The sequence below is a fragment of the Cololabis saira genome, chromosome 8 (genome assembly GCF_033807715.1).
Source record: "Cololabis saira isolate AMF1-May2022 chromosome 8, fColSai1.1, whole genome shotgun sequence".
Taxonomy (NCBI): Eukaryota; Metazoa; Chordata; class Actinopteri; order Beloniformes; family Belonidae; genus Cololabis; species Cololabis saira.
In genome coordinates, this window is record NC_084594.1 from 35,560,607 (window position 1) to 35,704,785 (window position 144,179).

Sequence of the window (144,179 nt, forward strand, 5' to 3'; positions counted from 1 at the left end):
TCTAAATTCTGTCTGCCAGCTCTGTATTTGATGTCGAAGGTGTAAGTTGATAATGCTGCAAGCCAGCGGTAGCTAGCGGCATCTAGCTTCGCTGAGGTGAGCAGGTAAGTTAAAGGGTTGTTATCTGTAACAACGGTGAAAGTATTGCCGTACAGATAATCATGAAATTTGTCTGTTATGGCCCATTTAAGGGCCAAAAACTCCAATTTATGAGCCGGGTATCTGGACTCACTTCGAGATAAACCTCGGCTTGCATACGCGATCACGCGCGAGATCCCTCCCTGTTGCTGATACAGGGCAGCTCCCAATCCTGTGGTGCTGGCATCTGTATGCAGGAAGTAGGGTAGCTTTGGATCAGCATAGCCGAGCACGGGTGCAGAGGTGAGTTGTGCAATGATCCTTTCAAAGGCTTGCTGACATGCGTCACCCCAGCGTTCACCAAAAGGTTGCTTGGGGTCAAGGTAGTTACCGTTATTTGGACTGGGTTTGCGGCCCTTGTGCCGAGATGGATAGCCGGCAGTGAGAGAGGTAAGTGGTTTAACTATTTTTGAGTAGTCTTTCACGAACCTCCGGTAATAACCGGTAAACCCAAGGAACGACTGGAGTTCTTTTAACGTTTTTGGTCTTGGCCAGGTTTTTAACGATTCAACCTTCTCGGGATCTGTCTTTACTCCCTCCCTGGACACGATGTGTCCTAGATAACGAACGGAGGTCTGAAAGAACCGACATTTTTCAGGTGAGAGCTTGAGCCCGTATTCTCTCAATCGTTCAAGGACATGAACAAGCCGGGTCTCATGCTCTTCAAGTGTGCTGGAAAACACAATTAAATCATCCAAAAAGACGAGAACTTCTTTCAAGTTTATGTCTGTCATACATTTTTCCATGAGCCTTTGAAAAGTGCTTGGGGCATTTGTTATTCCCTGGGGCATACGATTAAATTCATAAAACCCAAAGGGACATACAAAGGCTGTCTTTGGTTTATCTACCTCACACATTTCAATTTGGTAATACCCCGATGAGGTCCATCACCGAAAACCATTTCGACCCAGCAAGGGCTGAAAATGATTCCTCTAAGTTTGGCAATGCATACGCATCACGGATGGTCTGGAGATTTAGTTTTCGATAATCCACACATAACCTCACATCACCATTCTTTTTCCGCACTACAACAATGGGTGAGGAAAACGGGGATTCCGACTCTTTGATGACACCAGCATCTAAGAGTGCCCTGAGATGCTTTTTGACTGCTTCAAAATCATTGGGGTGAACAGGTCGTGACCTCTGTTTAAAGGGAGTCTCATCCTTTAGGTTAATGTGATGCTGCACCTTGGTCGCATGCCCGAAGTCGAGGTCGTGGTGAGAGAAGACATCGGAGAAGGTGTTCAATGTATGTGTAATCCTGGGCTTCCATTCCTCAGGAAGTGAGGATGTACCAAAGTCGAAGTCCAAGAAAGACTTTGTGTCCATGTTCTGCTGCTGTTCAGAACAGTTAACAGTGACCGGCTGGTCACTTTTCTCTGTGGGCAAAGGATGTGGGATGACACAATCGGGGACAACTAGCTCAGCGATCACCCAATTGGCCGGAAGTGTGATGTCATGATTTGTCTCGTTTCTCAAGAGCACTGGCACTTTGTAGGGACCATGCTTTGGCAGAGTAATGAGGCAACAATCGACAAAGACACCGCCTGGCAAAGATGAGTTAGTTGGCTGTTCAAGTAATGCCCACTGTTCTGACTCTGCTTGGTTGGAACACACAAAACCCTCCAACAGAACCTTCTGGTTTGCAGGTAAAACATCAATAGCTTGACCTTTAAGTTTCACCAGACCAATTCTGCCATTTTCAGCTTGTTTCTTTCTGACCTCAAGTGTTTTCAGGACCTGCCGATAGCCATATGGGCTGGACTGACAATGAGGTAAGAACTCACAGCATAGGTCATACAAGGGGTCAAGAGTGTTTGTGCCAATTAGCAGGGGGATATCACTGTTTGAACGAAGATCAGGGACAATGAGGGCCAAGGTGAGTATTTCAGGTTCGCTTTCCAAAAAGCTTTTTGGGAACTTTATGTTGGTCTCCACATATCCGAGATATGGGACAGTCTGGCCATTTGCCCCCTCAACTTCAAGAAGGTCAGAAATGGGCTTAATGGGGTGCTCTGATAAATGGTCTTGGTAGAAGGTCATGGATATGGTAGTGACTTGTGAGCCTGTATCCAGTAAGCAACTGCAGTTCACTCCATTGACAGCTACTTTGGATGTACACTTACTCCCCACAAGTCGATGAGGCAGTTTCTTACTGTTATGTGCATTAGTGTTTAAGCACACTGCCTTCCTAGTGTTTTTCAAGATGGGACGTTTCTCATGCCTAGCTTCTGTCTGTCCCACAACAGAAACTTGACCTAGTTTAAATCAAAGGTGTCAGGGGTGATATTGTAGCTTTCCCACACACGCTGCTTTTCTTTAAGCGCTTTCCTTTTGGCAGCAACTAGCGCTGGGTTTGGGTCTTTGCTGCATCCTGAAGCAATGTGAGCATCCTCCCCACATCTGAAACAGTACCACGGTTTAGGTCTTGATACCCTTGCTGTGATTTGTTTGATTTCTTTCACATCTGGTTCAACTTTTGTTTTTTGTTGCTGTTTTTTGGTCCCTTTTGCTGCAGTTTTTTCAGGTTTGTCTGTGCATTTGGCCTGGAGCCTGGCTACTTGGGCGCTAAGATTTGCAAGCTGCTTCCTGAGATCACTATCTGCAGTGGGATCATCATCAGGATCCATCATGGGGTAATAAATGCTCGTGTCTGGTAGGTGTGTGGTTTGTAACTGTGTGAGAGCTCTTGTTTTTGTTATCCCCAAATGTTGTTTCATTCTGGTTGCTTTACTGGCCTGCTTATCCTCTTCAGTGCGCAGTAGTAGAAGCAGTTCGGCAAAACAAGGAGGCTCATTTTTCCGCTGTTCAAGCTGGAGACTGGTTAGCAACGAGCTATCCCAGCAGCCGCGACAAAACTGTCGGAGAAGTTGTTTGTTCACATCACCAGGAGGTATCCCGCCTCTGCTGATTACTGAACTCAAAGCAACGTGTAACCTCTGCAAGAAATCAGAAGCTTTCTCGCCAACATTCTGGTTAGTGTTCAAAAAGCGAGCAAAGAGCTCATCACCGTCTTCCACTGCGGCATAAGCTGAATCAAGCAGGGTGAGGTAAGTCTTAGGAGTTGCTTTTGGGCCTAGTGATTTCACTACATTGGCTGCTGGCAGTGAGAGACTCTCTACAATTTTCCTGACAACCTGGGAGTCTGGGATGGTGGGGTCATTTAAATAAAACTCTACACTGCTGCGCCAAGCATCGTAATCAACTTCAAAAGCTGGGTGGGGAACTCTCCCAGAGAAAGGTTTCAGCTTGTAAGACAAATTGGAATGAGAAGCTACCTCACTGCTCTTTACAATGTGTTCGACGATGACACGTTGCACCTCTGGTGTACTGATCAGATCGGCTGGTAATTGGGGAGATTGCATTTTCCTGTCTTGGAGCAAAACAGTTTCAGTGACGGTGGCAGAAGGATGAGGTGTGACACTAACTGAGCTTTCATTTTCAAATGCAGGGGAAGTAGGTTGCCTAACTTGAGGTTCAACTTGGGGGAGTAATGGCTCTGATTCTAAGGGACTTCCAGTGACAATGGCTTCTGCCCCTTTCTCCACTGACTCTCCTATTCTAGCCAACTCTGCCCTCAAAATGTCTTCAAATGACCTACTGCTCCTCCTTGCTAAATTTCTCAGTTCAGTCAGGTAAGCTACTGTTACAGAAGCACTAATATCAGAACTGTAGACACTGGCTAGGCTTTCAATGTGGTGTACGACATGTGGATCTGTAGTGGGTCGATGTAATGGTAAGTGTTGTCTCGATAACTCATTTACTGTAGCTTCATGTTGAAACTCAACAATAACCTGTAACTCTTTGTCTGTAGATGGAATTTTAACCATCCTGGCTACTGGCCCATGCTGTTCCAGGAAGACAAATGCTTCTTTATCAAGCTCTGAGTTAGTTAGGCCACTAACTAAAACGGCGTTCTGAATTCTAATATTTTCTGATTCGATTACAACCTCCATTTTTTTTAGGTGAATGCAGAAAATATTTTTGAATCAACACTTTAGACAATTTGCTGTAAAAGTCTGGGTAAATAAATGCAAAATTTACCGTTTGTTGCTCCAGTTACTAAATTGTGGTTTGTCTCAATGTTTTAGCGAAGGAGTTTGATCACAAATAAAACCCTCCTGGCTGGCTCGCCAAGTTTTCACCTGTAACCCGCTAGGTGCAACAGGGTTAATAATGAATGGGCTAGTACTAGGTTCGTAGAGGAGGGTTTGAAGGAAAACGACAACCACAATGAATAAATGGAGCCACAAGGTAGTTTAAATGGAAAATGAACTGTATTCATGTGAAAAGGTTGTATCAAAATAAAATAACAAATTCAGTAATATTCAACTGATCTTCAAATATAAACAGAAATTGTCCGTACAAATAATTGTACAGTAATGTCCTTTGAAATGTTCCTTTAAATCAAAAAATGTTCCTTTAGGGTAGAAAAAAAACTGCAGCGCACGATAGTTCAGAGTCAAGTCAAGTCAGGGGATTTGTAAACAGTCAGGGCTCAATAGTCAAGGGTATGTGCAGTGGTCCTACCACAACACATTCAAATAAGGCTGGAAGGCTGGCCGTCCTCCTCGGCTCAGGTGCTCGTTCTCTGCTCCTTGGGTTAGGAATGTTTCCAGTGGCTCGCCATCTCCGTCCACGAGGAGAATCCAGATCCAGATCCACATCCACATCAAGTTCTGAGGGTTCTCAAAAACCTAGCCTGTATAAAAACAGGACTATTACTACTTTCAAATCATCAACTTTGTATTATGGCCATATCCAAATCTCATCACACACTACTGGAACACAGTAATGATTAGATTAATTATCTTCTTTAACTGTACAGTTCTTTTTTTTCCTCAAGGTAAGTACCTCAGTAGTTTACCATGAATTATGGTATTTTTTATATCTGTTTCCCAGATGAGATCAAATTAATTTCAACACTCTTTAACCATTGCACACATTCTGTATGAAATGAACTGAAAATAAAAAAATGCACCTTTAACACACATTAAAATAAAACATTCAAGACTTCGGAGTATCTGCCTTGTTATGAATTAACTTTAACACATACCTCATAACAGTGCATCTCAGAATAAAACAGAAAATAAACACACAGAACAGCAAAATAAATAGCAAACCTCATTGTTCATCAAATAAATCCGAGCAAAATAAGAGCTTTGCCTCTTAACACACACACACTGAAAAGTAATTGTAAGTCACGTTCATGTATTTACAAATTCTCCGCCATTTCATGGGCTGATAAAACATGTAGCTACGGCTGTTAGCATTCGCTAGCTAGCGCGAGCTAGCTCAGATAACTCACCAGGTCCCTTGCCGAAAACAACTAACAGATCTTCAACACTGCTCCGCTTCCGGTAGGTATATTTTCAGAGTTCTTCTGTGCTCCTAAGTGAGTTAACAACGTTTTTTTTTTGTTTAATAGTTGTGACTTTCTTCTGTAATTTCATCTGCTCGTTATCTATGCCATGACTCAGCTTTTCTGCCGCATTTCTCTCTCTCGCGCTAATTCTCGCGAGAATAGGCGGAACTCTCGCGGGAATAGGGTAGAACTACTTTCTTTCACAAATAATATTAAAAGATTGTGTGTAAAATAAATAAATAAAATAATAAAAATAAATTAACAGAATAATAACCCAATGAGAGGTAATAAATAAAATAAAAATTTTCAAAGAAACAATAATATTACCAGTTCCGATTTTCTACTGGATTTCATATATATATTTCTAGTCCCAATTATCTACTGGGTTACAATAACATTTGTCATTCATACGAAACATTCGTTAAAGGAGCTTGAGGCTCCTTTTAAGAAATGAGACTCTCTAGCGCCACCCTTCACCACGACGGCCGTTGGGGGTACTGCAGCCAACAGTGAAGCCGGCACGGGAGAACGGGGAGAACGCACATGCAGCGTCATGTGACGTCACATCCGCAGGACAGCGCGGGAAATTCGGGCCCCGAATTGCAGCACATTTTGCAACACACAGCCTGTTCAAGGCAACGGAGAGATACGCTAGAGGGCTCGTTCTTTTTGGTTTGGAACGCTTCATCTGACATTATTACTAGAAAACTTAAAACGTATAGGCTACACATTTTTTTCATAAATCCTGCCTCAATGCTGCCTCATGCTCCTTTAATATCTTAATTCCGTGTACACATTCACTCGCTCTGCCATTTTCTCCAAGGTCAACTCTTTCCTTTGCTGCAAGAGCCGTGTTGCACTTTTGATTGATTAGGCTTTTCATAGACACGGCAACTAAGCTTCAACATATTCAGCGTCGACTGGACCAAATCTGAACAACTTGCCTGGAACCGAGTTATGATTTTCTAAACTCAGAATTTGTTGACGACGAGTTAGTTATTTTACTCGGAGTTTGTTGAACCTCTGTGAAACTGGTGGTCCCTGTTTACGAGCCGCCGTGAATGTAACGTTATGACGTCACCAGCCTGCGCCAGAAGTGGGTGAGCGTTGTTTTGCAATCCCCGGTGAGGGAAGTGGTCGGGTTATCCGGGATCATGACGTTGAACAGATTGTTTGTCTTGTCCAGGACCTTTTCCGTCCGTAAACATCTGCTTGAGTGTTTTGGGAGGCAAACCAGTAAAGATGTGGTACATCTGCAGCAGCGGAGACGCTTTAAAACCCACAGCAGAAGCCTCGCGTACGCCAAGGATCTGTTCCTCGGTCAGGTGAACAAGGTAACTTGAAGGACTCGCACAAACACTGGACAGAGTCGCCACTGGAAACACTTTTCCTTAGGAAATTGTCATTAATACATATTAATACTGTACACACATACCTCAATGTGTATTTACATTAAACTTGAGATTGAATTTGAGTCACCAGCAAGAATTTGCCCAAGTAAGGCAGCGAAAATGTATTTTGGAGACTAAAGTAAAATACCATGTTATGTTTAGAGACAGAGTTATGCAAGATGATTTATTCTATGATTTGAAGTCAGATTTGACCTCTAATCTAAATCTGCAAACCAAATGTAAAATAAACTCTGGTGAGTAAGCAGAAGGCCACTTTTGACACATAAATGTCATAATTGACATATACAGGACTGTCTCAGAAATTAGAATATTGTGATAAAGTTCTTTATTTTCTGTAATGCAATTCAAAAACAAAAATGTCATACATTCTGGATTCATTACAAATCAACTGAAATATTGCAAGCCTTTTATTATTTAAATATTGCTGATTATGGCTTACAGTTTAAGTTTTTGAGATAGGATATTTGAGTTTTCTTAAGCTGTAAGCCATGATCAGCAATATTAAAATAATAAAAGGCTTGCAATATTTCAGTTGATTTGTAATGAATTCAGAATGTATGACATTTTTGTTTTCATAATTGCATTACAGAAAATCACAATATTCTAATTTTCTGAGACAGTCCTGTATGTATAAACTTTATTACAGGCTCTATACCCAATACCAAGACATACAATATAAAAAAATAAACGCATACAAACATACTCTTATTCATGAGAGTCTTAAAAGGCACCCATATCAATGTTTCCATAGATATGATTTATATCTGACAGATCTGCACCTGGGGCTTGTGAGCCTCATATAATACAGTTTTGTGACTCATCAAGTCGAGACATAAACTCAAACATCCGGTTACTCAAGAGAGCCTGTAAAGTTTTTAGCCCTGAGTCACAAAAGAGTTTACTAGCACTGCTCCTCCTGGGCTTTTTCAGCAGTATCCTCAGACAGTCATTATATGTGTTTTTAAGTGGCATTTTCTCTTCTAAAATATCCAGTTTTTCCCTGTAGGCTGAGGTTTTTCCTTATCCAGAAATTGGAAATGAAGAGCTGGATGAGATGAAACAGTTTGTTGCACCCGTCGAGAAATTCTTCAGGGATGAAGGTGAGGAAGAAGATACTGCAACCTCATGTGAATTTTAACACTAAAATCTGTTGTAATTGACTCATTTTTATAAATGTATCTGTATTTTCAGTTGACTCATCAAAGATTGATCAAGAGGCCAAAATCCCTGCAGACACTCTGAATGGGTTGAAGGAGCTCGGGCTGTTTGGAATCATGGTTCCTGAGGAGTACGGTGGGTAGTTGTTTTGTCTAAAAACTAAGCTTTTGTGTCTTACCTGTGACTACTAGCTTGTTTAAGGCTTACAAAGTTACAAAGATCGTCTTAGTAAATACATTGATCAAAGATACTAAAGGAACACTTTTCAGTCGGAGTCTAGCATCAACTCAGTTCCACTTCTGGGACTTAGATCTGTTCAGGTAAATGGCAGAGGAGTTTTATAATTGGTTCCAGCTCCTTTGGTCTTAATGAAATTAAGCGGTGCACTGGAGGGGGAACAATAAGATGTCCTCCAAAATAGGAATGGCTTTACAGGTGGATGCTATTGGCATTTTTTTCCTTCCTCATCTTGTCTAACAGGTTTTCACTGGTGTTGCATTGGGCTATGGTTAGGGCCCAACCTTGAGAGCATATCTCTCCCAGCACAGTCTCATTCCAGGAGACAAATGGAATAGAATAGACTTTATTGTCATTGTGCTCAGGTTACAATGAGATTGGTTGGGATGTTCCCACCAAAGTGCAAAGGAAGCAAAAATAAGAGGAATAAATAAATATAACAAGCACAGTATAAAAGCAATACAAACAATGTCTGGTAAAGTGCAACAAACTCCCACATACGGTAATCCAAAAAAATACACCTGTTCTGTTCTGTTCTGTTATGTTATGTTTTGTTGTGTATTATTTAGCAATCTAATGGCCCAGGGGTAGTAGGTATTTTTGAGTCTGTTTGTCCGCTGCTTCAGGACTCTGTACCTCCTGCCGGAGGGCAGCAGGTCAAAAAGACTGTGCCCGGGATGGGATGGGTCCTGCAAGATCCTTCTAGCCCTTTTCAGCCCCTGAGAGTCTGCAATGTCATTTAGGGAGGGCAGGGGGCGGCCGACGATCTTCTGGGCCGCTTTTATGATCCCCTGCAGAGCTGTCTTGTCCTTCACAGTGAGGCCGGCATACCACACTGTGATGCCAAAAGTCAGCACACCCTCCACTGTGGACCGGTAGAAGCACCGCATGAGCTTGGGCTGCACGTTTGCAATCGGGCTGCACGTTTGCACGCTGAGCAATCTCAGAACAGCCAGGTACTTGAGGAGAGCTGGGCAGGGCTGTAGAAATAGAAAGCCTTTATTATCATTCCATCTCCATAAAATTGCACACGTGTAAAGACTATGTAAAAAAAAAACATAAATATATATACACTATGTAAATGAATGAATGAGAGAATATTGCACATGAATGAGTGAAAGAATATTGCACATAAATGAGTGAAGAATATTGCACATAATGGATGAAGAATAAAAAAATATTGCATGGTATGAGGTAGCTTATGAGTTCAGAAAGTTCAAAGCTTTGGGAAAGAAGCTGTCCCTGAGTCAGCTTCTTTCCCAAAGTCCTTAACCCATCAGCGAAAGCAGTATCTGGTCTTTGGTGCAAAGAAGAACATGCTGAGCACTGCCAGAGCCACACAAAATGACCTACAGCAAGCTTCTGGTGTGAATGTCTTACAATCTGAAACAGACTTCATGAGGCTGGCCTGTCGGCCCTGTGCTCACTACTTGACACCATAGAACACCAGAACTGGCAAGTCTGGCTTGTGCTTTTCATAGTTGAGAGCAGGTTCACCCTGAGCATATGGGGAACACATGAAAGGGCAGAACTGCCTTAGACTCGGGTTAGTGATGGCTTGTGGAGGCATATCCTTGGAGGGACATTCAGACCTCTACTATTGGGATGAATTTCTTGGACCCATTGTGCGACTCTACACTGGTGCTGTAGGTCCGGGCTTCCTCCTGGTGCACAACGATGCCTGACCTCATGACAAGAGTATTCAGGTAGTTCCTGGAGGATGAAGGAATGATGTGGGGGCCGCACAAACTGCTTTTTTCTACTGCTTTTTTTCCAGGGTGTCTTTGAAGTCAGCCCTTTGTAGTTTTAATCATTTTCGTTTCCATCAAATAATTTGTTCCTATAAAAATGACTCCACATCAGCATAGATGTCCAGGATGATCTTCCCTGATGATTTTCCCCAGTGAGCTCTGATGTGTTTTCAAAGTGTTCCTTTAATTATTTTTGAGCATTGTACTTTCACAGTATGTAGACATTCTGTTATAAAGTGCTTTTAGTTCTGTTTAATCATAAGCAGTCTGCTAAGTGGAGGGCTTCCTGTAGCACAAGCTGCAACATACGCCAGCTGTCAAATTTACAACTTCATTGATTTACTAATTTGTATGGTTTTGTTTTTTGTTGAAATTTAAACAAAAATAAGTGAATGTATGAGATATATATATATATATATATATATATATATATATATATATATATATATATATATTCGTCGAGCACAAATTAATACAAGGTTGGTAAGATTAAGACTTCATGTGTTATATCAGTAAGAGAAATGCAGACAGTTATGCTTCTCTGCTTGTGTTTATGTAATTTGTGCATTTATGCATGTCTTAAATTCGTAAATTTGTAAATTCTGTAATATTCACAGCCGTCTTATTCATTACTTCACGTTTCTACAGTTAATATAAATAGTGAAGCTAAAAAGGAAATATACCAGGATGATGAAAAGGGAAAAAAATAAATAACGTTTCCTTCAAGGAAATAAGGTGGCATTAATGGAAGTAATGAAACCAGCATTGTACCAAGTTTAAATTCACTTTTAGAAATCCTTACTTGTCCAATATGATCTATGCATCGACTATAGGACAGTTTCACTTGGTTTATTAAAGCAATACATATCTCAATCACAGAAATTCAATGTAATATAAAACATTCCCACTGTGTCTCCTTTTACAAGTTCAAGTGTCTGTCTTTTTCTTTCTTAATCCCAGGTGGTCTTGGATTATCCAACGTCATGTACGCACGACTGAATGAGATCATCGCATTAGATGGCTCTATAGCTGTAACTCTAGCAGCACATCAAGCCATTGGACTTAAGGTAACAGTTGAATAAAGAAATATTGGAACATTTTGACTAACAGCACCAGGAACTTACAAGATGTTAAAATTTTTCTTGGAGCAAAATTGCTATTTCAGCCACAAGTTGTTTTCATTTGTAATATGTCTAACATTATGTTGTTCCCTATTTCATTAACAATCTCACCTGACCACCATGGCTTGGGGTGTCATTGTGTCCTTTTGGGTGAATGAAGCTGTATGAATGCCTGAATTTGAATATTGTGTTTCTTTAAATTTGAGATTACTGAGATATAAAGGTGGGAGTAAAACATGGGGAATTCTCAAACAATCTGAAATGTTCAGCACAACATGTTCCAGTCCAGAATTCAGGCCAGTTTGGATGATAAAATGTGTTAGGTTCCTGCTTCCTGCAATGAAAACATGGGGAGTTTAGGAATGTAGTTCTTTGAAAAAAAAGACTTCAATTGAAAGACAGCTCACATTGCATGTTAAAATGCAGCTCTATTATTTGTAAAAGCTGAAGGCAAATGTGTTGGAGCTTTAAGCTTGAGGGCTTGATTTGTGCAGCACTGATTGAGTATGACTCGCCTAATACGTGTGTGGGGTTTCAGGGGATTCTGATTGCAGGTAATGAAGCCCAGAAGACGAAGTATCTGCCCAAGCTGGCCTCAGGAGAACACATTGCAGCTTTTTGCCTAACAGAACCTGGAAGGTAAAAACACGTCAACCCCAATGTTTTGCGTATGGCAGTTCTGTACACAAAAGTATTTCCCAACAAACTGCTTTAATAAACATTAACTATGGATATTTATTTACATTTGGTCGCATATTGCTCATACATTTCACTGTTGGGTATATTCTCAAAAAAAAAAGTAAAACGGCAGTTGAAATAAACAAAAGAAACCTGTGCTCCAAAGAAGGATTACTACTCAGTAAAGGCCTTGGCAGAACTTTTATACACCTGTGAGCAGCAATAACTGACATGTCTTTGGGGGTGTTCAGTTGGCAGCCTCCTTCCTGGAGTGTTTCATTTTGTGTCTCACGACACCTCCAGAAGGTTAAACGGTGATCTATGGTGTCACAGAGTCACCTCCCTAAAGCCAGCTCTCACTGCTCATCACCAATACAACTACCTGTTGTGCACAAAATATCTAATGCATCTGTATAATTCAATTTTAACCACTAGGGGACTGTTTGAGTAAGACTGAAATAATATAACACTGAAGAATAGAGATTTTGCAAAAGGTTAGTCTTAATGTGAATTTAAATATGCAGTTCTCAAAACAAATTCTTTGCAGATGTTTAAGGCAGCTAAACCCAACTGCATAGACTAAATACTAGTCTGAACCGAGTGTACTCATAATAAACTCACAGTGTGACTGAAATTTCCTCCACAATTTCTCACTTTTTTGTCTGTAACATTGGAAAAAAAAAGCATGTGACATCAATAAACGTACATAGTATGATATAATGTTGCCCTGATTTCCGATCACGCTTCAACTTCATCGTTCTCGGTCAAAAGGAGAGGGCCCACTCGAGTGATATAGTTCAAATGCGTTTAATGAGGAAGAGGTTGCAGACAGAGGAACAGACAGGACCGATTGGCAATGACGTGTATTATTTGTTTCACTGTGTATGAATTCAGGTATGTGTGTAGGCGTGCATGCAGTTATCTGAAAGGAAGGAATGAAGTTGTGTATTAATTAATGTGCAGAACCCCATACAGCCTACATAATATAATGTAGTAATGTGTCAGCTAGCAATAACATGAAATGACCACTAGATGGCACCCAATGACCACAAATAATAATAATAACCTCTACATCAGGGGTGGGCATTCCTGGTCCTCTGGCCGGTGTCCTGCATGTTTTAAATATTTCACTGCTTTAACACACCTGATTCTAATTAATCATCATCATCAGCTTGTCATCAAGGCCTGCACAATTCTGTTAACGACACATTCACTTGTATCATGGTGCAATGAAGCAGGGAAACATGTAAAACCTGTAGGACACCGGCCCTGGAGGACCAGGAATGCCCACCCCTGCTCTACATGCTTAAGGTTACAAATAGAACTGCAGTAAGTTGCAACCAAACAGGCAATGGACTGCACACAGTGAAGCTAACAAAAGGATTCATACACACAGAAACACGGATTTAAAATTGCACCTCTTATCACCTCGTTAAGTTGCACAACACAGCATTGAGTTTACAGCCGTTTGCAGCCAGAACTACAACCGGGGTGCATCTTGGGTAATTTCATCTGTAAACTGCAGTCAATCAGGGAACTTTTAACACATAGATTAATGAATGAAATGATGAGAAATGGCAATGCTTAATTACAATGAGTGAAATAATTAAATGAGTAATAACTTGCTAAACCACACAGGTGCTTAATACGCTGATTATTGGGCAAAACCCTCAAACCACTAACTAAAAAACAAAGAAAACTAGAACTGCAGGCAGTTATAACGGGGTCCAAGCCCAAGAAGCACCGCCTTCTCCGGCCACCGTCAATATATTAATATTAATATTTCCTTACTGTCCACAGCAGTAATGACTTCTACAATTAACCTTTGAAGAGACTGAAATATGGCTACTCCAATTCATTTTTATTCAGGAATAAAGAAGTTTTTAATCATAAAATGTCTGCATTTGAAAAAACCCTAAAATTTAATTAAAATAAAAACTAAAAAACTAATCTTTTAAGTGAGCTTACATACTAATCGAGATTTACTGAGCAAAATGTACCTTGTGGGCAGACTTTGTGCCTTATGTTTGGATTAACCTCACTCACTCTTAGTTTTATTTCAGTGGAAGCGATGCAGCTTCCATCCAGACCCGTGCAACCCTGTCTGAAGATGGAAAACATTATCTCATCAATGGCTCCAAGGTAACAAAGCAAGCTTGCCAATGTTTAAAATGGGCAGAAAATCTGAAAATTCAACCATATTTTAAGTGTGTCTCCGTCTTGAAGATGTTATTTATTAATTTTTTTGTCAGATTTGGATTTCAAATGGAGCAACTGCAGATATTATGACAGTATTTGCCAGGACTGAGGTGACGGTTGACGGTGTGAAGAAAGACAAAATCTCTGCTTTTATTGTTGAGAGAGCTTTCGGCGGCATCACAAGTGGAAAACCAGAGGACAAATTGGGCATAAGGGGATCGAATAGTAAGCATGTCATGCAAACTTGGCAACGTTTTTAAAGTTTGTGCCTTTTTTCATGTCAGTGAGTGTTGAATTTTCCATCCTTATTTTTAGCTTGTGAGGTGTCCTATGACAATGTCCCAGTGCCATTGGAAAACGTAATAGGAAACGTAGGAGATGGTTTCAAGGTAAACTTTATCTTATCCTTAAAACAAACTGTGGTACATGATTCTATTTGTAAGGTTTTATTACACCTTGTTCTGCGTTTTGTTTCACAGATTGCCATGAACATCCTGAACTCAGGGAGGTTCAGTATGGGCAGTTCCTGTGCTGGAATGATAAAAAAACTAATTGGTAAATACTATTCTCATCCATCCATTCATCTCTATTGTTTTTAGATTTAACTTTATTCGTTTTATTTAAATTTCCGTATTCTCTGTCTTGGCTTTTTATAGAACTGAGCTCAGAGTATGCTGCAACGAGGAAGCAGTTTAATAAAAGTCTCAGTGAATTTGGTATGATTCAGGTACAGTGGCGGTTTTCTTCAGTGGTATGTATGGCCACCTTCTAGTTCCAAGTGTTAAAATAGTCTGTTTTCCCTGTTACCTTAGGATAAGTTTGCATACATGGCCCTTAATGCCTTCGTGATGGAGAGCATGGCCTACATGACTGCAGGAATGATGGACAGACCAGGGGTTCCAGATTGTTCTCTAGAGGCTGCCATGGTCAAGGTCAAACAGCTTTATCATTTGAATTCATGTATTAGAGAAATGTGAAAGAAAATGTCTCATGATGTATATTGTGTGTCTTCTGTGCAGGTGTTCAGCTCAGAGGGAGGCTGGATTTGTGTCAGCGAGGCTCTGCAGGTCCTAGGGGGCCTCGGGTACACAAAGAACTATCCCTTTGAGCGCTACGTAAGGGACTGTCGCATCCTGCCCATCTTTGAGGTAACTTAATCATTATTTTGTTGTTGTATTCTGGCAAGGAATGTTTAGACATTGAAACCTCTTCCAGACATGAGGTGTCTTTATTTGCTCAAATGTGTCCATTTATCATGTCTGAATGGCCTCCATGGTACTTTTATGTAACATTTTTAAAGGAGATCTAAATCTTAAAAACCAAGATATGACACATTATTATTATGATGAGGAGAAATTATATCAATTTGTATATAGTAGATGGCACCATAACCCCCTTTATAGTATGCTATGACTTTTAAAGTTAATTAAAATTAATAAATGAAAAAAATAATTAATTAAAAATTAAATTAGAATTTAAAAATTAATTAAAAGTTAATAAAAAAGTTCGGTAAAATATATATTAAAAGAAAGTTGCTCTTGTGGATGGGAATTGGAAATCCATTAGTTTTAAAAGGTTAGACACTGCACTAGTTGATTTGCTGGGATGGTGTATTTTCAAATAGTTTCCCCATCACGGGAGAACAAGTGGAAGTGGTAGAGGAGTGTAAATAACTTTGCTGGGCCACATGCAAGAAGAGATACATCATTAGCAGGTGGCGTCATTATTGCAATCAACCAAAACAATGCAAAGTTGTCAGTTGAGATACAAGAGCAGTTTGAAGGGGCTGCCTGTTTGTTTGGTTCTGGCTCTCCAGTGGAAAAGCAAACCAGTAGTGTAGATACACTATCGTCCTCCGTTCCAGATATAGACCGTCCGCTACTCATCCTTTGTGACATGAAAATCCATTTGGACAAACCGTACACAGTGTCGGTCCCTTCCAAGTTCATTTGTGAGTCGAGGGCAGGAACACAATTAGTACTAAATGTGGTAAAACAGACTTTGAATGCTCAACAGAAACTGCAAAGCTGATTGGATACTGGTCACACCATTGCACCTACTTTGTGATCTGCAATGTTACTGTGGCTTGATTTGTATTCCTCTAGTAAAAGTCACTTTGGATAAAAGTGTCTGTTAATGTAATGTATGTCGTGTAGTGACACAGGTGACTTTGAAATTGTAACAATCCTCTTGCACATATGTTATGAAAAGACAGGATATACAAACATTTACATGCACTTGCAATTTCTTCCTTTTGTTTAGAATAACTTTGTAAATTTAGTGTAATAACCATAAAGCTGTTGTGTGTGTATACAGGGAACAAATGAAATTTTGAGGATGTACGTCGCTCTCACTGGAATGCAGTATGCTGGCAATGTCCTCACGGCGAAAATTAAGTATGCATGTACATTCATCCATCATCATAGTAAAAATAATAATAATGATGATAAGGATAAAAGAGTCAGGGTTGGTAGTCTAGTGGTTACAGAGGTGGGCTTGGGTCTGGAGGTTCAAGATGCCCGGATGGAAACCAACTACTGAACCACTCTGGGTCCCTGAGCAAGGCCCTGAACACTAATTGCCCCCCAGTCAGATGCCGGAAAAATGTCAGCCCACTGCTCATAGTCTAACTAGTGAAGGGTTAAAAGTAGAGAACAAATTTCAGTGTGTTTCGCATATATATATATATACTGACAAATAAGAATTATTACTACTATTACTAATAATACAAGAATGTGGGAACCCAAATGATTTTGTTGTGTGGTGACATAAATAATTAACATATTTAGCTGAATATTTCATTTAAAAGTTCTGAATAAATTCTATTTATACTGAAAACTTGGTGACAGACTTTCAATAAAACTTTAATTGTTTTTGGAAAGTGCATGCATTTTTTACAATTTACTAAATGTTTGACATGTTTTTAGATTTTTTCTCCGGACTTGAAACTTTATCACAACTTTTAAGATTATTGCAGCTAGGTTTGTAAATTTTTCCTAGTGTCTACGTGGCTAATTTGTGTTCCTGTGCATGTGGTCTTCACAAACCATCACATTTTAGTGTTGCACCTGTAAATGTCTAGCAGAGCCATTTGTCTTTGCCTCATCCCTCAACATCTTTGTTTGTCTCCAGAGAGATAAAGAAAGGGCATGTAGTTCTGGCGATGGGCATGGCCGGCAAGAAACTCAAAACCTTATTAGGAGGCTCAGTGGACCTCGGCCTGACGGGAAAGGATGGAGTGGTGCATCCTAGCATGCAGGTAAAAACTTGACTGTTTTGGTAGGTTTTCTTCAATAATTTGTGATATCAGTTGATTACCAGAAGCTTTCTTTTTTCTGTTTGATGTTATAGGAAAGTGCAAAGAAGTTTGAGCAGAATGTCAACCTTTTTGGGTCAACTGTGGAGAGCCTACTGTACAGATACGGAAAGGTAGCATTTATATCATTGTCTATCCAGATCTACCTATCTAAACTACTAACGACAAACTATCTAAACCTATTAGCTTTCTTAGACAAAGGTGATCACTGTATTCTACTATTAGAGGGAATCTTACCTCACATTCATTGTCATCCCTTTCTAACCGCTTGCCCATAGGGGTTCCCCAAGGCTTAGTGCTGGGGCCCCTTCTGTTGGCCAAATAAAACATTCATATGTTCATGTCCATACTTACAGTCTCCTATGTTTTGTCTTGATAGTGTTCCTAATTTTCATAAATCGCTTTGGATCTAAACGTCAACTAAATAAAATACGATGTAAATATTTGCATATCCAATCCGATCTAATCGACACTCACTGGCCACTTATTTACACCTGTTATCCCTAATAAAGTGTCCAGTCATGCTATCTAATATAACCTACGCAACCCATGAAATTTAATCTATGTAATCTAATTTAATCTTTGCTGTCTAATCGGTGTGTTTGTGCTTTTGTACTCAGTTTTCCCAAAAGAACTATCAGTCTTTTAGAAATGGCTCAGCTCTTTACATCCTCACTTCCTCTGTCTTATAACTGCTTTGACCCATTAAAATAAATGAGAACTGTCCTCAGAGGCTCTTATCGTAATGTGTTAACAATGACTTAAAATATTTAAATTCAAACTGCTTTAGAGAAATACACACAAATACAAACCAAATGTCCTACATCACATCTCATAATGGTGGGCTCAAAGTATGAAGCTGTTCTTGTGGTAGAATGAAAGGCCTGTAAAAGGAAAGAATTTAGGGATCTGAGGACAAAGTTGAATAGAGTGAGTGATTAACCAGTTGTACAGTACTTTATTAATCAGTAAATTGATTATTGGTTAATCAAATACAGGTCAAAGAAGGGTCTATTAAATTGTCTTATAACAAACTGGAAACAATTTCCTGCATTAGCATTCTGTTACCGCTTCTGCTTTTCCATTTTTTTTGTTTAGCCTCAGGGGAAATGGCTCATTCTATTTTCTTTTACTTTTAATATTCAGATGGCAAAATTTAATCATAGCCAGCATGTAAGACCAATCCGAAAAACCAGAGCAATTCTGGCACCAACAACCATGCCCCGCAAAGTCACTCTAATCACATTTCTTCCCCATTATGACGCTCAGTTTGAGCTCGTCTTGACCATGATGTCTACATGCCTAAATGCATTGAGTTGCTGCCATGTGATTGGCTGATTATAAATTTGCGTTAACGAGCAGTTGAGTACTTTCAAGTTTAGGAAAGACTTGACAATTGGGACCTTGAGTCCCATTAAGTCCTTGAGTTCTTCCACAAGAAATCAGCACATAGGCCATGGGCTTGAATAGCAGTGGTAAAGTAGTCCCTGTAGGTTAAACAGCATGTTTCAAAAATTGGCCTAAATATAATTCTATTGTAGCTAAAAAATCTCAAAACATTAGGTAAGTAAGTACATTTTATTTATGTAGCACTTTTTACGGATAAAAAGGGCAGGAACACAGATAAAAATACATAATTAAGAAGGATATGATAAATATAAATAAGATAAAATCAACTACAATAAAAGCTAGTTAACCCAGTGACGTAAAAGCCAGTCTAAATAAAAATGTCTTCAGCTGTTTTCAGTCAGTTCTAACCTTGACAGGTAACCAGTGAAGTGAAGCTAAAATTAGGGGGGACTTGTTGAAATTATTTTAAATCTATGTGCTCTTTTGTCTATCCACTGAATATCTTAGACCATAGTGGATGAGCAGCTCATCCTGAAGAGAGTAGCAGATGTTCTGATCAACCTCTACGCCATGACAGCCGTCCTGTCTAGAGCCAGTCGCTCCATCAGCATCGGACTCAGGAATCACGACAATGAGGTGTGTATGTTACTAATTTTTTTTTTTTTAATTCTTGTGTGTGTGTGTATTTTTTAATATATTTGATGCATCCACAAGATGGTAGTGTCACATATTTTGGGTTGTCCCTGCATCAACACACCTGTTTCTAATTAATAGTCATTGTCAGCTTGTCATCGTCTCCACATCTGTGTTGATGAGCAGCTACTGGTATCACGGTGTGCTGATGCAGGGAAACATCTAAACATGCAGGACGTGGCACTGGAGGACCGACATTGCCAACCCCTGGCCCAAAAGTGATGGAACAGAGCAGAACTAAACATGCAGGGATTTTTTCAGGCTTTACTTCAGGCACTGGTTGGGAAAGACAATTGTGTAGTTTGAAAGGTTTCATTTGTGCATCATTATAAGCTTGTGTATGCTGATAATCACCTATGCACCATCATGAAGTTGGTTCTAATGTCTTTGAAAGCTTTAGTTTTTGGGGGGAGGTTTGTACTTAATGTATTTGTTTATATTTTTATGTAGAATTTATTTGAGAACATTTTATAACAACTTGACCAAAGTTCAAATGTTCATAAAGATTCCTTAATTCTGATTTGGCAATCTATTTCAAACACTAATAAAGCTGTGATGCAGCTCCACTGTTATCAGAGAGTGGAAAAAGAAACAAAAAAAAAACGACTTCCTGTTTGGTTGTGGACATTTCAGTTGAAAGTTTTAGTTTTGTTTTTTGAACCAGGGAAGTTCCAGCCAAACAAATATTTAGAAAGGACATATTGCCGATTGATTAAACCCATGGTTTAACCCTGTTAAACTATGTTCTTGTGTGTCTTTAGGCCAGGCAATGAGTTTTCTGTCACTTGAGTTATTAGTTGAGTTTTTCAGTTGTTTTGCACATTTTTGATGACATTGAATCTTCTAGGTGCTACTTGCAAACACTTTCTGCAACGATGCTTTCTTCAAGAACAATTACTGGATGGTTCAGCTGCAAAAACGTAAGTGAAATACAAAATGATCACACTGCCGTCCATTTTTTTTTCAGCATCTTTAGTTAAGAAGATTCACATATGTTGCATTCACATATGAATTTCCCCATCAAACACCACAAACCAACACTCAAGCCCACAGTAAATTGGATTTTCTGACTGTACAACACAAATTAATATTTTGTGTTGTAATAACTGAAAATACTTTGTAATTTTTATAATAATTTGTTTCAGATTCTCCTGAGAATAATGATGCCAACATCAAGAAGATTGCCACGGCGGTCTTCGAGAACAGAACTTACATATGCTCTCACCCTCTCGAGAGAACATACTAAGCTCTTGCCAGTGATCTTAAAGTCTTTGTTTAAATTTGACTGGACAGCGTGTGCAATTAAATTCACTTTGTAAATCATTTGTTTGCAGCTCTTGCTATTTTGTATTTAACCTAAGTTTAGTTGATGCATTACAAGATGTAAAAGAGCAGATATTGAAATAATCATAACTTTGGTGAAAGCCACTAAGATCGCTGGATAATAGTCTACTCTGACATGCCCTTTTAATATCAAAGTTTCCTTTGATTTATCGCCTGCAGTATTGAAAAACTGTACAGTTGATGTATTTTTCTTGTTATATGCAGTTGGTTTATACAGCAAGAAATACTGTTTGTCACATTAACTGAAAGAAGCACCATTCATACTAGTACAATTAACATCCACACTGTCATAATCCATCCCGTCATCAATCTTTCCATGACGAAGTGGACGATGACAGGCTTGACACATCTACATTTTTTTCAACATTGTGATCAAATAAAGGTTTTACACATTTATAACATGACAGCAAATGCTTTACTGGTCTGTAACAAAAGTTTGCAATATTGATTTTTGTAGGTTATGATTATTATAATAATAAACTATATTTATAACATTTTTTAAATACAGTGTTACAAAGTGCTTAACACAGCAGCAGAGATATAAAGCCAATAAACTACTAAAAACAGCAGGAGAAACAATGTAGGAAAAAAATTCCATGGTCAATTTCCCTTCAAAGAAGTTGTTTTCTGTATAATACCCATCCTTACAAGTTAAACATTTTAGAAAGAGAGAGGGGCCATCAAATGACACCAAAGACCCTTCAAAAAAGGAATGTTCCCTTTGTGATCTGGGGATAGTTGGGACAACATCTGTGGAGTTCGGTGGTCTGGAGGGTTCACACACAAACAAATCTTAGACTTAAGTGGGATTTTGAAATCAATGTTAAATCCAACAAGATCTACAGAGAAGATGTGATCAAACTTTTTTGTACCAGTAATAACTCTTGCTGCAACATTTTAAATTAATTGGAGATGGCAAAGGGAACCCTGGCTGATACCGAACTACAATGATTTTTAGTATTATCGGTATCAGGAGGCCTTTTGATCATGAAAATAATTTGATGTTTCACAAAGTGATTTTTAAACCTTTTTTATTCAATTATAACTACTATAAGCAAATGGTCTGAATTGTATTTTCTAATGAATGGCTGTAGTTCAATTAAATTTCATACATATAGCATCTATTAAAACAGAAGTTGTCTCGAGGTGCTTTCCAGAAACCAAGAACATGAACCTCCGAGCAATTATTACATAAACAATGGCAGGTGAAAACTTCCCTAGTGGGAGAAAAATCTTAAGCCAAACAATGGCAAGGAAAAACTCCCCTTTAGGAGGGAAGAAACCTTAAGCAGGACCTGTATCATAAGGGGGGACCCTCCTGCCGGAGGCCAGACTGGGCAGAGCAGGAAAAGAGAAAACAGACGGAGAGAATGAATGACAGAGAAAGGAGATACGCAGACACAATGCTTAGTTGGTGTACTAAGAAGATGACTAAACGGATGTAGACAGCAGACACTGAGGCAGTCAGAGGGTGGGACTGCAGGTCAGGACGTCGGCAGATATCCAACAGAAATCTATAGACAGGTGGACAGCAGCTAATCCACAAACCGGACCAGCTGGTGCTCAACACCTTCCTGTGCAGCTACTGGTGGACTAACTGACGGGGAGGCCACGGGCACCATCAATCGGAACACAGTGGCCCCCAACGGATGAGTGCTGAGTCCCCTCCTCTTCACTATGCTGACCTGCAACTGCACACATCATTCAGGTCCTACCTATTCATAAAGTTTGCTGATTATTGAACTGTGGTGGGTCCCATCAACAACCACGATGAGACAAACTACAGGAGTGAGCTGAGCAGGCTGGCCACGTGGTGCTGTTGAATTAATCGCAAATATTTTTGATAATCGACTGATAGTTTTAAGTCTTTTATTTCTATGTATAAAAAGTCAAAATAATCTGATTGCAGCTTCTTAAATACATATATTTTCTGGTTTCTTTAGTTTATGATAGTAAATTGTATATCTTGGGATTGTGGACTGTTGGTTTGTACAAAATAATGCTTTTGAGGATGTCTTCTTTGGTTTTGGGTAAAACAGTGATCAACATTTTATAGACCAAAAACCCAACAGATTGTTTATTTTGATTTACTTTTGGTATCAGTAGCAGCTAAATATCAGCAGCTATTTATTATAGTAATCTGGCATTGAAATAATTTACAGAAAAATAATAGTTATGTTGTCGAGTCCTGTTATGACTTGCATTGAACCTTTTGATGAGTGGGGGAGAGAAAATCACTTGCTTGTTTAAATTTAAATTTGATACAGAATAATGAGCTTCGGGTGATTACTTTCCCATATGTATGTGCATTGCATTCATGGTTGTGTGCAGCAGCTGCTCAAGTGTGAGCATATGTGTGCAGTGTATGAGTAGGGGTGGCCTGAGTGAGTGTATACTGTAACTCCTGGCCGGACTGGGACAAAAGTCCCAGTCCCAGTCCGGCCCTGCCAACAGGAACAGGAGCAAGGTTGACAAACTGGTGCGGAGGCCTAGCTCTGTGCTGGGATGTCCTTTGGAGTCTGTGGTGGGCGAGAGGAGGATGTTAGTGAAGCTGAAATCCATCATGGACAACCAGGTGAGGAGCTCCTTCAGTCAGAGACTGAAACTTCCCCGCTGCAGGAAGGAGTGCTTTCACAGGCCTTTCATCCCGGCAGCAGATAGACTCTGCACTGAAAAAAATAAATCTAAGCGCATGTAAATATAACATATTAAAATCTGTGATATTAACAATTAAAAAGGAAGTTTGTTGCTTTACAGGAATCTAGTGTCAAGACATTGTGCATTTTTTCCTTAACAAGTAGTATTTATGTAATCCCAGGCAATCATTTCATTTACACACAAACAACAAGCAATGATCTAGTTGTATTTACTTTTCCTTTAACAATTTTAATCTATTGGGCAGATTGTCCAACGTTTAGATGAAACATGTTTTATTTGTTTATGTAGAACACCACAATAAAAAATATCTTGCTTGATCTACTTTAAAAAAAATTAAGGCAATTTTTTTGTAGATCAAGAAAGACTAGTCTGTATAAACTACTTAATTTTTTGTATGTACCAAATTCATTTGCATGTAAAGTCAACTTAATTTTTGCAAGTAAAGCCACCTTCATTTTGATAAATAAAGTAAACTTAACACAATTAAGTTGACTGTACTTGAAAAATGTATTATTTACATACATAAAATTAAGTAGTTTATACAAAGACTAGTCTTTCTTGATCTACATAATAATCTCATGTGAAAAGTTGACTTTTTTTTTTAAGTAGATCAAGCACAATATTTGTATCAGTGTGTAAGGCATCAGTCACTTCGTCACTTTACCTCCATTGTCATCAATACGTGTAGACATTTATGTATGTATATATATTTATACATGAATATAGGTATATGTATGTGTGTATATGTGTACATAAAAGTATGTCCTGTTTATAATATTATTTCTTTGCATATCTCCACAACCCTCCATCCATAATGCGTTCTGTGTATGCTTCTACACAAATACCAGCTAATATTGTATATAACATTGTATTTTATCTTTTATCTTATATTATTCTATTATCTTATTTTGCTTACTATTCTGATTTTGTTTTTGAGCTATGGTAACAGATTTACTCCTTGTGGGATCAATAAAGTCTTGTCTTATCTAATCCTATCTATAAAGGATGCCTGACCGTGTGTTAAAAGAGTAGAAAGAGGAACCTGATCTGATCAAAATTCAACTGAGACGTTTATTTTACAGAATACCATGAGCTCATGGGTCCAGTGGCGTTACTGGGGTCTTTTCAGACTCCAAGTAAGAAATTCCTGGGGCCCCTTACCCATGCACACTGAAAAATATGTTGCACACATAAATGCACAACTTTTTTTGTCTTAGTGAGAACTGGAGCAGCAGAGTTCTGAATGAGCTGCAGGTTAACTAACTTTTGCGGTGGACTGTAAAGATGCTGTTACAATAATCAAGCTCCTAAAGATGAATGCATGGACTAGTTTTTCCAGGAGTGGTGGTAGCGGTAGGGTGGCAACCTAACGCCCTCTATTGGCCAGCCGCCACTGCTCCAGTGGCTTCTCTTCCTTCTTCCTACTACCTACCTTGTTCCTCTATGTCACTTTTGCTTCTGACCTAGATTGTTACGGGAGAGCAGGACTCACTCCTGGGCTGATCAGTGTTTAGGGTTCAACACTGCCATCTATGATTTTATGAGATGCAAAGGCTCTGATAGACTGAAATGATCCCGCCAGCTTTAATGCTCAGAGCCAGTATTTTCTTTCATAAATTTACATCATGCACCACATGTGCGTCATGATGGAAAGGAAATACAGAAACAGTGCTGAATAAGGGGGTTTTGAAGGTGAAATACTGCACACAGAGGAAGTCCATGACCCCTTCCTGTAAGTGGCAAATGACTGGAGTAGTGAAATTTTAAATGACAGCAGCATCAGCATTAAACAACGTCCCACTCTTCTGGCTGTTTCAGCATCGTGTCTCATGATGTTTGGTGACGATCTGATGCTAACATTAAACGAGTAGGAAACTGCTGACATTTTATTGTGATGTTAAAATATTACATGGAAAGGAGTCATAAAAATGGATCAAATATCTTCTACACATCCATCCATCCAGAGGTACCAATGGGGTTTACATACTTTGAAGTACCTCCATAAGAAGTTATGGGCATAATACCTCAAAACCCCTGTCCTCTTTCCTTTTGGTGCAAACATATTGCATAGTGGTGGCACCATGGTCTCTAGGTCTGGGTCTGCTTGATCATTTCCTTTCTCCTTTTCTCTCCACTACCCCTTCTCTCACCTGCTACGGTTACTGTCTTGGCTCCTGATAGGTCGTCCCTGGGACCAGGTGGTGCTGGTGGTCTGAGGGCGGTTGTGCTGTTGTGGTGGGCACTGGGCGTGCTTGGGTGACTCTTACTCTTACTGACCTGATACCTGGCTTCCTGGGGGGGACCCCCGGCTCCAACCATGGGAATTGGGGTCGGCTCTGGGCTCCTACCCGTGGGCCCGGTTCCTCTTTTCTGCTTTGTGCTTCCTGGGCAGGGTAGCATGTGTTGTGCCCTTCATGGGGCAGATGGGGGCACATGGGGCGTGTGGCGGCCCTGCTGGCTGGTGCCCTCCGTGGATGTTAGGCTGTTTCTGTCAAGTTCCCTTCAGTTTAGTTCTGTTTTGACTTCCCCCTAGTGCATCTGCGTATCTGAGTATTTGCGCCCGTGTCTCATCAGCCCGTGTATGTGTATATACAGGACTGTCTCAGAAAATTAGAATATTGTGATAAAGTTCTTTATTTTCTGTAATGCAATTAAAAAAACAAAAATGTCATACATTCTGGATTCATTACAAATCAACTGAAATATTGCAAGCCTTTTATTATTTTAATATTGCTGATTATGGTTTACAGTTTAAGATTAAGATTCCCAGAATATTCAAATTTTTTTTAGATAGGATATTTGAGTTTTCTTAAACTGTAAACCATAATCAGCAATATTAAAATAATAAAAGGCTTGCAATATTTCAGTTGATTGTCATGAATCCAGAATGTATGACATTTTTGTTTTTGTAATTGCATTACAGAAAATCACCATATTCTAATTTTCTGAGACAGTCCTGGCTGTAATATCTAAATTCTGTCTTTAGCCGTCACTGATAATGCCAGCCGTATTGGTATAAAGGTGTGTAAGATCATCAGGGCGTGTGATGTCCTGCACAACGTGGCACTGAGGAATGCCATTCCACTCCCCACCTCCCCCACAGCATGAAGACCCCGACACACAGCCAACAACACCCCGACATGAGGAATACCAACAGGGAGCAAGGCTCCATGAACGCGTCATGCGGCGTTTGTAAGAAGACAAGTATAGTTACATTACTGCACATGTGTTTTAATTGAGCCGGCAATGTCGGACATTACGTCACACATGGTGCTCATCACATCACGAATTTGTTGCAGCTCATTCTTCACGTCGTTAAGAGCGCTGATTATGTCCCTCTGTGTTTGCTGCACAGTCTCAGTCAGGACGCGGCCACTTCCAGCTGCGCCATCCGCTCTGCGGCTGCGCGCTCTGGTGTTGCTGGTGCTGCTGGTGCTGCTGCTGGGGACAGCCAGGCCTGCAGCCGCGGGGCCAGAACACGCCGTGCCCGGAACCTCCTCGTCGTCCACCGCTTCCAACTGGAGAATGACTGAGGACAGAACAAAAAGTCCAATGTGCCCTTTTCCAAGTTGTTAAGATGTATAATAAACAGATAAAACTACTTACCGCTCTCCTCTGTGGTCTCCGCCAAATCAGTGTCTCCTTCCCTCTCCGACACTACAGCACACACGCTGGCCGTCCCAATGATGGAGGCTATTTTGGTGTCCAGCGGTGTGGGCCTGGGTGTGGGCTCGGGTGTGCACTGGCCCCCACCCGTCGTAGACCCGCTCTGACGGTGCCGGGCCACTCTCCTCTTGGCCTCCACCTTCAAGTCCGACCACTTTTTCTTTATCTCCGCCACAGATCTGTCTGTCCCACTCACGGCGTTTACAGCAGCAGCCACGTGCTGCCACTCACTTGCTTTATGTCTATTGGTGATGCCGCTACTGTAACCACCAAATAATGTCGCTTTCCTGGCCTTCACCTCACCCACAAGCATCTTTATCTCAGTCTCCGTGAAATTCCGCTTTCTGGTCTTCCCTGCCATGATTTTTGAGTGTAAAATGTGGTACCGTTGACCCGGTATGAGGTGAATTCACGTGCGCAACCTTCCAGCTGGACTACCGGTATGCTGCGTTCCATTTACCTCGGAAGTCGGAACTCGGAACTGGTATTGACGTCACATCCGAGTTATCAGCGTTCCAGTTACAAAGTAGGAAAACAAGTTTGTAGTTCGCATGTACCACATGAAAAATGTAAATTACACTATAGTAGCATATATATGCCGAACAATACTTGTATACGACTGATTTAGTGTGACCAAAACTAGAATGAAGTGCTACGAATTTTTACAGAGCTCTCTTCTACTGTTTACAACCGGGGCAGCCATCTTGGAATGTGAACTCGGGGGTGGTGAAGACTCTCCCACTTTCCCAGTGGGAAATCCCACTTCGAGGGGCGTTCCAGTTGAAAAATCCAACTGGGAACTGGGAAATCCCCACTTCCGAGGATAAATGGAACGCGGCAATAAACCGAATTTTGCGTGCAGATGTGCGTGCACACGGTTTTATAAATCCGGATTTTTTTTTTTTGTGTGCCCGCCATTTTCGGCTTTTGGGCGCACGTGCACTTTTAGTATGAATCCTACGCACTCTCTTATAAATGAGGCCCCTGGCTCTGTGATGAAACAGAGCCAAAACCCACTGAACAACATATTTTCAGATGTTAGTACCAAACTAAGTGACAGAGGTTTGTTATGTTAGTTTTGACTTGATAGTCACTAAGAACAAGAAGGTAGACTCTCTCAAACAAATCGTTTTGATAAATCTTGAAGATCTGCAAACTCTCTCGGGCCTGGGAGGTCATTGCCGTTACACAGATAGTGATCCTGGGGCGGTGCGGAAAAAGAAAAGAAAGGGATGTGTGCAGTAGCAGTGAAGCTAGGCCACCACTAAAACAAGCCCTGTAGTAAAAGAGAACAGATGTTATATTTTATATTGGCCAATAAAAACCAATTGGAATTTCTGGTCAAACCTAAGCGTCTAACTTGATTTAAACAGGGAACCTGCAGACCTGTAAGTCCAGAAACACCGATATTCTTATCCAAACAGAGGACAAATCTCCTTGTTTGTTTTTATTGCACATCCACTGCAGCTGTATCATTGCACACTAAAATGCAGGGCGTTTATTTTTCACAAATGTGCATACATATGAAGTTAACAGGTACAACTTTATTCCAAAGATCCAGAGGTTTCTGGGTAGAACATGGAAAACATCCAGCATCAAGCGATTCACAATGAAGTGGGGGAGCATTCCATTCTTATAAAATATAGAGCTTTAATTTATTAGTCAGCAACAACAATGCAACTGGAAGATAAGATCATTTACACAAGTCATTACAATAACATTACATCTGTGCATTTTGTCTGATTCTTTTTTCGTAAAATCTGATAATGCAAAAAAACACAAAGTAAAGAACACTTGGAAACTAAAAACACATGTAAAAAAAATACATTTCACAAACTTTCTTTCCTTTTTTATTTTAAGACTCTAGTGGTCTTATTTTGATGAGAGACCCAAGTGTTCCTGTATGGTGGTGCAGATACCAACAATGCACCTTGAAAACAGTCCCAGGAGGTTTTATTCAGCCTGGAAACCAGCCTGGAAACCAGCCTGGAGACCAGTCTGGAAAGGTGCTTTTGACACCCTTGTATGTCAACTTTACATCGATGCTGAACTTTTTTCCAAGTGGTTTGTTTACAGGAACCCTGGACTGACTTGACTTTGCTTTACTTCTTGCAGCTGGAGTAAAGTTTTCCTAGCATGGACTTCTTAAAGTATGAACATCCCAACAGAGTCATTGGTTTTTATCACAACCATCTCTTCATCTGACTACTTTCCACATCATGTCCAATCCAAACACATGAGCAGGTTCATTTCACTTCATACTTTGATAAAATTGATATTTGTGTCATTGAATAGAAATGCCATATTGGAGACATGTGAAATACATTTTTTTTTAAAAGCATTGTTCTCCCTGTTTTGTGTAAAGAGTCTGTCAGATTATAATGTAAACCCACAGAAATTTAAAACAAAGAAAAAAGAAACAAACAAAATGCTACCACACATCTCATTACAATAACAGTACAAACACAAATTCATGCACACAATGAAAGCCAGCTTCCCGATACTCAACATTTTGGTTTTGTGTCACAATATTGTCACAATGCTCTGTTGTACAGATGCCCCTCCCCCCCACACACACACATGAATATCCACGAGGAAATTAAAAAGGTGTCTTGTGGGCTTGTTAACAACTGCTACCTGATCAATGAAGGTCTTTCATTATAAACCGGTTTTGCTTTTTACAGAAGTCACCTTTTATTTTGCAAATGTGCTTGTTGCATGTTGAGTTTGGCCCCTGCCAACATCTCTAAAAAGAAATGAATAATGGCCATGTGTGCAAATACCTGAACTCAGCTGCACCTGTTTCAGTTAAAGTGATGTTTGATTTTTTTTGTCTTTTAGCAGATTTCACAGGAACCAATCTAACACTAGTTTGTTTCATTCATCCGAAATTGTCAGGATGGATGCTGTCTAACTCAAGCTTGTTGTCCGGAGCTGTAGATTACTAAAAACAAAGTACAATTGAGAAAACGTATTTATTTTCACGAAAAAATGTAAATTCCTTTGATCCTTAACAGAGTCTGAGCCATGGCTAGCATCATTTAAAATCCAGACCATTTAAAGCAGCACATAGGACTTTAGTGAATTTTTAAATATCAGTTTCCGTTTCGTTTGAAGGAGATCTGCTGTCTGTGGCGTCTCGCTGCAGCGGTCTTCCGTCTCTGCTGTCAGCAAAAACCAACCAGCCGCCCCGGTTTATCGCATTACGTTACACATCAACAACAATGGAGCTCACAGAGCTACACTGGACATCCTGGATGTAAATGACTGAAGAGAGTAATTATGGAATGGAAAAACTGAGGACGTCAGAGAGACCAAACAAAAGTGGGTCTTAGATCAGGGTTAACCCGGTGCTGGTCCTCGAGGGGCCGCTGCCCTGCGTGGTTCAGATGTTTCCCTGCTTCAACGCACATCAATAAATGATGTAAATGAACGGATCCTCATCAGCTCAAGTCAGTGGAAGATCTGGGAGCTGATTTATGGTTCCACGTTAAATCGACGCAGCGGCGTACGGCGCGCGTCGCCGCGTAACCTACGCCGTAGGCTCTGCGTTGGTGTAACTTGAAAAAGACTTCGCAACAACGGGCAAACGAGTGATTATGTACATTCACTGAGTGAATATTATGAAAGTAAAATGTATATTTCTCGCTAGAAATGTAATCAAAACGCATTTTTATGCAGAAACTAACTCAAAATATTGATTTTTTTCACTAAAAAATAAGAAGTCAGTGGAAGATCCGGCCCTGGAGGACCAGCATCGGGCAACGCCGTCAGTGTTTGTAAAAGCGTCGTTAACCTCCGCCGCCTACAGGGGGACTCAAAGTGCTAAAAACAGGAAACATTCCACTGTGCTGCTTTAACATCGACACAAAAAAAAAGGATTCCCACAGGGAAAAGAGCGTTTCCCTCAAAAACCAGGACCGTAATTCACTGATCCTACTGCAGTGTGGAGTCTCTCTCTGCATGCAGTCACAAGGGGGTTGCATTACAAACACGCCCGAAAGGTGTTCAAATAAAAAAAAAATAACAAGATCCCATCACCTCCCATCAGCAACTTGTTCCCCTGTCACGGAGGACTTCTCGTAGCTTTGCCATCGCACATCACGCCTGGTAACACATTCCCAACAGTTGTCAACTTTACACGATGCTGACAAATGACTTTTGCAATGACAGTAACAGCAACAATAAAATTAACAATAACAATATTTGCCCCAAAGGTACCTATACACAAAGAGCATGTTTTCTCTATAAGTACAAAGAAATCCACAGAATGATATTATATACAACCTACAATAAATACTGTGTATCATATATCTTACTGTATGACGGGATGTATGTGGGGTTTTGTTTGTCAGCCTCTTGCTCTCAGTTTGCTTTTCTTCCTGCTTTGTGGATCATTTCTTTCATGTCGCTACTCTCATTGAGTCTTTCCCAGTTTTCAAGAGGGTTGGGGAGGAGGTGTGGGGGGAGGTTGTATTGAAGCCGTTTCAACCACAAAGTCAGTCTCCTCATGTCTGCACTCCCTGCTGCTTCTCTTCCCCCTCGCTGTCGCTGTGATGCCGGCGGTTGCGAGGTTTCTTCTGCTCCTTGAGCTCCTTCAGGTCTTTGGCCTTGATGGTGCCCAGCATGTGGTCTCCGAACTGCCAGTAGTCCTGGCAGTACTGATTAATCAGGCTCATCTCTGGTTGGCTCAGGATGGTCAGCAGGTCCTTGTACTGGCCTGAACTGGGGGTCCACTGGGTGCTGGCCACGTGGACGGACGACGCCATGAGCCCTCCCCCGCCGCCGTCCACCAGCGCGCCGTTGACGGCCCGGCTGGACAGCACCACCAGCTGCAGCTTCACCAGCGTGTGCTTGAAGTTCTTCTCGGTGGCCGTGCACTGGTACATGCCGGAGTCGGAGGGTTGGAGCGACCGCAGGAGCAGGCCCTGCTCCGCCTTCAGGATCCGACCGTCCGAGCGCAGCTGTGAGGACAGAAATGCAGCTCAGATTACGCAGGTCGCGAAACAAGGGTCATATCTGCATGTTCATCACTATACTTCACAAAGTGTCTCATTAATGAAAAACTGTTTTATGTCTGCAACAGAATTGATGATTAATCAATCAATCAATCAATTTTCATTCTGCAAAAAAAGAGCCATAAGAATAATCAGTAGAAAACGATATAGAGATCCAACAAATCCATGATTCCTTCAGTTAAAATTGTTGAAATTTCATGAATTAGTAGACTATAGTATTCTGCAAATTATGTTTAAAGCTCATAAAAAAACTTTACCAAACAACATTCAGAAAAGATTTGAAAAAAGAGAAAGCAAGTATAACTTAAAAGGAACAGAGATTTTTAGAAAACCAAGATGCAGGACTAAATTGATGGAAAGTTGTGTTTCTGTGAAAGGAATCAGTTTATGGAACAATCTGAATAAAGAAAACAAAGAATCCAAATCAAACATTACATTCAAAAGAACAATTAAAGCCTGTATGTTAAGTAATGAAATATGTTAGTTAAGTTTGACATACCCATAGATGGCGGTAATTTTATTTTATTTTAGTTTTTTTATTTACTTAGTTGTTGTGTTTTTAATTTGTAATTTATGTCATTTGTGAATTTATTTCTGGGAAGATTAGATAAGATTCTTCTTCTTTCTGCTCCCTTTTCATTCACAATTTATGAACATTTGTATATGTATTTGTATTGAATTGTTTTTTTTTTTAATGAAATAAAGAATAAAATGAAAATGAAATGAATTAAAGTGCAACAAGGAGTTCAGTTTTATCATCCGATTTCACAATGATTCACTCTTCCTGAGTCCTGGCTTGTATTTATGTTCCCTCGTTCTGAGAGGTAAAAACTGAGGAAACAATTCAATTCAAACGTGTTTTAAAAAAGCTCAAAGAGTGGAATTTGAATGTGAAATCTGAATTCAATCAAACTAGGCAGCAATGACTAAAAGGATGGACTTTCTACAAAACAACAAAAGATGATTCTTGAATAACGATTTAAAACATCTAAAAGTGAGTGCAGATCTCATCTCTTTTGTGACTAAGATACAGAGAGCCCAAAAGTTTAACCCCCCCATCGTTTTTAACCTAAAGCTGGTCCCCTCTAAAAGTCATCCTAATGCTCTGGATGGAGATGAGTATGATGCTGCCAACCCGTTCCCAGCTTTAGAAGTCAATCATAACAGTTTAAAATAAAATCAAGGAGGGAACCGACACCGGTGTGACGTGGTCCCACTCCCTCATGGTTAAAAAGACGATGGATGAGTGCAGGAGTCAAGGTGAGATGTTATCAAAGCATGCATCACGCTCTCCAGGTCTTTATCAAGGACGCAATTAGCTCCAGATAAAAAGAACTTGATCGGACAGCACATTAAATCTATTCATCAAAATTAAAGACACCATTAAAGCACATGCCAAGAGTCTTCAACCAGGAATGAAGTCGAGGATAGGGAGGACTAAAAGAAGCAGCATCCGGCAGCCCGGAGGGCCAAAATGTGGGACACGAGTCATCGTGTCTTCTAGGTGTCACCATTGTCCTCACGTATGAGTCACATCAACCAATCACAAACGGATCAAAGACAGGATAATAGAGGAATCACAAGTCCTCAGAGAAACGGCCACAATTCACCACAAAGCACATACGAGTCCCAAAAAAAGCAGGACTTCTCTTGTATGCAAGTATTCTGGATGTGATAAATGATGTCGCTGTACAAAACGTTGTACAATCCAAACTTCACTTCAAGAGGCGACAGGATGAACCACTGACAACGGATCTGAAGATGCATGAGACTACAGATGACTTTTCAGGAGGGGCGGGGACATAGCCAACTCTCTCACCCACCTGGTGGCTACCGACATGCCATCCATCAACATAATGCTAGATAAGGTAGGAAAACCATAGAATACTTCACAAGACACACTTCCATCCTTCTTAGACTTATTTAGGACGGGTTTCCCTTACAGGATCCGATACAGAATCTATGAAAGAAATCGGGATGAGCTGACTACAGTTCACATCTCCCTTATGTTGGCATCCAAAATATTAAAGATGAACTCGGGATGTGGTTTTGATCCCGATCAGTAAGCTGACCAATCAAAGCAGAGAGTCTCTTCTTCTGACGCACACGTCCAAGTGTTTCAAACACAGTAAGGGAGAAGTTTCTGCGACAATATAAGAGAAATTGTGTTATTCCAAGGGGGGAACCTAATCTAGTCGACAAAACAAAACAACAAAACATATAATAGGTAAAAATGGGCCCTTTAAAGCCTGGAAGTTGGTTAGGAAGAGGAGGCTCAGATAAACGTAAAAGTGACCTCGAGTGTCTACTGTAGGAGAGAGAATTTCTTCTTTTGGCTAATTTGGACTTCTGAGGCAGACCTGATCTTCTCAAGGTCTCATTACTTACAGACTTCGGTGCATGTTATTGTAATTGTTCTAAGTTAGCATGATGTTGTAAATCAGTTCCAATCAGCTCCTCTCAGTCCACTGCTCTGCAAAAACTGTCAGGCATGAAGGAGGTTTGAAATGTTGGATCTATAAAGGAACATTAGAAATATAATCCTACATATTTGGTTTTGCTGATATTGAAATGGTGCATGCTTCAGCGAAAGATGGTGAGAGATAAGCTTCACAGAGTTTCTGTGCTTCCAGACACAGAGATATGATTAGGTGATGACAGCTTCTTTTTTTTTTTTTGGCTCAGAATCCAGAAGCAAAGTCGGCTCTCCCTGTGGGAATACTGTCCATCCAACAGAATAGTCAATAAAAGAGAGGCAGCGGATTTAAACAGGCTCATAATAAAACTTTAACTAGTGCCTCAGGGTTGTATATCAGAGCACTGGGCTTTTTCACAACCCCCCTTCATGTGCCCTTCCCTCGTGCTTGAGGACAGTCTGCGAGAGCATTCAGGCATCATCTAATCACAGCCCGATCCACTTAATCATGCAAACAGATAATCAAGAACAAATTACACAGTTATTTTTCATATGTGTCACTTTGCATATAAATCTCCCCCTCTCTCCCTCTCTCTCAACGACAGAAGGCAAGTAAAAAAGGGGGGGAGATGGAAGAAAAGGTGCGTGTCATCTAGACTTTGACCACGGCGTCTCCGAGCGGCTCACCTCTTTCCGGCGGTCACTGTTGTCCCTCTGCAGATGCCACTTAATGACGGCGTGTGGGGAGCGGGCCTGACACTCCAGGAAGGTGCTGCTGCCCTCCACCCCGTACTGCACCATCTCCAGGGTGTTCTTATTGGCTGCAGGGCAGGGACACACACATTTACATGGGGAAAACCAAACACTCATTACCACAAACTCTTCACAATCAAAATATAATTTGTGGCTCAAGAAAGTCCTTTCTTTTCATGCAACACGGCTTTTACAGATTACGGTAAAGCTGCCAGAATCCAACATTACGGCCGTCTGCAGCATAAAACAATGACCCACGTCAACTTGGTCAGGTCATTAGTGCACAAACAGTTACCGTTAGAGTTGAAGCCTCTGCACTGGCGGATGGGGTTCCCGTACTTGACGTCCTGCCTCCGGCTACGTCTAAACGGGTCAGACCAGTGTTGCCAAATAAGGAGAGAAAAAAGTCATAAAGCAACTGCAAGCCATTCAGAGCTATTCAATAACACATGAAGCCAAAGAGTACGACGGAGTAGTAGGGCCAAACTTAGACAAAATTTTTTTTGGAAATTACGAGAATAAAGTAATAATATTATGAGAATAAAGTTGTAAAATTACGAGAATAAAGTCGTAATAGAATAAAGTCGTAATATTATGAGAATAAAGTCGTAATATTACGAGAATAAAGTCGTAACATTACGAGAATAAAGTCGTAATTTATGAGAATAAAGTCGCAATATTACAAGAATAAAGTGGTAATATTACAAGAGTAAAGTGTTAATTTATGAGAACTTTAACAGGAAGAGTGTGTTAAAATGTTGAATATTGAGCATCTTGTGAAGTTATATTTATATATTTATAATATATTTAATATTACGTCTTTATTCTCGTAATATTACAACTTTATTCTCAAAATATTACTACTTTATTCTCGTAATATTACGACTTTATTCTCAAAATATTACTACTTTATTCTCAAAATATTACTACTTTATTCTCGTAATATTACGACTTTATTCTCGCAACATTATGACTTTATTCTCGTAATTTAACGACTTTATTCTCATTTTATTATGACTTTATTTTCGTAATTTCCTTTTTTTTTTCTTAGTTTGGCCCTAATACTCCGTCGTAAAAGAGAAACAAAACACATGAAGATAAAATAACCAACCGCCTGTTTTCTCCTACTGTTATTACACGGTGAGATTATCCACCTGACTCACTACGGTGAATGACATATGAGCTGCGGGATCCAGCCCTTTTCTCAGTGCTTGATCAACAGTATTTGTTATTTTGATTGCTATTCGTCTTTAGTGAAGCAAAGCTTTTTAGCTTTCAGCCAATATTGGTAAGGTGTTTCTTCCTAAGACATTTTCGAGGAGCCCTGGTACCCGTTGCTCTGTTCATGTGGCCTCGATAAGGATGTGTTGTTCATACGTCCAGAATAATATAAGGAATTGTTCATGCAGCCAGCAGTACAGTTAGATTGCACGTCGCCAATCAGTGAGTGTGGTTAAGAGACCTTAACTTGACCAAAAACGCTGCATTTGTGTTTGGGCTGTAGCAAAATACAGGAAAAGAGGCCTCGTGTCCTTAAAGGAACTGACAGAGGTGCCGGCAGAACGTGAATATCTGGGATGATTTCAAATGTGTGCCCAGTAATGGCAGCCAGTTAGCCTCACAACATTTCAAAGCTGATAACTGGTGTTTCTGAATGTGATAGCACAGCGTTCTCCGGCCGTGGTCCTCAGGAAACACTGTGTAGCATGTTTTAGATGTTGCTCTGCTCCAACACATCTGACTCAAATCACCGGAGCAGGATCATCTTGTCACAAAGGTCCGAGTCTGTTAATGGTCAACGGAACTGGGCTGTGTGTGTCAGAGCAGAGCAACATCTCAACTAGTGATGCACCGAAATGAAAATTTGTGGCCGAAACCGAAAATAATAATAAACACTTGGCCGAATACCGAACAATACTTCGCAGTTTTTCATTTATTTTGCCAATTTTTTCACCATTGCATAAATCAAATAAATTTGATTTAGGCATGCTTTTCAAAGAAAAAAAATCTTTTACAAAATTATAAGATATTTATTGAACATAAAAAACTGAACATTTTTTAATTTCCCAGCATTATGTTGTTTTGGTTCCACCTCCTGGTGAATGTTAGGTAAAATTCTTATGTGGTTACTTTTTGGTTGGCCAACGATTTATGTTTGTGGTGCGCAACCGTTACGGGAGCGGCCAGTCTATTTCCTTATATTACAACGCCGTTATTAATTGTTTTTTTTTCCCACTTATTCCACCGAACACCAAAAGTGTTTTTTTGCCATTTTCGGCCGAACAATTCAGTTTACCGAACAATCGGTGCATCACTAATCTCAACTATGCTGGACACTGCTTGCTGAGCACCAGGGTTGAAGGACACTGCTAGTGCACGTCCCCTGAGGACATTTAATGGGGTCATCCTCCCAGCCTTTGACAGAAGACAGATCAAAACAATCTCACTTGAGGCGTAACAGGTGATCTTCCCACAAGATTTGTCTTCAGGAGTTTAAATAACAGGAAACTGAGGCCATATTAACTCAAGGCACCATGGGGGTTGGGAACAGGGTGGATGTAAGCATGGAAACTTTACCACAAGGAACATCTCAGCCATTCTTAAAAGCAGCCGTTTAGCCAATCAGAGGTTTAAGAATGAGTCAGCCGGTTCTGATGTTGGTGGAGTTTCTGCTACAGCTGTCGGTGCTCACCTCTTCTGCGAGGACGAGTACCGGGAGCAGGACTTGCCGTCCCAGGCGCAGTACGGGTCTCTGGCCAGACAGCAGTCGGCGCAGGCCTCTCCGTACATGTCGCAGCGGTGCAGCGCCAGCTGGGTCAGCCCCACCTTAGAGGACACGTACAGCTGTTGCTGTTGACAGACAGGAGGAGAGAGACGGAGTTAGAGCTGCGTTTCAACCCCTTCAACCAGAAACTGAACTATGGGAGAGAAAAACGCCCGGCTTGTTTCAAGTGTTTTCTAAATTATTTATAAGTCCCTTTTATCAATAAAGCTGGCTTGGCTTAATGAGTCAGATTTGGATGTAAAATTGTTAAAACTCCTGCACAGAAACAGCAGCAATCATCAACCATCATCATTTTATAATCAGCTGTTTGAAGTTCATGGGCTTGACAGGCAGCGGCTAATACACACTGGCGTCACGCAGACTGATGTCATAACGCGCGGACGAGGCCAAGTATTTTAATCAGGCTGAAATCGTGTCTCCTCCATTCATCCGTCTCCATCGTCCGTTATGGTTTTGCAATAAATTTACGAGAAAGGGAGCAAAAGGGAAACCCAGCTATCCACATGCAGATTGTGACCTTTCTAGAGTGCTTAAATACGAAATGTTCGGAGGGAGATTTGTTCCTGCTGGTGTGGGCAAAGGTTAAGAAAATGTGTGGTGCAGACAGGCTTACCCTTTTGGATGAGATCTTCATTGTTGTTACAGGAGTGGGAACCTTGATGGAGGAAATAATCATTAGAAAGACGCCATTCTGGCTTCACTGAACACAAGCGTGAAATAGATACGATGGCAGAATTTGTCATCTCGCGGTAAAAATGATAAATTCCCGTTGATGACGTTTTTGTGTAAAGCTGATTTATGGTTCTGCGTTAAATCCATGCACAGCGTACGTGAAGGAAGGAAGGAAAGAAGGAAGGAAGGAAGGAAGGAAAGAAGGAAGGAAGGAAGGAAGGAAGGAAGGAAGGAAGGAAGGAAGGAAGGAAGGAAGGAGGAAGGAAGGAAAGAAGGAAGGAGGAAGGAAGGAAGGAAGGAAGGAAGGAAGGAAGGAAGGAAGGAAGGAAGGAAGGGATGAAGAGGAAGGGAAGAAGGAAGGAGAGAGCAGGAGGAAAGAAGGAAGGAAGGAAGGAAGGAAGGAGGAAGGAAGGAAGGAAGGGATGAAGAGGAAGGGAAGAAGGAAGGAAGGGAAAAAAGAAGGAAGGAAGGAAGGAAAGAAGGAAGGAAGGAAGGAAGGAAGGAGGAAGGAAGGAAGGAAGGGATGAAGAGGAAGGGAAGAAGGAAGGAAGGGAAAAAAGAAGGAAGGAAGGAAGGAAGGAAAGAAGGAAGGAAGGAAGGAAGGAAGGAAGGAGGGAAGGAAGGAAGGAAGGAAGGAAGGAAGGAAGGAAGGAAGGAAGGAAGGAAGGAAGGAAGGAAGGAAGGAAGGAAGGAAGGAAGGGAGAAAAGAGGAAGGGAAGAAGGAAGGTGAGAGCAGGAGGAAAGAAGAAAGGAAGGGAAAAAAGAAAGAAGGGAGGAAGGAAGGAAGCAAGGAAAGAAGGAAGGAAGGAAGGAAGGAAGGGAGGAAGGAAGGAAGGAAGGAAGGAAAGGGGAGAAGGAAGGAAGGAAAGGGGAGAAGGAAGGAAGGAAAGGGGAGAAGGAAGGAAGGAAGGAAATGAGCCTGAAAGAAAGAAAGAAAGAAAGAAAGAAAGAAAGAAAGAAAGAAAGAAAGAAAGAAAGAAAGAAAGAAAGAAAGAAAGAAAGAAAGAAAGAAAGAAAGAAAGAAAGAAAGAAAGAAAGAAAGAAAGAAAGAAAGAAAGAAAGAAAGAAAGAAAGAAAGAAAGAAAGAAAGAAAGAAAAATTCCCATTGATGACGTTTAGTAGCATTTAGTATATTTTAGAGCAGTGATTTGGCTCCAAAGACTGAATGTGGTGATAGATTTATAGTTACAAAGGTGGAGTTGAATTGGTATTTTTTTTATCATAATTTTTATCGTTATCGGGATAAATGCCAGAAATTATCGTGATACATTTTTTAGTCCATACCGCCCATCTCTAGTGTGTGTGACTGATGGGAAGAAAATAAAAGCCAACCTTGAAAACCTCGACCTCCTCCAGGACCAGCTCCTCCGTCTGCAGGTCATCTTTGGGCAGCACGATGACTTTCTGCACCGTCCCCCTGTCTGTGGAACCACAACGCACACCTGTCAGCTCCACACCTGCAGCCTCACGCTGCTCCACCCGTCAACACCCCCTCTGATTCCTGTTTGACTGTGGCCTCCGACGGGGATAATCCTCATATCAACAGGCTGTAGCCGTAGCCTCCATCGCCGTTTCCTGCAGCTCATTCCAGTTTAACCTTTACTCAAAGACGCAAGGTTCCACTCTGTATCCCACAGCCGTCTCTCGTGATAAAACCTTCCCGCCATCCTCTCGCCTTGACCTATTCGTTTGGATGCCACAGGACATTCTCCGGCCTCCATCTCTGCGATGTGCGTTCTCTGTTCAGAAATTCCTGTGAGCGGGGCGGGCGGGCCGGCTCAGATTTATTATCTCTTCTGAATTGAGCCCCGGTGCATGGCTGAATAGCTGCCTCTGACAGCAGATGAAAGGACACGCATTCCTCAGCAGACGCTGCCATCCTGCACAAGCCCATTAGCATCCTCCCCGTGAAGCACCGATGAACAAAGGAGCCAGTTAAGGAGCGTCATATACATCATGTGAGTGCAGCATACTGTGCGGTGGTTGCTGTCACATGGGGGCCTCATTAAATGCTGAAGGCATGCAGGCAAACAGATAATCTCTCTTACACCACTGGGTGAGATTAAGGTGATGGATATGCTAACTATAACCCTCCTTCCTCCTCTTCTCTTTCTCCTCTCTTCCCCCCTGCTGCTGATCCACCCCTGCCCTGCAGGTAGAAATCTCCTGTTGTTTACTTCATGCAAGCAAGAGCGAGGTACAAAAACCTTTGATTGGTTAAATTTCCACTGGAGCACAAAGGGGAAGAATGCTTTTCTCCTAATGATAAATGATTGCACTGGAGACAAGTCTTCCACTTACATGGGATTTATTTCCACAGGGGGGATTCTGTCCTCCATTATTTAGCTCACCACTGACACCGTCACTCAGCAGGATGACTCTGATCAAAGGGTTCACGAGTTCAGACCCACTTCAAGAACTTACTTCAGTCACTCAAACATAACAAAGCTGATGTGATTTCAAATGTAAAATTAAAAAAAAAAAAGGCTGCATCCATCATCTCTATCAAATACCCCACAAAAACCCACTCAAAAGTTTTAAAAAAAAACATGTTCTCACCAGTTCCTAAGAAGAGCACCTCATAGTTGCCGTCTGCAGCTGTCACCTGGTCCACGGCAACGGTGGTGAACTCGTAGTCCACGTTGGTCCGAACCACCAGGGGGCGCTTGTGCACCGGGTACACGGCGTGGTGCATGGCAGGGTGATTCCTCATGAAGTTAATCACTTCATCTGGATAATCCTTGGTGGACTTCATGTTGGGGGTGAATGTGCCTCCAGGGCACTGAGGAGGAAACATCAACATTCTGAACATGCGCACCAAAATCCAGCCTAAATCTAAGAGTAATATTTGGAGTTTATTCATGCTGATGTCTCAGTCTTGTTCAGGTGGTTTCTGTTTAGGCTCTGGTCTCTGTGAAGTAGGAGCTATGTGCTATGTTAGCTTTCTGACTGTCTCAGAAAATTAGAATATTGTGATTTTCTGTAATTACAAAAACAAAAATGTCATCCATTCTGGATTCATTACAAATCAACTGAAATATTGCAAGCCTTTTATTATTTTAATATTGCTGATCATGGCTTACAGCTTAACAAAACTCAAATATCCTATCTCAAAAAAATAGAATATTCTGGGAATCTTAATCTTAAACTGTAAACCATAATCAGCAATATTAAAATAATAAAAGGCTTACAATATTTCAGTTGATTTGTAATTAATGACATTTTTGTTTTTTTTAATTGCATTACAGAAAATAAAGAACTTTATCACAATATTCAAATTTTCTGAGACAGTCCTGTAGTTGGAACCTTATTACTGCAGTGCCCAGATCAGCACAAATGTGTATTCGTAAAGTCCCGTAAAATCCCGTAAGATCACGTAAAATCACGTTAAGTCAGACAAGTGTTGCGCAATGCGTGAAAACGCATCAAAGGCAAGTTTGATTTTCTTTTCTGTTCTCCCGTTCTACATGTAGCCTAAAAGTTTAAAGTAACTAAAGTAACGTAATGTTTTTTGTCTTAGAGTAACTATAATGTGATTACCCAAATTACAACTGTAACGCGGCACATTACTGCGTTACTGGCAAATGTAATCTCGTTACAGTAACGCGTTACCTTGTACCGCGTTACACCCAACACTGTTCAGGAGTGAGGTGAGAGCGGGCTGAGGGTCTCACCGTGCCCGGGCGAGGGTAGGGGATCTTCCCCGTGTAGGCCACCCACTGGTAGTTGGGACCCTCCTTGTGGGCGAAGGGGCCGTTGAAGACCATGCGGATGTCGGCCATGGAGTACACACAGACCGCTGAGCCTTTGAAGACAGACCTGTGAGGCAAAAGTACAAGAGGGTTCATTCCCATCACGTAGACACAGCGGCAGAAGCAAAACATGTCCGCGGACCGTTACAGCAAACCTACCCAGAGACAGAGAAGACGCCGTATATCACAGGGTTCTTTATATCCTGTGTTGGCTGAATGTAAACATGTCCTGTAAAAGAGAAGAGGCACAAAAGCACATCAGCTGCAGAAGGTGACGACGTACAGAAAAAAACTGATAAAAACAAGTTTCACTCAGCTGGATCTGAATAAAGAGTAAGAGAGGATAGCACACTGAATGTCTCTCCACATTTGTAATCCATAATGCACTGAAAAAGTTAAAGCCAGGGTTCATGTGAGAAGTGTTGCTCTAATTATTATTATTATTATTATTATTATTATGAGTTGAATTTAGGTTAATTGAGCTTGGTTACAAAGGTCAATAATAAAAGTAAATCAGTGACCTGGGGCCTGTACTACGAAGCAAGTTCAACATACCCAGGATATCTTTTCCTTATCCAGATTCACTAAGCGGGACAATTGCAATCACGCTAAGCGGTCACACGACGGTGGTTATCAACTCGGTATATCAACCCAGGTTTCTCCAATCTGGATATGAGCGCGTGCACATAAAAGGGGCGGTGTTTTCAGCGCATGACCAATCGCAAGCATGGAGAAGTCCGCTGTCAGAGCCGCTTATTTCAGTAGCGAAGAGCAAACAATAATTTTACGGAAATATGATGAGTATAGGCATATAATACAGGCAAAAAGCAACACAGTTGCAGCTGCAAAATGCAGGAAAGACAGCTGGCAAAAGATCGCTGACTGTATAAATGCGTAAGTTCATAGGGATATAAACATCACTGCCCCATCATTAGGGCATAAGTAGATCTGACTATAATTACAGTTGCAACCCCAGCGGAGTGAAACGCACATGGGAGCAAATAAAAAATAAATATAAAAACATAATTCAAAGCGGTAAGTAGGCTCACTTTCATATCTTAGAAGTACAACAAGTACAAGGCTTTAGTGTTTCTATCACTCTCTGTTTTAGGATGATATCAGTATACAAAAGCACAATGAAATAGCATTGACATTACTTGCAGCAAACAGAAAAAAAAATGACAAGGGATCCTCTCACGATCCGCGCACCGAGCTCCACTGGATTCTCTTCGAAAGGGCATGCCATTTTCCAAGAGAGATGATTGGTCAGTGGGCGGTGCTTTTATACCCGGCGATCTGTATCTCGAACATAACCTGCTCCGGAGCAGGTTAGCTGTTCAGCATAAGTTACCATGGCGATGTACCCCGGTGAGAAGTGAACCACCGTCGTAGTCCTGAAAACCCAGGGTTAAACCTGAAGTTACCTCGCTAACCCCAAATCCCGCTTCGTAGTACAGGCCCCAGATGATTCCCTTCTTCCTTAATACAATACTGCTTTCTAACCTTATGTTTAACCGTAAGAAAAATCGTACACTTATCATTTTCAATAACTTCTTCCTACTTTGAAAGTTAAGTGTTCTCATTTTAAACATTCAGTCAACTTTAACAGCACTTCACAGGAAAAACATGTACTTGCCATAATTTGCACATTTATTTAAAAAGATGAAGAGTGAAAGTAGAACAGAGTTTAAACGACTGGGCAGCAAACGCCTCCCTGGGTCCACGCCACGTCACCGAAGTTAAAATATAAACTAAAACCAGGTTTAATGCTTTTGATTTGCAGCCCGAATCACTTTCCAAGTTGTGGGGAATAAGAGCTGTTGAAAAAGAGATATGTGACAACCAGCAAAGGCTTGAAGAGCCCATCACTGAACCATCGGGGAAGAGAAATTCAAAACACATGCGCCTAAATGTGGAGCTGCTAAATCAACAGTCTGGTTATCGTTCTCGTTACTCAGAGACAATGTGCGGGGATACTGGTTTTCCTCCATCCGTAATTCATGCCATCCACTCGGAGGAACAGGAAATATCCCTTCTCTACCTCAGGAGAACACAATCATATATTCTTAAGCCAGTTCTGGAGGTCTTTAAATCACAAACGCTCTCATTAGTTCTCCTGCGGAGCTCTGACACCGACACTACCTGCTTTAGTTTATTCTTTTGTTTTTGCCAAGAACCGGTGAATGGTCTTTCTGCTTTTCAGTACTTGACCTAAATACTAGTCCGAGGAGACGCATTCACTGCCTGCAACAGGACTAGAACCGTCAGCACGAAACACAACCCGGGCTCCTGACGAGCAACCAGGAGGAAACAGGATTTGTGGGGGGGGTGGGTCGTAATGTCATGCTTAGAAAGTGTTAATGCAAAAGCAAATCCTGGAAAATAGCAAGTAAAATGATGATTAATGAGGTCATGCGTTATCTGACTTGTAGTTCACATCATTTTCATTGATCAAGATTTTCATGGTCCTGTGTTTGAATACTTTTCAAAACGGTGCGAGGAATCTTTTTTATCTATGAATATCTTAAAGACAAAGGATATGTGTATTGATTTCAGACGCGTGCAGCCCTCTCCTGTAAGTAAAGTGATTGAGGGTGAAGAAGTTGAAATTGTTGAGTCTTATGAATATTTAGGCACTATTATTGACAACAAGAAAAAATTCAGACTCAATATATAAGAAAAGCCAGCAGCGCCTTTTTTGTCTCTGAAAACTTTCTAAATACCAGGTGGATTCTTCCCTGATGACTATGTTTTATCGTTCTTTCATCGAATCTGTCATCACTTTTTCTTTCATTTGTTGGTTTCAATCCTTGAAGGTCAAAGACAGAAACTTGCTCAATAAGGTTGTCAGTCTAAGCAGTAAAATCATCGGGTCGGCTCAACAAACTTTACAAGAACTTTATAAAAAACAGATGATCAAGAAGGCAAACTCCATGTTGTCTGATTGCTCACATCCCTTACATCAACAGTTTCAGTTTCTACCATCAGGTACACTGCTTAGACTCCCTTTTTGCAAAGACTAACAGATACAAACACTCCTTTGTTCCCTCCACTATTGTTCTATTAAATGCAAAAGGAAAAGGTAGTGGGTGAAAAAGCCTTCCCTCTCAAGCTTAGGTCTATACTACGATGTGTAACCTATTGTAATTTATTATGTATATTTTATGTATATTTAACATTGTGTGCTTCTCCTGTCGCGAAACTAATCGCCCACATTGGGGACAAATAAAGTAATTGATTGATTGATTGATAAGCAGTCGGACCACTGGGAGGACAGTTTAATAACGGCTGGTTTGTGTCCTGTCCAGGGATTTTAGCCTTCAACTGTCTGAAGCTTCAAGCTTTTCCCTGGACTCTAGGATAGAGCTCAGAGGAAGCAGAGAGTCAACCAGGCTCGCACCCGGAGATTCCCACGCACCGCCGTGCCGCGACCCAGAGAGGTGGAACGGTCATGGGTTAGCGTGGCCCGGCCCAGCGGGCCGACATGGGTGTGATGTAACACACCATCCCTGTCACGACTCTCAGCTGCTGCTCCGGAGAAACCAGACACTGGCACACAGGAAAACACAGGGGCGCCTTTTAAGATGTGCAGACTTCAGAGGACAGAAACCGATAACGGCTCTGCAGAAATAAAAGCTGTTACTGGAGATAAAACCCTAATCTGACGGGAAAGTGGCGAGTTTGCTCGAGGTAGCCTGCATCTATGCATCAATGACAACTAAAAAATGACATATAAAATTATATTTACATAAAATCAGTAAATTTTTGGCCATCATAACCCCCCTCTCTGTCTCAGAAATATGTGCAACAGTGTGATGTGTGGGCTTCTTTTGCTATTTTTGGTGTGTTTTTTATCCACTAGCTTTGATCTGCTGGTCAAAAGACAGAAGTCACAGGTGGATTGACATTGAGAGTTCAATAAAATAAAGAAGATCAATCTGTCAGCTTTTTACATCCACTTTGTTCTCATTTATTGTTTTACAAATCATTTGTGGGACCAACTAACGGCAGACAAAAGACTAAGAACCCACAGGAGTTATGGAGGGTCCATCATTTGCATAAACTTCAACCGTTTGTATGCCAGTCAGCATGAACTGAGGCCCCGTTTACACGGGGCAAAAACTGAGGCGTTTTCATGCGTTTTGGCCGTTCGTTTACACGGAAACGCAGCTCAAAGCCCCCAAAAACGATCATTTCTGAAAACTCCGGCCAAAGTGGAGATTTTCAAAAACTCAGTTTTCACGTTTGCGTCTAAACAGAGAAAACGGCGGAAAACAGAGATTTACGTCACATTATGCGACAGAAACGTCACCACCAGCGTCATGTGTGCGACCTGTGTTTACAATTAGTTTGGCCACCGTCAATATTTTCTTTTATTTTACCTGTTTTAAATTCTCTCAGACTCTCGTTCCGTCTTGGAAGTAAAGCCTGAATTATGGTCCCGCGTTAAATCGATGCAGAGCCTACGGCGTAGGGTACGCGGCGATGCGTGCCGTACGGTGTGCGTCGCCGCGTACCCTACGCCGTAGGCTCTGCGTTGGTGTAACGCGGAACCATAAATCAGCCTTAACTGGAAGTTACACGTGTCATTTGTTGATGTTTTTTCCAGGATTCTGATTGGCTGGCATGACGTTAACAGCGTTTTCATGCGGGTCCGTGTAAACGAGGATATTTTTGAAAACGTAGAGGGGAAAATATCTGTTTTTGTAAATACCCGGCTACGTGTAAACGTGGCCTGATTTGATGCTTTCTGGAAGGACACTGACACAAAGAAAAACAAGTTCAGCTGCTTTTGATTCTCTGTGTCTCTACTCTGAGAGTCCACCACCTTCAGGCTCAAGATGGCGTCTGACCAACAAGAATCTCAGCGGGCGACATACCGCCAGCTTCGGGCAGAACGTCACATTAACCCGATAAGAGCTGGCGGAAACCGTGTTTGTGTCACGACAGCCTGCAGGATGATCAGGCCTAAGCGTTCATGCAGAGCGACCACTCCTGTACCAGAAACAGAAATTAGAGATCCTAAAATCGGGACACAGCGTTTTAGATGTCGAGTTTAAAATGCCCCGCGGTGGATTTGGTTACAAGGCCGAGGATCCCTCCTGGCCGGTTCGTCCTCTTCAATGAAGCGACACCAGAGATTGGCATCAAGTCGTATCCAAGTCCAAGTCTGGGTTTACTTTAAGTACGGTAAGCCAATTAGTGAATTTCCTAGATAACTGTTGTCTGCAGTAGCTAAAGGTTCATTTGCTCATTGAAAAATCCTTTCATCCAGAGTTTTATCAATAAAAAGACAAATTAAAAAAAGAGCTTTATAAAGATCCAAAGCAGACAGCCTACTGCGTGAATATGGAGCCAAATCAAGGCCAAAGGTTTTGCTAATTTGAAAATAAAACTTTAACCTGAAAATTCTTTTTTACAGTTTCAATTTTTTTTCTTCCAGTTTCACATCTTTTTTTCAGTTTCAGAAGGCAACATGACTGAGGAACGTCCCCCGCCTTCTCTGTTCTGCTGTCACTCATGATGCCACGCCCCCCACGCCAGATCGGGGCCAAAAGTCTGAAACTGAAATAAAAAGTTCTGAAACTGAAAAAAAGATCTGATACTGAAAAAAAAATTGAAACTGTAAAAAAGAATTTTCAGGTTCAAATTTTATTTTCAAATTAGCAAAAACTTTGGCCTTGATTTGGCTCCATACGTGAAACCCATCATCCATGGTTGGCAGCGATGGCGGCATTCTCCTTCCCTCTCTCTCTCCGCCGGCATGCCTGTCCCTGTTCATTCATGGGCCGTTCCCCTCCACACTCAGAGCCTTATTCAAGCTATATCCTCAGGTTCATCACCGGTGCCAGACGCTGACACACATCTATCCGTCTCACAGGATCACTCCCAGCCGCCGTGTCCGTGTCAACACTGACCCGACCAGTACAGACACAACCCTTGTTTGGAAAAGGCAGAGCCGGCCGGTCCCACACTGAACTGCTTTTTCTTTCCTCGTGTAAAATGCCTGCACCCGAAAACACAGCCCATAATATTCAGACTCACTCTTGTTCAAAGGTGGATAAAGCATAAGAAACTCAGACCCAGACCCGTGGAGGACACAGGAAGAGCCTCCCTCCACCAGCGGGCTCCTCTGAACACACATGCACTCAAAAACACCTTATTTCAGACATCCAAAAAGAAAAATGACATGCACAATGGTGAGATGACGTTAGCGGCCTAGCTGAGCTCCAGCTCACGATGTGTGCATATGTTTGCACTTTTCTCCTCATTCATTTTTTTGGACGTGATCCTCATTATAAAAACAAAAAGACCTGTCCAGGCCTCTCCTACCTCCATCTATCTATGTAACCTGCTGCATAAGGACGATATGTGGCCTCCGTCAAAATAAGGGCTAAAAAAATGTTCTTTTGTGATTAATTGCTACTATTTCTGATATTAATTGTAATATTAATATTAATCTGACACCGTGTTTCTGTGTCTGAGTGACACAATAATAGCTTTCTTAGAAAATATTACCCGGAACTCTGCTCAATAGATTATGCAATAAAAGCACAAACATTAATTATTAAAGGGGACCTATTATGAAAAACAAGTTTTCTCTTGCTTTAACATATATAAAGTGGTCTCCCCTCAGCCTGCCAACTCAGAGAAGGAGGAAAGCAACCAGATTCTGCAGTGTCTGTACAGCCGCCCGGATGAGCCATCCAGTGTGATGTGGATCTACGAGCCGTTCAGATTCTGCTCCCGTCATTACGTAACGATGGGAGTGATTTCCATAGGTTGGCCTCCGATGCGTGAAACCACTCCCACAACTAACTCCGCCGGCCGGAGCTTCCGCCATTTTTTCGTAGCGCTGTATCGCGTCATTCAGGCAGCCAATCAGCACAGTGCCTCATTATCATAGCCCCGCCCACTCAGAATCCCGCATAGATAATGATGTTAGAGACTGGGAAGATAAAGACATGGCTCAGAGGCTGAATTTCTAATTTATTTAGCAAAAACAATCAAAAGCTTGTTTTTAAGACATTCAAGGCCTGTTTAAAATAGGTAGTAGATGCCATAATAGGTCCCCTTTAAATAAATTATTATCTCTTGATTGGTTGATAATTAATAAAATGATTCCCTCATTTCATCATTAAAACACTTATTGTAGTTGTATTAAGGTCTTATATGACAGTAAACTAAATACCTATATGTACAGAAGAGTACATCTTTTTTTGTCTTACTTTTTGTGATGACAATCTGCATCAGCTGAAGTAAAAACAAACAAATAGCTAACTAGTAACTCCCGAGATGTTCCTGCACCTGAAGGAAAACACTCTTCAGAAACGGAGGGAGGAAGGACAGCAGCGCGTCGTACTCACGGAGCTCATCGAAGTGCGTCTCCATGCCGTCGGCGCCGGGCACCGAGCAGATGAGCCGGGCCTTCAGGAACGTGCTCCACTTGTTGACCAGGCAGCAGTGTCCTCCGTCATCGTTCTGGAACCAAAACACAGTTTCTTCATCAGTTCCAGCCTCCTCAGCCCTCCCGGGTGAAAACAGAGATGGAGTCTCCACACACACAGATACTACAGAGGAGATGACGGTGGGCTTGAATAGGGCTGGGGATCGATTCAAATGTCAAGAATCGATTCGATTCCGATTCTTAAGATTCAGAATCGATTATCAAGATTTGATTCGATCTGATTCGATTCGATTCCGATATTGATTTGGGTTAGTGTTATTACAAACAGTTTTTTGAGCTGTTGCATGAATTATATGACTGTAGTTATGCAAAATATTACTACTAGTATTATATTGAGATTCAACAGCAAGTATTGCAGCTAATGATGCTGTAAGGACCAATCAGCTCCCAGAATGCTGATAGAACTGCTTTCAGAAACATCATGTGGGTCAGAATTACCAAACAGATCCAGGGAGGAAACAGAGACGGATGAAATCGGTTTTATTTTTTCCCACATTCCGTTTTTATTTGTTCTTTTTTCGGTCTATTTTGGTTTTTAATTTTTGAGAATTTGGTTTTTAGCATTTTTTGCAAATGTAACCCCAAGACAGTATATAAAGTAATGAAATATAGACAATTTTAAGTCATTAAATCAAGTCAGGCTTGATAAACGTATTTGGTCTTGGACTCATTCATCTGTGATGGAGGGAAGCCAGAACCACCCCGGTAAAAGACGAGGCGAAACCAGCGTGTCGTTCTCCTGAACCAGCCCCTTTTACAGACGCACTTTCAGTTAGGATTCAATTACTTTCTTTTTTTCTCTCCAAAAGACACACACAGTTTACACGTTTCTTCCCGCAGTCCCCTTTGGGGAGTAGAAACGTTTTCATAATCTTGTTACTGTAATTACAGAGATTATTCTCAATGATGTGCAGGGTCCAAAGCACGCCCGTAAGAGCATCCAGATGTGTGGCAGAGAAGGAATGACGGAGCTGCGTCTCCGGAGGGCGGCGCTGGAGCCCGCTGGGAGCAGGATGAGTGTTTGTTTGCCGGGTCAGCGCCTGACCCTTCAGATAAATACAACAGCGAGCAGCTGAGACGACTCAGAGTCCTTCTCATTTCCTCCTAAAACTATTCTGATCACGGCCGCCTGAAGCGCCATGTGGGAACCGGAGCTGTTCAGGGAAGATGCCCCCACAAACTTTCAGGAAACCTTATTTACTACTATTTACATTACTGGTTCGGGTTACTTTAGATTCCAGGGGAATTACCGTTTAACTGGGAGGAATACTTTTTAGGAAGAGGCTCTGTGGCTATTGCACATGGCACTTCTAGTATTTTCGGACTTCCAGAGAGAAGAGGCCGAGAGATCACTGGGTCAGGGGTCAGAGGTCGGTCTCCCAGACAGAGGGATGCATTGTAGACAGGAAGGTTAAAGACACATATGGATTCCAGCATGTTAAGAGTTAGCCAAACACTAATCCGGAGCCGGGAAATATTCAAACCCAGCGGGGGACTCGCCTCTGGAGACTACGGCACTCTCTTTTTGACTACGTTCACACTGCAGGCCTTAATGCTCAATTCCGATTTTTTCCCATATCCGATTTTTTTGTGTGGCTGTACACATTATATTTAAAAATGTGTCCTATATCAGACTGGAGTGTGAACGCATCGCGGCCCTGAACCGATCCGCATGCGCAGAGGAACAAAAACAAAGACGTCACACGCAGCACGCCGTCATACGGCGGTAAACATGGAGGCAACAGAAGTGAGCGTACAGGGGTACATTTTGAAGTTGTTGTGTGGTGGAAGCCGACGAAACTGTGAGCAATTGTTAATGAAGAGGAGAAGGAGGAGAAAGAAAGCCGCATTTTTAATAATGGCTAATAATCCGAGTGACTCCCGCCCCCGCCAGCGCAGTATTATGACAACGGTCGCTCTCAAGTGACGTCAAAGTCGCATTCATTCCGACCTGGCTGTTCACACTGAGGTCGCATTGCAAAACATCAGACCTGTATCCGATTTAGAACCACATATAGGCTACGTTCACACTGCAGTTCCCAAGTGACCCAAATCCGATTTTTTGCTCATATGTGACTGTGATCTGATTTGTTTATGACAGTGTGAACAGCACAAGTCACATGGAATCTGATCTTTTCAAATCAGATTCAGGTCGCTTCCATATGTGGTTCTAAATCGGATACAGGTCTGATGTTTTGCAATGCGACCTCAGTGTGAACAGCCAGGTCGGAATTAATGCGACTTTGACGTCACACGCAGAGCCCCGAGCCGCGAGGGAGAGACACGGGAGACGGCGGGGGTTCCTCCGGGCCGCCTCCGCCTCTCCTCCTCCCCTCCCCTGCGCTCACCTCTTTATACGACCTCAGATCAGACGAGACAACCAGCTGAATTTAAGCATTACTAAATAAAGAAGCTAAGGATTCAAATCAGCGAAGCGGTCGTGGTCGCATAACCTGCCCGTTTTACAGCGAGCTGGACCGTGTGTTAGGTGATAAACCAGCTGAACGCCGGAGAGCAGAGCTGACACTCCGGGGAGCGGAGCTAGAGCCCTGCTATAGCGGGACTGTTTTCTTCATCCCGCTCCCGCTGCATTTCTGACCATTACCGCCCGCACCCGCAACATGTGTGTTCCGCTCCCGCCCGCGCCAGCAGTGTTTACATCCGCGCCCGCAGTGTTTTCATCCGCTCCCGCAAAACTCTGAGAATCCATGCCCGCATAATGATAGAGATGCAAGAGAAACGTCCTTGACAAATCTATCTGATTTAATGTTAACATGATAATTGTGGAGCTTGATGGATAATTGGCAGTTCATAGGCACCTGTTGGATGCAAATCCATCATTGTCACCATCACACGCCTCTGCGCATGCGGGTCAGTTCAGGGCCGCGATGCGTTCACACTCGAGTCGGATATAGGACACATTTTAAAAGATAATGTGAACAGCCACCCAAAAAAATCGGATATGGGAAAAAATCGGAATTGAGCATTAAGGACTGCAGTGTGAACGTAGCCATAGAGGCGACCTGAATCTGATTTGAAAAGATCAGATTCCATGTGACTTGTGCTGTTCACACTGTCATAAACAAATCAGATCACAGTCACATATGAGCAAAAAAATCGGATTTGGGTCACTTGGGAACTGCAGTGTGAACATAGCCTTAGATGCTGCAGGTTCTCTCTTCACAAAATAAAGCAAAAACCCTCCTCACTGTGCACGTACCAGGCAGATGCGTCCTATGCGGGACTGGGTCACGGGACTGTGGCCCATCTCGGAGGACTTCTCCCGGAAGAAAAAGTAAAGTTTGTCATCATTCCTCTCCGCGCTGTCAGGGATGAGGTGTGCATGGATGAAGGTGGGATCTGTGGAAAAAAACGAGATGTTTGGATGGAGGAAAAGTCTGTCTGAAGTGTAAATCCTTTTCTTGTTGATCGCCTGTCAGTCGGCTCAAAATCAGAATTCATTTGAACTTTAGAAATCGATCAAGAAAGATGCAAGAGAGTGTACCATTCAGCCATCTGGAGTTGTACTGATCCGTTCGCATGGCGGTCTTTGTCCCCAAAGTCCGGAAAATGGCAGAATCCGTTCCCATGAAGTCCACGTACACCCCGGCATACAGCTCACCATCTGAGAAAGAGATAAAGCGGATGAAGTCATGAAAAACATCCCCGACTCTCACATTATCCAAGCTCCACAACTTGGCCCAAAGCAGACGTTTACGTCAAGAAGCACATTTAATGTCTCACGGTTCCAGATGACATCAGCTCCGCATGCAGAAGTCATTCCTCTAAACTGTTGCTTCTTTTTTAAGCAAACAAGAATCAGACAGGAATACATTCTTCCTTTGTTTCATAGCCAATTTCAGATGCAGCTTTACAGGCACCTGGCGGCTTCTGGCGCGCTCGCCAAAACGTCACGCATGAATGAATGAGCCTGGATGACTAACTACTGCTGTTTTTCACTCGTTAATACAAAACTACAGTGATCTCAGAGAAATTCCAGCAAGTTACCATGAAGCAATTTATCATAGGGCTGGGCGATATGGACCAAAAGTCATATCTCGATATTTTCTAGCTGAATGGCGATACTCGATATATATCGATATTTTTTCTGTGACATAATTGGGGTTTCCCCCAAAGCATTATAGCATAGCATCTCTGTTAGCATCTCTGTTAGCTTAATTTATTTCTGAGGCAAACCCTTAAAAAAACAGTCAGTTTTAATACAAAGCCTCGTGCCAAATGTCACACAGGTACATTTATTAACAGAGGTCTGCACAATATCAAAATTTATCAAACAAATGAAATAAAAATAAATTGCCTGCATATATAGAATAAAAATGCTTCTTGAATAAAATAAAACAAATATCCCTTTCCTGCATAACAATTACATTAAAATACACTGTGCAATTAATACAATGTATACAGTAACGGGCAGACTTTTCCACTGAGGTTGACAGTTGTGCAAATAACAAAACATTTGTGCAAATCTCAAATAAAACATTCAAGTCAATTTGTCACAAAATAAGCTATATCAAAATCATAATTCTTTTTTTTAAATCGATATAAACGATATTGTCTCGTACCATATCGCGTTTGAAAATATATCGATATATATTAAAATCTCGATATATCGGCCAGCCCTAATTTATCAATCACTCAATCCGTTTTTATTGGTGTAGCGCTTTAATAAAATACAACAGCAACACTCAAACTTACAGATAAATTCCTTCACTTAATTTAAACATAAAACAGGAGCAGATTGACGATGAGAGCCTAAAAAAAGTGTGCACAAAAGCTTCGTTAGCAGGAAGGATGGTAAAGTGTCGGCTGGACCGCACAAGAGTGAGTCTGGAGAACAACAAACACTGCTCTACCATCATTACAGTCAACACTCCTCCCCCCTGCAGAGCGACGGGGAGATTGATGATGTACCATTACAATGGCCACGGATGACTGGATGTGTAATGTGGTGGAGAGCTGAACAGTCGGTGGTCAACAGGAAATCTGTTGCGGAGTTCTTAATCTTTATCAACACAAACAACAGTGCGCCGTGTATGAAGCTAACTGATGAAAGTGGGAGGTAAATCCATCTTGGATGACAGTCCTGCTTCCATTCTGGTCAGCGGGCACCGCACTAATGGTGGAGAGAAGTGCCAGTGATTTACACCCCATGTCTCCCACTGTCTCTCCTCGGTGGTAATCATGTCTTGAACCTGACGAGTAAACCCTGGGCCTAACGACAGCACGCCGGCTCCAGCAGAACCACGACCTGCCTTTACTGTACTCTGAACTTCTGCGAAGGACTGCAGTGCACAAACGTACACAGATTAGTGCCCATAGCGTTTCCCCTGGGAACCAATGTCTTAATATTGCCGCTGTGCATTCATCAAGGTTGTTGTGAAGAAAAGTTATCATTTGCAAATACTAATCGGTACGAATACTGCAACAGACAGAGTTCACGTCCTGTCCTGAGCAGGATCCATAAACGTCACCAGGCGACACTGAAACATCCAGCGAGGTTTACAAATTACGCTGGATCCTGGTTTCTGCTGTGCATCAGACAAATATCACAAAATACTTTATTTCTAAGTGGCTCCTCTGCTGCTGCTCTGTGTTTGAGCAGTTTTTTTTTTTAAATTAAGCATACTATAGGTTACAGTTGCTCTATTTACTTGACTTTAAACATTTTAGTCAGACTGCTTGGTACCTTGCTGTGCAGTCAAACGTGTTTTCACTTCAGTCCTGCAAGGAAACGGGCTTCGGTATCCATTCTTATTTATTTCCTTTGTGATAGTTTCTTCCCGGAACAACTCAACACAGAACCGACTCCAGTGTTTTGTCTGGTCGCTGTACTTGTCCCTGACCCGAGCAGGAGTCTAGTGCAGCACAGTTCTCAGACCAGTTTGGTTCCTTCAGAATCAGCCGTCTTCTGCTTTTCAGTCACGTTTGGCTTTGGACCAGCATTTCCAACGGTCCATCGGCCATTTATTCTACAGATGTCAACTTTCTGATACCGATTACGATACCCGAGCTTTGGGCATCAGCAGATGGAGAAAATTATCCAATACTTTATTTTAAATTTTTTTTTTCTCCCAATAACAAATGAATATATGTATGTTTATATGTTGGATTAAGAAATCCAGTAATTATGTTTGAAGTTAGGCTACAAATATGTTAAACAAAACAGCATTCGTTACAGCCGTGAAGCTGACCGTCTGCACTTCCTCTCACAGAAATGAAACGTTATCGAAAACAAAGAGTTTTACAGTTTTGTCCATCATTCCTGGGGCTTTCTAGCCTTTTGAGGGGAATTTTCTCAAATGTCTGAGAAACAAACTCCAGAGTTTCCTTTGACCTGATAAACTTGATAGATCCTGAGATGCTTACTAAGGTTGCCCCTGTGATTGTCAGGAATATTCGTGTCACCTCTGGAAACTGCAGCCGTGGGTGATGAGTGTATCACAGCTTCCCTGATGGCAGTTTCCAACCAGGAATAATTCATCTATAAGTACGCTTGCTGCTTTACTGCTAATGTTAGATAGCTAGCGCCAGCCAACGAGTCACCTGGTGGTTCAGAAAAGCAAGCTGACAAGCTTTACATGACTTCCTGTGCTCACTTTTAAAGCAAAAAGAGAGGAATTCTGTTCATATAAAGTACAAATACACCAGTACTCTTATTTTCAGCAGTATCTGCGACTATTTCCAATTCTGGTGTCGGTATCAGAACAACTCTAATTTATTCATCATTATAATTCAGTGTACAGTACAAGGTGATAGACTGCTGTTGTCATGGGGATCTGGGACAAACTGAAACCATATTTTCACAAGACCACACTGCAAAAACTCAAAATCTTAACAAGAATATTTGTCTTATTTCTAGTTAAAATGTCTAATTTTTAGTCAAAAAAATCTCATTACACTTAAAACAAGACTCATCACTGGAAAAAACAACAATTTTCACCTGTTTCAAGTAGATTTTCACTTGAAAAAAATGGAGAAAAATTGTAAAATTGTAATGAGAAGATTTTTCTACTTATTTCAAGTGAAAATTTACTTGAAACAGGTGAAAATTGTCAAATAACAAGTTATTTTTCTGGTAATGACTCTTGTTTTAAGTGTAATGAGATTTTTTGACTAAAAATGAGACATTTTAACTAGAAATAAGACAAATATTCCTGGTAAGATTTAGAGTTTTTTCAGTGCAGATCCCGTAATACTCACTGATCAAAGCTGACACACTGTTGAGCTTCGGGTCGTAGGAGCACTTTCCCTTCCCAGATTCCACTCTGCCTGGCTCCAAATGGAAGATATCTTCCTAAAATGGAAAAAAAAAATCATACAGAGATGGTAATAAATTCAGCAGTCTTGGTCCTGTCACAGCTATTCCCTCGCGTAGAGAAACCAGGAAGCATATGTGCTTCCTCTGACTCCTCTGAGACCTACAGGGCCTGATGGAGGATGAGGTGTTAGAATAATGACTTGTATGTTCATACAGAAAAATACATGCAGGGAAAAGTCAGAGATTTCTAATCCATCTCCATGCCATTACTGTGGAAAACAATGTGCCATGTCTCCGGGGTCTGGAATAATAAGCTGCAAGCCAAGTATCTCTCAGCTACTTGGTGCATATGGGTGTGCAGGCTGAATGCTGACACCTGTAATCCAGCAGAGTGAAAACAAGCCAAGGATGGAGGCCAGATGACTGATGCTCGCCGCTTGTGGCATCCGACCGCACGGGCATTGAAAGGTGATTGGCAGGAATTCGCTCATGAGAGTAGGGAAAATGAAACAGTGGCATGCAATGACATGTCCTGCGGCTCAGCCTCATTGACCGGAGCATGTCCTATCCTCATTTTTCAAACCCACTGGGGACACAGATGGAGACATCTCTGTCACTGTCCATCAGCACTAAAGATGGGGAGAGACTTTGGCACTGTGCCACACTCACTTCAGCGGGTCATACACACACTCCTCTGCAGTTCCCTACTCATCTTTGATTAAAATCACCACTTGTGCAAATAAGAAGGTGATGGCAGTTGACTCAAAGTCATGCCAAACAGCGACGGGCAAAAAAAAAAAAAAAAAAAGCTGCAACATAGATGTGTTTTAAGAACAAAATGTTGAGAGAGAAAGAGAAAAAAGTTGAACCACTTTTAGGGCGTCTAATTTCACATAAAGCCCCTGCAGCCTTCAAAAGTTCCCTCCCATGCTTCCAAGAGCTTTCAGAGGAGACGTTTTCACATGCAGCTCTTTTGTTCCTTTGCTACATGGCTAGCCGGCTACAGATGGCTGGCGTTGGCTCTGGACTAACAGAGCCGGCTGTGGGTCAGATGGTGACGAAGCCTTCCACCTCTGTGGAAGAGCCTGGACCACATTCCCACAAAGGCTATCTTAAGGACTGACGGGTTTGACTCAGAAATGATGAATGAAAATCTGCAATGGGTGCAGCTATACATAGATATACGCTAAATAAATGAATGTCATGCAGCAAACAAAGGTAAAAGCCAGTTTCATTCAATTTACGCTATGTGAGGTTTATTTAGCAGCCTGATTCCATGTGATATTTCCACGTGATAAGCCACAACGCATGCAAAACATGGCATTTAGCACAGACACAAAGGTGGGGTGCTCAGACACTGAGGCTTACACACAAAAAAATGTAGGAATGAAAAAGAGAAAAGCAAAAACGGATAAAATTAAATGCACGTCCAAATACCAATGCTTGAAGATTGTGAGCGACTGGAAAAGATGCATGCCAAATGTGATGAAGATAACCAAATGATGGCCTTATTAAAGATGTTGACAAAATGTGCTCAAACACAGAATGGAAGCATGCTGCTGGAGACCACAGGCCCGCCCACTACTGAGGGCTGTGGGGCAGACAGGGCCCACATCGCACCTTCAGTCCAAGTGTGTCGTGCACCGCACTGGGTTCAGCTGCACGGCTAGCCCTTCCTCTGGACTGGGGCATCTGCAGATATATGGACGTCTAAAACAGGAAACAGCAAACGGTAGTCTGGATGTTACACTGCTGATGAGAAAGGATCCTGATGCTGGTGCAGACTGAGTCTGCACACGATGAGACACTTTTCAAACCAAAAGCACTGACATGAGTAGAAAAAGCAAATGCATGAGTAAAATATGTGGATGTGTGTTTCTGTGCAAGGTCGTGCAAAGAATATACATGACCGTCTCAGAAAATTTGAATATTGTGATAAAGTTCTTTATTTTCTGTAATGCAATTAAAAAAACTAAAATGTCATACATTCTGGATTCATTACAAATCAACTGAAATATTGCAAGCCTTTTATTATTTTAATATTTCTGATTATTGTTTACAGTTTAAGATTAAGATTCCCAGAATATTCTCATTTTTTGAGATAGGATATTTGAGTTTTCTTAAGCTGTAAACCATGATCAGCAATATTAAAATAATAAAAGACTTGCAATATTTCAGTTGATTAGTAATGAATCCAGAATGTATGACATTTTTGTTTTTTTCTAATTGCATTACAGAAAATCACAATATTCTAATTTTCTGAGACAGTCCTGTATGTAGCTTAATTTGACCAGATGGTGGGAAAGGCAGTAATAACCGTCCGCTACCCTGCTGATGACTCAAAGGCTGTCAGTACGCAACACACTGGATAACAGCCCTGATATTTGCTGCCACAACAACTGTTTTACTAACACATGTTACAAAAGGCCAGCGAGACTGATATATAGAGCCCATTTCCAGATTTATTATGCACTGGGGTCATCAAATGACAAATACAGGCCATATTAATTGTTACAGAATAAGCGCATGTATGCATCTGTCACCATTTCCAGTGTTTTGAGTCAGAGTTGACATCCTGGCCCCTTCTGTAAAGGCTTGTACTGGGGACTGGGGCCAGTCTGCTCAGCGTTGCAGAGTACATAACAGCCCTCTCATTAACCAACGGGAACTGGAACATTCCACTTGCACCCCATAATGGGAGCTCCCACTTCCAATTAGCCAACGTCTCACATGCTAGTCTGGCAGGTGGTCTGGATGGATGCATGGAGGGGTGGATAGGTGTGCCGGACTGGATGGAAGCCCTTCATTAGCGAGGGGGTCACGGAGGAACCGTGAGCAACAAGGGACTCGTGTGGGCTGCACTCGCCTCTGCAGGCTCTCTCCGCAGTAACAATGGGACATTAACTTTTTATTTATTGGTTTTTAGAAAAGTCCCCTGATCACCATTAGAGAACAAGTGTGATATTTAAAGAAGAGTGAGGTGTTAAAGGGGAGTGTGGTAATGTAGTTATTCCTGGCACGGTTTGGGAAATTCAAGAGGTCCCATTAAATTTGGAGACTAAACAGAGCAGCCTTAACTGCTCACTGGGGACGACAGCTGTGTGATGGTGCGGCTGCTTGGCTGGTCGGCTGCTTTGCCACATCTCCATGTGGTACCACGAGCAGGTTTAAAGATGGAGGAGAGGCATTGTAAAGGAAGGATAATGTGAGGTAGGGCTGGGCGATATATTGAGATTTTAATATATATCGATATATTTTCAAACGCGATATGGTACGAGACAATATCGTTTATATCGATTTAAATTTTTTTTTTTTTTATGATTTGGATATAGCTTATTTTGTGACAAATTGACTTGAATGTTTTATTTGAGATTTGCACGAATGTTTTGTTATTTGCACAACTGTCAACCTCAGTGGAAAAGTCTGCCTGTTACCGTCTACATTGTATTAATTGCACAGTGTATTTTAATTTAATTGTTATGCAGGAAAGGGATATTTGTTTTATTTTATTCAAGAAGCATTTTTATTCTATATATGCAGGCAGTTTATTTTTATTTCATTTGTTTTATACATTTTGATATTGTGCAGACCTCTGTTAATAAAGGTACCTGTGTGACATTTGGCACGAGGCTTTGTATTAAAACTGACTGTTTTTTTAAGGGTTTGCCTCAGAAAAAAATGAAGCTAACAGAGATGCTATGCTATAATGCTTTGGGGGAAACCCCAATTATGTCACAGAAAAAATATCGATATATATCGAGTATCGCCATTCAGCTAGAAAATATCGAGATATGACTTTTGGTCCATATCGCCCAGCCCTAATGTGAGGTAGATGGAAGGCCCGAAAGAGAAAAGGGAGAGGCAGGCTGTGCCACAGACGAGGCAGGTGGAGTAATCATTCACCTTATTGCCCTCTACATTCTTGGGGCGGGTTTTATTTTCTAACCTGAGGTTTTCGTCCACGGCTGACGAAGGTACAAACTGGATTGTAAGCTCCGGTCCCACAGACGTACAGCTGCGTACGGTTCCAAGGCTCGATCAGGCGGATGAAGTTTGCACACTCCTCCTGGGAACACAAAGACGGAGGTCAATTAAATTAGAATTATCCTCACAAGTGAACAGAAATCCATGCCCTTTGTTGGCTGGTGCCCCTCCTGCAGAATTACCAAATGCAGACGGACTCTGTTTTAAAATGTACCAGTAACGCTGTGCTTCCGTATATACAGTGCATATATATTTGGGTAATATATAAAAGCGTGAGCCCGTGAGGTTGCTCTCCCCGCCCTAGGGGCTGGCAGGCGGCAGCATGCTGAGACTGAGCGTCTCTGCTCCACTTCATTTCTGTCTCCTTGGCGAGACAGGAGGGAACCAGTGCTTTACTGGGCCAAATGTGAACATGCAGGTGACAGCTATTTGAACAGGTTCCCCACAATAAAACCAGAGGGAGCAATGGACGGGGTTGGGCACTTTTATTACAATACAAGCATGGGTCCAAGACACTTTTTCGTAGAGCTTTGTCTGATACAATAGACACATAAAAGTCATTGCTGTAAGTCAAAACATATTATGGGGCTCGTCGAAAAACATGAAATAGGTGGCGCTATGGAGCCCATTCTTGTCGACCCATGCCTGTCGCCCATAAAATACGTAATTTTTCGTGACTTCTGAAGCGTGTGCAAAATTTGGTGAGTTTTCGAGCATGTTAAGGCCTCCAAAAAGGCAATTCATTTCTCGGAAGAATAATAATAAGAAGAAGAATAATAAACATCACAGATACAATAGGGTCCTCGCACCTTCAGTGCTCGGGCCCTAAAAATCAAAAAAGGAAACATATTCTTTTCTTTTAGACAGTCAAGTTGATGGAAATCACCTCAGCTGAGGTTTTGTCTTCAGTCATACTTACGTTGGCATCTTTCCCACTCACGAGACACTCCATCCGTCTCCGTTCGGATACCGGCCAGTGGATCTGTGAGGGGGGATCGGACATTTTATTGCTACAATCCAAACCGATACACATCAGTGGTTTTTATTGGCTTTTTGGACTAAAACTGTGAAAAAGATATCCACCCGGGCTATTATTGTAATGCCTGTCGGGATTGTCACAGCCCAGTAACAGCCTTTAAATGAAATGACACCAAGAAAAGGTGCAATCTAAGAAAAACGTGCGTGTTAGCTAAAAGAACAGAACACTGTGCCGCGATGACGGCGGATGTGAGCGCCTGCTGCATCCCAATGTCACAGTCCATTTTAGGTGTGAGGGGTCGCGGTGAGGTGAGGCTTTGCATGAGAAAAGTCTTACGATGTGAGGACTGGTGTTGATGTCATGGAGGTCCAGGGACAGAATGTGGTCCTTGCTGCCAACGTACATGCGATCGTGGTCCTCGTCCATACGGAGGATCTGGTAGTCGGACGTGTTGAGCAGGTAGGCGAAGTGATGAGCAGTACCAGTAGATCTCAGTTCTGCAGGGAGACAGAAATGTGTCCGTTAACGCCAGCCCAAGTCAAACACGTGCACTTTTACACACGTACAGTAGGCATGCACAACTGACATGCACCAAGGACTTATCTGACAGCTTTCCAACACTGCAGGAACTTAACACCGCACATTAGAGGCAAGTGCACCGGCGTGTCTGTAATACTGTGTTGATAGCTTAATAGCTGCTGATGGGATAGAAAGATCTAGGAGGTCTCCCACCAGCAGCGTTGTGTAACTCACAGAGGCAGCTCACACAGAAACACAGATGCAGAATTCGGCTGAGACCGGGTTACAATAAGTACACAGAGTTTTGAAGGTCAATGCAGTTGATCCGTCGTTACAAGCCCAGACAAACCTGGGGCCGGATTCACCAATATGTTCTTAAGAACGACCTTAAGAAATGTCTTAAGATCTAAAATTAAGAAGGTCATAGGAAAGTTCTTAAGTGCAATTCCTCAATATTTTCTTAAGAATCATCTTAAGAACTGTCATTCCTTACGAATTTCTTATTTTTCCTACTTAAGAACTTCTTAAAATATGTCATTGCATTGCACGCGCCAACAAACAAATATATACAGTAGGGGTGTAACAATATATCGTGCCACGAAATTTTGCGATACAAAAACGTCACAATACGTGTCGTGGAGGTTGTGTTATTAATATTAATCTATTGTGTTGACTAGTAACGCACATCCAACCATGCGTGCCGACCGCGCCTCGACCTGCGCACCAAAATCTTACTACGCTCAGAAGAAAGTAATACTGTTTTGCGGTCCCGATCACGGGAAAATATTTGTACTTGTATGAAACTGAAGATGCATAATGCAAACCTGACATTTACTTTTAGTTCAGTTTGTGGAAAATGGTTGGCCTGGCTTTCTCTTTAAAACTTAAACAGTTATAAAGCCTTACAAACTAAAACAAAAGGGCAAATGCACAGCATTGTTTTGTATTTTGTTCAAATAAAAGACAATTTTTTCCAGTCATATGTTCCTCATGCAAGGTTGTTAAAAAAATATTGCTATAATATCGTATCGTTATCGTGACCTCAATATCGTGTATCGTACCGTATCGTGAGATTAGTGTATCGTTACACCCCTAATATACAGGTAGTTTGTGTCTTAACCGTCAGTCACTCACTAAACATGGAGAAGGAGAAAAAGAGATGCAGGAACTTTTCAAGGTTATGGTGGATGAGATTAATGTGTGAAAAAAAAATACTATTGGGGAAAATTAATAATAATTAACTACCACGCTAACTAACATGCTAACAAACTGTTAACAGGCTCTTTGTGTAATTAATTAGAAAGTATATCCTCAAACTATGACCTACTAGTCTAAACTTGTCTAAAATGTGTTGAAAAAGGTGATTTTAGAGGTTTACCTTTTCACAGAAGACATTTTAAGACAAGTCAAGGTTGTCTTAAAGTTAAGAAAAAAGTCAAGAACAAATTTGACTACTTAAACTTTTATTTCAAGAATACCATTTATTCTTAAGTTTTTTCTTAAGAAGAAACTTAAGAAGAAAGTTGAGAAAATACTTAAGAATTTTTTTGGAGAATATGACTTCTTCTCTTTTTTCTTCTTAAGACTGAACTTAAGAAAAAAATGACACTTAAGAAGATTTTTTTTCTTAAGAATGTTTTGTGAATCCGGCCCCTGGTCTGCAAACAGTTCAGTGTTAGAGTGTTTGTTTTAGATGTTCTTCTTGGTTCAGCAACCACGTACCAGCCGAGCAGAGAGGCCACCGTCACCTAAGGTCACGTGTCCCACCATGGACAAACACACTCCTTAATGGGCGGCATGCGCATGTTCTTGCACAAACAGAGAACCCACTCAAATGGCAGGAAAGCCCCGTTTCACACCGTGAATACAGCCAACACACAACCACAGTTTGAGGTTACCCAGAGTTCCTTTGGGCTGGCTGTTCAACCGAAATGTGGTAGAAAGAAACCAGATGATCAGCTGTCAAATACAGTTATCCGTGTTTGACCGGTGCACACGTATCTGAGCGGTGGTCTGCAGACGTATAATTAAAAGTAGGAAATGTGGTCACAGTGGGGATGTATAGGCTTAAGGGAAGGCTCCGAGCCAAGACTTTTACCCATAGAGGCCGTATCCTTATTTGAAAACGTTTGAGGGACGATTTTTTTGCAGGGTGTGCATAAGCAGCCATATCCTGTGTGTTCAGAGTCACTAACAAAGGTTCCTGTGAGGCCGGTAGGTGTTTCTGCTGAAGACGTCTGGACGCCAGAGCATGCAAACTCCTCAACATGTTCAACACCGGGCCTTAAAATAAACACCATCTCCGGACCTTTCTAAACACACGCCCTATGGAATCTGATACGACCGGTCCTCCAGCCAGATCTAAATTTAACCCGGGGAAACACCAATAAGCAGAGATTAATAGCATTAGATTTGCTATATTTGTATAGTTTGACTTAATAACTGTGCCCACCGGAGGAATGTTTACAGGTCAGCAGAGTGACTGGCAGCTGTCAGAGGAAGTGCAGCATGTGGTCAGACCTCGTGATTATTTATGCTGGTGTCCTAAGATGAGTGATGACTCCCTGAGTGTCTGTGCGTGCAAATAAGAATGCATGTGTACCCCCCCCGCACACACTCAGAGCCCCTCCTGGAGCAGGTTGTCAGCAACTCCTCAGTGTGTTTGTTATCAGAGAGACGCTGGATGGAGCATCTGTCAGCTGAGGAGGGAACGTGAGGAGCGCAAAGTAACAACATGCCCTATAGAGAGTTGCACATTAAGAAACAAACGCGTAATCTAATCTCGCAGTCATCTGATAATACACACACTGTCTGGTCTGATCTAACTCTTTGCTGTAGCGTGTCCGAGGTCTGTCAGCGAAAACATGAATAATGGCATCTAATGGGATGTCTTTCCTCACACCTTATCTCCCCTGTCCTTTTGTAATGTACACTACACCAGGGAGCGCTGTGAGATTAAGATGCTGTCAGAAAAAATCCAACTTCACACACGCACACATGCACGCACGCACGCACGCACGCACGCACGCACGCACGCACGCACGCACGCACGCACGCAACGCACGCACGCACGCACGCACGCACGCACGCACGCACGCACGCACACACACCACTCGTTTTTTGCTTTTTTTCCAAGACTATGAATAAATCTGCGGAAACAAATAAAAAAAAAGGCTGCTAGAAGAAAAGTGCTGTCATTCCAGACATCATTCGGTTTCGGTCATTAGGTTTGTTGAAAATGGCGGATATGGTTGAACTTCAAACTTTAAAAATAATGTTCAAAGCAAAAAATAGATCGTTACCAGAACAGTTGCAAAATTTGTTCAGATTGGAGGATGAGGATAACAGACTTAAACATGATTTCAAACATACTTTTGCAAGGCTGAACATAAAACAAAGGTGTATTTCTGTTACAGGTGTAAAATTATGGCATGGACAAAGCAAGGAACTGAGAGGTTGCACAAGTTTGTATCAACTTAAGAAAATGTTTAAAAAAGAGAAGATAAGTGCCTACAAAAAAGAAGAAGGAGAAAGACAAAAAGAATGGATAGAGTGGTATTTTTTGTTTGTTTTCATGTTATAAATATGTGTATAGATAGATTGGTGTTCAGTAAGTCAACGTAACTGTATTAACGGAGAGGGGCAGGTATCATAAGTTTTCTTCTTCCTGCTCCTTTTCTTTCATGGTGATAATGTGTACTTCATGAAATTTTGTACAACATTATTGAGAATATATACCATGAATGGAATAAATGAAATGAAATGAAATGAAATTCCCTCTTCTGTCAACTCTTTCTCAGCTAAACCTCAAAGTCAACCTTCACCTCACGTGGGGCCACGTGGCCGCGGGGTCGATGGAAACGTTGACTGAGCATGCGTGACGCAGCGGACGGGGCTCAGCTGAGGCCGCCGCCAGCGCAAAACGCACACTCACAAGGACTGTATTGCTCAAGAAAGACCATTTCCACACTGCAAAGAGATGAAAAGATGGAAATAAAAGTTGAGGGGCTGTGTTAAAGCATGCAGTAATTCCCAGAGGTTAGCAGAAAGTATATGTTTGCTCGATGAATCATTTAAATGCTGGCAGGTAAATCAAATTTGCAAATGGTCCTTGATCTGCTCCAGCCAGACATATTAGATTGCACACTGAATCCACTGTTTCCCGTCCGCAGCTCCAAACGTGAAGTAGCAGATTACAATTATAGGGAAGGCTCAGAGAGGCTGAGCCGCTGCACTCTTTGTCAACCACATTAGAGCTTGACAGCACGCAGACTTATCCTGGAGATTTAAAGGCTGGCAGCCGTGCACAAGAGTCTACGAGAGCCAGATAAACTCTTAAAGTAGCCCATTACTGCGCGCAGGTCCGCTCTGGGGGGTCTGCAGGAGCACAGCGGGGGCTTTGTCTCGGGAACACATTGCTCTGCTCCCGGAGGAACGAGCACGGCTCTATTAGGAGGTGAAAGTACGCTGGTGAGGGAACATGATCCTCACACTCCCAAACTCTCTTCCTCTACTTTTCCTCATCCACACGTGTTTTTACAGTAGCGTGGTCACCTCATGCAACAAAGATCTTTATTAATGCTCTCTTATGGTGAGAGTTTAGCGTCTGAATGATGAAGCGGTGCAGGTGAATGGATGTGCAGGATAGTCAGCTATTACTCAAGAGTGAGGAGCAGTGAAGAGGGGAGATCCGGTCTCCTGGACACAGACGGTCCTCTCCTCTCTCCCAGCTTGTGATGGCGCTTCCGTCTGTCCGTCTGTCTAGTTAAGAAAAAACTGCTGCTTCTGGTCGAGACAGCACAGAAAGACATCTCTGTTTTCAACGTCTTCTTTGTACCTCTGTTCATAGCAGATGTTGTTTTAGGGGGGGGGGGGGTTGAGCCGTTCCACTGCTCCCCATCCTTATGGGGACTTATAGAAAATCCAACATGAAGTGAAGTTGCCTGGAGATAAACCCGGAGACGTCAGGTAATTCTACTGTGATCTGGGTCGGTGCTGCCCAAGAACCTGAACCGCGACCTTTCAGAGCCAGCTGACCCGAGACATCGTCACAAGGGCTGTGTAATGTCAGAGTTTTTCCCACAACACATCTCCTTTAAAGGTTTCAAAATGTTACTTTTAGACAAAGGCCCTGGTGCTTCCAGGTAACTTTGGCCCTGTCCCAAAACTCCCACTACCCCTAGTTTTCAGCCCTACCCCTAAATTTTGCGCATTTCCGTGAGGGCAGTGGTGTCCCAATTCCTCTTTTCAACTAGGGGGAGTGGAGAAAAACGAGTGTAGTGGCTATGAATCTGTCCCTACGGATCGAGGGTTTTCCGATGCTCACTAGGTGAACTAGGGCCAGAAAAATTTCCCAGAATGCTTTTCGTCGTCATTTGCGAACTGAATCCAAAAAAAAACATGGCGGACATTTCTTATTTTTTAGTGAATAAAATCAATATTTTGAGTTAGTTTCTGCATAAAAATGCGTTTTGATTACATTTCTAGCAAGAAATATATATTTTACTTTCATAATATTCACTCAGTGAATGTACATAATCACTCGCTTGCCCGTTGTTGCAAAGTCTTTTTCAAACCTCGCCAGAATAAAGGCTGATTTATGGTTCCGCATTACACCAACGCAGAGCCTACGGCGCAGGTTACGCGGCGACGCGCGCAGTACGCCGTACCCTACGCCGTAGGCTCTGCGTCGATTTAACGTGGAACCATAAATCAGCTCCCGAGCAGGCAGGCAGAAATCCCGAAATTTCTGAGCAAATTTCTTAACAGGCGTAGCTACAACTGTTAGATTTCATCTATTAAACCAACATTTATCTGCCTAAATGATTTATTTCAGCCAGCGGTAATTCTCCACAGAGCTGCAGGTTTCTCCCCCGGGACGACGGCGCAGGTTGACCTGGCCGTGAGCTGCTGCTGCTTATCATCTCCGAAAAAAACATCAGATCAAATTTCTTAACAGGCGTTATTTGAGCCCAGGTTGGGGATCTTAACGGTTACTTTTACGCCTGAATAAATATTAAAACTTAATAAAGTGGCATATTAACAGCGCTACAGCGGAAATTAAAACAGCTTTTAGCTCTCAGCTTCCTGATTTTAGGGACGGTGCTGAAAGTAGGGGTAGGGGGAGTATTGGGACAGGGCCCTGGGAAGATTTCAAGTGTCCTAAAATCTGTGGCTTCTTTTTTAGGGGTAGTGGTAGTGAGGGAGGGCTAGTGGTAGAAAGTAGGGCTAGTGGTAGAAAGTAGGGCTAGTGGTAGAAAGTAGGGCTAGTGGAAGAAAGTAGGGGGTGTATTGGGATTGGCCCTTCATCTGTCTCTCTGTAGACTCTTCTCCCCCGCCCTCGAGCCTCTCACACCAACAAAGATCACCACAATCTACATCAGAAGTCCAAAACCACCAATAAGATGCTGGAACCGTGCCCGTCTCTTCTCTGTCTGCATGAACATCTGGTGAATATTAACAAATATGATATTTAGATGAAAAGAAAAGGTATAAGTTGTGTCCAGTAGCACTGAACTAGGTCCAAAATTGAACCTAATAGCAAAAAGACCCAGATGGTTTATTTTGTACTGTACATTGACCAACATATTGTCGTTGCACACCATAAAGTGATTTCCTGAACTGAAACAGGAGATGCTGGGACTGCCTTGCTGAGTTCTTGACTCACCAGAAGAGAGAGGACGGGTAAAGGCAATGAGTCACTGTGGCAGAAGTGCAGGTTTGTACTGCAGAGCGCCAGACTCCTGCAGAACAATGTAGTTGTTGAGGTGCAGAGCACCAGATTCATCACAGCATCCAGACGCAGATCTTTCCCCAGACCATCACAATCGTGTATTTTTGTACGCTTGCCAGTTTTAAACGAGGTATAGGAGCGCAGGGAGGAGGCCTGCCTCACCGTCGGGCCGGGCCGGCCCCCCTCCCGCTGAGAAAATATTTGGCTGCTGACGATGATCTCGGAGGCCTGCATGTTACAACATATCACTCCATCTGAAATTAATAGCCAGCGGGCCCAGTTTAGTTTGGAAATATGTTTGGGCAGGAAAGGTTCCCTGGCACACGGCACCAACTCAACAGCACATATCCAGTAATAAAGAAGCACGGTGATTTTGAGGCTTTATGTGAAACGATTGCCCACCGTGCTTCTACACAAGCGGAGGACCGAGCAAACCTCATGTATCATATTCAGCTGTTAATGCATCCTGCAAGGCAGCGCGCTATGGAAATAGTAGAACTTCCTCTCATTGAGAAGAGATTATGACCTCCAGCAGGACTTAAGAGAAGGAAGACCGTCCCACTCAAACCTCTCCTGGCAAACTTTCAAGAAACACTGGGTTACTTACTGGATCAAAGAAAAGTTTATGCTTATGCTTTAACAACACTGCAAAAACTCAAAATCTTACCAGGAATATTTGTCTTATTTCTAGTAGGGCTGTGCGATTAATCGATTTTAAATCTAAATCGGATTTATTAATCAAGACGATGTTAAAAAAAGGAAAATCAGAAAATCGATTTTCCTTTTTTGCAGCTGGCTGCATTACAGACAGAGCTCGTTTAGTCATCTTTGTTTGGTCAAGAAAATTGTAAATGTTGTCACTTTACTAAACTCAAGGAGGATTTACAGTATCTTTCAATCGCACTTCATTCCCAATAGGGACATTTGTTTGCTATTTTTCTTTAAAAATAAAGATAAAATATCTGAAACAATGTATTCCATTGTCTTTTGTAGTTTTAAAATCAAAATCGAAATCGAAAATTGGGTTTTCAGAAAAAAAAATCTGGATTTTATTTTTGTCCAAAATCGCCCAGCCCTAATTTCTAGTTAAAATGTCTAATTTTTAGTCAAAACATCTCATTACACTTAAAACAAGAGTCATTACCAGAAAAATTACTTGTTATTTTATCATTTTCACCTGTTTCAAGTAAATTTTCACTTAAAATAAGTAGAAAAATCTGCCTGTGGGACAAGATTTATCTTCTCATTACAAGCAAAAAAATCTTGTTCCACTGGCAGATTTTTCTACTTATTTTAAGTGAAATTGACTAAAAATTAGACATTTTACCTAGAAATACGACAAATATTCTTGTTAAGAGTTTGAGTTCTTGCAGGGAAATCACAAAGCCTTTCACACCAAAGCCTCTGTCGTAGTTGATGTGTATGTAATCACGGAGCTGAACGGACATGTAAACATGGAGATATGCACCACCAAAACTATCTCTCCACCCAAATACAGGCGACAGAATCCAGAAGTGCATGTTACGCCGCAAAGCCCAGGTCACCCAACTCCCACTAGGTCACGGATCAGATAGGACCACTTTAAAATCCACTTTAAAATACCCCTAATCCTTTGCCGATCTCCAAGTATGCTTAGGAAAACAGTAGCTCTGGATAATATCTTCTGTTGGTTTTCACAACTTCCAAGAAGAACGAGGCCGAATCAGAGCTGCCATGGCAACCACTCACTGCACACGTACTCTGAAACACCGATGAGGTATGTGAAAGACGCGTCGATGGAAATGTGTCCACGTTCTGCACCGTCTACGTCCACTTCACCTGTGTACATTTCACCTGACTGCATTCATAGACTATAGCCCCATTTTCATTTTCCCATTTTTCCTGGTTGATAGCCAAGCCCGTCTTACCTTGCACATCGTTTCCCCAGCTGGGAACTGGCTTTAAGTGCAGATATCAGATATGGGTTTGCTTTTAAAAATGATCTAAGCAGCTGATTTAAATCAAATACAGGCATGCTATTGAGCACTGAAGTGTAAATGCAACCCTGGTTGTCTCCTTCTCAGTACTACGGTGCATGAAAAGGGGCTATTGTCAGAGGGACAGAGAAAGAGAGAAATTAGGAGTGGGGTCAATACACATCCTGGCATTTGACAGCGTGCTGTGCACTCACCGTATGATACTGATATGGGTGTTCTGCCCCACTGCGTATTCCTCTGGTTTCAAATTGGATAAATTAAAAGTGCTGACCGCTGCCAGTGTCAGCGAGGAGCAGCACGCAACACTCCCTGTGGAGACGGAGGTAGGGAGGAGGATGGGGTGATGGGGACGGGAGTTTGAGGTCTGCTTCTTTAACCCTCTTAAGGAAACGAGCAATGAGCAACGTGGATGGGCAGAGTGATCTTCTCTGTTCACAGCAGTTTTCAGGAGGGAGTGTGTCAGATAATGGAAAGTGCAAACAAATGTGGTGTCTATAAATCCAAGCACGGCCATTTAAATGACTTTAATATCAATGTTATAAGTGAAAAAAGTATACGATTTAATCAAATTTAAGACAGCAATAACAATGTACAAGGCACACAACCAGATGCTCCCACACTGTATCCTGGAGTTGTTCCAGGTGAGGGAAAGTAGCTAAGGCGCTATGGCATTTTTGAGCAGAAATGGCCAAGAACAAAAAAAATGTCAAGGTGTATCAGTGTCGAAGGGGTGAAACTATGGAACCGCCTGGATGAGGAACTAAAAAAAAGTAGCTCAATTTACAAATTAAAAAAAAATTATAAATCTAAAATAATAGATAAATATAGAACACTAATATAAATTATCTTCATATTAAACTGTATAAATTATGCAACTTTCCACCTGCAGCTATCCTCAATCGTGAGTGACCACATTTATTTTCTTCTCTTCTTTGTTCATTTTCTTTGTTTTGTTCGTTTGTTTCGTTTTCTTCTTATTAGTATCTTTTTTTTCTGTAGTCTGCCTTTTGTTGAAAAGGATAGACAAAATAAGCCATGAGGCTTCAGCCTATACCTTTTTGGTAAAAAAAAAAGGAAATGTGTACATATATATAATATATATATTTATACCTGTGTGTATACATATACAGTGTGTATATGCAAACATCTTAAAATGTATATGACCAAAACAAAATAAACTAAAAAAGTGACAATAATTCCCAGTTAGACTACGGCACGTCACAAACAAGCTGCTCTACCTGAGCGGTGCCCTCAGGCTCTTTCCAACCCGTCAGAAAGAGGTACGTCCCCCCCCCCAAACACACACACACCAGAGTAGCAGGAGGGATAATGAGGGTGTTTAGGAGGGGGCGGAGAGGTGACATGCTCTCACACATCAAAGGCAGCACTTGTCAGGAATCCCTGCCAAATATTTTGAATGCTGTCAATGTAAAGAATCAAAACTCCGGTTAAGAGAATCTTTTCTCTCCTCTGAGTGATGAGACTCTGCTCGAATGTTTTATTGCGGCAGGGCTAATGGAGCGGCACAAAAAAAGCTTCAGAGGCGTGTTTGGGGGGGGGAAAAACTGCAACGTTGGCAGTCAAGTAAACTTTTAATAAGGTGCAGTAATGAGCTGTGACGCCACAGGCGACAGAGCCACAGGTTGAAGACACTTGCTTGACATGACACAACTCATTAATTTGTGCGAGCCTCAATGCATGAAATATTCACAAGTGTCTGCCGCCCGTGGACCTGTACAAAGGTATACTTATGCTCATGGGCACAGCTCGTGGGTGACATTTACTATTAAAGTGGAGGCTGAAACGAGCATTTGCACGGTTTCGAACTGCTAAAATATACTTCAACATGTTTACCTTAGGTTCTCTATTACAAAGCCAAGGCCTCTAAATCCATCCCACTCAATTTCTCTGATTGAAACTTTGTTGTAATGTGATCACGCATATAAAATGAACCTTTATGACAGCAGTCTTTCAGGTGCAACATGACTGCTTGACCTTTGACCCGCGGTGTGGTATTTCACTGCTTGGTGTCAACCGTTTTGCACTTTCCTGCAAAATATCTCAAAGACAAAAGAAACCCGCACAAACAAACGTCTTTTTTTTAGTGTTTTTATCATATTTGATGGAAGAACTTCCTTTTTACCTAAAAAAAACGAATAAAATAAAATAAAAAAGAGGGTCTTCACTGCATTATTTCAAATGTCAGATATTAAAGGGCTAAAAAAAGTTCATTTATAAGCTGAATCACGTCCAGTACTCACACAGTAAGAGGGACAGAGACGTAGATCCAGATTCAGGTCTTATCTTAAATGGAGCAAAAACTTTCTCACATTATTTCCTGTGATGCAGAACTCTTAACATCCTCACTGAGCATGTAAACATGCAGAGGGAAGTGGTAGGTCTCTGCAGGAGGCCTGAGCCCCCACCTGCACCGCCAGTCCTGTCAGCCTCCTCTAATCAGCGACTCCGTGGGCCCACGGGACCTCTCTGCACCGCCACTCAGCAGCTTCTTTCAACACAGCTTCTCTTCATGTCAAACATTTACAGCCGTCATTTGGGTTTGTGTAAGCTGCACGCTTCAAAGCCCGAGGAGAAGTGACAGCGCTGCTAAAGAATGCCTGTGTGATTACAGGAGAGCGGGCGCGAGGTTAGCCGTGCTGCTAAATGAGAGGGAACGGTAACAGGCGAGGACTCGGCAGGTGCTCGGCTCACCTCAGTCACCGCGTCAGATAAAGGAGGGCGCAGGCCAGGCCGCAGATCAGTTACACCCACAGTTAGTCAAGCTATGGCTGGACTGGACTCTCTTTGTCCCAGTGCACGTGCACGTGAGTGGACTCCGTTTACGGACCAAACTAAGTCGACCTCTGGCATGATGGGGGGCCGTGGCGCCCACTTTCAGGCCCCGTTTACACATAGCCGGGTATTTACAAAAACGGATATTTCCCCCTCTACGTTTTGAAAAATTCCCTTGTTTACACGAGATCGTTTTCAAAATCTCTTCGTTTACACGGATCCGCATAAATATGCTGTTAACGTCATGCCAGCCAATCAGAATCCTGGAAAAAACATCAACAAATGACACGTGTAACTTCCAGTTAAGGCTGATTTATGGTTCCGCGTTACACCAACGCAGATCCTACGGCGTAGGGTACGCGGCGACGCACACCGTACGGCGCGCATCGCCGCGTACCCTACGCCGTAGGCTCTGCGTCGATTTAACGCTGGACCATAATTCAGGCTTTACTTCCAAGACGGAACGAGATCTTTCGTTTGGAGTGACAGAGAAGTGGAGTTACTTTTAAGTGTGACTTTAGAATATAAAACAGGTAAAATACAAGAAAATATTGACGGTGGCCAAACTAATTGTAAACACAGGTCGGACACATGACGCTGGTGACGTTTCTGTTGCATAATGTGACGTTCTGAAGCCTAAATCTCCGTTTTCCTCTGTTTAGACGCAAACGTGAAAACTGAGTTTTTGAAAATCTCCACTTTGGCCGGAGTTTTCAGAAATGATCGTTTTTGGTGACTTTGAGCTCCGTTTTCGGGTAAACGAACGGCCAAAACGCATGAAAACGCCTCCGTTTTTGCTCCGTGTAAACGGGGCCTCAGTTTGTTAGCGCTGGGCTTTTCCAGTTGGAACAATGGCAGAAGGAGAACTGGACGCTGCTTCCACCTGCCTGCGTCCCCCCCCTCTGTTCATCCCGCTGCTGCTTCCACCTGCCTGCTGTGTGCTGCTGACGTCCCTGACCCACCAGTCTGGCCTCCGGCAGGAGGGTCCCCCCTTATGAGCCTGGTCCTGCTCAAGGTTTCTTCCCTCCTAAAGGGGAGTTTTTCTTGCCACTGTTTGGCTTAAGGCTTTTCTCCCACTGGGGGAGTTTTTACCTGCCATTGTTTATGTAATAATTGCTCGGGGGTTTATGTTTATGTTCATTTTCTGGGTCTCTGGAAAGCGTCTAGAGACAACATCTGTTGTATTACACGCTATATAAATAAAATTGAATTGAATTGAATTGAAATAGAATTTGAGCTTTTTACACTACATACGTTTTGTCCACTTTCATTGCTTCTCTGCATCGGTCAGCTTTTTCTGCTACTCCCCGGTTAAGGCCTGGGATGGATCTGTGGAGAGGGGGATCGAGTTGGTTGTCTTGCTGTGACTCTTACAAGGGACTCAGTGGTTTAGTATGTTATTCACTTCATAAAAAGGGTGTAATTAGAAACCACGTAGAATAATTATAGTTATAAGGAAGACAAAACACGAATAATTGCAGGATTTTGACTTTATAGCATGGTAAAGCATCCCTTTTTTTTACCGTTTATGGCATGCCATCTGCCCTCTGGGTGTGTGGAGTCCCTCGCTGGGGAAAAGGTGTGACGTGCTCTCGTCTCAATGAAACGTAAACCACCATCACGGTGCGCTGATGTGATCCCTCGCTGTTTACGACCACCTCGTTACTAACGCACCCCAACGCTCCCGTGGTCGACCTGGGGGGCTCACCCGCTCTATAATTAGGAGCCAGCGTAGTCCCCCCCCCACCCCGCCTGCATCTACTCCCCCTCGCAGCTAATGGCACCAATTTGTATTCACTGTCAGCTCTGATGAGCTCTCATGCAGAGAGATGGCCTTATCGCAGTGCCTCTGGCTCCCGTCAGCTAAGCCCCTCTCCTGTTGTCTGCAAAGTCCAGAGCGCTGATAGACAGCCAGAAAAAGGACTGGAGGACGGGGTGGACGGGGTGGACGGGGTGGGGGTCTGCGTTTGTCTCCATTTTCATGTAAACCCTTGTAACAGCAGACAGATGTGCTCAGGGGCAACAAAGAAGCAAAACATTGGGAGCATCACCCCTAACATTGTTTCTCAAAATAAGACCACAGACCATTTTTAGTTACAAAATCAGATGGGCATTGTTCTCTGTCAGTCTGGCAGAACAAATATACAAGAAGTCCAGCTGAGGAGGATGAGGACTGGTGGAGGAGGTGAGTCCTCATATAATAGGGCACATCTGCACAAATACGGCTCTGTTTTAATGAACGGGTTTTATTAACAGTCTGCACCTCTACGGTAGGGCTGGGCGATATGGACCAAAAGTCATATCTCGATATTTTCTAGCTGAATGGCGATACTCGATATATATCGATATTTTTTTGTGCCATAATTGGGGTTTCCCCCAAAGCATTATAGCATAGCATCTCTGTTAGCTTCCTTTATTTCTGAGGCAAACCCTTAAAAAAACAGTTTTAATACAAAGCCTCGTGCCAAATGTCACACAGGTTCCTTTATTAACAGAGGTCTGCACAATATCAAAATGTATAAAACAAATGAAATAAAAATAAACTGCCTGCATATATAGAATAAAAATGCTTCTTGAATAAAATAAAACAAATATCCCTTTCCTGCATAACAATTAAATTAAAATACAGGCAGAAAAAACAGGCAGACTTTTCCACTGAGGTTGACAGTTGTGCAAATAACAAAATATTTGTGCAAATCTCAAATAAAACATTCAAGTCAATTTGTCACAAAATAAGCTATATCAAAATCATAAAAAAAAAAAAAAAATTTAATAATCGATATAAACGATATTGTCTCGTACCATATCGCGTTTGAAAATATATCATATATATATTAAAATCTCGATATATCGCCCAGCCCTACTCTACGGTGATGCTTTGTGCCCGATTCCCATCCTGCAACATGTGCGGTTATTCCCAGTTTGCCTGGGGTCCTTTGTGATGGCCCTCGGCGGATGTTGTGGCCGCCGGTCAGCGGGGTTGTTGGGGCGTGAGCCAGGAGACACTGGGAGGTCAGCAGTCACCGGTCAGCAGTGGCAGCGCTTTGTATTCTGGTTTAATCTGGGATTAGCTCAGGGTCAGGGTTATCTCTCCTCAGCCTGAGCAGAATGAGGAAACAGGCTTGCCTGGGGTAAAGTGGCATTACTGGACGGCCTGTCCAGAATCAAAACCAGCCTGCTTTCAGCGGGAGGAGGGAAAGGAAAGATGAAGATTTTATGTTGAATGTAGCTGTGTGATCTCAAGGTCATAACCTCTCAATCGTTGCTGTAAAACTCCCCAAACCAGGAATCCAGATCAGCAGAGATCCACATGTACTAAGACTTATTTACAACATAGCATGACCCACTGGATTACTGGTGCATGGTATCTGTCTAGCCATAGTTATATGCATACCAAGGTTTCCTGAGAACATTTAGTGTGGTAAATTGATCTGAAATGTGATTTCAGACGGAGGCCAGAGGAGTTAGAGCTCAACCAGAAACCTGCTGGTGCAGACGGAGCAGAGGAGCTATGAGGACAGGCAGTCACAAAAACCTAAATAAAGCCCTGGCTCAAAGAGCTGACGTCTCTCCCGTATACCAACACCGACTCAGCTCAATGATAGACTATAGTCCTCACTTATTCTTCCATCTCTGGTTTTTATGTGTGAGTGCAGAGGGTGTGTACACCCGGGAGACACGGTCAGTTACAGGACCAACACTGCATTATCGTAATTAAGATTAATGTCCTTCATTCTTGGTCTCTGTTAAATGTCTCAGAGAGTCTCTTTGAGAATCTCAAGATGCTGCAGTGCATACAAAGACTTTAACAAACTTCGGCCCTGAACTTCAGTCCCAGATATGCTTTTTTTGTTTTTCTTTTAGATGAAAATGGAAGGTAGGGCTGTGCAATTAATCGATTTTAAATCGAAATCTGATTTATTAATCAAGACGATGTTAAAAAAAGGAAAATCGGAAAATGGATTTTCCTTTTTTGCAGCTGGCTGCATTACAGACAGAGCTCGTCTAGTCATCTTTGTTTGGTCAAGAAAATTGTAAATGTTGTCACTTTACTAAACTCAAGGAGGATTTACAGTATCTTCATTCCCAATAGGGACATTTGTTTGCTATTTTTCTTTAAAAATAAAGATAAAATATTTGAAACAATTTATTCCATTGTCTTTTGTAGTTTTACCCAAAAAATCGAAATCGAAAATCGGGTTTTCAGAGAAAAAAAAAACAGGATTTTATTTTTGTCCAAAATCGCCCAGCACTAATGGAAGGTCATCATTGGAAAAAGAGCTGGCCCTAAAAAACTACTTCATTGGATGAATCATCTGTCTACTTGATCCAGGTGGATCAATATTGAATTAAACAATGCTCAGAGCAGGCCCACCTCTCGCTCTTACGTAGAAAAAGAAATGTGATGAGAGCAGGACTATCAAAAAGAAGAGAAGCTATCCATCAGGTAGGTAATGTTGAGCGTTGCAGTAAAGACTCCTGCAGTCAATGCGTTAACACAAATATAAAAAATGTATATAAAATAACTATCTGGGACAAAACTGAGCATCATCCAGAACCTCTTCAGGTAGATCACCGCTGCCGACCCGTAAAACCCGGTAAAGGATGCTGGCTAGTGGAATCTGAGTGCCTTAAACAAACACATTTCTTAAACATCACAAATAACACAAAACCTGATGAATGTGAATGATTACACTTGGGGTATTCCTGATGTAATAAAGGAGCAGCTGCAATGCAGGGCAGACAGACAGACAGACATAATAATCCACCACTGTCCAAACTCAAGCCAAAACTGTCAAGCTGTCGTTTTATTTAACAAGCCTCTCGACTAATGACAAGACTCCAGGTCCCCTGTGACCCCGAACTAGAGCTAGATGTGTTGAAATCTACAATATCAATATTATAAAAACAATTATGAAAAAAATGTACAATAAAGTGCCATGCAGTCACACAGTATACAGAACTATCTCAGAAAATTAGAATATTGTGATAAAGTCCTTTATTTTCTGTAATGCAAAAACGTCATACATTCTGGATTCATTACAAATCAACTGAAATATTGCAAGCCTTTTATTATTTTAATATTGCTGATCATGGTTTACAGCTTAAGAAAACTCAAATATCCTATCTCAAAAAATTTAAATATTCTGGGAATCTTAATCTTAAACTTAATCAGCAATATTAAAATAATAAAAGGCTTGCAATATTTCACTTGATTTGTAATGAATCCAGAATGTATGACATTTTAGTTTTTTTAAATTGCATTACAGAAAATAAAGAACTTTATCACAATATTCTAATTTTCTGAGACAGTCCTGTAAATAATACATTTGGTCATTTATATGGAATTCAATCGACAAATATGTCAGTTCAGACGTTAATTTACATGTTGTCGTCGCTGCAGGGAACATTTATTGGTTTATTTGTATTTTTCCTCATGTATGCCCCACTTACTGTCAGGAAACACCTCACTCTGACATATTGGCTTATATCATCCTGAATTTCAACGATGACATTTCTATGTTATATTTTAACAGAGCAGAGTCTGTCTGTCCAATGAAAGAACTTCCTGGTGACATGATTCCACCACAGGGAGAAAAAAACCAAGTCAGGGAAATGTCAACGCAACAATACCCGCCTGTGTCTCTCAGGTGCATCCTGACAGGCCTTGGGGAGATTTACAGTTGAAAAGACACAGGATACGTCAACCAAATGTAGCCCGACATGAGCGGCCCGTATCGCGCTCCGCGGCCGTGAATGCCGTATTTGTCAGAGCGGTGTGGGGTCAGCGTGTGGGAGACCTGCTGCTCCAGCCCTTCCTGACAATGACAAGGAGGCAGGTCGGACTTTGACAGGGGCCATTGTGGCCCAGCTCCAGGTCTCTTCCTCCCACCAGTCTCCCACTGCTCCCTCATCCTGGGTAAGTGCACACAGTCAGTGCCACTTCAGCACTCTTCCTGTTTCGTGGGTGGGCAGGGTTAAGGAGAAGTTGTGGGCAGGAAAAAACTTTTATTTGCGGTGCGCTCATCAGTCACAGTCACTCTGACAAGACACAAATCATGTCGATGGCAGCCAAAAACCTGAGGGTCGTCCCTCTCCGTCCTCTCTTTGAACAGATCGGCGGAGCTCCGACGTGTCCACGATTCCCAGGACTTGGGTACAGGAAGAGGGATTAGAAACAAATCCCATTTTTTTTGTGTGTGTCAACAACTTCTTTGCATTTTGCCTCATCACTTGCTTTCTCTATTCACAGGGTGCTCATCTGAAATGAAGACTATTAGCCTTTTATAAACAGCTCTGTGTTTACGGCTGCAAATGCCTCAATGGCCTCGTCTGCTACCGCAAGCCCGACAGGAGCCACAGCCCAAACACGAGCACCCATGGGAACCAAGGGTCACGTGGCCAAGCCTCTATCAACACAACTAATACAGCTCTACGGCTGCTAAAGAAAACCCACCAGGAAGGGGCAAGACAGTTAAGACTACAAGCCACCGATCCCATCACACGGTCTGACGCTATAAGCCTTCCAGCCCTAAACTGTGTTCGCTTTAAAGGGTCTTCCGCGAAAATCTTATCCTCTTTCTGAGTTTAGAGTGAGATAATAGGTTAAGTTCAGGACAAAGGATCGATCTGATGAGATAGTTGGTGCCAAACCGATGAATTTAAGGTTTGGATTATTTGAGCTTCAGGTTCTGTTCCAGTTGGTGTCAAATAAGACGGAAGAGATCCAACAGATTGATCGTTTTCCTTTTACATCATAAAGTGTGTTTAGAAATGACATGTGACAGCGAGATAATAGAACTAGGCCTGTGTTGAAAAAAATCGATTTCCCAATTCTAAATCAATTCTCATATTAATTCCTAAAAATCGATTCATATGTCTAAAGATCAATTTTTTTTTGATTTTTTAAAATTATTTATGTTTGTTTTTTTTTCATCATTACATTACAACTTTTGGTTATTTTTTAGTTTATCCCCAAAAAAGGAATATTTTGTTGGACAAGAGAATAACTGGTGCCATGTTTTTGCCTTTAAATATGTTTAAAGGTATGAAAACATTAAAGTGTTAGGTTATAATTGCATAAATTGTCTATATTTCATTACTTTATATACTGTCTTGGGGTTACATTTGCAAAAAATGATAAAAACCAAATGCTCAAAAATTTAAAACCAAAATAGACCGAAAATGGAACAAATAAAAACGGAATGTGGGAAAAAATAAAACTGATTTCATCAGTCTCTGTTTCCTCCCTGGATCTGTTTGATAATTCTGACCCACAATGTTTCTGAAAGCAGTTCTATCAGCATTCTGGGAGCTGATTGGTCCTTACAGCATCATTAGCTGCAATACTTGCTGTTTAATCTCAATATAATACTAGTAGTAATATGTTGCATAACTACACAGTCATAAAATTCATGCAACAGCTCAAAAAACAGTTTTAATAACACTAACCCAAATCAATATCGGAATCGAATCGAATCAAATCTTGATAATCGATTCTGAATCTTAAGAATCGGAATCGAATCAATTCTTGACATTTGAATCGATCCCCAGCCCTAAATAGAAGCAAAGTCCTCTTGGTTTCTGCGGTGCAACAGTTTCATTTATGCCGCAGACGTGCTCAGAAAGGCCTGGTTGTTTGCTCCGGTGCAGTCGTCACTTCAACAGCTCCCCACAGCTTTATCTGCACTAAGACTGTTATTTTGGATGACCACATGCTAAGTTGGTGTTAAGGAGATAGTGACTCAGGGGGTGGGTGGTGGTTTGAAGGGTCAGCGGGTTTACCAACCCGATTTAGCCATCCCAGTTTGTCACTGGTAATCTCCCAGCAGCCAGCAGGGCGACAGAATCAGCTGATAACCGCAGGAGATGGACAGAGAGAAGCTGACAGAGTGGGTGAGAGAGATGCTTTCCGTCAGAGCCCATCCCCCTGTCTCACGTACGGACTGAAACTATGCATACCATGCAAGACCCCTGCACCCATCCATGACCCGGGCGCTTCGCAAGCTGGAGATTTACAAAAACACTGCAAAAAATACAGTCTAAAAATGCCTCTACAAGCAAATCAAACAGAATATAAGATGGTTCCAGATGGGTGGTAGAGAAGAGGAAAAAGAAAGAAGCGTGAGAGAGCTTCATACTGGTTCCTGTAAGGTAGAACATGGAGGTGTTTGCTTTGGCAGCACCAAGTAAAACCTCAGCCCTCGGAGACCAAGTGCAGCCAAAGCATCCCCAATCTCTTCCTCTACAACCCCCCGCTCCAATGTGAGGCCTCTATTTGCCCCACCATAAACACTTCATTTCTTTCCCAACTCAGGAAATGTGCTTTCTAAATCATTGGAGTCCTTCTCTGTTTTTCCTCACCATTCCCAGCCAAAGTGAATTAATCTAAGGAGGGAGAACGTTTATGAAGAAAACTATACCTTCATGTCACGTTAAGAAGGGAGGTCATAAATGGTGAATTTGATGGCTTTCACCTGTCGCTCACGGCCTTGCAGGATCTCATTTAGCGAGCAGCTTTGGTTTAAATATGTTAGGAGGAAATGTGTGTGTCAAAGTGGATTTAGTGAGCTGATGTTGAGGCTGGTTAAACACTCACACGAAGCAGCTTCTGACGGCGAGACTCCAGTCCACAGGTTGTGTTGGCCGAGCATCAACTACATAGTTATACAACTTCTTTTCAGCAGTGAGTGTGCATTTCAACAATTAAATGGATATGAAAAACACACGCAAATTGTGATTTACTGACTGGCTGGATTTAATTGCATGTGCTGTGCTTGCGTCCCAGCTGAATCAGCTGCAGCTGGAACCGCAAAGTAGAAAGAAAAAGAAGCACATCCCTGCAGCTTTATGTCCCTCTGCCATCAGAGATGCCAGTGGTACAAAGACCGGTTTCTCCTTTTTGCACGTGTGCTGGTGTCCTCTAGTCTAGGAGGTGAAGCACAGCTGTGATTGAAAGTCATTTTTTACAGCTTAACCTCCCTCTGGTTCGGCCAAATCTGAGGAGACAAAACAAACCCGCCTTCTCACACATCGCTTGATTGTCCTGCAGCTCTGCGACATACTGAAATCGTCAAGGTGACCTCAACCGAGGGAAGAAACAACTGTCAATCATTGATTACCAGGACGTCTACACATTCGCTTAGGGGCTCCTCTTTCAAGTTTGATCAATATCAGCCAAAACACCTTCAGGGACTCGCACAGAGAGTGGAAATGTTGGGCATTTTAGACTGACAGAGGCCCAGGAACTACAACGACACAGAGAGACAGGTATGCTCACCTCCAGCTCCACATACAAAGACAGTGATGGATCCAGACCCGAGAATGTTCCCATGACTTAAAAGAACGGTGGTCAGCGCGTGAGTCGGGAGTATTTGAGTCGAGAGTAAAGAGTATTTATCCACACGGGGTGAAAACACTGACTAAGTACCTTTTATATAGCGACCAGTTTTCTTTTCCGTAAAATTTAAGTCCTGTTCGCACGAATAAACACCCGAGACCACCACAAATCCTCACGTGCACCGACATTCCACCGCAAAGACAAAATCCACAAATAAAGCAAATCCGAGTCAAAGTTATGAACCTATTGACTTGTCAGGTGAAAAGGTTCATGCCCTGCCTCATTATTCCTGGATAGCCTGTTTGACAACACTTAAGCCGGGGGAAAAGCCGGCAGGTTTTTTCTAATAGGACGGCCTTACTGCAGGTTGGTGGGAATGCTGGGATGGGCCGCAGCTAAATCATAACTGTGAGGTTCCCGTTGTGGCTGTAAGTGCTCCGTGCTCCCCGTAAGTAGGGCTGGGGATCGATTCAAATCGATTCCGATATTGATTTGGGTTAGTGTTATTAAAACTGCTTTTTGAGCTGTTGCATGAAAGATATGACTGTAGTTCAGCAACATATATATACTAGTATTATATTGAGATTAAACAGCAAGTATTGGCAGCTAATGATGCTGTAAGGACCAATCAGCTCCCAGAATGCTGATAGAACTGCTTTCAGAAACATCGTGTGGGTCAGAATTACCAAACAGATCCAGGGAGGAAACAGAGACGGATGAAATCAGTTTTATTTTTTCCCACATTCCGTTTTCATTTGTTCCATTTTTGGTCTATTTTGGTTTTTAATTTTTGAGAATTTGGTTTTTAGCATTTTTTGCAAATCTAACCCCAAGACAGTATATAAAGTAATGAAATATAGACAATTTATGCAATTATAACCTAACACTTTAATGTTTTCATACCTTTAAACATATTTAAAGGCAAAAACATGGCACCAGTTATTCTCCAAAAAAATAACCAAAAGTTGTAATGTAATGATGAAAAAAAAAATAAAATAAAAAATCGATCTTTAGACATATGAATCGATTTTTAGGAATTAATATGAGAATCGATTTAGAATTGGGAAATCGATTTTTTCAACACAGGCCGTAAGGACTCTGTGATCTGTGCTCCTCAACCCCTGCCGCCTTATTTGAGATAATGGGGCGGCATCGTGATCTGTCACAGGCTGCAATCTCTTTAACAGGAACTAAACACGTTAAAAAAAAGCATTTGGGCACGTATTTTCCTTATTTGACAAGAACACACTACTTTTAACAAACATTGCTTTCCTTTTTGTGGAATGCTGTCACATACAGTACTAGCGCAACAGGATAGCCTGCCCTTTACCCCCAACATGTGAAGCTTACAAAGGGACTCCCAACACAAACCCATGAAGAGACTCCCAAACCCACATGGATTTATAACTTGTAAGGCTGGAATAAGGGAATGCACAGAGAGGGAGAAGGAGAGCATATATGATATTCATTATACCCAACAACAATTGTTGTTGCTCATTAGTCCAAGGGAAGCCTGTCTCTGCCGACTCAGTCATGCCTCAGGTGACATTCACACAAAACCTCAACTTCCAGACACCTTGACAGCTTGAAATACACTTGGACATGGCAAAACTCAAAACCCTACCTCCCTGAGAGATTTTAATGACCGGTGAGGGTATCTCCACTTCAGCTTAAATCTGACACACCTGATGTATCTGACATTTGACTGACAGGCAGGATATCCTACTCAGGGACGCCGCCACCTCCTCTGGCTCTGGAAGAAGGTAACGAGCTGCAGAGCAGGTTGGAAGTAGAGATCGCAAAATGGATAAAACACAGATTTTTGTGAATTCCTAGATGGTGAAGACAAGACTCAAAAAGAAAGACAGCGCCGTTTTTTTGCTTTCCAGAGAAGGCAGTCTGAATGTTGTGCAGCTTTGGGAGGAATCAGCTGTTGTACTGAGATACAAATGACGGGGAAGGAGAACCAAAGCAGGAAAGTAAAACGCAGTTTTGGTGCCTCGCGGAAAATAAATGATTGTATTTCCTTCGTTAGCGAACGACCAAACATATGGCCGGGAACACTGAAAAATAAGTGAGAGTTTCACAACTTTATCGCCAATGCACGAAAGTAAGCAGCATTACCACATATAAACATAAAAACATGTTCAAAACATAAATAAAAGAATTATTTATTGCACAAGATTGAGCATTTTTGCATAAGTGTGTTCAGTGTAGTGACCGTTTTGGGAAGCAATTGTCCCTACAAGCAGACTGTACGATATGTTGGAAGCAACAGGTGTGCAGGTGTGTCCACACACACACCCTATATAACACCAACCAGCAGCATCAGCTGTTCAGATCTATGCATCAGTTCTGTTTTATGAGGCAGAGAAACCAAACATGGGTGAAGTGGCAAAGAAGAGGGTGAAGAATAGTGCAAAAGATTACTGAAATAAATCATTCACTCAGGAGGCCTTCCTGTAAATGGACAGATGTGTGCAGCTGCCATGGCTTCTCTGCATGACAGTGCTGCTAAACTGAACTACAAACTACTAAAAACACACATTCTACCATGACGGGGCTCCAAGATTCCTGGATAGTTACTGCCATGCAAGATTGCAATAATCAACATGTGGTTCGTGTAAGAAGCTTTAAAGAAAATGAATAATCTTCTCTTGTACTCAAGTGTTTCCCCATCCTTCCACCCGTCCTCCTCCACACACATTTCACACAGTCTTAATAACAGAAACTGGCTTCATTTGGTGCTCCAAACAGATTACGTTTGACTATTAGAGGGTTGTTTATTTTAGCGTGTGTACTTCGGAGCTGCTTTCTGAGCATCCGTTACCGTTATTGTACCTGGGAGGACGGTCTTCAGATAGAGTCGCCTGGTTCCTCTGTGGCCCTGAAGCCCCGAACAACTGACCATCAGTTTGGTCTGTAACCTTTGAGGGCTCAACTCCTTTATGTTCACACTTAAAGATCACACAGAAACAAGTGTTAACCTGGCATTTTATCGCTGGCAACTTTGATGTAAAGTAGATTCTGGTGAGTCAGTAAGCGCGGATACGTGCACATCTAAATTGAACTATTGACAATGATCAAGGTAAGAATTTAACTGGAGTTTCCAAGAGATCCGAGTATACATGTGCGAGAAGAAAATCTAATTATTGAGTGAGGTGCGTTCAACTCTTTTGAACGCACATTCTTCTGGTTCATATGAAAAATGTGAAAACTTTTGAAAACCTTTGGCACATGTTTTCCATCTGATTGACTTCTCAAGTTCATTTTATCTAAAACTTACTCAAAGGGCCATCTAACATGAGAGTAAGTTCCCTGTAAATCACCTTAAATCCTAGCTTACCGTCCTCCTGCCTGTCTTCACCTCTGCAGCTTCTGGACCTCATGGTCTCTAGATTTGCCTTCAACAACACAGCAGGGCAACACTCCCACCCCCCTTCCACACACACACTTTTAATTGACAGTAATTAAGTGAAACGAGTCAAAACGGAGCTCTTGTGGAGCCTCGGTGTAAGGAGAAAATATTATATCTCCCCAGGCGAGTTTATCTTACTCATCTGTGATGTATAGCTTGTATCTCTGCCAAAGAGAGTTCACTGCAGAGAAAATATTTATGTGATTAACTTCAGTATTTCTGCTATGCAAATAATGAGAGCGTAACTGCTGCAGACCATTCCAGAGCCAGGCCTTTTTTGGCCCATAATGTCAGATTATTGAGCAGGATAGTTTATTTCAACCCACTCAAGGTTTTCTAACTTTCTTCAGAAAAGGTGAAACTTGTTGGAAACAGTTAAACATCGTGCTGGAATTAGGACTCGGGTTGGCGTTCCAACTTTCTAAACAAAGACAGAAAAACAATTAACATAGCCCATAAAAAAAAAAAAAAAACCTTCTTCACATCACAGCTATCAGACAGGTACAGGCATCGCACAAACATGCACCTCCTGTTTCTTTCTAACATGGCTTTCTCTACATTTTTGTCTTTTATCCACATGCAAACAAAGTTTTTGGAGACTTAAGCAAGCTCTTTTTTGAAAACTGCTTCCAGGTTTAAAATATTCAGGAACTCCATTTGCAGGAAGACCTGAAAGGAGCTGCACAACCGAACCGCTCAGTGTAAACGGGCCAAAAGACTGGGGCTTACCAATCATACTGTCTCAGTTATGTCCCATCACCATCACAGCTACGCAGCCACCTCTCTGTCGCGTATATTTCCCCGGCACATTTGTATCGAAGTCGAGTCGTCACTTTTCACTGTTAATTTCAGTATTTAATTAAAAACCCTGAGACTACATGGTCACGGATACACACACGTCTGGATGAAAGTGCAGTCTGTTTATGGTCAATGGAATCTCATATTCAATATTGTAATTTAAAAATATTTAGTGTTTTTCTCTTCCTGCTTTTGTATGAACCATACTTGGTTTGGCAGCGGTGCAACAAGTGCTGTGATCTACTGTGATCTACTGTAGATCTCAAGACAGCATTCTTCATATGATACAAAAAATGAAATTAAACACGTACCTCATATTATTACATTTCTATTTGACTTTAATATTCTCTTTTTTTTCCTTGTCTGCACACATATTAATGATTGATACCATGCTGGTAAAAACCAAAGGCATATATAGGCCTATGTGCATTATTACTATATTTAATATATATACATATATATATGCATACATACGTATACACATACATATACAGTATATACACATACAAACCCAGTGAATTTTTTTTTTTTTGAGACTTTGTGACTTTTGTGACTTTAAAATTCTCAAAGTAAGGAAATAACCTAAACGTTGTGTCTTCAGGTGGTTTTCTTATGCGATATGCTTATGACTAAATGAGAGGGTTGTCATTAAGCCACATCATATTTCAAGTTGTGCTCATATGTTTCACTGGTAATTGTGTCTTTGCTTAGTGGTCGGCAGACGTAGACTACCCCGGGTTTGTTTGTTTTTGCTATCCATTTAAGTGAAGTCAATCTACATAACCGCGTGCGTAAATTAAAACACGGACCAGTATTCAAACAATTATTTCTGTTTATTTGGTTAAAACTGTTTTCTGGGATAAGAGTACTCACCATTATTACCTTAGCCGACCACTTCCTGTATTAATTGGGTTTTTCCTAATTAGTGAGGGCATGAGGAGGGGTTAAGTATGGGGGAAGAACGATTGTGTTTTCTTATAGAAATTGTTTAATTTTCCTTTAGTTGTATATTATATTAAAACTCAATTAGTGTGTTATTAAGTATTCATTTACTGGGAGAAAGCGACTGGGATACAATTATGAATCATGGTGTAGAGACAATGTGCTTACCAAAAAGTGGGAGATAACATGGGTAGCCATTTTGTGCAGGGGGTTATTTAAGGCCGGCCTTTAGTCCGTGTGGGAAGGCTGATGCAGCAGGTGCATGTGAGATTGCTTTGCTTTGTTTGAGTTCAGTTATGTGCAATTGATAAAAGTTGACTGAGTTAAGTTTACTTGTGATTTTTTTTCTTTATATATTTGTTGCACCCTTTGAAAATAAATATACATTTTAAATGATGTCTGCCAAAAGCCATCTTTCTGCCGTTCTGGCCACACAACTTACAACAATGCTATAAATACCTACTCGGTCCAGAGTCTGGGGAGGTTATAAGTGATGTCAAGTACTTTTTTTTTCTTCGTTTCCTGTGGAAAAAATTTATCAAATTCAGCCTCAAGGCCTTTCGATTTCAAAACAAGTGAGACGAAACCAGGCCTGTGTGTTCACGGTACATTTAACAGAAACACCAACAATCACCTCCTTAATTTCAGATTAAACTTGTTCTGCAGAAAGGAGAGCTGGTGTTCCCAGGCAGAGTTCTGTGTCTTCCATCTCTTAGAAATACAATTTAGCTGCATTTATAAAGTACTTTGTTGGAAATTGCTCAAAGCAGAGACATAAGGGACGATAATGTCTAAACAGACACTTAACATCACATGAAAGCACCCGTCAAAATAAACCCCCAAATTCTAGAGGAGAATAGGAGAGGAGAGGGAACTGCTGGGCGCGGTAACGATCAGGTGTCAGTGATCATCGAGGGTCGTGACAGCTCTTTTCAAGGCGACCTCAGACTTCCCCACTGATTTAACACATGAAAGTGAATTTTCTTGACGTCTCGGGAGGCAGCGGTCGGTCTGGTAGCTGAAGTAGATGGCAGAGAGTGAGAACTGGGGATGTGTTGAACCTGGAAGGCTGAGGAGGTGCAGGTCGGTCCCGGCCGTGAAATGACTCATCTCTCAGACTGTGCTCGCCAGTTAAACACCTTTGTCAGAACTTGACGTGGCTCGGTTGTTAGATTCTACACAATGTTCTTTTCTTCTTGTCATACTTTGACGAGGTGAAAACACCAAGGTGAGATTAGTTGCTCAAAGTGGGGTATTATTTAAAAATCCCATGGTTCCATGCTCCTGTGTTGATCTTATTTCACTGAGCTTACGTGTTCTGTTGTTTCAGCTCAAGCTAGTCCACATTCCTGCTCGCAACACATATATTAAATGGAGTCATCATATAATTATCTCTGACTGCGTCTTGTGTGATTGTGTAAAGGATTTTTTTTTTGTAAGTCACGCTGATGAGAGGTCACATACGTGGAACTGTGATGATGAAGCCAGAATAACATGCCGTCACCGTCAACTATGGCAGCTCAACTCTGTCTTCTCAAAGTTTGAAACAAACGTGAATATATGGGAATCTGAATAATTGCAGATGAGAACTTAGGTGGGCTTGCCTCTGTTAAAACGATCAGATTTAATGAAAATTCAGTTGATTTTCTGCTCCATGCACATCACACACACAGTTAACGCCCGTAGTCCTGCACAGATCCAACAAAGTACCTTTGATGACAATAGAACGGAAGACATTGAATTTACTACTAAAAACTACTAAATTCTAACCATAAATAAAAATATTGATTCAACAAGTCTATAAATTTTGCTTATTTCTACTAACGCATCAACTGCAAATTGAAATTGGATGATTTTTTTTTTTTACATTTTTGCATTTTGTTAAAAAATTAAAGCATTAAAGTTTAATTCAATTATGTTTCATTTTATATGTCTGACTTTGCATGCATAGGCCTATTAGTTTATAAGATAAGCTAATAATAATAATGTGCCCCTTTGAAAACCCTGCAGGCAGAACATGAACTGAGTGAACAACTCACGCCAGAGCTGCGTTTTCTACTTTCTGAGCGATGCTAAAAACCCGTTTTGAAAAGTGCCTGCAGCAAAATGCTCCAAGTCTGCTTTGGAGAATGAATAAGTTTTCACGGCAGTCGCAAATGTTCTAGACTTTTCTGAGATCAACCCAAAAACACACGACTGAGCGCAGTGGGCTCTGAGAGTTCGTTCCACTGAGCATTCGGTCCCCGCAGTGCCGTTAAAAGCCTTGCATCTCACCTAGCCATCGTTTATCTCTCCGCTCGCTAATCAGTTCCGATCAATTACCTTTACTCAATGCCGTTTCCACGTTTAAGAAAACAGGAAGGGCTGCTTATTCATTACTGCTCTTTTCGCCAGCGTTTTAAAGACTCCCTCGGGTTGGTTGCACTAGCTCTTTATTTCTGTTGGGAGGCTTCCATTAAAAAGCCATCGCTCACCATGGGGTTGAGTGTGTGACAGAGGCCGGTGCTGGGACCCCTCTGGAACTCCTCTCTGGCTGCTCACCACCATGGAAAAAGGGGAGGTTAACTGACTTAATTACAGGCTTTAAAACAGCAAACAATTGCCCCAGCTGAGGTGCAGTCCTGACTCCTTCCTGACAGAGTTATGAGCAAAAAGACAAAACACTTCAAAAGGTGGGTGACTGTATCCGTCATTAACAACCCCAGGTGAGGTTGGGAAGTTTGAGCTTGCATAAATACAACCACAATGATGACAAATGCATGGACGACTGCCTGATTACACACCAGTGGCGCTGAACTGCAGTTAAGTGACGGGGTATCGACCTGTTCAACACTGTTTAAGCTCCTGACAGGAATTTATGTGGAGTAGGGCTGTTCGATTTTGCCCAAAAATAAAATCTCGATTTTTTTCTCTCAAAATCCGATTTTCGATTACGACTACGATTATTTTGTGAATTGAAAAAAAGGCAAAGAAATGATTTCAAATATGCTGTTTTTTTATTGAACATTTGCCCCATTGGGCTTTAAGTGCAAACTTTGCTCTTATTAAACCAAAAATGAATGAATAAAGTGCAAAACTCTGTAAAATAAGTTGAAAAAAAGTTTTAAAAAATATAATAAAATATAAAGTTTTATCTCTGAAAAAAAAATCAGCAAATCAGCACTTGCAAACATACAGTAAGTTATATTTCCAATTAAATAAAACAAGACATTTTCTAATTAAACTAAACTGGGTCTTTGCATGCTAAATAATAATCAACCCATGAAGGAGGTAGAGGTGTGTAATGTCAGTCATTACATTTGCTATTCACATTTGCAAGTTTTTTGCAAGGAACACGAGCCGGTCTACCGGTGGCATGTTCCAACGCCCCCTCCTACACTAAAGAGCCTCTCCGATGGGGCACTTGTCGCAGGTATTGAGAGGTATTTCCATCAATCCTTAATATGGTATCAATCAGTAATATGTGTGCAGACAAGGTTAAAAAAAAAAAGTGAAAAATCGATTTTACGATTTTCACGTTTTAACATCGTTCTAATTACATAATCGCGATTACGATTTAAAATCGATTAATCGAGCAGCCCTAATGTGGAGCAGCTCTGCTTTCTACTCTTGACACCTCATCCCACAACCTTACTATTCTTTTTCTTTTAGTTCCATCGTGGAAAAACCAAATATAAGGATGTGGAAACTCGGGCAGGTGGGACAGGACGTGTGGGGGTAAAAACCTGATCCGTTCTGGAGCCCATGAGAGGGACTTATTCACAGCTTGAAGGGAAAGATGTAGGAGTGAAATCCTAGCCGACACTATGCTTCTCTCCTCTCCACTCCCGTTGTCTGTCTTGCCCTCCCTCTGTCAGAGCGCTTCATCTCCGACTCCAGGCCCGTTTGTCCTTTAATAGAAAGGAAATGCAAAACAGGCCGCTTCGAAACTCTGGGAAACGCCACAGGACGTCTCTGGGGGGGGAATCAAATAAAGCCACTAAGATCCACAGAGTAAAGTGGCAATAAAGTATTCATTAACCCTCCCTCAATTGAAGGGCTAAGCAAGAAAACCCAGTTAAGAAGTCAAACAAGGACTTTACACACACGGTAACACCACCCCCTCTCATCTGAAGATTTACAAAACAATGAGAGAGCTTGAGAGCATGAGCATCTCGCTCAGACAAGCAGGGAGATCAACATGAAGGTATTACCGAACAGTTTCACTAAACATTTATCTAGATATTCATAATCTCTCCTGTTTTATATCTCAACACGTTGTGCACTACTGACTTGGCAGGACGCCAGGGTCGACGATAAGATATAAACAGTCCCCATTGCTCGTCCTAGCTAGCTTTCATTCTCCCTCCATCCAAGGCCCTCATTTTTCACCACTATTTTAAACTGCCGTCCCCTCCAAAGTGCCGCTTCGACCTGGACCGAGGAGTCTATAGCCGGAGAGAAAGGCCAGCAGGACGCTGTGTGCTTCATTCATTGATTAAAAAAAGGCTTGATGCCAGTTTGACACCCACCCCCAGGTCTCCCAGAATGTGAATGAATTTCTGTGAATAGAAGGCAAACCTACACAAACGCCCCTGCAGCTATGGGACCCTAACGGGGCAGGAGTGTGTGGGTGACGCCAAACAACAACAACAACATAGGGGACTGCATAGCGTGCCAGGGTTCCCATTTTTTTTTTTTTTCCACCCTTTCACCAATCAGGAAGGGGCTCCACCGCAGGAGGGAGCCTGAAAGGATGGGTTGCTGACAAAAAGCGCAGCAGTGAAGGGTCAGTGCTGGCCCCGGCTGGGCCCCAGCGGGTGCCAGTCCATCCCCAAACACTGCAATTAACACCTACACCACCGACAGGCAGGAAGCAGCCGAAGACAAATATCCAAATCAGCATTTCAAAACCACACTACTACAAAGGCATCAAAGTGCATACATTGTTATAGTCCGAGTGCTCCTTGAGTGCATCTTTCAAACTGCCCTCTTCCCCCTCGCCAAAGCTGAAACAGTGCGAAACAAAATGACCAAGAGAAACTGGTAATCATTTTGTCTTAAACCATAATTAAAAAAAAGCCTTTCCTCTGGTTTTCAAACTAAATCACATCAATGTCCATCACTTGATACAAGTCATTTGCCAGTCTAAAGCACTAAGCAGAAATGTCATGATTATTGAACACCATTAAGACCTTAAATGAACACGTCTCCTGAGAAATCCAACTCCACATGTACTGTGATGTTTAACTGGATACAAGATGTGACTCACAGGTAAAAAGAAAAAAAAATGAAAAGAGAACAACAACCACCATACATAACAAGACTGAGTAGGTCCAACCACAAGTGTTTTATTCAACAAAGGATAAATACAACTCAGGGTGTAAACCACACAAGGAAATATCTGCTCCACATTCATTCACAAAAAAAAAAAAAAAAAAATCACTTAAACTGACGACGTTCGTTTCACTGACTGTCCCTGAATTTGTCCGTGTTTATTATATGAAATGACGTGCATTTCTGAAAACTCCGGCCAAATTGGAGATTTTCAAAAACTCCGTTTTCACGTTTGCGTCTAAACAGAGGCAAACGGACATTTAGGCTTCAGAATGTCACATTATGCAACAGAAACGTCACCAGCGTCATGTGTGCAACCTGTGTTTACAATTAGTTTGGCCAGGATTATATACATTTTTTTATATTAAGTCACAATTAAAAGTAACTCCACTTCGCTGTCACTCCAAACGAAAGACTCTCGTTCCGTCTTGGAAGTAAAGCCTGAATTATGGTCCCGCGTTAAATCGACGCAGAGCCTACGGCGTAGGGTACGCCGCGATGCGCGCCGTACGGTGTGCGTCGTCGCGTAACCTATGCCGTTCGTGTAACGCAGAACCATAAATCAGCCTTAACTGGAAGTTACACGTGTTTTTTCCAGGATTCTGATTGGCTGGCATGACGTTAACAGCGTATTTATGCGGATTCGTGTAAACGAAGAGATTTTGAAAACGATCTCGTGTAAACGATGGAATTTTTCAAAACGTAGAGGGGGAAATATCCGTTTTTGTAAATACCCGGCTATGTGTAAACGGGGCCTGAAAACCATCTTGAAATGTGTTCAGACTTTGCTTTAGCTTTGGTTACTCGTGATGGGAGTTCCAAGGGCGCATTTTAAAGCAGGACAGGATGGAAGTTTCAACACTGTAGAACATCAGTACTTTGTCACATACTACAGTATGTGCCATTATTAATACTTTGGAATGCTTCACATTTCTCCATCATTCACACTTTCCAGCTGCCGCGCTGCTCCTGGTCCTTCCTGCTCCTCACCAAGCAGCGAGCTGCAGAAACGCTGAGCCTGCCTGCGCTTGAAGCGAAGGAGCAGCACTTACTGTCTCAAAAGGTAATTACAGTTTACTTAAAAGGTTCGTCATGTTTATTTGGCAATAATATAACCCAACAAGCATTCTTCACATAGATGGTCATGTATTGATCCGCTGTGTGTGCTTCAGAAGAGGAGGGAACATATAAAAGAATGATGGAGTATCAGTACTAGTACATCCATCTTTTCAAATCCCTTCAGGGTCTCAAGCTTGTTGGCGGTTCGTCCCAGTTATTCTGTTTTAGATCATTCAAATTCAAGAGCGGGTTGCTAAATAGTTTTGGGCAGTTGGCCAAGATGGGAAATGCTGCATACGTTTTCTAAAGTTGTAGCAGAAAGCCAAATTCCATCATGCGTGCCCCTGATCCATCTCAGTTTTACCGGTTCATCTTACATGTAATCTAAGCCAATCAGTGCAGTCAACTGTGCTGATTAACCACTGATAAAAAACAGCCACATGCAACAATCATGCATCACAAGCTGCAGCGGAGGCGCTTACGTGCACACGCATTCATCGCTCTGACTTGAACACATTCAGCTGTTCAGCTGGGTCTTAATCTGCTTGTTCCATAATTACCTCACCATCACTGGAATAACATAATGGTGGTTTAACTTCTGTAATCTGTTTTTTCAAGGCCTCTTATCAAGATTATCACGACAAATATTAAGTGGCAGTGAACTACATTATATTTTTTCGTAAGCTACTTTATCCAATCTTTATCCAAATCCACTTCACTTTCTACATCTCTTTTACCTCTTATGGCCAGTGTTTTCTAACTAATCCACTTATACAATGGATTAATGATATTTAGTGTTGAAAAGTAATTACAGGTCAGTTCATTAAACTAACCTTTGTTTTTCTTTTTTGGATTTAGATAGCTCTAAATTCTTTTTAAAGATGAAGTGTTTGTATAAATGTTCTATATTCAGTCGTTGCACATAAATCCTTCGGTATATTGACTGGAGGTCAACTGTAAAGATATGGCCAATGATGAATTGTGTAATCTTTGTGTAATTGTGCCGCATATATATATATATATATATATATATATATATATATATATATATATATATATATATATATATATATATATATATATATATATATATATATATATATAAACGTATCACAAATACTTAGGAAATGTGCGTTTGATAGATTATTTCTTTGTTGTAACAATGCTTCGTAGCAATAAATCTTATACCTTTGTCATACATGCGTTTTACCGTTAGCCAACGATGACCACATAGCACCATCCCTGCAATGGTGTATTTCCTGTCGGCCATAAATATAAGAGGTCGTATCAGTTTCTATGGGTCTAACACATTTGAAACTCAATCCCCTAGAAACAAAGAGTGAGAAGTTACTTTGAGGTTGGAGATCAGAGGTGAGCTGTGGCCTTGACCTCTCCAGTCAACCTCCCGCCCTCCCCGCCCTCAGACAAACTCCTGTAATATTTGATGGTTTAAGGACGTATGAACGCATGAATCCTTCAACAAATCTGTTGACAGGAAACCTCTACATTTGAGTACTTGTAGATTATGATTACTCTTTGTGTCTATCTGCATTTGTTAAAATGACAAGCAAAATACATAAATACATAAAATGGTGAGTTTGCATTGCCTTGCACAGTTTTAAGGCTGTTATTTAATCTCTCATTTCGAGCTTTGACTAGGCAAAGGTAAAAATGTGTTTGACTTTATGCATCCCAGAATCGTTCCTTCCGTCTCTTCTGCACTGAGCCCAAGGTTGTTCAGTCTGGTCTTACATTTGTGCAGTTATTACTGACCGACTTTCAGAACAGTTTTTTAAGTGGAAATTTCTTAACCGCCAAATGCTTACAGGTTAAAGAGCAATGTTCTCATCTGGGGAGAAAAGGCGCGCAGAAGGTTTTCTACAAGCTGAAAGAAATGTAATCTAAAGTGACAAAGGAAAGTTCTTCCACGGTGCAAATAGAAATTGGCAATACAAGTTACTGTACTTCTCGAGCAGATGGCTGCAAGGCCTCCGACTGAAGGCAGGGAGTGTCTGTTCTGCTCAGGCTCCAGCAAGGTAACTATTTAGGTGCTGAGAGGAAGGAACAAGTGCCGACAAGTGCAGACTTGGCTATTTGTAAGAAAAGGTGAGCCAAAAAACTTCATGCATCTTAACACAGAACAGGGCTGAAGCAACAGAGCTGGAGGTGCAGGCTGGTGTGGGGGTTAGGGCTGGGGGGGCTGCAAAGGCCAAAGGCCAGCAGGGGAGCCTTGGGATTTGAATTTGATATAAAGAGTGAAGAGAGTTTGTTGCTCAGGGACTGAAGAGAGTGCAGCACAAACAGGAGATGTCTACAACTAGAAGTTTCCTGCACCAAAAAAGCTTTTTTTTTCTCATCATGATGGGGACTTTGTCATCCTTCTGTCTGGATGATCATAAAAGGGGGCTCAATCGCCATTAATGTCTTTGTTCATTATTCTGCCTGACACCCAAATCTCCCAAAAGAGATACACAAGAGCAAAGAATTAAGAATAATAAAATGGTCAACAGAACAAAGGCAGTCCAAGCCCTCAACCTGTTCATCCAGTCTCCACTAATGCCTTGTTTTCTCAGGTAAGTCCCCCAGGAAATCTTAATTATGCAACAAAGAAAAAGGGCCTGTCTTAAATGTCGGCAAGTGAGCTACATACCAGCCCGGTCACCGACTGAAGCCTGAGAACACTTTATGATTATCTGTTAACAGCTTCCTCAACAAAAGGAGTTGTACAACAAAAGATGGTGACTGAAACCATTTTCTACATTACTGAGACGTTTCATGAAGCCTAACCACACATGACAGGGTTCAACAAGGTCTCCAGGTACCGTAATGAGAGAAAGAACAAACCCTGGCAGCTTTTGTGATTACAAGATTAAAGTAAGTGTTGTCTTTTCACCTTGTTGTAACATAAAGCATCATCTACTGCCCGAACAGGTTTACCAATTTTCTGAATTAGTCTAAAAGACCAAAGGGCATCAACTATTTAAGTCATTTAATTCCTATTCTGTATCTTTTTCCGTTTGTAGAAGCAGGAAAAGGGCCTGACTCTGACACAAAAACCAACACGAAGACGCTGCACATGCAAATACAACACGTCTTGGAACACTTGGATGGTATTTTCCACGCTGGTGATTGGTGGTATTTGAGGGAGGGGAGACAACAAATGCAACAACGTGCCCAAGAAAGAAGAGACGGACAGACAACACTCAGTCTTCTGTCTTTTTGAGACACAATCTCAGTTTCACCAGGAAGCCACTGACCCAGCCTGTAACCTGAATCTGGAGGCTTTTCCACTACGAAACTCTGCCCACACCAACTCTGAACAACCCCTGGAGATGTATAAGAACCTTGTTATCTACTATCACTTCTGCGCGTACACACACACGTACGCTCGTGACCACTGGCCATATGCTGGAGAAAGTGAACCCAAGCACCGATACCCTCTCCTCTTTTGTCAAGCATTACGACCACCCAACCAGCTTCTGGTGCACTTTAAAATCTTGCAGCCATATGGCAAAAGAGTCAAATAGAACAAGGTGCCAAATGACTATAATCTATAACACAATGTCCCAATTCATTCACCATCCTAAAGAAAGGCTTGAGTAAACTTAATGATCCTGACAGGGTAGAATAGGACTGATATCCAGCAGCCGAAGCCTCAGCACCAGGTGGGAGGGGAGGACGGTGCAAATGGTTGACGGTAGGTAACGATAAAAATGACGATAAAAAAAATACCAATTCAACTCCACCTTTTTCAACTATAAATCTATCTTGCTCTCAGATCCACCATGTTTGTTACACAAAAACATCATCAACTGGAATTTATCCTTCCTTCTTTCTTTCTTTCTTTCTTCCTTCCTTCCTTCCTTCCTTCTTTTTTCCCCTTCCTTCCTTCGTTCCTCCTACTCTCCTTCCTTTTTCCCTTCCTCTTTTCTCCCTTCCTTCCTTCTTTCTTTCCTTGTTTTCTCCCTTCCTTCCTTCCTTCCTTCCTTCCTTCCTTCCTTCCTTCCTTCCTTCCTTCCTTCCTTCCTTCCTTCCTTCCTTCCTTCCTTCCTTCCTTCCTTCCTTCCTTCTTTTCTCCCTTCCTTCCTTCTTTCTTTCCTTGTTTTCTCCCTTCCTTCCTTCCTTCCTTCCTTCCTTCCTTCCTTCCTTCTTTTTTCCCCTTCCTTCCTTCGTTCCTCCTACTCTCCTTCCTTTTTCCCTTCCTTGTTTTCTCCCTTCCTTCCTTCCTTCCTTCCTTCCTTTTTCCCCTTCCTTCCTTCCTTCCTCCTGCTCTCTCCTTCCTTTTTCCCTTCCTCTTTTCTCCCTTCCTTCCTTCTTTCTTTCCTTGTTTTCTCCCTTCCTTCCTTCCTTCCTTCCTTCCTTCCTTCCTTCCTTCCTTCCTTCCTTCCTTCCTTCCTTCCTTCCTTCCTTCCTTCCTTCCTTCCTTCCTTGTTTTCTCCCTTCCTTCCTTCCTTCCTTCCTTCCTTCCTTCCTTCCTTCCTTCCTTTTTCCCCTTCCTTCCTTCCTTCCTTCCTCCTGCTCTCTCCTTCCTTTTTCCCTTCCTCTTTTCTCCCTTCCTTCGTCATCAAAAACATCATCAACGGGAATTTATCATTTTTTACCGCGAGATGACAAATTCTTACCGTGAGGAATTTTTTTGACGGTTTATCGTGAACGGTAAAATATCACCCATTCCTAGTTGACGGACGCATCAGCAACATGACCCGGTGACCACAATTTTATTTTCAGAGACACAAAAGCAGCTTTTGAGAGCAGACGTGAGATTACTGCTGGATACAGTAATGATGTGGGGAAACAGTTCCAGGGACAATCACACATCCAGCCCAGAGGTGACCATGGTGGCTTCCTTGTCCTCCGTGATCAAACGCAGGCTCCCTGCGAGGATAAATCTGAGGCATCGTTGAATCCAACCATACATGACGGATAAACAGTCAGCACCTTGTGTATCCACAAGGGATCAGATCGCTCTCATCTTTATGTGATGTTCAGCACGGACACAAACTCCACCTGTGCAAAGATACAAGCGACCCCCACTGTAAGGGCACCGTTACTTTTGATTTGAGCACATGCTTACGTGCTAACTGGTCTGGAAATGAAATGTAATCAAGTTTCTATCAGTCTCCAGCGAACAGGGGGCAGAGTTAAGGTTAAGGGGGCTCAGAGACAGACACATAATCAATCCTGATTACTAACCTGTCAGTCTGGGGTTACTGCACATATACTCCCTACTTTCACACTAAATAATCACTCAAGCCTAAAGTGGGCTGAGAATTGTAGCTACTCAACAATCCCTTTATCTGAACATGATTTGAAGTAAAATCAATCAAAAAAGAAAAAATGTTCCACTGTGTGTGCAGAAACTTGCTTTGCCAAAGAAGTAAATGCTCTAAAATGGACTGTATGTCATTATGACAAGAATTAAACATGCAATTATTTTCAAATACAAGTAAGCGAGGTGGAAAGTATAATTTCATGTCATGTCGCTCTTCAGCAGGACTAACAGTTTCTGAAGCAGGGCCAGACTTCACACTCATTTCCTAAGAATTTCACTCAATCTTGCAGAAAAGTGGGTCCAGTAAAAGCCAAGCCGCAGCGGACCGAGCTGCGTAGTACTCATGGTTAACCACGATGCTCCAAATGACTTGTGACAGAGTTTTACACTAAATATAACTGAGCTCAGCTGCTGCGGAGACAGGCTGAGGTCTGGGACGCGGCCAGAGCAACCGTGGTTTCAGTGCTTACACTCATTACTCCGCTGCCGTGGGGATATATCGCCTCGGCCTTCGCAAACAGTAATCAGAGATCACAGCCAAACATGAGCCGCAGTGCCACAGCGCGGGGCAGCGGTTTCACGGCTCCTGCATGTGGTCGGACCAACCAAACTGCAACCCAACAGCTGGAGTGAAGGAGTGCCAGCGCGGTGGAAGTAAATCAGAGGCGCGACAGCAAGGGAAAAGGAAGGCTGACCCGAGACATTCGTGCACAGGTTGTATTCATGTAGCGATAATGCAAAAGAGGAAAAGAAAGATGAAAAGACACAAACAACTTTCGATACGGACAGAAAACGATCAAGACTCTGACTGCAGAAATTCATGCTGTCATGAGCAATCATGTCAAGAAAAGAATGAATCAGTTCTGACCAGCGACAACTGGCGGGAACAACAGGACAAGAAGAGTTTAATATTCACTCGGAAGTGGCGGAGCTGAACTGTCGGCCAACTGTAGATTCATCAGCAGCGAGCCCCTCCTAGACTGCTGTTTAAATCAGGTTTCATGACTGTGTTCAGAATAAGGATGGGTGGTATGGACTAAAAAATGTATCACGATAATTTCTGACATTTATCCCGATAACGATAAAAATGACGATAAAAAAAATACCAATTCAACTCCACCTTTGTAACTATAAATCTATCACCACATTCAGTCTTTGGAGCCCCCAAATCACTGCTCTAAAAGATACTAAATACTACTAAACTACACCAATTAAATTTAATTAATAAAAACCAATTAAATGAGTCCACCTGTACTGCAAAACTGGAATGACTCAAGATCCTCGCTCTCAGATCCGCCATGTTTGTTACACAAACACGTATCAACGGGAATTTATCCTTTTTTCTAACTTTCTTTCAGGCTCATTTCTTTCTTTCTTTCTTTCTTTCTTTCTTTCTTTCTTTCTTTCTTTCTTTCTTTCTTTCTTTCTTTCTTTCTTTCTTTCTTTCTTTCTTTCTTTCTTTCTTTCTTTCTTTCTTTCTTTCTTTCTTTCTTTCTTTCTTTCTTTCTTTGATTGTTATGATTTGTATTATACTGTATTTATCATGATTATTATTTAACTATTGTTCTTTGGTTTAAATATATTTATATATATATATATATATATATATTTAGCATGTTCGAAATAAAGTTTTTCATTCATTCATTCATTAATTTCTTTCTTCCTTCCTGGATCATTTCCTTCCTTCCTTCCTTCCTTCCTTCCTTCCTTCCTTCCTTCCTTCCTTCCTTCCTTCCTTCTAGAACCATAAATATGTTGTGCATGGATTTAACGCAGAACCATAAATCAGCTTTGCACAAAAACTTAATCAACGGGAATTAATCGTTTTTACCGCAAGATGACAAATTCTTACCGTGGGGAATTTTTTTGACGGTATATCGTGAATGGTAAAATATCGCCCATTCCTAGTTCAGAATCCCTTCAGAGGTACAGATGCACATACGCTGCATAACACGGGCCAACAGATACCGGGACGCCTGGCATTTAAACCCCAAAGAGGAGTTTCTGCCCTTCTACACCAACATCCACCCAAACAATCCACAGGAGCGCAGATGAGATATATTTGGAATTATAGCCAAACATGCTCTCCTTTACTGTCACCTGCACCGCCTGCAGTGTGTGTGTGTGTGTGTGTGTGTGTTTTTGTGCTGCTGCAAAGCTGACCCACATTCTTTTGTCATCCTGCTGGATTTGGCCCTACGTGTGCTCAGACAGTGGAGGAGGAGGGAGCGTTCCTTAATCCTGACGGTGTTGTGGCATTTAAAGGACTTTTCCTTTGAACCAGACGGTCGCCGCTTTGCCGTGGTTCTTCTCCCAAACATCACTAACACCTAACAGAGGACGGGTGAGAGGTGCACTGCGTTAAATCTGCCGTGCTCTTTGTCGGGGAAGACACGGCTCCACCCTCGGCTGCAGATAAAGAGTGACGGAACATTTATAATATCGGAGATTCCTGCACCACTGTTTACTCTGAAAGCCTGTTTACTTGTTGGCCGTTTATCTGATCAGAGTGAACTGAAAACAGCTACACACACTCCAAAGCGTAACAGACAAAAGGATGTTTTGTGATGATTTCAACTGATTGAAGTCACGGCAGACCAGATGAAGCAGAGGTTCAGGTGAGGTGAAGAGCTCGCAAAGGCAGCACCACAATAATGGATTTAGATGCAGATCTGCTTAATGCATGAAGTCACATGTGTCACAGCTGGATGTGGGCCAAGAGCAGCAATGTACTCTTTACAAAACATGGTAAAACCTTCCCAGAGGGGGGCTGTCCATTTAGAAAAATCTCATCTTTTGTACACCTCACACTGTGACACCTAAAAGGAATAAATGTAAAAAAAGATGTGTATGTAAATGAGTGGAGGCTGTAATGGAGTCATGGCACAGCAGCAACTGCATCAGGGACCCCGGGGTCGGGGTTGCACCAGCCATTCACATGTTAATTCTGATCTCCGGTGACGGGCGCAAAGTGGGACAATCTGGCTGCACTAAATTTACCCAGAATTAAATCTAGAATGATGTTTTTACTGCACGGCAACTCTGCTCGGGGACAAAAAAAACACTTCCAAAGGCTCCGGGGAGCTCACAGAGCTGCAGAAAGATGCACAGATGCAAGAACGGGCAACAGGTGGGTTTCCATCCCACATCAGTTCCTAAGAAACCGGTGACGTTGAGGAAAACACACACTGACAGGACGGCTGACGGGGAATTACAGGAGCTGAATGTGTTGAGATGAACTGGTAGGGTGTTTTTCTCCACTCAGGTGTGATTCACTGCTCATAAATAAAAATAAACCCTTCCACCACTTTAAAAATCTTTAAGCCAGTTTTACCCCTCCATGTCCCCTACGGTGTTTTTATTTTTTACACAGCTGCTGTCAAAATTACAAAACTTTAGCGGCTCCGGGGAGACCGTCTGATATACCGTATTTTCGCGACCATAAGGCGCACATACATTTTTTTTTTTGCGTGATTTTTAAAAGAAAAGCGTTGCCTAAACAGACTTTTCCAGCCAGAGTGAAATGAAAAGGGCTGGTGGCTGAGACAGCTTTATGTGCGGCGACCCGGTGTTTTTTTTTAATTCTTTAATGCTGAAACAGAATATGAACCTTTGAAGGGTTTGATTGATGTGAAAAGTGAAATAAAATATCAAACTAAGTTTTGCTCCTGCTCTATTTTTAAATAAGCACTCTTGTGTGTGTGTTCTGCAGCGTGTGTGTGTGCAGCTCCGTGTCTGTAGACTGCGCCTTTTGGGTCGGTGCGCCGTATGTGTGTTTTAAAACCAAAAATGACACACAAAACTGAGGGTGCGCCTTTTCACACGGTGCGCCGTATGGTCGTGAAAATACGGTAAGTTTGCAATATAAGTGCTTCTCTGAGGGCCGTCGGTGACAGACGGCAGTCGTGGCTGCGCTAACCCTAAAACGTCAAATTTTGTGGATTTGTTTCAGTCTCTGTTCTCAGTTTGCTTATCTGACACTGATTACGAGCACTTGCTGTTTAGAGAGATGACGGCCGGTGCGGCCGCGCTGCCTCTGGCCCTCAGCTCAACCAAAAACAGAGCGCGCGATAAGGCCGAACAAAGTCTACCTCTGTCGTACCTCACTAGTCCTCATTAAAACTGTGTCTAAACAGGGACATTTTTAAACTTCCTATATGTCCACCGAGTATTTTACGAGTTAGCTTTATACACACACACACACATATACGTAATAATAGAGGGAGTTTTCCTGTCATAAAAGCTGAGCAGACAACATGAGGCAAAAGGAAAGCAATTAGGTCCCATGATTTACTTGACTACCTGCTTTATTGGGAAACAAGGGCCTCCCAGATGGAGGTCACGGTTCTTAACCTCATTCCTCAGCTACTGAGTTAATCAGTTGAAACATGTGCTCAGTCCAACACGAGCTAGACGTGCAGCTTTTATAGCTGCAGTTTCTGTTTTGTTTCTTTCCCTGTGTGATTAGATAGCATAATGATTAAAAAGATATTATGAAATAAGCTTCTTTTCTGCAGTCTGACGCTAAAAACATGCTTACGGTCAACACTTGTCTTCGTAGCCCCGTTCCATTAAAGCTGCAGCTCAGAGGCAAAGTGCCTTCACAAGCACCTGGAGCAGAGAAAAGAACCTTACGCTACATGGGTGCATCAGGGGAAGAGCAGCGAGCTTGCCACAGTAAGGACTACACGGGCCTCTCGAAAAGCAATTAAGGCAGAGAGAGTCATAATATTGAATGGAGAGGGGGAGCATTCCTGTGAGAGAAGCAGCAGCAGTAGACTGTGAAATTCATATTGACTGGAGAGGCAAACACGCACAGGTAAGCAGCAGAGCCCAGCTTTTTCCTCCTCGGCCAAAGGAGTCCAACTATGTACTCCACTGCTTTCAAATACGTCTCAGATAAGTTCAGACATCTACCTTTAACGCGAGCCCGACTCGCTGAAAAGCTTATAGATTAAACCCACACATGCACACGCATGCAATTTCTCCAAAAACAAGCCACCCTTATACTCAAATGATACGTGGAAGATGAAAAAGCTGAGCTCTGGATGTGAGATCACTGATGTGTTAAATCCTTCTTGATTAAAGCAGGAAAAACGCCTTTAACAATGAACCGTGCCGGTCCACTTAATTAAGTCAACTTGTACTACCAGCGAGCGCTGGGAAACGCAAAGCAAAGCAAACAGCGGCGCTGCTGCTGCTGCTGCTGCTCACTCCCTCCGCTTTCCTCGGGATGCTAATCAAAGGCTTGGTCTCCGAGCAGGATGGGCCCCGGGGACGGCGCTCTGCTCGGCTGATCCTGGCAATTTGCTCTTGATAATATCCTCCCTCAATCTGCACCCCAGAGAACCCAGCAAACCCATCTCGCCAAATCTGTGCAGTCACAGAAATGCACAAAAGCATCCCCCTAAAGTACACATCGGCCCCCTCGGGATTAATCACACAATGCCCACAGAGCTATTACACGCTGCTTATTACATCTCCGCTCTTTGTGCTGCCAATTTAGGGGTTTGTATTAGAAAGATGGCCAAAGACAAATATGCATGCATGTAATCAAACAAAATAAAAGTCTTGCACGTGTACTCTTTCAAATTGAGTATGAGAAAAACATAAACAATCTTTGTTATACGCGTCTGCTGTTTGTGCAGTACAAGCCAGTGGAAGCATCTGGTGTTTATTAAGAGCCCAGAGGTCGGGCGGAGGGGGGGGGTCTGTAAAAACCTCTTCGACTTGTTTGTGGTCTCTCCGTTTGGCTCTGGTGATGCGGTACATTCCCTCTTATGCCAAATCCGTCAGCAGTCATCAAAAGCCACAAATGCTCCAGTTGCACAACTGTCATTCCATGAATCTTCCAAACAGCAGGCGCATGGCTCGGCCCGACAAAACCAGCACCAAATCAAACAGGGAGAAACAGTCAAAGCGCCCCAACAAGGTCCTTACCTTTGAAGGAGATAAAGACCCGCGGGGCTGCAAATGAGTCGCTGCTCATTTGGTTAGGGTTCCCGAGAGCCAAACCGGACAAAGCCAGAAGGGCAGGAAGCATCCAGAGGCCGTCCAGCTTCATGGTGGACCACGCACCAGTCACACCCACGTACTCTCCTTTAACTCTGCAGGGATGAGAGAGAGGAAACATGTGAGAAGAGAAAACGCTGTCTCAACTTTGTGCTTCAAGATGAAGAAACAAAAACAAAAGTTTGCCAGAGCGAGTGCATTTTGGTTTATCGGCATATGTGACGTGTTAAATGAGTGGCTCCCAAGGGCCACATAACTGAACTCTGGGGGCGACGCGGAGCTGAGGTGCAAAAACTACACCCACATTTCTGGAAGCATCATAAAAACCAATGAGCCCTGACAAGAGAGGCGCCAAGCTTTCAGCGACATGTACGCACTTCCATTTGTTAAAAATTATGCTCCGTTTTCAGAGTGTGACAATTTGATGGGAAGAGCCGCACCGACTGTTCCGCGGGAAGCTCCTCTGCTGCTCCTCGGCATGCGTCCACAACACATTCCTGCTTCATGACACCACATGCTGCTTGCTCTGTAATTATGGCTTCACCTAATACCAGCTTACACCACCTCCTACTATAAAAGAAAGACGCAACAATTACTCTGTGATTGGTGCAATCGAGAAGACAATTCATTCTTGTTGCGAAAAAAGGATCTGAAAAGGCGTTACAAAAGGAAGGCATCCCTGACTGGAGCGGTTTGAAGCTCCCCTGAACAATGCAGCGCTGGTCCCCACTCCAGTGTTGTGTTAATGAATCACAGACATCAGGGAACCACAGGTGATTCACATAGAATTTATGGAGCATCAGAAAAACTAACTCCTGATCCTGAGGTTCATCTCAGGATCAGGAAAGGCTTGGCACTCCAACACCGGACATTTGGACATTTGGGCTTTACATTGGTTCCACCCTAACCTTTGAAGAGCCCGGGCAGAGCCGCAGTTCTCTCAGACTGGTATGGCTGGAGCCATTTATGAGCATATTGCAGCTGTTTAAACCTCACACTGTTTACTGACAATTTGTTAACCATCCAGCTGTTTATTCTGCGAGTGAAGCCAAGCATCTCACACAAGCCCAAGAAATCAAACACACACACGACTCTGAGGACTGTGGAAGACCATTCTCACATTATACCACGAGGATAAACATATCCACTCCCTGTGAGGCAATCTGAACACTTAAGCTGAAGTTTACACAAAGCACATGGGAACCAATAACTATCTGGCATCACATTAATCCAAACGGTATCCTGCTGGTGTTCTAAAGTCTTCTTTGATCATTCACTGAGATCATACACGTAGGCACTGAGTTTTATATACATATATATGTATATATTCATATATATGTATATATACATATATACACACACACATATAGGCTATATATATATATATATATATATATATATATATAAAGATATAAATATATATATACATACAAGGATAAAGGTAATCCAATCCATTTGTGTCTGGAATATGATAATTTATTTAAAAAATATATATATTTCACAGCAATTAAGTCGCATAAAACATCTTCATGCGTGAGGTCTGGAAAAATACGGAAGTGGAAACTGAAATTTAAAAAATGTATTAATTAATTAAATGAAATCATTGAAATAAAAGCATGCTGAAGGACATGCATGCGCACGCTGCGCGTAACCGCCTGGCAGCCTCGCCGCACATGGACAGAACTGTAAACAGTCTGGTGCTGAACCAGAGCACGGAAAACGGGGAAAAACTAGTCAATTTACAACGATCATTGATCCCGAGGGAGGTATGGTCGTGGCCAGAGGGAAAAATGACGAGAATTGTTATCATTTCTTTTCTTTTTTAATGAAATGAAAGAGTGAGGCGGGCGCGCTGGAAATAACACAGTGAGGTTAAACAGGTTGTATTCTAATCTCCACAACACAGCAGTTTATAATGAGCAGGAATAACAAGAGAAAGTGTCCCCACCTTTCAGCTGTCTGGATACGGGGTCCAAATCCTCTTTAATCAATTCCAATAGATCGATCACTCTGACTGTCTCCAAGTTGAACTCAACAATGACAGAAAATCCCCCGCGCGGCTTTTACGCAGTCCCGTGTTTTTGTTCAGGGGTGGGGCGGAGGGCTCGTCCCTACTCCCTACCTGTGCACGCCGCGTGTGTGCTGGCCTCGGACTTGTCTGGAACACTAACAACCAAAAAAAGAAAAGACAGTCGAGAAAAGGAACAAAAAGCTTCTCTTAAACTCAACGTTGCGCGTCACCGCGACGCGCGTAAAAGCTGCCGTCTCCCGAGTCTGGCCAACAACATCTCGTGGGAGAGGGGAAAAAAAAGAAGAAGAAGAAAAGAAGAAACAATAAAGCAACAGGAATAGAAAAAGTCCCCCCTTTCGTGGACAGATCCAGCTGCGTGTGTGCTCCGCTGGAAAGTTGGGAGCTGCTGACTGACTGGGCTGGCAGCAGGTGGATGCGCACGGAGGCCGGTGGCCGTGAACACACCCCCGGGGCGGGCAGGGCCAGCCGGGGCGGGCAGGGCCAGCCGGGCCGCCCCTCACGCCCCGGAGAGACCAGCACCAGCGGGGCGTGTGAGAAACTGCTCCAAGCGGATCTCTGGATGGTTCTCACGCAGATACGGAGGGAAAAAATATCCACACTGAAATCTGGATCTTTCACTTTCTGAAACACCAAGAAGTCTTAAAGGCTTTCATCAATCAAGCTTACACTGATACAAATATTGTGCTTGATCTACTTAAAAGAAATAAGTCAACTTTTTGCATGAGATTATTATTTAGATCAAGAAAGACTGGTTTTTGTATAAATTACTTAATTTTTTGTATGTAAATAATACATTTTGCAAGTACAGTCAACTTAATTGTGTTAAATTTACTTTATTTATCAAAGTGAAGTTGACTTTACTTGCAAAAATGAAGTTGACTTTACTTACAAATTAATTGTGTACATACTAAAAATTAAGTCGTTTATACAAAGACTAGTCTTTCTTGATCTACATAAAAATTTCATGTGAAAAAGTTGCCTTAATTTTTTGAAAGTAGATAAAAAAAATAAAAAAAATGTAACTGTGGTGTTCTACAAATAAAGCATGTTTCATATAAACGTTGGTCAATCTGCCCAATAGATTAAAATTGTTAAAGGAAAGGTAAATGCAACAAGATCGTTGCTTGTGGTTTGTGTGTAAATGAAAAGATTGCCTGGGATTAAATAAATACTGTTGTTAAGGAAAAAATGCACAATGTCTTGTTTTTTTAACAAATGCAGATTCAGTTCAAAACTAGATGTATTCATGTAAAGCAACAAACTTGAACAGATTTAAATATGTTATATTTACACTTGCTTAGATTAATTTTTTTCAGTGTGGATGGTTCTCACGCAGACACAGAGGGAAAAGATCCACACGGAAATCTGGATCTTTCACTTTCTGAAACACCAAGAAGTTTTAAAGGCTTTCATCAATCAAGCTTACAGATGAAAATGTTGCTGTTCAAATGTATCTTATGTCAGCACCAACCCGCTGTTGAATGATTTGTAAATTATTTAGAAATTATGTTTATTTCAACCCTACTATGGAAAGCAGGTACGTCACGGATGAATGGACTGGAAGACATCTAAACCACCATGAACTCATAACACTGACACAAATCATAGGATGATGAGACAGAAGGGTTGGAAGCAGTCAGGAAAGGAAGAGATGTGGCCGAACTTTGCTTTTCACCCTATTAATCCAGGTGCTGGAGTTCAGAGGAGGAAATACGTCAAACAAAAACACAAAAGAATGAATCATATGAACTGTAATGGTTGAATACAAGTCTGGAGACAGAGAAAAGAAATGTTGCCGATGCTTAGACAAGAGATGTTGCAGAAACAACACAAGCTTCACTGTTGAAAAGAGTTTTTGTATCAATGTTTTTATTAAGACACATGTCAATTATTCATAAAAAGGACAGTTTGAGAGTTGATTCAGAATGAAACAACAGAAACTCAGTGACGTGTGAGAGTATGCTGCAGTCATCTCTGTGAAAGGCTTCTTATCGTGCTCACAGCTGTAACGGTGCAGCAGACGGTCCTGCATGCAGGAGCTGCTTGTGGGCTTTAATCATGGTGTATCTCTCTACGACGGCCAGCGGGGCACCGCCTGCCACCCGCACACCCGGTGTGGAGGGGAATCTTCTCCAGGAACTGGACTCAACCCTCTTTTATATGTTAAAAATGTACAGTTGGACTTCAAAAAGTCTACCTTACATGATTAAGAAAACAACTTCAAAGTTTCAAGTTTACTGAAGTTTAGGACTTCTATTAAGTATGTGACCTCTCAAGTTCAATTTTAACGACTTTAGAGCACTGAGAATCTGGCAATTGTTGGCTGCGACTTATCAGAAATTAAAACTCTTATCTTGGTTATGTACCCAGTTATTTGAAAAAAGGGTAAAAAATGAATGACCACTGAAAATGACAGGAAAATGCTTAATTTGCTCCCTTATTCACACACAGATTGGACACTTAAAAGTCACAGAGATACTAAGGCTCTATGAGAAAATTAAACTTTTTTATAATTTAACTGTTTTAATCATTTTCTATTCAGTGCCTTTTCACACCTACTTTATCTGACTTTCATGTAATCTGGAGCTTTAATGGCAAAACCCCATTACGCCGGTGTTCAGCTGCCAGTTCACTGAGGTCAAAGGAAGTTATCCAGCTCCACTTTAGTTCCACATGAAGTCATGACGTCTGCTCTGACTCAACAGAAAGTCCCGTTTTGAAGGGGCTCGGCAGAGGTCACGGTGCTGCGTCCAAGTGGACGCCTGGCTCACTATTCAGCAAAGACACAGCAGATTTTCTGAGAATCGGGCCCCTGGGCTCCATCACCGCTCACCTGGTCCACTTTTCTCAAAGAAACACAGCTCTGCTGTCAGCTCTGACTGATTATCGCCCATCCCAGTTTGTTGTTTTCCTGGTTGACAGGGATCCAGGGTGAATTTCATACATTAGTGAGGAGGATTTCTTACTCCTAAGCAGAGTTGGGTAGTAACGAGTTACATTTACTCCGTTACATTTACTTGAGTAAGTTTTGGGAAATTTTGTACTTTTAGGAGTAGTTTTGAATCACTATACTTTTTTTGATACTTTTTTAATAATTCTTTTATCCTGTTATTATTTTTATTTTTTTTATTATTTATTAAAGTACTTGAATTTACTTTAAGATTATTTTAATTTAAGCTATTTTTATTTTTTTATTAATTTTAATTAATTTTATTTTATTGATTTAATTTGCCTGAAGATGATTATTTTGTACTTTTGTCTGTTTGAATGGTTGTGTTAAAAAAATAAATCAGACGTTACTCAACAGTTACTCAGTACTTGAGTAGTTTTTTCACCAAGTACTTTTTTACTTTTACTGAAGTAATTATTTGGATGACTACTTTTTACTTCTACTTGAGTCATATTATTCTGAAGTAACAGTACTTTTACTTGAGTACAATTTTTGGCTACTCTACCCAGCTCTGCTCCTAAGTGAGCCTGAAATGTTATATTTGTGATGAAAATCTTGGCAGAGCGAGATTCCAGGCTGCTGTTGACATCTATCTAAGTGGTGTATGAAGTTGTTTCATTCTTCAGTACAAGAAACCGGCATTCCAGCTGAAGTGTGAACTGTGCCCTCCCTGGTTCTGCCTGCCGGGCCTGAACCGGCGCCAGGTGTTCCATCAGCATTAGCCATTCTTATTCAGTTCAACATCTCATCTGCAGCACAATCCAAGCTTGAGTTTGTGTGGAGAGATGTGCTGCGCTGCGTGCTTGGTGGCCCCCGAATTGCAGTGATCTGTGTTACATATCTGAGATTCTGCATGAGGTAAAAGGTGAAGTGAACTGCTCTTATTTTGTTGAAGTGGTTTCGCAACTTCTTCTTTCGAACGTCTGTTTAGACCTGTTACCTTCTGCCTCATTGTTGCTCAGCTTGACTTTGTAAAGAGGAGCTACTTAAGCTTTTCAGTCTCCAAAACTCATTTTTACAAAAAGGAAGTTTGTGATTCCCGACAGTCTGCAGGTAACGCGCGTCGTGAAACTGCCTTTCTTTCTCCAACAAGCCATTTTATTTTGTGTATCAAATTTAGCAGGCAGGCACTCACCTTGTGCTGCAGCTTGATAGGAGAAGAGGTTTGCTCCAAGCACTTTCCATAAATGATGTCCCTCCAAGTTATTAGCATTTAAATGAGAAAAGAAAAGTGCCATATCAAGATCATGGACAAACTGTCACCTGTGTTGTTCAAAACTTCAAAAGCGTGTAGAACAAACTTTTCTCATCTCCTGAGGTGAATGATTGTGAGCAAAGCAAATGAGGTGGGAGAGGAGCAAAATAAGAGGATTTCAGGCTCCCTGATAACTCTGAAAGTACCTGGCTTTCTCGGAGCGAAAGCACCAAATTGATCGTTTGGACCACCTCACTTTGCTCTTGGGTTGGTAGTTTCCTCTGTTGTCTTTGGCAGCACGTGGCGCTGCACACATTTCCCAGACTCTGAAGGCCAAATCACATATAACTGGCAGCGTGGCCCAAGAGATCCACAATCCACAAAGGAAATGGCTTTGATTTCCTTCCACTCCTCACACATCACACGGTGCAAGCGAGCGAGGACCGAACGTTGGTCTCGACTGAGCTACCTAAAGAAAACTAAAGAAAAATTGTGAGGAAAAGGTGAGTTCACTTGTACCCGCCGCTCTACATCAGTGTTGACTTAACACGAAAGGTAAATACTCTGTAACTGAGTGAATTTACAAACCGCAGAGTTGGCGCGGGGAGAACTAGCTTCAGATTCTGAATACGTTCCTGTTCCCCCTCAAGTGGCTGTCTGGGGTCTTTTTTCCTCCGTCGCTGCAAAGTGGAGTGGAGTGGCAAAATCTGAAGGAATCATTCACCTTCCAGTCTCTGAGCGGTGAATTCATTCAGGCGAGGAAATCGGCTCGGCCATAAAACACAGAAACACAGAAACACACAGCCGCCCGCGTCCTGGAGGCGGGTCGCGCGTGAGTCATGCTCAGTATGTGTCACACTTCCTTTTCACACCAAGTTTCTGGGAGGTAACAGACCGGGACAAAGTTGATGTTGTGTTTCCACTGCCCATGGGAGAGGTGAAAACAGGATAACGTCACCCAACGACCCAAGTATTTGGGTATGCATCGGGTGAAGAAGGATGATTATGTACGAGGACGCGAGTTCTCAGGGTGCGGGCCAGACACCACACAGCTGGAACACTCTGTATATGCATTTATATGTGTCTCATTCATGCACGTCTGCCACCACTCAGACAGTGTAAAGGACATTACATGACTTTGATGTCTGTGGACGATGTGGATAAACCCAAGAAAAAAAGAAACCTTGCTAGCCATCAACACGAGATGACACGACTGAAATTTGATGAAGGTATCATAAATCTTCAGAGCTCGTTCAGTCAGAAGAGACCAGATTAAATGAATGTGGCTCATCTGGGGTCCAGCATGTGTGTTTCTAACTTGTCCAGGACTAGACAGTGAAGCACAGAAGTGGGAATAAGTTCACGCTTCAATTAGGCATCATGTGCAGAGGTGTCTTCAGTATTCACATTCATTACTCAGGTAGAAGTATAGATACTATAGAGTTTAAAAATACTCCTGTAGAAGTTGAAGTATCAACTCAAGTTTTTTACTCAAGTAAAAGTATAAAAGTACTGGTTTCAAAACTACTTAAAGTATAAAAGTAAAAGTAATGTAAGGGGGAAAAAAGCCATTGAAAATGAATGCATCTTAGTATAATGCAAATATATTAAAGAAGCATATATGTGTACTATTGAGCATTAACATGTGTTTCAGAGAGCAGGAGATATGATGACTAGTTGCCTATAATTATATAATTTAAAGGCCGAAATGAAATAGAGTAACGAGGCTGTTTTTTAAAATGTAAGGAGTAAAAAGTACAGATAATTGCGTGAAAATGTAAGGAGTAAAAGTAAAAGTCGTCTGAAAAATAATTACTCCAGTGAAGTATAGATAACCAAAATTTCTACTTAAGTAAGGTATTTGTACTTCGTTACTTGACACCTCTGATCATATGATCATCATATTAACATTAAAACAGCTTTCCTTCATGTGCAAAAGAGAGGATGCAGTAGAGAATACCCACCCGCACACCCATCGTACCTGCCTGCTTCGTCCTGTTCAGGGTTGCAGGAGGGCTGCAGACTGGCCCAGTTGCCATCAGATGAAGGTCTCTGTCATTGTGGTGGTTACAGGAAAAAACTGAAAGGGATAAATCTGACCGACGGCTGAAATCATTTGGAATGGTTTCATCTGACTGGCTGCGCTTCTCACCAAACAGCTTTATTTAGATTTTCTAGAAAGAAGGGGATCAAAAGTGGAAGCTATGCTTTTGCCCTGACTGTTTCTACACTTGTTACCCTGCTTTGTTGACCTGACACACCCATTTTTTTCAACAGATTTTCCCATAAACTACCCAAACCTGCCCTTCCAGCTGGCTACGGTTCAGCCCATGCATCGTGCATGTAATCCAGACGTGCAGGCGTTCTAACCTAGTTGGCTTTCAGGGTCTTTAATAGATCAACGGCTGAAACCTCTCCCGGACATGGGGCCGACACACTCCGCTGCTGGCAGGTTAATGAAACGTATTGCATGTCTGAAATGGGAGCCTGTTTCCAGAAGCTTGGCAGAAGAGCCAAACTCTGGCGTGATAATGATCTAAAGCACACTACCAAAATGAAAAGAGCTTCTTCTTTAGAAAAGAGACGGATAAACGGACTGGATGTGCCAGTTCACTTGAAACCAAGAGAACAACTTTGGGTCATTTTTAGAAGAAAAACAGAACAAAACAACCTCAGATTTAAAAAATTTAATTATTGGCAGAACATCTGGAATTTGTCAATTACTGGTATCTTTTGTGATCAGGAAAGTTGGTCATTGAAAATATTATAAAATATTAAAACAAAAAAAAAACCCATCTGAGTCAGTGTTTGCAGCTGGACTACAGACGGACTACTATTGGACTACAGTTGAAATATAGCTGGACTACAACTAGACTACAACTGAAATAGAGCACGACTAGGACATTTTATTGGACTCATTTTTTTTGTCCCACTCAATTTACAGATCAAGGATGTCGGACTCCGTCCTGACAGGTGCTGACATTGGTCTTTTCCTTCTTATTCCCTATGCTACACACCAACAGAACAGATAAATCTCTGCTTAGGTTGGCGACGGCAGAGAGCAGAGAATGCGGTCCAGTTTCAGTCCATGTGAATGTCTACATGCACTCATCAGCCCAACTTAAACTGCACAAGCTGTTAAATCATTGAGTGCCAGGGATTCAGCTCACCTCACGACTGTTGGACCTATAACTGATGATAAGTCTGATGGTTGACCTATTTAAGGGTCAAATTCTTTAAAAAATGCATATTTTGTGAAAATGGTTACAGTTTTTCCATCAGAGTCTGCAGTGTGAACGAGTTAACCAACAAACAGTTGTCAGTAGGTGGAGACCAGGGGCCGGATTCACAAAACATTCTTAAGAAAAGAAATCTTCTTAAGTGTCATTTTTTTCTTAAGTTCAGTCTTAAGAAGAAAAAAGAGAAGAAGTCATATTCTCCAAAAAAGTTCTAAGTATTTTCTCAACTTTCTTCTTAAGAAAAAACTTAAGAATAAATGCTATTCTTGAAATAAAAGTTCTCAAATTTGTTCTTGACTTTTTTTCTTAACTTTAAGACAACCTTGACCTGTCTTAAAATGTCTTCTGTGAAAAGGTAAGACTCTAATATCAACTTTTTCAACACATTTTAGACAGGTTTAGACTAGTAGGTCATAGTTTGAGGATATACTTTGTAATTAATTACACAAAGAGCCTGTTAACTGTTTGTTAGCATGTTAGTTAGCGTGGTAGTTAATTATTATTAATTTACCCCAATAGTATTTTTTTTCGCACATTAATCTCATCCACCATAACCTTGAAAAGTTCCTGCATCTCTTTTTCTCCTTCTCCATGTTTAGTGAGTGACTGACGGTTAAGACGCAAACTACCTGTACTGTATATATTTTTGTTGGTGTGTGCAATACAATGACATATTTTAAGAAGTTCTTAAGTAGGAAAAATAAGAAATTTGTAAGAAATGACAGTTCTTAAGACGGTTCTTAAGAAAATATGGAGGAATTGCACTTAAGAACTTTCTTATGAACTTCTTAATTTTAGATCTTAAGACATTTCTTAAGATCGTTCTTAAGAACATATTGGTGAATCTGGCCCCAGATGTCTTCATTGGACCGTCAGGAATACAATTTCTGGCCTTTCTTCAGAACTGTTTGGGAGAACCAGTATGTTGCTGTCTCATTCATATTTAGCGGTTACACTTTCATCATTATCAGTTTAGAAATCTTTCATAATCTACTTTCTGACTAGTTTGTTTCCTGTTTCTGCTGATGATTTTAAAAATATGCCACTTGACACGAATGTTGAACGCTTGCCAAATACCATGTCATTCAAAACCACCAGCAGCCTTGTTGCCTCGGTCTTCTTTAACCGCCTGACATGAAACAGCAAGCAGAAGCCTTTATGAAAGTGAAATTCTCCCCAAAAAGATGCAGACATGGGAAGTTGGAAGTCCTGATTTTAATAATCGCTGGCTTGAACTCCCCTTAGAGGTGGAGACCAGAGACCTGAAAACAAGCGGAGCGTTGCTCTCTCCAGGTATTTTCTTATCTATTGTGCTGTTGACTTGGCGCTGCTAGGCGTAACGTAGGCTTCCTGAGGATGTCGTGGGACTTGTGATAGGTAAGAGCACAACACTTCCTCTGGAATCTCGTTCACTTCCTGCTTTTGGATGGGACATGCGGGTCCTGACCTTGTTCTGCTGAACCCGTACTCAGGTGTGACTGATCTGCCTAAGCTCCTGTCATGTTTTCAATAGAGGGGAAGTAACATTTCAAACCTGTTGGGTAAGTTTCACCTTAGCTGCATGTGGGGATTTGATTATAGATAATATAAGTGAACACAGATCAGTTCACACAAACTGTCAACATTGTTTGTTGTCAAGAACTCAAGCACATCAACTTAAAAAAGATATGCTAAAAAAAATTGGCACCACCTTTTTTAATCTTACATTACCTGTGTGTAAAAACATAATAAAAATCAAGTTATCGTAGAGGATCTCAATGGAGGACCTCTGTAAATAAAGATGTCTTAGCAACCTGCAAGTATGGAGCATTTACTTGTCTCCTTAAACATCACCACTGTGTCACTTTAACTTACTGTTTACTGTTTATGTCTAAATACTGCACACAATATCCAAATATGGTTCTTTTTCTTCTTTTTTACAAAAAATGCCTTTTGCACTCATCTTAGTACTAGTAAATGTTGTGTTGTATTTATTTTGTGTGAACTTTTTAAGAATGTCTGTCTATCTGTCTATCTGTTGTGCCTGCGCCTGCGCACTTTATATGTTTCACCGTGGGAAGTGGGAAAAATCCTCTCGATTTCTTGTATGTCTTGACATGTGATGAATCGACAATAAAGCTACTTTGACTTGACTTGACTTGGGGTTTAACACAATGCCCAGAGGGAAAGCTATAAGCAATGGTCTTAGAGAAGCACACCAATTTCCTATAAAACCATTTCCAAACAATTTGGACTCCAAATTTCTACGAGACTGATTATTCAGGCGTATAATCTTTTTTAGGGTGCAGTGTTTTAAAAGGTGCAACACTGTCCACGATGTTTTCGCAGGTAGAATAAAAAGCAGAGGTGAGTCGCTCAGTATCAAAATGAATGGGTGTTTGAGCCTCAGCTGCAGTTTTAAATGCAGCAGAGAAATGAGTAGCAGTAGGATTTCTCATACCTGTGCGTAGTAGCGCAAAAGTTAGCGATATGACCGTGAGAAGGGATTTCAAATAACACAGGGAAAAGAAAGTCATGAACCTTTAGGTTTTGCGCAGGTAGCCCACAGGATAGCACCAAATCTAACATGTTGAGTGCAGCTGGACACATGTTGAACAAGATTAAAAGAGTCTATGAGGTTAATAAAATCCTTTGAAAGAGGTTTGGAGGAGCAGCAAACATGAATGTTGAAATCATGATCCTCAACAGACAGTGAGAAAAGTCTTGAATGAAGTCTATATTATATTTCGGGGGATGGAATATTACAGCACATAAGATGGGTTTGGAACACATTCAGTTCAAAGCTGTATTGGAGTATTGGGCGTCCAACAACTGCTTCACTTAAAACAGTTTTTAAATTGTCAAGCTGAGACAGGATAAGTTGAGATAAGATCATTTCAAGCATGATTTATGTTTCTCTGTCCAATTGACACAACACGGAGGGTGGTCAAGGCTCTGTGGAGGGTGTTCGGTCCCCGATGTGCGCCGCTAAGATTTTTATGTGTTGACACAATGCACACTGAAGTAGCTGTGGTTGGTCCGTTGTACTGCATCATCTCCAGCACTTCTCTTTTCTGCTTTGTCCCTTCTGCCAGACTCGTTCAAAGGCCGTAAAGACCACTCCCTCTCATGACTTCTTTCTTTTACGATGGAACTTATCGATCAGCTCAAACTCCAACAACGTCCACTCTCGTAGAAAAACGTAACCGGAAGGTAAAAGCTCAACCAAGGAGTTTCACATGCTTTCACGTAAGATCCTTGCAAAACTCGATATCCCCTGGTGTTTTGGTGGGGTACTGCTTCACAGCTCAAAGCAGAACTTTGAAAGGTAAACAATGGCATTGCCTGTGCATCAAGTTGACGGAGAGGCAGAAACCAAACTTGAGATCCCACAGCAGGGAAACGTCAGTGTACCAGCAGCAGAGGAGAACAGGAACTAAAACAATCACTGATCACTGCATTTAATATTTCTATCTGAATTAAAGCAGCACTATGTAACTTTTCCACCTTAATATAATATTTCCAGAGTCATTGTGATGGTACATCAACTTCCAACAGGTTTAATGAACCTCTGTCATGGTCTGAGGGGTCTGTATCGCCTTCACTGGCACTATGTAACTTGGAGGTGGATGGTAGGAACCCTGCCACACTACTGGTAAAGCACTACCGCTTATGTCCAAAGGAGCCGCCAAACTCAACAAAAGCTGAAAGTTACATTGTGCTGCTTTAAGAGAGAAGAACTAAAAGGGTCGGTCTTTAAAACCTTGATAAATTAATAAGATTGATTGAATAAGACTTCAGCAACGTACACATTTGATGTTGCAACCTCATTCATTTGTTGGTTTGTTTGTTTGTGACACTTGATTTTGCTTCAACTGAGTATATTTTTATATATTTCTTGTTATATTTAGCCTAAAACAATATTTGAGAAATTCACCTTTTCACAACATGAATTCTGTCACTAAATTCTGCTCCAAAAATCACAAAACAACAAAATGCTACAAATGAGGAGCAGGGAGAAGCTGAAAGATAATTGTACAGGACTGTCTCAGAAAATTAAAATATTGTTATAAAGTCCTTTATTTTCTGTATTGCAATTAAAAAAACAAAAATGTCATACATTCTGGATTCATTACAAATCAACTGAAATATTGCAAGCCTTTTATTATTTTAATATTGCTGATTATGGCTTACAGTTTAAGATTAAGATTCCCAGAATATTCAAATTTTTTGAGATAGGATATTTTAGTTTTCTTAAGCTGTAAGCCATAATCAGCAATATTAAAATAATAAAAGGCTTGCAATATTTCAGTTGATTTTTAATGAATCCAGAATGTATGACATTTTTGCATTACAGAAAATAAAGGACTTTATCACAATATTCTAATTTTCCGAGACAGTCCTGTATATTTGTAAGTCCTTTATTAAGGATAGAAAGAAGCTGCTTGACGAGAAGGTGGTTCAAACGTTTAACTCTGTGACGACACAACGGAAGGATGCTGCAGCACCGCCTCATTTCCCTCTTCAGCACTGATGTGTTTGATGCTCTATGAGCTCACAGGATACCACTGCCATGGATACAGCTCTGGTGCTAAAGGGTGTTTCCGGTACATGCAGGTGGGTGATACTTGGATACACACCAACAAGTAGCCATGGAAAAAACCTCTTGTTATAAAGGCTGATTCATGTTATGTCTGTGTTGCTGTGCTGCTAGGACTGCTAGGCGTGAGCCTGAGGGGACATACCTGCACTCCAGTATCAGCCGCAAATATCTTAGCAACACTGCAGTAAAGACTGACAGCACAGATGTGCAACACCATGCACAACAGTATCTTAAAACCATCTGCAACTGTAGGATTTCAGGATGTGTGGACACTTTGATGTCCCTCGGCTTAAGTGCAGCACAATGACCCCCCATACGCTGAAGTGTGTAACAAAATGTGAACACATGCATTCACTGGAGTTCTGAGGCTGACAGCTGAAAGTGCTGTGAAAACTCTTGATGTGAAATACTTGTGTTGTCTGCCATGATGCTGGAGGGCTGTGGGCCGGGCGTGTCTGGGCTTCTCAGTTTCTCCATTCCTAGACTGTACGCCACAAATAAGACTGAAAACCACAGCCTGGATTCATATAATACTTTAAGGAGTTTAGGTTCATTGTGAATCAGTAAAATGGACTTTTGCAAATGTTCATAAACTCAGTCAATCATTTTTTTTAAATATGTTGATACGTAACTACCTAAAGATAGTGGGACTGTGTGATGTCATAGGAGCAGCTGCTTGGCTGAAGTGGCGGGTCCTTGGATGTTTTCAGCAACACTTCCTTCTATAGTCACATGACAACTGCCAACAGGTCGTCAGAGCCAGAAGCAAACACTTGTGAAATGAATGCACAGGGATCCTCTGCAGCACAGATTCCTCTGAAGTTTACTTCTAAAACGGTTAAAACCTCCAAGAAGAACTAAGGAACCCTGTGTTGGTGGTGTGTCATGGCTGTGTCCAACCTTTCATGGAGTTATAGGCAGTACACAGCTCAAATCTGAACTATCATTAAACAATTAAAACTTGTTTAATGATAATGAAATAAAAAAAAAAAAAAAAAAAAACAATTAAAACTCAGGACTTATACAGTGGTGATACAATTGTGTGTTTTTCTGATTCATTTCTCTCTGTGAAGATGGAGACGCTCCTACCGCATGACTTCAGAGCCGTGGGGCCTCTCTCACTACAGGATTACAGGATCAGTTATGTGACTGTGTACTCACAACATGATGTATTTGATGCCACATATGCACAAGGAGAGGGGGAGGTAACAACGAACACCTCTAGACCCCATTCATGCTCTAATTTCAATGTCCTTTAAAATAATTAGGGATAATAGTTAAGAACACATGGTTGGGGTTTGGAAAAAATACATGGTTTGTAGAGTTGGGTTATGTTAAAACTGAATCAAAATATTACAGTATTAGTTAGTTAGTATTAGTTTTTTTTTAATTTATTTTATTTTATTTTATTTTTATTTTTTTAATTTATTTTATTTTATTTATTTATTTATTTTTTATTATTATCTTTTTTATCTTTGGAGGTATTGTCATGTACTTGTTTGTTTACTTGCTCTCATGGTGCGTCTCTCTCCCTCTAGTTGTATTGTGTTTATGAAATAAGAATGGAAATAAGGATTTGTGAAAATAGGAATTTTGGCTAATACATAAAAGATAGTGAAGTGTAAGGGATGTATAGGGGAGGGAGGTAACAGGGGGGTTAGAAGGTATTTAAAGGCATGTTAGGCCTCTCTTTGCTTTGTTTGTGTTTGTTGTTTAGATATGTCCTTTTAATATTTATTTTCTTTTTTGTTTTCGTGTATATGTTGAGGTTGGTGTCTGTCTTATGTCTATATATGTATATTAGTTGGTTTTTTTTTGTTGTTGTTATACTAAACGTCACTATGGTGTGGCACATAGAAAAAAAAAGTTTAAAAAAAAAAAAAAAGATTACAGTATTAGTGCCCTTGGAAAGTATAGTAGTTGGTTTATTTCCAGAAAAACAAGTGAATTCTTGGAATATTTTTTAAATATTTTTGTGTCACTAAATTCCTCTTCAAATCAACGGATACTTTAGGTTATAATGTCAGAGACAAGAGTGTCCTTTGTCTATGTTACAAAACCTTATCTATGGTTTAAAGTTGGGAACTACTGGCCATGAACAGGTAAATGTTTCTCACAGCCGGCTCGTTGTGGTACACGCCAACAAGTAAAATATTAACACACATGAAGGAACAATTAGGCTTTTTGCTAAAAGTTACATCTAAGTTGCAGCAAAATCCCCAAACCTGCTGACACTGCATCTGCAGATGATACTCTGTGGGAATATTACACTTAAATGGATTAAAAAGAGTTATTTTCACATTTTACCAGACTGGTAACGACAGTTTCCTCGCTCAAGTCGCCATGGTCGAAGCAGATGGCGCATTTGTCACACACACCCGTGGGAAAGCATCAGCCACACCGTACATTACAATAAAACAGCATCAAAATTTGAGCAAATGGTCAAATATGGCAAGTTCCATCAGGTTATCAGTTATTGCATTGCTCCACATATACCTGCTTGTCCTGTTGAGGGGGGGTGAAGCCCGTCAAGCTGTTTTTCAGACTTAGATGAAGTAATCTGAGTACCCTGATGTATTACCTTTAATGCTTTAGCACAAGCACAGCTGGTTAGTGCTTAATATTCATGGACTGCTGCCTACCGTGATCTCAAAGGCACAATTAACGATATAAGATAGCAGCTATAGTTACAATACAATAATACCACCATGCAATAGTAATACCACCATCATGTAGAATACAGTACTACTGTAAGCAGTACCAGACCAGCACTCCCATGACTGGTTGGGACTGAGGATCAAGGACTGTTACAGTCAAGTCAAGTTCATTTAAGGTATGTTTTTAACAACGATTTTAAATGATCAGTTGTCTGGGCGGCTCTGATGCTAAAAGGTCATCTATTATCTTTCATCTGTCATCTATCATCAGTCATCTATCATCAGTCATCTATCATCTGTCATCTATCATCAGTCATCTATCATCTGTCATCTATCATCTGTCAAGCTCTGCTTTTGAATTTGGATCTTGGACCTGTCCGGAGCATCTGATTGGTCGATCTCTTATCAGACACTATTCAATTCAATTCAATTCAATTCAATACAATTCAATTTTATTTATAAAGCGTCTATTACAACAGAAGAAGGCTCTTTCGCGAGACCCAGAACATGACCCCTGAGCAATTATTACGTAAACATAACATAAACAATGGCAGGTAAAATCCTTAAGCCAAACAGTGTGCAAGAAAAACTCTTTATTCCCTTTAGGAGGCAAGAAACCTTGAGCAGGACCTGGATCATAAGGATGGACCATCCTGCAGTGGGATGATCAGAGGGGGGGACTGCAGGTCAGCACGCAGCTCCTGAAGGTCTGGCCTGCAAACATATACAGAAAGGAAAACTACAAAAGAATAATTGAGAACAATGATGGTTATGAGATACTTATAAATAACTAAGAAAGGAAAGACAAGGACAGCCTCCTTAACCCAGATTGGAAGTTAGTTCCACAGTAATGGTTCCTGATAGCAGAACGCCCGCCCTCCAAATCTACATTTGGATACTCTAGGAACTATGAATAAACCTGCCCTCTGAGAACGAAGAGCTCTGTTAGGAACATAAGGCACTATCAGGTCTTGCAAATATTGTGGAGCTAAGCTGTTTTGGGCTTTATCATGGTGGGGTCTAACAGACACCTGGATGATTTAGCTCTATTGAGGTCAGCTCAGTGAGGTCTACAGGATCGAAACAGTCTAGAGTCAAGTCAGAGCCTAAGGAAGTCGCTAAAGCTGAAGAAATGCCCACAGCCGCTACCGGGTGGGCCTGGTTGATATCTAATTCTAATGATTTTACTTTAACTCATAAAGTCTTCACTACTGAGAGCTGCGGGAATCCACAGCTCAACAGAGTTGTGACTCTTTGTTATTCTCTATCAATGATGAATAATAAGCTGCTCCAGCTTTGCGAATGGCTTTTTGATATACTATTAGACTATGTTTCCATTCAGGACAGGAGTTTACAGACTTACAAGAGTACCAATTCCTTTCCATTTTACGCACCTTTGTTTCGACATGCGGTGGGAGTTAAGCATGAGACTCTCTTTCTCAAAGGAGCAACTGCATCTAAAGCTGAGTGCAGCAAATCTAGAAATAGTATGAAATTCAAAACTCAGAAACATAAGGGGGTGCCATACGGTTAAATGTTTAAAAAAACAAGACAAAAAGCGCTCTTCATCTCTGATGGCTGCTTTATCCACAGCTAGTGATAACACCAAATATCCAATTAAACTCTTAGCGGATAAATTGTATTGTGGGTAATCCTGTTCTAATGATAGAGCGCTCTCTTCACATCTTATTATTTTGGATTTCTAAATAACAGAATCTCAAAGGCTGTCGATAAATAATAATAATGCACAAAAGAAATGCATAATGTGACCATAATATTCTGGGGGTTTGCTCACTTGCATGCTTAAAGTAATGCAAATAAAACACACAACATGTAGTTTACTTATGCAATAAAAGAGGACAACAGGAAACTCAGAAACAGATTTTATTTAACCATAATATAATTGTTCTTTTCTATCAATGGCAGCAACAAAGGGCTGCTGAAAATGTGTTCAGAGATGAGCTGCAGACTCAGTAGACAGCTGGAGAAGTCCTCATGATCACATGTCCACCTGTGCTCGTACGGTGCAGATGTTAAACCGCTGTCTCCCGGTGACCGAGTCATTAAGTTTTATGCACTTCCAATTATTGATGGTGACGAGCACCGCTGTGGTTTGCGCTCTACAAAGGTGATGTATGAGCAAGCAATGAGGAGACCTGTACTAACAAGGTGCCTGATAGGTTTCTAAACGCCACCTGTCATGTTCTTTCGTTGTTTTGTATTCAGCTTTGGTGGCAGGTCTGTCACCAACACACTGATGTCAATTAAGCTGGTTTTCTTTCCGCTCATACAAGAGCAGGAGACGGCTTTCAAGGCTTATTGGCTGGATTTCTGTCCTTACCTTGAACCCAATCCATTGCAAGTGTTAACTTAAGAGGATTTGCAGCAGAGGTCTGCTCTGCTAAATGCATGAAATTTACCCACACCATAGTAGGGAGAGTTACACTTAAAAAGAAAGAAAAGAAACCTTTCAAACACAGTTGGAACATTTCAAAACTTCTTTTAGCTTCCACAAAACAACAACAACAAAAAAAACAGACAAATAAAACAACGTACAACTCACTCAGATGTGTTCATTTAATTATTTTGTTGTGCTTTGTCCCACAAAGACGGACGTCTATTTATAGGAAAAAACTAAATACTTTTAGTCCTGTCCAGGCAGTATTAATGAAGGGGATAAGCCCACTTAGTACATTCTTTGTCGTAAGTAAAAGAAGACATAAAGAATAAATCTCCGGTGTGGTTTGGCTGTCCGGACCCGGTGCTGAGGGGCTTTGATGGATGGGCCGCTCACCGCAGAGCAGCCTGGAGTCAGAGCCCAGAAGAGCATCCTGACTCTCACTGACGGGAACTTCATTGTTTGCAAGCTGGGAGCCGATGTGAGACTGAAAGATCAGTCGCTTGAATAGCATTAACTCTGAATCACTTTGAGATATTTGATATGAAAGTAAAGGATACTGCTGTTGTTATGGCACCAACAGCACAATGTGCTATCAGCATAAATGTTTGAACCAGCAGCTTATCGTTACTGCGAGTACAACAGCAGGAAATGACCCACTAAAGAAACATATCCCCAGGGCTGACATGCTGTTTTCCTCTTGAATTAGAAAGGATAAAAGGACCTTTTGTTGGCTGGTAGGGTAATAATTCTGGCCATGTAGTGATGTCTCGCCTTTGTATCTGAGGTTTTCTTGTGAGAAATACCCAGAGGGATTGATGGAAATCTACAGTGTCGATACTCAATAACTATTCAGAAAACAGTCCCTACATGAGCAAGCAACAAAAGGAAATGAAGCATAATAGAGTGGGGAGAGGATTGAAGAGGAAAACAACACCTGCAAACTAAGAGCTGCAGCTCTGAGACGAAGGGAGGGAATGCAGCGTGGAACAGGTGATCAGATAATCCCCCTATCCTCACCGGCGGGCGACAGCGCGCTGCAGTCTTAGCAAGCACCTCTCTGATGGAGGTCTGGATAGCGACACACAGGTCAGTGATGAGAGAGGAGAGATAGAGATACACTCTGTCACGACAATAGAAATGTGTGTGTGGGGGTTATTTTGACATAAAGGCACCATATGTTGTTATTCTGTCGTCACACGAAACCCTCTGGTCGGTAAAAACTTTTTTTTTTAGATAATTTTATTTATTGAGCATTAATAGCACAGCACATGGATACTGATACAAAAAGGATCACAATGCTCATTTTTATATTTTAACACCCCTGCCCTCCCATCCCCTGAACAGGTTGGACACCTAACCAACAGAATTGGAAAATTGAATTTAAAAAAAAATAAAGAAATAAAACAGACCAATAATGAATATAGCAAGTTAACATGCACACAAGCACATATACATACACATACAGGTGGCCGCTATGCGATATCTAAGTGGGCACAGTTCTAAGTTTGCTGGTAAAAACTTTTTAACAAGAAATTGAAGCCAAGATGATAACTGAAACTTGGTGCACTGAAAATGCCAACATGAATACACGATCAGATTAAGAGTTACAGTTACGGTCTCCCCTCTCGATCCAGGTCCTGTTCAACGTTTCTTTTTCCTAAAGGGGAGTTTTTCCTTGCCACTGTTTGGCTTAAGGAGTTTTTTACCTGCCAGTGTTTATGTTATGTCTATGTAATAATTGCTCGGGGGTCATGTTCTGTGTCTCTGGAAAGCGTCTAGGGACAACTTCTGTCACTATATAAATAAAATTGAATTGAATTGAATGGATTTGAATCTTGCAGCAGGTTATTTGCTCATTCGTAATAAACTAAAAGCACAACTAGAGCTGGTGGGGCCGATGTTTGAATATTGCCTAGGAAAACAGTATTGAAAATACACAGCATTACCCTGTCGGATAAAATGTGAATCGCACTTGCACCTTTAGCCATAATGGTTTAATAAATGTTATCTTTGAAGAGTCACAAGTTGCACAGGAAGCGGAGAAAAGTTCAGTCTCAAGTCAGCAGGTGCTTGTGAACCAAGTCACACGACCATCTGAGACTCCAGATATTGGGAGCATCTGTCATCAAGAGCTCATAATCGGCTTGGAAGTGAACCTCTGACTCCACCACACATATTAAAACCTGCAAGGGTTCTGACTGATTAGGCTCAAAAATAACAGTTGACCAAGCAGGATGGTTTATACAAGGGATGGTGACAGTGGAGGGTTGGGAGTTGTCCAGGTGAGGCTTTGTAGTTCTGAGAAGAGAACGGGCTCTAGTCCAAAATCCAACTGAGGAGGAAAAGGAAAAGAAACAGACAGATCCAATATGGAGGTGCAACCAGTCAGTAAATGTTTCCAGGTCTACACCGATTCAATGAAGCCTTCAAGCACAGGTACCAATGAGGGTGAGGCAGAAGACAGAACCAGGAAAGCAGGTCAGGGTCAGAGTGCTAGACAGGCAGATAAACTCAGGCAAATGTACCAGTCAGGTCAGGTTGGTGCAAAGGAAGCAGGTCCAAGGAGGCAAGAGTTAGTTGTATTTTTTTATTGATTTTTTTACCTTGTCTTGTAAGGCTTTCCATTTGCTCTTCTCATCATTTAGCTGAACAAAGAAGCGCCTGTTGTTGAGGAGACTTTTGATGACTTGGCACAGGTCAAGTCATGGCAACAAGTTTCCTGATCATAGTGCGGTGCTGGACAGTGTTGTAGGCCACTGTAAGGTCTATGAAAGTTGCACTGGTGATGAGTTTCCACTCAAAACCGTCCTCAATGTGTTGGGTGAGGTTCAGTAGCTGCCCAGCACAGGAGCAGCCGGGGTGGAAGTCAGCTTGATCTTTAGTAAGCTTGGAGTCTATAAGTGGGATGATGCGTTGGAGTAATAGCCTCTCATAAAGCTTGTAGGTGATGCAGAGGAGGGGAATGAGTCTGTAACTGTTTGGGGATGATGGGTCCTTTCCAGGTTTGGGAATTGCGACAGTCTTGGCCTTTCTCCATAAAGCTGGGATTGTTAAACCTCCTGCAGAAGGCGGTGGTTGTTGCTTATAGAACGGATTGGATGGTTATGGTGATTGGCCGGTGTTGTGTGTGGGGGGCAGGGTCCCGGACCTCTATCACAGCTCTGGATGCTAGTTTGCTGCTCACACAGACATTGTCCGGGTTATATCCTCGTTTCCATGCAAACTTGCTGCTGTGAACAGAATGGGGCCACACTTCTGGAGCATACCCGAGCTTTACTTAAACGTTACAACTTCCCCGAAAAACACGTGAACATTCTCTCTTTCAAGCCTTGCAGGGGGCAGTAATGACTACCTTTAGTAGTTTCAGGGCTGGCCACGTCACTAAGCGCGGCAGCATGACGATAACGGATGAGGAAGTGATAACAGCTAGCCATTGCCGACTGTCAATCAATCACACTAGAAATAAATTATTACTTTATATAAACTCTCCTCATGTGGTGGAAAAAAATTCACCGCCCTCAGAGTCGTCATGGATGTGAAATCAAACGATGACATCGAACCAGACTGTAAATATGTTTATTTCTGCTCTAAAGTTGGACGTTTTAACCTGGAGGTCAGTGGAGATGCAGCCTCTAGTGGCCGCTGGAGGAACTGCAACGAAATTAAGTTCCTCGTGAAACTCAACCCAGATTATTAAAATGTGTTAAACCATCATCCCGAGATAATTCTGCAGTGCTCGCTACTACTGACTGGCATTGATGGAAACATAACACCCATACAGACATGTTTACTCTCAATGAGGCTGAAAGAGCAAGCACAACTGATTTCTCTTAAGAAAACCACATGTACATGTGTTTCATGTCTCACAGATGTCTGAATACACTATACACTTGTTGCACACTCCGGTCCACAGCAACAGCAACGGGTGGAAAAATATTGTGGCTGGACAATTCTTAATAACACACTACAACAGGCAATGAGTAAGGATGTAATTAGTTTGTTATAGTGAATGTTTAAATGTTTTAAAAAATGCATAATGTGCTTTAGGTAACCCACTTTTAGAGGAATACAGGCCCTCAGTAACCCATGGGGGTCCCTACTGTGAGTTATTATAGCAGAACCAAAAGGACCCTAGTGTCCACTGACAGGAAGGAAGAAAGGGATGGATTATTACAGAAACGCAGACAGAAAACCGCTTTTCAAATGTTGCTGTGAGTTGGATTTCATTTGAAAGGGTAAAAAAGAGCAATTACACACCGGCAATCAGAGGCGAGGGGATGCGGAGTGACTAGATTGCGGTGTTGGAGATGGAGCAGAGAGAAAATGAACAAACCAGAGAGAAACTCTCCAGCCTTGTGCTTACTGTCCCACGAGAGCAACCAAGCAAAAGGAATATGTGATAAAAACAGAGAGGAGAAGAGGGCTGCGAAACTTCGTGGCTTGAATTATTGAGGTTTCTGAGGTTGCATTTTGTGCATAAATCTGTATGCATGAACAGAATGAATGAATATGTAGCATTTTGTTAAAGCTCGGCTTAACAACAGGTCTGATTCAGTGAAATTGAAATTCCTCATAACCCACGCGTACCTTGAACATCTGACTCTATTCACAGTTATATGTGTGACTCCTGCAGAGCAGAATAAAGGTTAATAACGGGCGATTTGATCGTGACCTCGCTATTGCTGAGATATTTCACCAGATGAAACCATTCAACGCTTTCATTTTTCTGATCCGACGTGACGGATTTCTGCAAAAGTGTGGCCTTCACACACAGCCATGTGGAGACATTCTGAGTGGTTTTGAGTATGTGGTTTCCATGGCGACCGCCCCATAGTTAAAGGCAAGGCTTCTCTGCCAGCCTTGTGTGTCTAGACCATGCAAGCGTCTGCAGCCGGCTGAAGCAAGTCTGGCACGTCTTCCTTTCATGTTGGAGATCAGAGCCATGCTAATGCTACTGTTAGTAGCTTTCAGCTCCTCTTCCTCTTCACTGCGACGTGCGCGTAGCAACCACCCGGCAAACCCAGAATCACATCACTGGGGTCTTCACTGACTGGTGGCTCTGCTAAATGTGAATCTGTTTTCTTAAATTTAGATGTTTGTGAGAATCTGTGACCTTTTTTAAAAGCTCCTTGCAGCCGTGATTCAAGCATTTGAATCATCTTCTTATAGGGAATTCCTTTTCACAATTCACATTTTCACATGCATGATTTCTATTATACCCACATTCCTACCCTCCCCATAATTACCCTAGGGGAAAAAAAAAAAAAAAAAACATACATTAAGGGAGAACAAAATTAAATAAATATTAAAAAAATAAATAAAAAAATAAAAATAAAAAAAATAAATATATAATGGCAGCAACAGCGATATCAAACTATATATATATATCCATATATACATACAAACATACATACCTATAAGGCACAAGTTCGAAAAAAAAAATAAAGATACTCATTGGTCCCCTTTGGAAAAATTATCCAGTTTTGAGAGTAATGGGAACCAAATTCTTGAAAAATATGAGCACGGTTGTATTTTTCTAAAGTAAATTTTTCAAATGGTAAAAAAACTGAAATTTGATTAAAAAAAAACTTGAAAGTTGGAGGGGAATCATCTTTCACTGACTGGTGGCTCTGCTAAATGTGAAGCTGTTTTCTTAAATTTAGATGTTTGTGAGAATCTGTGACCTTTTTTAAAAGCTCCTTGCAGCCGTGATTCAAGCATTTGAATCATCCTCTTACAGGGAATTCCTGCCGCCAGGTTTGCTGGTATTATTGCAAAATGTATCGCTGAATTAAATATGACTAAATGATGACAGATTCAAACTTGTTAATGGAGAAAGGAGCAACACCCACAAAATCAGATCAAACTCTCACTGTTCATAAATAAGTGGCACCTCTTTGCACGGCGGGCAATTACAGGGAACAGTACTATAAATTACCACAAGAAAATGCTTTTAATTTTCCAGTTTAGCTAAGATGAATTGTGTCCTGTGGATCTGAAGCTCTTACAGGGTTATTTCTGTCCACCGTTTCATCTCCGTAAGCCAAACATTGAACATGAGTGCACGCACGGCTGAGCGCAGAGTTTATGTAAATGTTTGTTCCTACACAGGAAGTTGTCACGGCGTGGGGCGGTGTGTATGATAACAAGCTAAATATTGAGTTTAACATTCAGATTTGGTCACTCTTCAAAACCAAATGTTTATTTCTTTACACGTAATTTTGAAAACATGAAAGCTAAACACAAAATGAAACGCCCCCGGGTTATTTCATGCCGTCAGCCTCTTCGCTGACTCATATAAGCAACAAAAATTACGTGTTCTGAGATGCTGTCGGGTGTCTCAGCTACCAGGCTCGCTGTTACTCCTGCAATGTGGATCCCTCCTCCTCCCCGGCTTCCCTGTGGGCTCTGATTCAAACCACTGTATTTCTGTGTAAGCCGGTAAACCATGCCTGAACGGAGCCTAAACACCAAAACCAAGTATTTTGTTACAGTCAAAGTGTTTCAAAAGGGTCCTAGTAAGACAATACGCGCTGGCATGTCATCAGACTCTCAATGCTTTTAACATGATATTTAAATTTGGTGAATTTCTGACCTTTTTAGGATAAGATGACTAAGCTTTCTGAGTTCTCAGTTAAAGGAGAATGAGGCAGGATTGAGGCAGGATTTATGAAAAAAATTTGTATACGTTTTAAGTTTTCTAGTAATAATGTCAGATGAAGCGTTCCAAACCAAAAAGAATGAGCCCTCTAGCGTATCTCTCCGTTGCCTTGAACAGGCTGTGTGCTGCAAAATGTGCTGCAATTGTGACCGGAATTTCCCGCGCTGTCCTGCGGATGTGACGTCACATGACGCTGCATGCGCGTTCTCGGTGGCGCACGAGTAAACATTGGATACGCGTTTGAGTCATGGAGGCAGCTTCAACTTGAATTGGGACTGAAAACAGATGCTGACATGGCTCATTTCCTACTGACCAGGTAAGATAACATTGTAAGTTATATTTAGAGCTTGATTTGAATGGCGCTCCCGTCCCGGCTTCGCTGTTGGCTGCAGGAACCCGGACGGTCGTCGTGGCGCTAATGAGTCTCATTTCTTATTCTTGCCTCATGCTCCTTTAAATGTTTAATACATATTTTGATGAAATACCGCAGACCTACAGAACAAAAGCTTCCTTCTCCCCCACGTCTCAAAGCTGGGTTCATAGCAGGTGGGTTCATGGGTGGGAATTAGACACTTGATTACAGACTGTACTCTCATCTTTTGGTTCCTGTTTTGCCACATAGTGAGCAAATTTAGAATCTTTTGAAAAAGGTTGTGAATTAGGCATCTATATCTAGAAAAACAAACAAAAAAAAGAAATGAATAAATCCGTCCAGCCTCCCAAGAATTATGAAGCTATTTTCTGTTGCTAGAATCACAAATCGCATCCCATTTATGCATTTCCCAGCAAAAGAAGCCCAGTGCCTCTGTCATCTGATGGTGCAAAGTTACACTTAACTGTAAGAGTGTATTTGAAGAACAAACATAGTAAAAGAAAGAAAGTAAAAGGCACCAGGGACAGAGCTCAGTCAGGAGAAGAACAGCTTCCTGTTTCCTGCTGGAGCCACAGCGGGTCTCTCAGGTGAAAACAGGATGTCTTAGATCCCTCTCGCTCTCTGGTCCCAGAATAAGTGCAAGTTTGATGCTCCAGAAAACTAAGCCTGATGCAATATCCCAACACCTGTTTTTAGATGTGTCCAAAGAGAAGAAACTGCAGGGAAAGTAGACATTAACAAGGTTAAATGTTTTTAAGTTTTAAAGTATCTCATCGCAATTAAAGCCTTTTTATTGATAGTACAACTGCTTTATCATTTTAAAACAAATGGCCAGCAAACCGAGCAGTTTTTACACCTCTTTGGACTCATTGCAGGTGGAGGGGAGGATGGCTCCCGAAGGTCTCATCAGTATTTTCCACCTGTCTCCCAGAACCACAGATCGTGGCATTTGACAGCAGCTCAATCAGCATGGAATCGCTGGTACTTGGCAACATTATCAAGCCACAGATAATCACCTCATTGTCCTGCAACCACGTCCTGCCATCGCTCACTTGCAGGGCTGGAACGCACTCAGGCGAGCAGCACTGATGACTCCTAATGAAACACTGTTTTTCGAGTATCTCTCTGCAATCTTCTCATTAGCTGCTGGGTTGTGTGGTATTTGGAGCAGGTGGGCAGCCTCGTTGGAGATGCTGAGTGACATCCCTTTTTTATCACAGGTTCTTTCTCTAATGCATCTCAGACTCACACACAGAGGGCTACAGAACAGGCAGGACGAGCTGCTCTTATCTCAGCTGTGCTGCTGACATTTGAGGATTATCTAAACGTGGAATATTTAACTGGAATTAAGACATACACACATGTGAAAAACAAGATATACTGATAAAGCAAGGATTTGCAGAGTTCTGACCTTTCAGAGACTGATTAACATGCTTTCCTGCACACTGAGCTCACAGATTGTTCACATGTTATATTTTACAGCGTTTTCTCTTGGAGTCTTCCAGGAGGAGGGCAGCAGCGGAGGCGACAGGTCTGTCATGCTCAGCAGGATGGTGACGTGGACAGCTGCCGTGATGTAAACCCACACAACGAGAGGCTGGAGAAGCGCACACAATCTTAAACTCAAGATGAGGTGCTCACGCTTCTGTAAAGGAAAAAAAAAAAGCAGAATGTGTAAATGGAAACCAAACGAAACCTTGCGAGATGATATGGTTTGATGGACATCTTTATGGCTCTATTAAACATGAATCATTCTCACAGTCAATAGTGTCAGACTTGGATGTGAAAGAACTTGAATCTGCTTCGCCTGCAGGGTTTTTCTCTTCCCTGAAATCCATCACAAGTTGCTGGCTGCTCTGGTTGGGATGTGGAAGTGGGACGTCAAGACTGGGAATGTGTCATGTTGGACCTCCACTTATTTGATGCATAATATGGGAAAAAACATTTTTTTAATACTATTAACAGCAGTGATGTCGACGCTGCATCCCTCTTTCGTGATGGTGATGAGATGTGGGTAGTGACTGAAAAAATGAGTTCACGGATACAAGCGGCGGAAAGTTTCCTCTGAGGTACGGTGGAACGCTCAGGCATCTGGGAGGAGCTCAGAGCAGAGCTGCCGCTTGGACACATCGACCTCAGCCGGACAAGTCGAGCATCTGAGGATGTTTCCTGGGTACCACCCAGGTCTTCTGGACAGGTCCCACTGGGAGGAAACCCCAGACTTACTGGAGGGATGATGTCTCTCAGCTGGCATGGAGACACTTATGGAAATCCACCCAGTGCCTAGGAAACCTGGATGAGGCGGCCAAGGAGAGTGAAGTCTAGGCTTCCCTGTTTAGGCTGCTGCCCCAGCCACCAGGCTCATTGAGTTTTATTCAGTAGAGTATCACAATAATTCACTTTTTAACCTTTTTTAATGATGTAAAGTGTAGCATTGACAAAGACTACGTTCACACTGCAGGCCATAATGCTCAATTACGATTTTTTCCCATATCCGATTTTTTTGTGTGGCTCTTCACATTATCTTTTAAAATGTGTCCTATATCAGACTCGAGTGTGAACGCATCGCGGCCCTGAACTGACCCGCATGTGCAGAGGAACAATAACAAAGACGTCACACGCAGCACGCCGTCATACGGCGGTAAACATGGAGGCAACAGAAGTGAGCGTACACGGGTATATTTTGAAGTTGTTGTGTGGTGGAATCCGACGAAACTGTGAGGAAGTTTGCAGTATTATGACAACGGTCGCTCTCAAGTGACGTCAAAGTCGCATTAATTCCGACCTGGCTGTTCACACTGAGGTCGCATTGCAAAACATCAGACCTGTATCCGATTTAGAACCACATATGGAAGCGACCTGAATCTGATTTGAAAAGATCAGATTCCATGTGACTTGTGCTGTTCACACTGTCATAAACAAATCAGATCTGAGTCACATATGAGCAAAAAATCAGATTTGGGTCACTTGGGAACTGCAGTGTGAACGTAGTCAAAAAGTACTCAAGTTCCTGAGGAAGCATGTGCTCTGGCGGCCTTACTTTGGGGTTGCAGGAAGTCGTCCCAGGAGCTTCTCCCTGACCTCTTCCGTCATTCTGCTCTGTGGGTATTTTGACCAGCTCTGACACCGTGGCTCCACATTTCACAATTCAAAAATGAGCATTACATGTTCACTGTGAAGATGAAAACAGCTTTTGACCTATCAACTGGGGACTACCCGTGTTGGTCACAGTTCCAGCTCCACTTCTTCTCCACAGAAAGCACTGCTTTCTGTAGTTTCTGAGTTTTCTCTATGTTATTCTTCCTTTTAGGGCTTAATGTGACATTGCTGTGTAGGTCAGCTGACAGTCGGTGCTAAAACTCTCAAATCCTTTACAGATCAGACCATGTTGGGTCAACTAACAGCGACTTTCCACACACAGACAGTACTTAGGTTCATCATCTGACAGTAACTTTGTAGCAAGCTCGTGCTACTGGGGGTCAACCGACAGGGAAAGAGGACACGGGGTTTAGTGGAGAAATCCTTGAACTGTATTCTCACCCAGACGTGTCTCAGCACTCGGCAGCTCAGTGTCATCCCTGTGAGCAGCACCTTGCTGGTGTGCAGCTGCTCTTTAAGTAGCCAGGCAGGGTGGAGAGATTGATTGGGCACAGGTGTGCCCAATCAGCTGACTGGCTGCTCCCCCGCAGACCACGCCCAATCCTTCACCCTGCCACAAACTTCATTTTATAGTAGAAACCAGCATTGGCCGGGTTTCCCAGATCAGTTAAGTAGTTCTTAACAGCGAAAGACTTCTTTCAAACCTTCTTAAGGAGCCTGTGAAAGAAAATCGCGTTTCCCAGAGTCGCTCTTAGCTTAAGTATCTCTTTCATTAAGAAGGAAATGAAAGATGCTGCTGACCCAGTCTTTACAACCATCTTAGTGAACAAAGACTCCCAGATCCAGCTGCGTCAGGCAAAACAATATTACACCAAGCAATGAGATATTAAAACAATGCACCCCGCACAAATTTAGATCTATTTTATACTTTAGATTTATATTGTTTAGCATTCATTGGTGACAGCAAAGGGGGGAAAAAAAGAAAAATAAGGAATAACAAGTGTGTTCCTGTATATGCTTTATGCATTACGCACAAATAAAACGATCATCATGAATATCATTTATTTCATAATTTGGCTGCTATACAGCATGTTCTCTCTGCAAATCAACCGCGTCACCGTGCGCGAAGCAGAACTGTTTATGAACGCATTTGTGCGTCAGCACTTCAGTCCCCTGGACGTGCTGTCGGACCGGGCTGTCCAGGCAGCCGGGACACCGATCCTCCTGCACCGTGTCCGAGCCTGAGCGCACCTACACCTATGTGATGACAGGGAAGCAGCAGCTGATGAACGGGATCCTTTGATGAATCATTCATTACAGTCTCAAATATAATCAATGGTGTCGGTTTATAAGAATCTTTTTGCCCAGAAGAAAAAAGAGCGAAGACAACGACCCATAACTATTTTCTTCTCTTGAAAAAACACACCTGCACCGCGGGCTTTAGGATAAAAAGACGCGAGTCGGGATGCAGCAGCATCAGAAGAGCAGTGGAATACGTGCGAGGCGGGGCTGGTCTCCGCAATTAGAAGCCCTCTATAATTGTAAAAAGAATTTCACTTATCACGGGTTCTTTTTGGAACATAACCCCTGCGAAAAACCAGGGATTGCTGTAATTCCACGTTGCGATTTGCGAAACTCGCCTTCTCTTGGCTCATGTTTTTGAACGCACACACACGCCCACCACGTTTCCTCCCGGTCTCTGTGTGTGGGGAAAAAAAGCCTCACTGTAGCCAGAAATAACGGAGTAACGCACCGTTTAGATGAAAAAGGGTCATTGAATTATATTTATCATCTTAATTTTTCATTATAACGCACAGGCAGCAGGGAATTAGTGCGTTAGGTGGCAGTGCTGCGTGTGAAAATGCGCTGATAGTGATCGGTGATCGATTTGCCTGGCATCGATTGATTTGGTTTCAGAACCGGACAGCTCCTCCAAAGAGCTTCTGAAAGAGCGAAACTAAAGAACGGTGTTAAGAAGTCATCTGGGAAACACCCGTATCTTAGGGTTCTCTCTTAAGTGAAACCTTCTTTGAACCTCTCTTAAGTCCTTAAGAGAGGTTGGATCTGGGAAACCCGGCCATTATCGGTGTCATAGAGGCAGGAAGACATTTATCATTAAGTGCTGGAATTGGACAAAGCTGTGAGAGTTCTGAAAAATCCTATATTATTACAAACTATTTTCCTGATGCGGAAGGTGTTCGATCAGATATACAAACAATCTGAGTCTACATTCAAGAATAAAAGACTCCCTTTCAAATTCACAACAAAACTTTCTAAAAGAAGTTAAAAACATCTCAAAAAAGCTTATTTTTTATCTAATGTGTTTGGGTTGGGTGAATTATTTGGATTTGTTACAAGTCCATCTGGAAGACTGCTTAATCTGATTACTCATGCCTATAAATTGTTTCTGTAATTGTTATTCCAAAATAACTTAACTTTCAGATATAATTAGCGAGATGACCTTAAGATAATTAACTATTTTGACCTTATAATAGTCTTCTGTCTATTAGAATAAAAGAACACCATTGAGTTTTCAACTTTAGATCCTTTTTGACACTTTGTAACCCTGATCAGTTGTAGCCTATGTAATATCATTACTTGTAATAAGTTAATTAATCTCATTGTAAAGTGGTTCAGCAGCAATGATTCCCAAACTGTGTTATGATTATGTGCAAAAGCACAAAGAAGAAACGATGCATGCGAGTTCCTGACTGAAGTTCAACAGATGAAATATGAAATACAGTACTGTGTCGGATTTACAGCATATTCTTCTCTTTTGGCTCTTCGCTTTAATCTTAATTGTAACCATGTAATGAGAGTAATTCCTCTCAGTCTGGATTCTGGATGTAAACATGCAGTTTGGGTGGGATATTTATGCACGCTCGATGGACGTGGAGGTGGACTTTCACTTCTTTCTTTTGTTATTCAGGCAACAACTATAACACAACATTTGGCATATATATATATATATATATATATATATATATATATATATATATATATATATATATATATATATATATATATATATATATATATATATATATATATATATATATATATATATATATATATATATATATATATATAAATTGTGCACAAATGTTACATTGTTAAATGTAAAGTTAGACATGGTAAGATCAGAAATGCAAAAAACACTACCACTTCGATTCATGACTCTGCAGAAAGGCGCCACGTTTCTGGCCAAAGCATCTTCCTCCTTGTTGTGCGCGTTATTGACAACAGATGGTGGCGGCCGTTTGCCAACAAGGGTTTGTTTGACAGCACCCATCGCACTGACCAGCAGGGATCAACGACAGAGCTCAACGCAGATCTGTTGGAGGGAATCGCTTATTTAAACGCATCAGGAATGTGCCTGGGATCCATTTCCGAACACGTCACATTTAAAGATCATTACATCAAACATTTAGATGAAAGAGCATGAGCATTGGTGCTGTAGCAATATTACTGAGATCTGGAAAAAGATCCCAACGTTGCTCCTCAGCTGTGAGGAAGTTACCCAGCAATAACACTAAATCTGCTGCGACAGCAGTTTTATTGTTTACTCTTAAACGAACAAACATCTGAAGGCCGACTTTCTCCTGGAAACTGCCAAATCTATGCAGGTTTGAACTATGTTGGATTAAACCACAGTGGTTCCAGATGTTCGATTGGACATCAGCAGCTGGAAAGTCACTGGAACTCTTAAATGTTGTAATACTTTGTGTAAATATTACAGTTGTGACAGATGATGAGTTTACTTTTTAAGTTATTCATCATATACTGACATTATTATCAAAGAAATCACATCTAACAGATAAAAGACAATACAAAATCATATACATCAAAAATGTCCTAAGAATAATGGCCACTAGCCTAGCAATCAATACAAGAAACAAGTAAATAACATAGCTATGAACATTAATCATTAACTCTGTGTCAGCATGATAGCAGCTCACCGCCCTGACGGCTGTTTAGAAATTGTGATGATGATGTGTCAGTATGTTTTTATTTCTTCCTAATAAAAGATATGAATGTGTATCAAGCAGAATGACTCTAATAACCTAATTTTCCCTCCAAACATCCTACATCACATATACCTGTACAACAATATAAAGGGGTTCACAGCAAGAGTTAAATTTTTTCTTATTTCCAAGCACAGGAGTAACACAAACACAAACGTTGTCTACACACTCTGGTTTTTTTTTTCAAATTCATTTTCACTCATAAGTATTTATGATGATGAACAGGTGAACTCACGTTGCTGACGACTACATCTTCCATCCCTGATGACAAAGCCTCCAGGAACTAAACCTCTAATAGCGGCTTGAGATCTGCTTTTCCAACAACATGATTTAACAACAGCGGTTGTGGATATTTGTTCTAACCACGGTTTCTTGAAATGCCTGTGTACCTTAACTGTGATGGTGCAATGTCGATTACCAACATCGCTGCCTGCATCATTCCAGCGATGGTTTCAGAAACGTCTGCATCACCTGCATCACACCTGGATCACACCTGGATCAAACCTACATGGCAACACGACCCTGATCTGCAGCGACTGCAGCGATAAAAGTGTTGTCTTTTTTTCTATATCTATTAACTGCAATATTTCTGTCATTCATCCAACATCATTTGTAAGTGTTTGTGTGTTATATTTATTGTTTGTATATTGTTGTGAGAGTATTGTATGTGAACTGTTGTAACTGCTGGTCTGAGCTCCTGTGTGCATTTTCTTCAACATTCCTGTACGGATACTTTAAATATCAAGTGTTTTGTAGCCATTGTACAACACACTTTACTAAAATGTAAAAAAGAAATGAAAAAAATAGGTAAGTGAAGTGTTAAGTGCTAAAATAAGTCTTAGAAATTTGGGTAATAAATACATTTAAACACCGTGAAGAGAGGAACATTTTGAATACGTCTGAAGTGAGCCGTTACTTCTTCTGGAAATAAATACTTTTCCTGGAGTAAGCCGAGACCAAAATCCCCATATCTCAATTACCATTTCCCTATAAATCTTTACTGATGGGGATTCATTTGTTATCCCAATTCCCCCTGAGGAATCAGAAACAGATGTAGGAAAACTTCACCTCCAGCTTAGCAACAACATTCAGGGAAAAAGGGATAAGTGACAACATAAGGGGAACCACAGCCTATAAATGGATACTTTTCATTCAGAGTCTGATGAATGAAGTAAAGGCTGCTCTGTGTGATCTGGAGTGGAGATTTAATGAACCCACCCTAGCAGAGGCCCAACAAGGCTTTTGAAAGAAAGTGAATTTGGAGAAAGTGCTGATCACGCTGATGGGACCAGTGGAAAACCAGTCCTGATGGCATGGGCCTGACCTGGCATTCAGATGAATTAGTCCCAACATCCTGCTTCCATCAGGAAGTAGGAATTACCTCCTCACCATGGGACTGGAACGAGGAGCCAAAGCATTTACGTGGATTATGTTGACAGGAAAGGTATAGCTGTACTCTTTCAGGCTCATTACATCGAAGCAGATATGCAACTTTCACACTTTGCCCTCCGGCTGCAGCCTGTAGGGTTGAACTTAGTGGATGCAGTGCAGAACGTAGCTTATTATTACTATTATTATTACATATTATATTATTTTAATGCAAACTGGTGACCGTTCACTGTTTTCCCTTCCCTAGAGACTTATCAAGCCCCTAGTTCTGGTTCATGCAGCCTTCATATAAATATGTGTTCACACAGGCCTCTGGTCTCTCTCTGTGGGGAAACGTGATTCAACATGGTCTTCTGAACAAAACTCAAATAAATCTTTGTCACCCATTAGGTGTTCTAATAGATAATGAATATTTCAATTACAAATAAAGAAATGATCATCTCAGAGCGTGACTTAGTTAATTCGCAGCTGTGAGGATTTCTGTGCAGGACTGTGGGACTTCCTCAATACTATATTTACATTTGCCATTTTCATTTTTGGGCTCCTATTTAATCAATTTTGACCATCCTTTTTTTTCTACAATCACAGCGATGTTAGGTAGCATTTACTCAGAATCGTAGTGTAAAGATAAACTTGATCATGGTAAAATGCATACAAACTTCCTTCAGTGAATAATGAGTCTTTTAGTTTCTATCTAGACCTGGTGCTACTCCATTAACAAGTGGGCAGCTGTAAATGAACCTGTTCATCCAGGATTTCAAATGAATCTCACCATGATTTTGTAATAACATGGATCTCGTTTACTCGTCTGTGTACAAAACTAATTAAGCACATAGTTTATGTCACAGTCAGCTGAGCATCAGCGCATTTCTGCTGACTAAAGAAAGACTTAAGTTGGTAAATCATATGCAGTTTCCATTCTTAAAGAGTGAATAAAAAAAATGTAGCTCAATACTGTCTGTATATGTGGCCCTGCGATAGACTGGCGACCTGTCCAGGGTGTAACCCCTGCCTCTCGCCTGTGATGAGCTGGGATAGACTCCAGCAGACCCCTGGGAGCCTGCAAAGGATAAAAGGGTTGTAGAAAATGGATGGATGAATCACTGCTATTGTTTTCATCACCATCGTCATCATAATTGTCAACATCATCATCACCATCTTCATCATCGTCACCATCATAATCATCATCACCAACATCATCACCATCTTCATCATTGTCACCATCAACATCATCATCATCGTCACCATCATAATCATCACTGTCATCGTGTTCATGTTCTTCCTCATCATCGTCATTGTCATCATCATCATCAACATCATCATCATCACCATGCTCATCGTCATCATCATCATCAGTTTAGTGCATTACACTGAGTGCATTGTTCATCAGTCCCATCTTTATTTGAGATAAATAAATAAAGAGTGGTCTACCCAAGTTAAAAAAAACGAACTTATTTCACATTTTTAAGAAGTGGAGATACTGTATGTTTTTGTCTCGGCTTGGTGAGCAAGGTGCACTTTAAGGTGACTTTCAAAAGACTTCCACAAATGAAAAGACAAATTAAAATGTCACATCTGTTTAAATCACTGTTCTCACACAATTTTAACACAAAAAGATAAACATGAACTTTTTTATTTGTGGAAAGTACTGCTGGTTGCATGGAATCACAGCAGTGGAGCAGGTGCTGAATCACGATAGATTTGAGTTTATACTGTTTTCATAATAAACATAAGTCCTTACTGCTTTCACACCTTTATTTAATGTTTCCAGTTGTGATCAAATCATCCAAGATGCATGTTATTAACAGGTCTGAACCTTGGACCTCTCGTTAGTATACCATATGATTCTTGCTGCCACTTCAGGAATGTATCTGGCTGGAAACTCACTGGATTCACCCAGTTTGCCCAGATGACTCTCCATGCCTGTTGTGAATTTGTCCAACTCTGACCTGGGAACGCAGGATTTGCACAATCATGGCTGTCATCTCTTAATTCTTATCAGTCAGGCATGCCCTGAAGGCTAAACAACCCATCCTCAATCCAAGTCACGCCATATGTTTATGATGCTTAGCATGCAACGTTCCTGTACTTCCACTGGTTTGGAATTAACATGATCCCCAGAGCCATATTTTATTTATTTATTTTGTTTTTACATTGTAGTGTACTTTATCACCAAAACATCATTTTTGTTCATGGTCTTCAAAGCCAAATATAGGTTTATCGTGCAGGGAAGCTTTCACATCATTGCCTTTGCCACACATTAACTGAAACTCTTTTGAATTAATACTCAAACTGTTTAGGGTGCAGTTTATCAGATATCACACTAAATAAATGTGGTCATTTCCTGATCTTCATTAAAACACTGTTAGTCATCTTGACATGCAGGTGTTCCAAACAAATAAAATAAAAAATAAATAAATACATTATCTTGATATTACCACTGAGATCTGCCATATCACTGGTTTGTAGCTGTAATAGCTGAAGATGTGTGCTAACTCTTAAACTCTCTTCTTTTGATCCAAAAACAATTACTTTGGTTTTGGTTTTGTTAAACTGAAGAAAATTATGGCAAAACCACTCACTGATTCGTTCTCTGCATCTACTCAACACTTGTATGGGCTTCATTGTCTCCTGGTGACATTGTAATGGAAAGCGGTGTACATGCTTCCACTAGCTCAGATTATCATCTGAGCTAGTGGAAGCATGTAGATGTTAAATTGGAGGGGTCCTAAGTAGAACCTTTGGGGAACCCCACATTTATTTTTGTTGATTCCGATGTATGAGTAGTCCCTGTCCTTAATAAGGTAAGTTAAGATTTGAGATGGGTCTGTAATTTTGTCCAAAATTGGTTTTGACTGGAGACAGCAGTTTTCTTTGACTTGATATTGGTGCACTGACTGCTTTTCTAATCTTCCGGATTTTCTCAATATATAAGTTGGCAAATTGACTGCAGGCCCTTAGAGGAGTTCAGATGCTACTGACACAAGGGTTTGTTAACCTGTTCACAGCAGCAAACAAGGCATGACTGTTATTGATGTTTCTGTTGATGATTTCAGAAAAGAAGGATTCCCTTGCATTCCTCAGTTGGAGATTATATCTATGGAGTCTTTCTTTATAGATATCATAGTGAACTGGAGTCCAGTCTTTTGCCACCTCTGTTCGCTCCGTTCAGCTTTTTGACGACCCCTGAAATTTTAGAGTGGAAC

General features: G+C 41.6%; 2 protein-coding genes across 4 annotated transcripts; one reads left to right on the top strand and one right to left on the bottom strand.

Annotated features, from left to right (window-relative positions):
• Positions 1–6,602: 6,602 nt before the first annotated feature.
• On the top strand, positions 6,603–20,741 carry acad9 (acyl-CoA dehydrogenase family, member 9). Its single transcript, XM_061727886.1, has 18 exons — positions 6,603–6,837; positions 7,922–8,015; positions 8,107–8,208; positions 11,022–11,128; positions 11,721–11,821; positions 13,924–14,002; positions 14,113–14,284; positions 14,375–14,448; positions 14,539–14,614; positions 14,716–14,786; positions 14,872–14,991; positions 15,079–15,207; positions 16,376–16,455; positions 17,192–17,318; positions 17,411–17,488; positions 19,233–19,361; positions 20,266–20,338; positions 20,564–20,741. Exons 1-18 carry the CDS (start codon positions 6,658–6,660, stop codon positions 20,662–20,664), a joined length of 1,893 nt encoding a protein of 630 aa, XP_061583870.1. The 5' UTR covers positions 6,603–6,657; the 3' UTR covers positions 20,665–20,741.
• Positions 20,742–28,534: 7,793 nt separating this feature from the next.
• Positions 28,535–108,911, bottom strand: LOC133448910 (semaphorin-3F-like). Of its 3 annotated transcripts, none has more exons than XM_061727888.1 (19): positions 108,319–108,911; positions 106,299–106,465; positions 62,529–62,689; positions 62,133–62,195; positions 61,176–61,295; positions 58,850–58,939; positions 57,172–57,265; positions 53,456–53,575; positions 53,171–53,310; positions 49,850–49,964; positions 42,642–42,711; positions 42,405–42,549; positions 41,290–41,512; positions 40,063–40,151; positions 38,672–38,713; positions 37,964–38,123; positions 35,569–35,649; positions 35,208–35,341; positions 28,535–32,050 (listed from the first exon to the last, which is right to left on the bottom strand). In XM_061727888.1, the coding sequence occupies exons 2-19, from the start codon at positions 106,420–106,422 to the stop codon at positions 31,595–31,597; spliced, it is 2,427 nt and encodes an 808-aa protein (XP_061583872.1). In that variant the 5' UTR covers positions 106,423–106,465; positions 108,319–108,911; the 3' UTR covers positions 28,535–31,594. The 3 variants fall into 3 exon arrangements, with proteins under 3 accessions (XP_061583872.1, XP_061583871.1, XP_061583873.1); XM_061727887.1 differs by having other exon boundaries at positions 35,569–35,659; positions 37,965–38,123; positions 108,319–108,910; XM_061727889.1 differs by lacking the exon at positions 58,850–58,939 and having other exon boundaries at positions 35,569–35,659; positions 37,965–38,123; positions 108,319–108,910.
• Positions 108,912–144,179: the final 35,268 nt, after the last annotated feature.

Coding starts and splice junctions, on each gene's coding strand:
- LOC133448910 (XM_061727887.1), bottom strand. CDS start 106,422: ATGAAGCTGGACGGCCTCTGGATGCTTCCTGCCCTTCTGGCTTTGTCC. Junction 62,690..106,298: donor GGTCTTTATCTCCTTCAAAG/GTAAGGACCTTG, acceptor GTCTCCCTGCAG/AACTGAGATCTACTGGTACT. Junction 42,712..49,849: donor GACGCACTTCGATGAGCTCC/GTGAGTACGACG, acceptor TCTCTTTTACAG/GACATGTTTACATTCAGCCA.
- acad9 (XM_061727886.1), top strand. CDS start 6,658: ATGACGTTGAACAGATTGTTTGTCTTGTCCAGGACCTTTTCCGTCCGT. Junction 8,016..8,106: donor GAAATTCTTCAGGGATGAAG/GTGAGGAAGAAG, acceptor CTGTATTTTCAG/TTGACTCATCAAAGATTGAT. Junction 14,003..14,112: donor ATCTCATCAATGGCTCCAAG/GTAACAAAGCAA, acceptor TTTTTTTGTCAG/ATTTGGATTTCAAATGGAGC.